The sequence below is a fragment of the Pelobates fuscus genome, chromosome 7 (genome assembly GCF_036172605.1).
Source record: "Pelobates fuscus isolate aPelFus1 chromosome 7, aPelFus1.pri, whole genome shotgun sequence".
Classification (NCBI taxonomy): Eukaryota; Metazoa; Chordata; class Amphibia; order Anura; family Pelobatidae; genus Pelobates; species Pelobates fuscus.
The window spans coordinates 161,543,415-161,665,715 of record NC_086323.1 but is presented as its reverse complement, the minus strand read 5'-3'; the positions used below and the strand labels follow the sequence as shown (position 1 = coordinate 161,665,715).

At 43.8% G+C, this 122,301-nt stretch overlaps 1 protein-coding gene across 1 annotated transcript; it reads right to left on the bottom strand.

The window, feature by feature from the left end:
- Window positions 1-36,043: 36,043 nt before the first annotated feature.
- On the bottom strand, window positions 36,044-119,301 carry LOC134568866 (peroxisomal acyl-coenzyme A oxidase 2-like). The gene is made up of 14 exons (XM_063427558.1): window positions 119,126-119,301; window positions 114,260-114,422; window positions 91,507-91,658; window positions 87,728-87,835; window positions 76,491-76,610; window positions 75,432-75,547; window positions 70,595-70,767; window positions 56,560-56,722; window positions 54,436-54,626; window positions 54,181-54,342; window positions 46,753-46,858; window positions 38,798-39,015; window positions 38,551-38,683; window positions 36,044-36,977 (listed from the first exon to the last, which is right to left on the bottom strand). The coding sequence occupies exons 1-14, from the start codon at window positions 119,277-119,279 to the stop codon at window positions 36,915-36,917; spliced, it is 2,022 nt and encodes a 673-aa protein (XP_063283628.1). The 5' UTR covers window positions 119,280-119,301; the 3' UTR covers window positions 36,044-36,914.
- Window positions 119,302-122,301: the final 3,000 nt, after the last annotated feature.

The window sequence follows — 122,301 nt, the reverse complement described above, 5'->3', positions numbered from 1 at the left end:
TCGTTTTTTTTTTCTTTTTCCCTTTTCTTTTTTTTCTTAGTGTGTAGGTGTAAATCATCATGTTAGAAATTATGACCCTCTTACAAGGATATTCTTTTAGGCAATGTGTGACAAACAATGGAGAGAAAAAACGGGTCGCAAGAGTATTCTGAGAACGGACAGCAACTGAAATAGCCTGCCCTTCGGTAGGTCCCCGCTCAGAACTCAAGCTGGTTTTAGCTCATCTTGTGCCATTACAGAGAGAACATATCTGAAGCATATCAGACTGGTCCCACCCATACGGGTAGTCCAGATCCGAAATGCCAGCAAGTTCTCTCTGCACGAGAGATACAGCAACCCCAGACGACCGTTTCAGCCTTGTTAGGCATCATCAGTGAGGCATAGCTAATATCTCTCTAGGCACCATGAGCAAGGGGTCCACGTCTGGATTACCCTTTAAACTTATGGAGAGAAAAAACGGGTCGCAAGAGTATTCTGAGAACGGACAGCAACTGAAATAGCCTGCCCTTCGGTAGGTCCCCGCTCAGAACTCAAGCTGGTTTTAGCTCATCTTGTGCCATTACAGAGAGAACATATCTGAAGCATATCAGACTGGTCCCACCCATACGGGTAGTCCAGATCCGAAATGCCAGCAAGTTCTCTCTGCACGAGAGATACAGCAACCCCAGACGATCGTTTCAGCCTTGTTAGGCATCATCAGTGAGGCATAGCTAATATCTCTCTAGGCACCGTGAGCAAGGGGTCCACGTCTGGATTACCCTTTAAACTTATGGAGAGAAAAAAGGGGTTTTCCACCCCTTCAGTAATCGGGGATTGGGGGGTGGGAGGGAGAGGGAACCTCCAGTGCCAGTAAAACTGATTGTTTTCCTGGCACTGGAGATTCCCTTTAGCTACAAGTCCCAGAATCCCCTTTCCCTCCCAAAAGTGGTTTATCCGGCCCCCTGTTTCCAGAGAGTTCTGTCTTTGCACAAGTCTTTCCCTTTGATCCTTTCCCTTCAGCTACACTGTAACATTGTGTGAGATTGGTTTTTGGGATGTGACCAGTTAGGGTTGGTTTTTGGGTAGGTTGGGAGCAGGCCTGGACTTCTTTTAGAGACAGGATAGCTTGGGAAAACACACACTTCAATGGTTACACCTAGATGTTCATTACTCTGATTTTCTGATAACGTGCATGAAAAAACTAGTTGGCAGGAGAACTGCTGGAGGGATGTAAGCTTTTGTTTTTGCTGGGTGTTGTAAAATGCAACTGAAAGCTTGGATCCTTTTCACAGTGTTATCAAGTAGATGATCCACACGTTGTGAAACCAGTCACATACACAGAAAGTTATATACAATACTGCAGTTTTGCATATCAATTTCTTACAACCATATAGGTGTGCTCCTGCTTCTAATTTGGCGCATCCCCAGATTTTTTATTTTATTTATATTCTCTTTCACAATGCTTTGCCTTCTTCTCTGGCAATTAGTGTGATATGACTAGCAGCAGGAGGAATGGGCTGACTAGCCACATTCAGAAGTAATCTACTTGATTCCCGTATTCCCCATGTTGGGACATGAGTCATATAGGAACTAGTGTAATATAAATACAACCTATCGTCGATGTTTAAAACCAGTGTAAACATGTAAACAATTTCCAAATCCATAATCTTCAACGATGGTCAAAATGGTGTCTACACTGAGAAAATAATGTATTTCATTATTTGTAACACAGAGATGTAATCAATTTCTGGTCATGCTGCCAAGGTAAATTGATGCTACTTAGGAGTCGGAGACCCACAATGCCATGCTACAATAAGCATTGGAGTAATGGGGATTAACACACAGGGGTTAAAGAAAGACATTGGGTAAGAGGGCACTCATGGGGTTTAAGAGACTAACAAGAGGGTGATTAGGATATAAACACAAATGGGTGAGGTGGGGTGGAGGGGGGGGGGGGGGGCAGAAACACTATATAAATGTACAACTCCTGGCTGCTAAGTAACCAAAGAAGGATTAAATAATAACTGGTTTCTCCAGAATCCATAATACCGCTCTGTTTTACAATGAATGCTGCTGCCAGGATTTTCTTTATTGTCACTTCTATTAACTGCCACCATTGCAAAACATTACTTTGGCTTCCTGTTTAGAACTAGATAATAAACATTTACACTTATCTACAGAGCTCTTAACACCTCTACAATTCTACACTAATTCTGTCACTCCGCTCAGCCAATGATTTTTCTGTCTCCTGTTTCCATCTCAAGAGGAACAGAATTCCCATTGAACAGTAGTGAACATAGCGCGTTCAACACGGCGGGCGAACACATGCGCGGTTCGAACCGCCCCCTATTCGTCGTCATTGAGTAAACTTTGACCCTGTGCCTCACGGTCAGCAGACACATTCCAGCAAATTAGCAGCAGACCCTCCCTTCCAGACCCTCCCACCTCCTGTACAGCATCCATTTTAGATTCATTCTGAAGCTGCATTCTTAGATAGAGGAGGGAAAGTGTAGCTGCTGCTGATTTGGTAGGGAAATTGATAGCTAGGCTAGGGTATACAGTGAAAAATACAGTCCTGAAGGACTCATTTGATCTCTGCTGAAGGGCAGCCCTTTTTAGGGCTAGAACATCAGTCTGCTTTTTTTTTTTTTTCTTCTATGTAATGTAATTGCAGTTGCCTGCCTGCCAGCTTCTGTGTCAGGCTCACAGTGGATACTGTGCCCACTTGCCCAGTGCCACCACTCATATCTGGTGTCACAGTAGCTTAAAGGACCACTCTAGTGCCAGGAAAGCATACTCGTTTTCCTGGCACTAGAGTGCCCTGAGGGTGCCCCCACCCTCAGGGACCCACTCCCGCCCGGCTCTGGAAAGGGGAAAGGGGTAAAAACTTACCTTTTTCCAGCGCTGGGCGGGGAGCTCTCCTCCTCCTCTCCGCCTCCGTTCCTCCCCGTCGGCTGAATGCGCACGCGCGGCAAGAGCTGCGCGCGCATTCAGCCGGTCACATAGGAAAGCATTCATAATGCTTTCCTATGGACGCTTGCGTGCTCTCACTGTGATTTTCACAGTGAGAATCACGCAAGCGCCTCTAGCGGCTGTCAGTGAGACAGCCACTAGAGGATTAGGGGGAAGGCTTAACTAATTGATAAACATAGCAGTTTCTCTGAAACTGCTATGTTTATAAAACAATTAGTTAACCCTAGCTGGACCTGGCACCCAGACCACTTCATTAAGCTGAAGTGGTCTGGGTGCCTAGAGTGGTCCTTTAAGCTTGCATTTAAAAACACATTTTTTTTCACTGTAATAGATTGAATAGCAGTTAGTTGTCTGCAAGCGTCTGGGTGTCAGGCCTTCAGCGTGTACTCTGCCAACCTCTGCAAGTGTACTTTGCCACTCATATCTGGTGTCACTATAGCGTGCCTTTAACCCCTTAAGGACCAAACTTCTGGAATAAAAGGGAATCATGACATGTCACACATGTCATGTGTCCTTAAGGGGTTAAAAAGAAAGTTTTTCACTGTAAGCTAATAGCAGTTAGTTGCCTGCCAGCGTCTGGGTGTCAGGCCATCAGCGTGTACTCTGCCAACCTCTGCCAGTGTACTTTGCCACTCATATCTGGTGTCACAATAGCGTGCCTTTAAAAAGAAAAAAAGTTTTTCACTGTAAGCTAATAGCAGTTAGTTGTCTGCAAGCGTCTGGGGGTCAGGCCTTCAGCGTGTACTCTGCCAACCTCTGCAAGTGTACTTTGCCACTCATATCTGGTGTCACTATAGCGTGCCTTTAACCCCTTAAGGACCAAACTTCTGGAATAAAAGGGAATCATGACATGTCACACATGTCATGTGTCCTTAAGGGGTTAAAAAGAAAGTTTTTCACTGTAAGCTAATAGCAGTTAGTTGCCTGCCAGCGTCTGGGTGTCAGGCCATCAGCGTGTACTCTGCCAACCTCTGCCAGTGTACTTTGCCACTCACATCTGGTGTCACTATAGCGTGCCTTTAAAACCCAAAAACTTTTTCCACTGTTATAGATTGAATAGCAGTTAGTTGTCTTCAAGCGGTTGTCAGGCCTACAGCGTGTACTCTGCCAACCTCTGCCACTGCACAGTGCCACTCATATCTGGTCGCACAGTAGCTTGCACGCATAGTACCACTAATCCAAAAACAAATGACAGGCAGAGGCAGGCCACCCCGCAGGGGCCATCGTGGTCGTGGTGCTGTGATTCCCTTTTGCCCTAGAATAATGCCCAGTTTTCAGAGGCCACGTACCCTGAACTTGAAAAGTTCTGAGGACATAGTTGACTGGCTAACACAGGACACCCAATCTTCTACAGCTTCCGCTCGGAACCTTGACGCACTATCCTCCACCAGCTTAGCTTCGGGCACCTCTCAAGATACCACTCACCCGCCTGCCGCCACCACCAACACTAGCACCACAGTCGCTTCACTTGGTATGTCAGAGGAGTTATTTACACATCCGTTTGAAGAAATGAGTGATGCGCAACCATTATTGCCAGAGGATGTAGATAACAGGCATATGTCTCAGGCAGGCAGCATTACACACATGGATGTACGGTGTGATGATGATGATGATGTACCCGCTGCTGCTTCCTTTGCTGAGTTGTCAGATACAAGTGAAGCGGTTGACGATGACTATGCGTCCATGGATGTCACGTGGGTGCCCGCTCAGCAAGAATAACAGGGCGAAAGTTCAGATGAGGAGGAGGAGACGAGTTGGAAGCAGGGGGAGGTCGTCGCAAGGAGCTAGTGGCACAGTCAGACAGCATGCATCGGCACCCGGGGTCAGCCCGACAGTACGCCAATCAACGCATGCTGTGTCCACCACCAGAATGCTGTCATTGCAGAGCTCAGCAGTGTGGCATTTTTTTGTGTGTCTGACTCTGACAACAGCGATGCCATTTGCAACCTGTGCCAAAAGAAACTGAGTCGTGGGAAGTCCAACACTCACCTAGGTACAACTGCTTTGCATAGGCACATGATAGCACATCACAAACGCCTATGGGATCAACACATGAGTACAAGCAGCACACAAACTCAAAGCCGCCATCCTCCTCCTGGTCCAGCATCTTCAGCCATGTCAACCACTGCTGTCCTCCTTGCCCCCTCTCAACCATCCGCCACTCCGTCTCTCGCCTTGAGCAGTTACCGCTCATCTGCCCACAGTCATGTGTCTGTCAAGGACATGTTTGAGCGTAAGAAGCCAATGTCAGAAAGTCACCCCCTTGCCCTGCGTCTGACAGCTGGCTTGTCTGAACTATTAGCCCGCCAGCTTTTACCATACAAGCTGGTGGAGTCTGAGGCGTTCAAAAAATTTGTGGCTATTGGGATACCGCAGTGGAAGGTACCCAGACGAAATTTCTTTGCACAAAAGGCAATCCCCAACCTGTACTCGATTGTGCAAAAGGAAGTAATGGCATGTCTGGCACACAGTGTTGGGGCAAGGGTCCATCTGACCACTGATACCTGGTCTGCAAAGCATGGTCAGGGCAGGTATATCACCTACACTGCGCATTGGGTAAACCTGCTGACGACTGCCAAGCATGGAATGCGTGGCTATTCAGAGGAGTTGGTGACACCGCCACGACTTGCAGGCAGGCCTGCTGCCACCTCCTCTACTCCTCCTACTCCATCCTCTTCCATAACCTCCTCGACTGAGTCCTCTTCTGCTCTTGCGTCTTGCTCCACATCAACGGCACACCCCCCCAGCTCCCCAGGTACTATTCCACATCCCGGATACGGCAGTGTCACGCCGTCTTGGGTTTGACTTGCTTGAAAGCAGAGAGTCACACCGGACAAGCACTCCTGTCCGCCCTGAACGCAGGTGGAAAAGTGGTTGACTCTGCAGCAACTGGATGTCGGCAAAGTGGTTTGTGACAACGGAACAAATTTGTTGGCGGCATTGAAGTTGGGCAAGTTGACACATGTGCCGTGCATGGCACGTGTGTAATCTGATCGTACAACGCTTTGTGCATAAGTACACAGGCTTACAGGACGTCCTGAAGCAGGCCAGGAAGGTGTGTGGCCATTTCAGGCATTCCTACACGGCTATGGCGCACTTTGCAGATATCCAGTGGCGAAACAACATGCCAGTGAGGTGCTTGATTTGTGACAGCCCGACACGTTGGAATTCAACACTCCTAATGTTCGACCGCCTGCTCCAACAAGAAAAAGTCGTTAATGAATATTTGTATGACCGGTGTGCTAGGACAGCCTCTGGGGAGCTGGGATTTTTTTTGCCACGTTACTGGACGCTCATGCGCAATCCCTCTAGGCTCATGCGTCCTTTTGAGGAGGTGACAAACCTAGTCAGTCGCACCGAAGGCATCATCAGTGACATCATACCATTTGTTTTCTTCCTGGAGCGTGCCCTGCGAGTGCTGGATCAGGCCGTAGATGAGCGTGAAGAGGAAGAGTTGTGGTCATCATCACCACCAGAAACAGCCTTATCAGCATCGCTTGCTGGACCTCGGGCAATGCTGGAAGAGGATTGTGAGGAAGAGAAGTCAGAGGAGGAATGTGGCTTTGAGGAGGAGAAGTAAGACCAACCACAACAGGCATCCCAGGGTGCTCGTTGTCACCTATCTGGTACCCGTGGTGTTGTACGTGGCTGGGGGGAAGAACATACCTTCAGTGAGATCACTGAGGAGGAGGAACGGGAAATGAGTAGCTCGGTATCCAACCTTGTGCAAATGGGGTCTTTCATGCTGTCGTGCCTGTTGAGGGACCCTCGTATAAAAAGGCTGAAGGAGAACGACCTGTACTGGGTGTCCACGCTACTAGACCCCAAGTATAAGCAGAAAGTGGCGGAAATGTTACCAAATTACAACAAGTCGGAAAGGATGCAGCATTTGCAAAATAAATTAAAAAGTATGCTTTACACAGCGTATAAGGGTGATGTCACAGCACAACGGGAATCTAACAGGGGAAGAGGTGAAAGTCATCCTCCTCCTCCCACGACCACGCCGGCAAGGACAGGACGCTTTAAAGACGTGTTGTTGATGGAGGACATGCGGACCTTTTTAAGTCCTACGCATCGCCAGAGCCCTTCGGGATCCACCCTCAGAGAACTACTCGACCGACAGGTAGCAGACTACCTCGCCTTAACTGCAGATATCGACACTCTGAGGAGCGATGAACCCCTTGACTACTGGGTGTGCAGGCTTGACCTGTGGCCTGAGCTATCCCAATTTGCGATAGAACTTCTGGCCTGCCCCGCTTCAAGTGTCCTGTCAGAAAGGACCTTCAGTGCCGCAGGAGGTATTGTCTCTGAGAAGAGAAGTCGCCTAGGTCAAAAAAGTCTAGATTACCTCACCTTTATTAAGATGAATGAGGGATGGATGCTGGAGGGACTGACAGTGGGTGATACATTCGACTAAAAAAAGGCCTGATGAGATGGCTTGGGCTAAAAATGGTGACCCTATGTAGGAGGAACAGTCCCTATTCTGCTCTGTGTCAGTGTGCATCAGGGATCATTAGGATAGGTGTCAATCCATATCTGCCAAGTGACCCTATGTAGGGGGAACAGTCCCTATTCTGCTCTGTGTCAGTGTGTATCAGGGTCCCTGAGGACAGGTGTCAATCCATATCTGCAAAGTGGCCCTATGTAGGGGGAACAGTCCCTATTCTGCTCTGTGTCAGTGTGTATCAGGGATCATTAGGATAGGTGTCAATCCATACCTGCCAAGTGACCCTATGTAGGGGGAACAGTCCCTATTCTGCTCTGTGTCAGTGTGTATCAGGGTCCGGCATGCCACAGTCCAGTTGTTAGTCCCCTTGAAACAACGTTTCCATCACTATTGTGGCTAGAAAGAGTCCCTGTGGGTTTTAAAATTCGCCTGCCCATTGAAGTCAATGGCGTGTTCGCCAACGTTTGCGGAAGTTCGCGTCCGCCGTTCGCGAACCGAAAATTTTGTATTCGCGACATCACTATTGAACAGCACTGCTCCCTCGGCCCCCCCAACCCCACTCCATCATACTGTCCTTTAACCTTTATTCCACCTTTTATATCCACTTTTTCCCCCCATGCTACTATTCCTCTTGTTGTACTTAGATCTGACCTAAGTCACCTTGTTAAAGCAGAGCCCTCATAAAACAAGCACTCCAATCATCATAACTACTGCAGCTCACAGGAGCTTCCATTAGCCTCTGAGCTAAACCTGCAGTAATGATCGCTCTCAGCCAATGAGATAAGACCTGCACTACAGAGCTGAGCTTAGACAGACAGACACTTGATCTCGTTGAGGCAGGGAGCGGAACCTGACTGACCCCCAGGTAAATCGTTAAACAGTTCCAAAATAGTTAAACTACTGCCAGTGCGGCGGTGCCAGGGCTCTCATGGCATCGTAACCACTACAGCTGTAGTGGTTACGGTGCTTGGACTCTTCCACTAACCTCTAACATTTGTATTCGTTTCTTATTTCCCGTTATGTCCCCGTACTCAAATTGTAAAGTGCAGTGGAATATGTAACAATATAAATTTTATATAAACAAAAATGCCTAATCTCAGTAGAGATGGTAAACCTAGAGCATTCTAGATGCAGTATACTGCAACTAACAAAGCTGACGTAATTCATAGTGTTCTTACACTATGCAACCCCTATGCTATCCCTCTTACCATATACATACCCTAACCCTTAAACAACATGCATTCCCTACCAATTACACTGTGGTCAGTGCTATGCAACAGCTAAATCCCCACTGATCATATTCGGCAAGGGGGCAAATTGAATCCCTGACAGACCCCCATGTTTAGACTCTAGGAGTGTATTTGGGCAGCTGGCAGCTAGCGAATCAACTATGCTGAGCTGTGAATTTAATGGATCTAAAGACCTGTGTGCAGCACTCATTTTTTATATACAGCTTATCTATCAGTCTGACACAATTATTGATTGATACCTGGGTCTACCTGGAGTGAGCAGGGATTTAACCATACTTACACCAGACTTGCAAGCTGATAATTTAATATTCTAGTTAACTATTGTAGCGGACCGCCGGGTAACCTGAACGGTTACCTCTGTTAATTCCCTTCTTTCAGCCGAACAGGAACCATGTAAATTGTAAAGAGACCCATTTTCCCCCAGTAACTGGATGAGACAGTTTTGGAGGTACAACAACACTTTATTTGTCACACTCTGCTTTTTTTGTAAAACCCAATGCATGGGGCGTACACCACACAATGACAGTGTCCCCTCCCAGGGGTCGTATTGCAGAAACGGAACTCCAGTCCCTTTGTCCCTTGTTCCCGCCACCCAACCACGTGGCTTCCCACTTCTGGTGACAGGGGGTCTTCTTCCCAGGAGCCAGTTTGTCCCCTGTTCCCGCCACCCAACTATAGGGTCCTCATCCCTTGAACCTCTGCACCTGTGAGTCACAGCGCGGGAAAGCTTCCCGCCTCCATGACTCCCAGCTACAGAAAGCCTGCCAAACCAACCATTGTCCCCAAAGGATGCCCACACCAATCCCAGGGACCCCCATAATGGTACCTGCCTCGAAAAACCTCCGCTCGCGGGTTCCCTGTGGGAAACCAGACAAAGCGTGTCCTTTCGGGCTACAAATGCTCCCCCTGGAATCACTCATGAATTATTTTCCTTGCGGTTTCACACTTATGTTGCGAGTTGTTAACGTTCTAATTTATTGGCGTGAACATTCCAATGGGTACCGGGGAGGTCCTCGTTCGGGAACCAAATGAGGTGAGACTCCATCCGCAAATGCGCCTCCTTGTTGATGTTCATCAATACGATGGCCTCTCTGACGGTTTATGGTTTTACACCTTGTTACGAAGTGTGAATGTACTAATCAACATTCTAAGTGGTTCATTGAGGTGGTCCCCATTCGGGAGGCACTCCCGAACGGGGAGCAGGCACAGCACACGAATATTCAGGCAACACTATTGAAGGGCAAAACCCATGAATAGCGGCGGTCCCGCCACAACTATATGTACATTGATCAGCAGAGGTATACCTAGGGTCTGTGGCACCCTTGGCGAGGAGCTGTATCTGCTCCCCTAAGTCAGTGAGCTGAGGACACTAGCTAGCATTCCAGCCTTGGGCGGAGGACCTGGTTTCCTTCGCTCCCATCACCCTACCGAAGATTGCCAAACAGGCCCCATGAGCTTCCCTATAGTGGGGACCGGATGATTCGGGACTTGCCCTGCAAGGCATACAACAGTCCGGCCTGAAGTTACATGGCACCAGTGAAAGCTGACTAAAGAGTATCTGGCAATTATTTTGAGTGATCCGTTTTGTTTACGTTATGCTGGCAGCAATACTATATACATGCTTTTACATCCAGTGGCTCCTGCTCTTCGCTACTAACTTATGTGTCACCTTGCATTGATCATCCTTGCATATATCAAGGCATCAAACATGCACCGTGCTATTCATCATTTTCAGTTATTTTCATTATGTTCCTACCGCATTTAATCTCCATGCATATGATTATCCTATGTTCTCCTTAATTAATGAAGCACACATGCATTGTTCTAATCTAACTGGTTCCAAGCCGACACGCAACCCAAAGGCTGTTCTGCTTTATCTAATAATGTTCAAGTCTATGTTTAAGTCTAAGTTTCAAGCTCAACTGTTATTCATAAACCATGAACAGGATGATGAATAATAATCACTAATCATGAAAAAGTACTCAATATGCCTTCTGACTGGCAAGTTATCCTCTGCTGCTGCAGACACTCAGAAAGGTTAAATGTATGGCAATACCTGGGTTACATTTTGTTTGGCTGACAAAGCTGTGTCTTCTACAGTCTATAAAGCAGGTAGAAGGTACCAGTGTAGAGGGTGCAAGTCCCCCAAACTCCCCCATGCCGGCCCTGCTCATGAGTTTCATCATCCCTGCGAAAGTATCGCCTGGAGCCATTGTCGTCTTTAATGTTGATTGTAATGTTGATTCTGCCCCCCAGCTCCTCCATGTGTCTCATTCTGCCCCCAGCTCCTCCATGTGTCTCATTCTGCCCCCCAGCTCCTCCATGTGTCTCATTCTGCCCCCCAGCTCCTCCATGTGTCTCATTCTGCCCCCCAGCTCCTCCATGTGTCTCATTCTGCCCCCCCAGCTCCTCCATGTGTCTCATTCTGCCCCCCCAGCTCCTCCATGTGTCTCATTCTGCCCCCCAGCTCCTCCATGTGTCTCATTCTGCCCCCCAGCTCCTCCATGTGTCTCATTCTGCCCCCCAGCTCCTCCATGTGTCTCATTCTGCCCCCCAGCTCCTCCATGTGTCTCATTGTGCCCCCCAGCTCCTCCATGTGTCTCATTGTGCCCCCAGCTCCTCCATGTGTTTAATTGTGCCCCCCAGCTCCTCCATGTGTCTCATTGTGCCCCCAGCTCCTCCATGTGTCCCATCACCCCCCAGCTCCTCCATGTGTCCCATCACCCCCAGCTCCTCCATGTGTCCCATCACCCCCCAGCTCCTCCATGTGTCCCATCACCCCCAGCTCCTCCATGTGTCCCATCACCCCCCAGATCCTCCATGTGTCCCATCACCCCCCAGCTCCTCCATGTGTCCCATCACCCCCCAGCTCCTCCATGTGTCCCATCACCCCCCAGCTCCTCCATGTGTCCCATCACCCCCCAGCTCCTCCATGTGTCCCATCACCCCCAGCTCCTCCATGTGTCCCATCACCCCCAGCTCCTCCATGTGTCCCATCACCCCCAGCTCCTCCATGTGTCCCATCACCCCCCAGCTCCTCCATGTGTCCCATCACCCCCCAGCTCCTCCATGTGTCCCATCACCCCCAGCTCCTCCATGTGTCCCATCACCCCCCAGATCCTCCATGTGTCCCATCACCCCCCAGCTCCTCCATGTGTCCCATCACCCCCCAGCTCCTCCATGTGTCCCATCACCCCCCAGCTCCTCCATGTGTCCCATCACCCCCAGCTCCTCCATGTGTCCCATCACCCCCAGCTCCTCCATGTGTCCCATCACCCCCAGCTCCTCCATGTGTCCCATCACCCCCAGCTCCTCCATGTGTCCCATCACCCCCAGCTCCTCCATGTGTCCCATCACCCCCAGCTCCTCCATGTGTCCCATCACCCCCAGCTCCTCCATGTGTCCCATCACCCCCAGCTCCTCCATGTGTCCCATCACCCCCAGCTCCTCCATGTGTCCCATCACCCCCCAGCTCCTCCATGTGTCCCATCACCCCCCAGCTCCTCCATGTGTCCCATCACCCCCCAGCTCCTCCATGTGTCCCATCACCCCCCAGCTCCTCCATGTGTCCCATCACCCCCCAGCTCCTCCATGTGTCCCATCACCCCCCAGCTCCTCCATGTGTCCCATCACCCCCCAGCTCCTCCATGTGTCCCATCACCCCCCAGCTCCTCCATGTGTCCCATCACCCCCCAGATCCTCCATGTGTCCCATCACCCCCCAGATCCTCCATGTGTCCCATCACCCCCCAGATCCTCCATGTGTCCCATCACCCCCCAGATCCTCCATGTGTCCCATCACCCCCCAGATCCTCCATGTGTCCCATCAACCCCATCACCCCCAGCTCCTCCATGTGTCCCATCACCCCCCAGCTCCTCCATGTGTCCCATCACCCCCCAGCTCCTCCATGTGTCCCATCACCCCCCCAGCTCCTCCATGTGTCCCATCACCCCCCCAGCTCCTCCATGTGTCCCATCACCCCCCCAGCTCCTCCATGTGTCCCATCACCCCCCCAGCTCCTCCATGTGTCCCATCACCCCCCCAGCTCCTCCATGTGTCCCATCACCCCCCCAGCTCCTCCATGTGTCCCATCACCCCCCCAGCTCCTCCATGTGTCCCATCACCCCCCAGCTCCTCCATGTGTCCCATCACCCCTCCCAGCTCCTCCATGTGTCCCATCACCCCCCCAGCTCCTCCATGTGTCCCATCACCCCCCCAGCTCCTCCATGTGTCCCATCACCCCCCCAGCTCCTCCATGTGTCCCATCACCCCCCCAGCTCCTCCATGTGTCCCATCACCCCCCCAGCTCCTCCATGTGTCCCATCACCCCCCCAGCTCCTCCATGTGTCCCATCACCCCCCCAGCTCCTCCATGTGTCCCATCACCCCCCCAGCTCCTCCATGTGTCCCATCACCCCCCCAGCTCCTCCATGTGTCCCATCACCCCCCCAGCTCCTCCATGTGTCCCATCACCCCCCCAGCTCCTCCATGTGTCCCATCACCCCCCCAGCTCCTCCATGTGTCCCATCACCCCCCCAGCTCCTCCATGTGTCCCATCACCCCCCCAGCTCCTCCATGTGTCCCATCACCCCCCCAGCTCCTCCATGTGTCCCATCACCCCCCCAGCTCCTCCATGTGTCCCATCACCCCCCCAGCTCCTCCATGTGTCCCATCACCCCCCCAGCTCCTCCATGTGTCCCATCACCCCCCCAGCTCCTCCATGTGTCCCATCACCCCCCAGCTCCTCCATGTGTCCCATCACCCCCCAGCTCCTCCATGTGTCCCATCACCCCCCAGCTCCTCCATGTGTCCCATCACCCCCCAGCTCCTCCATGTGTCCCATCACCCCCCAGCTCCTCCATGTGTCCCATCACCCCCCAGCTCCTCCATGTGTCAAATTCCCCCTTCAAGATCCTCCATGTGTCCCATCACCCCCCCAGCTCCTCCATGTGTCCCATCACCCCCCCAGCTCCTCCATGTGTCCCATCACCCCCCCAGCTCCTCCATGTGTCCCATCACCCCCCCAGCTCCTCCATGTGTCCCATCACCCCCCCAGCTCCTCCATGTGTCCCATCACCCCCTAGCTCCTCCATGTGTCCCATCACCCCCCAGCTCCTCCATGTGTCCCATCACCCCCCAGCTCCTCCATGTGTCCCATCACCCCCCCAGCTCCTCCATGTGTCCCATCACCCCCCCAGCTCCTCCATGTGTCCCATCACCCCCCCAGCTCCTCCATGTGTCCCATCACCCCCCAGCTCCTCCATGTGTCCCATCACCCCCCAGCTCCTCCATGTGTCAAATTCCCCCTTCAAGATCCTCCATGTGTCTCATTCTCCCCCCCAGCCAGTACTGAGAAGAATTATGGTGCCTCTATCTGCCACTCTACAGACTCCAAATGCCCATCCCCTCCATGTGTCTCATCCTCCTAGTCCCTACATGTATCTCATTCTACCCCCAAGCTCCTTCATGTGTCTTATTCCTCCTAGCTCCTCCATGTGTTTGATTCTTTCCTCCGTCTTATTGCCAGCTCCTCCATGTGTCTCATTCTTCCCCTTCAAGCTCCTCCATGTCTCCTTTCCTCACACAGCCCCTCTGTGTTTCCTCATACCCAACCCCTCCATGTGCCTCCTTTGCTCCCCCAGCCCCTCCATGTGTCTTTTCTCCAACCCAGCCTTATCCATTTGTCTCCTTCCCCCAGCCCCTTTGTGTCTCTTTACCTCCCAGCCCCTTTGTGTCTCTTTCCCTCCCAGACCCTTTGTGTGTCTCTTTCCCTCCCAGACCCTTTGTGTGTCTCTTTCCCTCCCAGACCCTTTGTGTGTCTCTTTCCTTCCCAGACCCTTTGTGTGTCTCTTTCCTTCCCAGACCCTTTGTGTGTCTCTTTCCCTCCCAGACCCTTTGTGTCTCTCTTTCCCTCCCAGACCCTTTGTGTCTCTCTTTCCCTCCCAGACCCTTTGTGTCTCTCTTTCCCTCCCAGACCCTTTGTGTCTCTCTTTCCCTCCCAGACCCTTTGTGTGTCTCTTTCCCTCCCAGACCCTTTGTGTGTCTCTTTCCTTCCCAGACCCTTTGTGTGTCTCTTTCCCTCCCAGACCCTTTGTGTGTCTCTTTCCCTCCCAGACCCTTTGTGTCTCTCTTTCCCTCCCAGACCCTTTGTGTCTCTCTTTCCCTCCCAGACCCTTTGTGTCTCTCTTTCCCTCCCAGACCCTTTGTGTCTCTCTCTTTCCCTCCCAGACCCTTTGTGTCTCTCTCTTTCCCTCCCAGACCCTTTGTGTCTCTCTTTCCCTCCCAGACCCTTTGTCTCTCTCTTTCCCTCCCAGACCCTTTGTCTCTCTCTTTCCCTCCCAGACCCTTTGTCTCTCTCTTTCCCTCCCAGACCCTTTGTCTCTCTCTTTCCCTCCCAGACCCTTTGTCTCTCTCTTTCCCTCCCAGACCCTTTGTCTCTCTCTTTCCCTCCCAGACCCTTTGTCTCTCTCTTTCCCTCCCAGACCCTTTGTCTCTCTCTTTCCCTCCCAGACCCTTTGTCTCTCTCTTTCCCTCCCAGACCCTTTGTCTCTCTCTTTCCCTCCCAGACCCTTTGTCTCTCTCTTTCCCTCCCAGACCCTTTGTCTCTCTCTTTCCCTCCCAGACCCTTTGTCTCTCTCTTTCCCTCCCAGACCCTTTGTCTCTCTCTTTCCCTCCCAGACCCTTTGTCTCTCTTTCCCTCCCAGACCCTTTGTCTCTCTCTTTCCCTCCCAGACCCTTTGTCTCTCTCTTTCCCTCCCAGACCCTTTGTCTCTCTCTTTCCCTCCCAGACCCTTTGTCTCTCTCTTTCCCTCCCAGACCCTTTGTCTCTCTCTTTCCCTCCCAGACCCTTTGTCTCTCTCTTTCCCTCCCAGACCCTTTGTCTCTCTCTTTCCCTCCCAGACCCTTTGTCTCTCTCTTTCCCTCCCAGACCCTTTGTGTGTCTCTTTCCCTCCCAGACCCTTTGTGTGTCTCTTTCCCTCCCAGACCCTTTGTGTCTCTTTCCCTCCCAGACCCTTTGTGTGTCTCTTTCCCTCCCAGACCCCTTGTGTGTCTCTTTCCCTCCCAGACCCCTTGTGCGTCTCTTTCCCTCCCAGACCCTTTGTGCCTCTCTTTCCCTCCCAGCCTTTTTGTGTGCCTCACTTCCCTCCCAGACCCTTTGTGTGCCTCACTTCCCTCCCAGACCCTTTGTGTGCCTCACTTCCCTCTCCCAGCCCCTTTGTGTGCCTCACTTCCCTTTGTGTGCCTCATTTCCCTCTCCCAGACCCTTTGTGTGCCTCACTTCCCTCTCCCAGACCCTTTGTGTGCCTCACTTCCCTCTCCCAGACCCTTTGTGTGCCTCACTTCCCTCTCCCAGCCCCTTTGTGTGCCTCACTTCCCTCTCCCAGCCCCTTTGTGTGCCTCACTTCCCTCTCCCAGCCCCTTTGTGTGCCTCACTTCCCTCTCCCAGCCCCTTTGTGTGCCTCACTTCCCTCTCCCAGCCCCTTTGTGTGCCTCACTTCCCTCTCCCAGCCCCTTTGTGTGCCTCACTTCCCTCTCCCAGCCCCTTTGTGTGTCTCTTTCCCTCCCAGACCCCTTGTGTGTCTCTTTCCCTCCCAGACCCTTTGTGTGTCTCTTTCCCTCCCAGACCCTTTGTGTCTCTCTTTCCCTCCCAGACCCTTTGTGTCTCTCTTTCCCTCCCAGACCCTTTGTGTCTCTCTTTCCCTCCCAGACCCTTTGTGTGTCTCTTTCCCTCCCAGACCCTTTGTGTGTCTCTTTCCCTCCCAGACCCTTTGTGTGTCTCTTTCCCTCCCAGACCCCTTGTGTGTCTCTTTCCCTCCCAGACCCCTTGTGTGTCTCTTTCCCTCCCAGCCTTTTTGTGTGCCTCACTTCCCTCCCAGACCCTTTGTGTGCCTCACTTCCCTCCCAGACCCTTTGTGTGCCTCACTTCCCTCCCAGACCCTTTGTGTGCCTCACTTCCCTCCCAGACCCTTTGTGTGCCTCACTTCCCTCCCAGACCCTTTGTGTGCCTCACTTCCCTCCCAGACCCTTTGTGTGCCTCACTTCCCTCTCCCAGCCCCTTTGTGTGCCTCACTTCCCTCTCCCAGACCCTTTGTGTGATTCCCTCCCCTCTCCCAGCCCCTTTGTGTGCCTCACTTCCCTCTCCCAGCCCCTTTGTGTGCCTCACTTCCCTCTCCCAGCCCCTTTGTGTGCCTCACTTCCCTCTCCCAGCCCCTTTGTGTGCCTCACTTCCCTCTCCCAGCCCCTTTGTGCGCCTCACTTCCCTCTCCCAGCCCCTTTGTGCGCCTCACTTCCCTCTCCCAGCCCCTTTGTGCGCCTCACTTCCCTCTCCCAGCCCCTTTGTGCGCCTCACTTCCCTCTCCCAGCCCCTTTGTGTGCCTCACTTCCCTCTCCCAGCCCCTTTGTGTGCCTCACTTCCCTCTCCCAGCCCCTTTGTGTGCCTCACTTCCCTCTCCCAGCCCCTTTGTGTGCCTCACTTCCCTCTCCCAGCCCCTCTGCCTCTTTTCCTCCCCCTAGTTTCTACATGTGTCTCCTCCCCCAATTCCCCTCATATCTATGTAGCGTGGCTGAGCAGACCTTGGTACCTGGTCTAAAAGGAAAGGCACTATCATTGAGCACTTCTTGTCAGACTGCAGTCCGGTCAGCCACACTACACACAGTGAACGGCAGCTGGGGAACACTGTGCTGTGATCTCCCCTCCTGACAGTCAACCAGCAACTACATGTTCCGAGCTGGTGCGGCTGTGCACTGGCCCTGAAGTTATGCCAGTTGCAGGTGTCGACTGTCTGAGAATCATTCGATTGGACGAGAAGAAGAGTCATCTTGACATTATGGGAGGTGGATGAAGCAGCTGCAGTGACTGGATCTTGGTGCTGTAATTAATTTATTCAGATTTAGGAGAGCCTGACACTAAATGCAGAAGAGAACACTATAGCATTAGGAATGCAGGTTTGTATTTCCAATACTATAGTGTTCCTTTAAAGACTTGCAGTATACACTTACTGGATAGACGGTGACCTAAAGCCATTCATAGCATTCTCTTGCTGTCACATGGAGCAGACACACACTGAGAAAAGTACAATACATGCCATCTGCCTGCAAGATCAGCCTACACCATTCATCCCAGAGCAGGAGAGAAACGGGCCAGCCAGTAATGAATTGAGTTGAGGTTACTAGTATGGGTAGGAATTTATAGGGTTGGAGGAGAATATGTTTTTAACTTTATCAGTGATTGTATGGCTTTGTTTGTGTTTGAATTGTATTTGCAAATACAGTGAATGTGTCTTTACATTTTAATATTACGTGTTATGTATTGTTATGGAAATATTTTTTTGTCAGCAGAAATAGTGGTGGCATTGGCAGTTTGGAGCAGTAGGCAGAATTCTGTATCTTAAAATGTGTCTTACATTTAAGCAGTGAACAGTGAAAAACAATTCTATTAGACTTAACGTGATCGTATTGGTGGTGGACGTACCAGGACTTTGTACATAGTATAGGACTCCGGTATCCATGCTAAGTTGCTGTATTGTTTGTAAGTTGATTTGTTTTTTCAGTCTAGGTTTACAAATCGTTCACTGGCATGGTTCAAGCATTTTTACTACAAATGTGTGTGTGTGTATATATATATATATATATATATATATACATTAAGTTATCTCTGTTAATTTGCTTTTATCTGTGTATCAGCTGAATCTTTATAGTAAGAATACCCATTATTTTTTGTATGTGATTAGTATATATTCCGATGTGCTTATGAGACAATGTTTCTAATCATAGTACCTATTATTATGTATAATGCAATTTGGTTTATGTCCCATTTTCTGCAACACTAGTGTTTTTTTGTTGTAGCAGTGTTTTATTAGACAAGTTCCAGCTTTCTTTTAAGAGTCACACTATAGAGGGACACTATAGTCACCAATCAAATTTAGCTTAATGAAGCAGTTTTGATGTATAGATCATGCTCCTACAGCAGTAATGGCGAACCTATGGCACGCGTGCCACAGGGGACATGCCGAGCCCTCTCTGTGGGCACGCGTCCATAGGTTTGCCATCAATGCAGAGAAGGCGTCTGCCTGTTTTGGGCAGGTGCCTACTCTGCTTCCGTGTCGGGAGGCAGGGGGAGGGATCTGTGAAGCAGGTCCCCTGTCCTCCTGCGCGAAGCTGTGTGGAGCGTTGCCACGCGTTACCATGGCAACGCTCCACACAGCATCGCGCGGGAGGACAGGGGAGCTGCTTCACAGATCCCTCCCCCTGCAGTGCTTACCACCACCGGACCACCAGGGATGGCTGTGACCCCCCCCCCCACTTCATTAAAGGTAAGAAGGAGGGAGGGGGGGATACTGACACACAGTACCCCTACCCCCCAGCACCCTTACCCCCGCCCTGCACCCCACAGCACCCCTCTTACACACACATTACCCCTCATACACACACACAGCACCCCCCAACACACACACAGCACCCCCCCACACACACACAGCACCTCACACCTCAATGCAGTATGTGTGTGTATTCAGCAGTCTGTGTGTGTGCGTGTATTCAGCAGTCTGTGTGTGTGCGTGTATTCAGCAGTCTGTGTGTGTGCGTGTATTCAGCAGTCTGTGTGTGTGCGTGTATTCAGCGGACTGTGTGTGCGTGTATTCAGCGGACTGTGTGTGCGTGTATTCAGCGGACTGTGTGTGCGTGTATTCAGCGGACTGTGTGTGCGTGTATTCAGCGGACTGTGTGTGCGTGTATTCAGCGGACTGTGTGTGCGTGTATTCAGCGGACTGTGTGTGCGTGTATTCAGCGGACTGTGTGTGCGTGTATTCAGCGGACTGTGTGTGCGTGTATTCAGCGGACTGTGTGTGCGTGTATTCAGCGGACTGTGTGTGCGTGTATTCAGCGGACTGTGTGTGCGTGTATTCAGCGGACTGTGTGTGCGTGTATTCAGCGGACTGTGTGTGCGTGTATTCAGCGGACTGTGTGTGTATTCAGCGGACTGTGTGTGTATTCAGCGGACTGTGTGTGTATTCAGCGGACTGTGTGTGTATTCAGCGGACTGTGTGTGTATTCAGCGGACTGTGTGTGTATTCAGCGGACTGTGTGTGCATTCAGCGGACTGTGTGTGTATTCAGCGGACTGTGTGTGTATTCAGCGGACTGTGTGTGTATTCAGCGGACTGTGTGTGTATTCAGCGGACTGTGTGTGTATTCAGCGGACTGTGTGTGTGTGTGTGTATTCAGCGGACTGTGTGTGTGTGTGTGTATTCAGCGGACTGTGTGTATTCATCAGTCTCTGTATTCAGCAGTCTTGTGTGTGTGTATTCAGCAGACTGTGTGTATGTATTGCATTTGTTGGAGATACTAATAAATATAAGCTTAATTTTATCTATTTATATCATTATTTAAAATTTGTATAATTGAACTCTCTGTGTTCTTTTAATACAAAAGTTATTAGTTCGGACAACAGTATGAGTTGTTTTTTCTAAACTTAAACCTCAGTATTTGGGTTTAATTGCCGTGTTGGCACTTTAAGGAAAAAAAAGTTGGCATGTATTGCGGTTTGGGCACTCTGGCTCAAAAAGGTTCGCCATCACTGTCCTACAGTGTCAGTGCTCAATTATCTGCCAGTTAGTGGTTAAACCACAATGGTTTCACTTTCACTCAGATGTAACTTACTTTAACCCCTTAAGGACCGGACTTTTTTTGCGATGTTGTACATTTGCGACCAGGCATCTTTTTGACACTTTTGTGGTGGTTGTGTTTAGCTGTAATTTTCCGCTCTCTCATTTACTGTTCCCATACAAATTATATATTGTTTTTTTCAGGACAAAAGGGGCTTTCTTTACATACCATTATTTATATAATCTCATGTAATTTAATTTTTAAAAAATGAAAAAATATGATGAAAAATTTAAAAAAATACATGTTTTTTTACTTTTATGTAAAAAATCTTTTACTCATCTACAAAAGCGAATGAAAAAAACTGCTAAATAGATTCCAAATTTTGTCCTGAGTTTAAAAATACCCAGTGTTTACATGCTTTTTGCTATTTTTTTGCATGTTATAGGGCTATAGGTACAAGTAGGATATTGCGGTTTCAAAACCTATATTTTTAAAATGTATCAATAGTGACATTGTAACACTATTATCTGTCATAAATCGCTAAATAACACCCCACATGTACATATTTTTTTTAAAGTAGACAACCCAGGGTATTCAATATGGGGTATGTCCAGACTTTTTAGTAGCCACTTAGTCGCAAACACTGGCCAAAGTTAGCGTTCATATTTGTTTGTGTGTGAAAAAAGTAAAAAACTAAATTGAACGCTAATTTTGGCCAGTGTTTGTGACTAAGTGGTTACTAAAAAAGACTGGACATACCCCATTTGCAATACCTTGGGTTGTCTACTTTTGCAAATGGTATGCCATCATGGGGGTAATTCTCATTCCTGGGCTACCATACGCTCTCAAAGGCAACGTAACCAACTTGGCCATTTTCAATGTAAAAATATGACCCATATATTTGACCCTGTAACTTTCAAAAACGCTATAAAACCTGTACATGGGGGGTACTGTTATACTCAGGAGACTTTGCTGAACACAAATATTAGTGTTTCAAAACTGGAAAATGTATCACAACAATTATATCATCAGTAAAAGTGCTGTTTGTGTGGGAAAAATGCAAAAAAAAGTCACTTTCACTGACAATATCATCGCTGTGATATGTTTTACTGTTTTGAATCACTAATATTTGTGTTCAGCGAAGTCTCCCGAGTAAAACAGTACCCCCCATGTACAGGTTTTAGGGTGTCGTAGAACGTTACAGGGTAAAATACAGTGATAGCAAATTAAATTCTCTGGACTTTCGGCCTGGGTTGGCAGGCAGGTCCCTTAAATTGCAATCAATAAAATAACTTAATTATGTAAAAATATTACATAAATACGCACGTAGAATTTAAATATATATGCATATTTATATATTTGAAGTCTACGTGTATATTTATATAATTATTTATGTAATTTTGTATATGGACATATGAATAGTTCGTATTCTTTTTATTTATTTATTTATACATAGATATATATACAATTTCATTCTAAGTGTATTTTGATATAAATATATATATATTAATATCAAAATACAGTTAGAATAAAATTTCGTATAGATATATAATTTTTTTTTACATTTTTATTATTATTTTTAATTTTTTTAGTTTAATTTAAATTACTTATTATTTGTAGTTTATAATAATATATATACAATATATATAGTTATTATATATATTATATATATACACGTGTGTAATTTAATTATAAGTGTATTTTTATATTAATATATGTACATATTAATATAAAAATACACTTAGTATTGTCATACTAAGTGTATTTTTATATTAATATGTACATATATTAATATAAAAATATGATATTTAGACGTATATTATATATATATATATATATATAACGTCTATATATATCATATATATATATACACATTAACTTTAAACTTTATTTTTTTTATGATTTTACACTAAGCAGGGAGACTGCCTGTCAGCACAGACAGTCCCCCTGCAGGCAGAGACTAGGACACCTATTGTGACCATGTGGTCGCCCTGTTGGGCGATCACATGGCCACAGGGGTCCTAAACCGCCATGGGGAGACTGTCTGGGCTGCAGGCAGTCTCCCCACACCGGGAGCACCGCCGATCGCCGCCGGGGGAATGACGACGATCGGGTAAGTACATTGGACCGTTAGGACGGTTCAGGACCGTCCTCGGTCGGCAATGCAAAAATGCCGATGACGGTCCTGAACCGTCCTCGGTCCTTAAGGGGTTAAAAGTGTTTATCTCGTGCTCTATAAGGTCTTGAAGGCAATTAACAGAACAGGAGATAAGAAATTCAAAATTTAAACAGTAGTTTAAATTAAAAAAATTTGTAAACTTTAGATGACTCTTTACAGGAAGTGTGTGGAAGGTTTTGCAAGTCATATGCAGGGAGTTTGACTAGGGCTGTATAAACAAAGTGACTTAACTCCTTAATGGCAGATATTTGAGCAGTGAGACTGCAGGGGTATGATCTATACACCAAAACTTTAAGCTAAAGTTGTTATGAGGACTATAGGCAATTGTACAAGTTATGATTAAAACAAAACTTGGAACTTGCATTATAAGTCTGTTCAACCGTAATTTACCCTTTACATATTACGTTTACCCAGTGGTGTACTAAGGGGGGCGTGGACCCACTTTCTCGGGCCCCACTTTCCCTCCCTGCACACATAGATAGCGAATATCGCTATCTATGTGTGCAGCTGCGGGCCCCCGGCTCCCTGTTACCGCAGAGGGGGCCCAGGCAGCACACAGCTTCTCTTCTCCTCTTTGCTAATAACGCTCGCGAGACCCGGTTGCCATGGCAACGCTCCGCGGGTCTCGCGAGAGTTATTGGAGGAGAGAAGAGAAGCAGTGTGCTGCCTGGGCCGCCTCTGCGGTAACAGGGAGCCGGGGGGCCCCACCATGCCACCGGACCACCGGGGATGGAATCTCCCCCCTCCCTAGACACAGGTAAGCAGGGAGGGGGGAGAAACAATTTAATTAATTTTTTTTTTTAAATAATGTTAAAATGCCCCCCCTCCTCATTGGACATTTACACACACACACACTACATACACTGACACAACACACACACACACACACACACACACTACATACACTGACACAACACACACACACACACACACACTACATACACTGACACAACACACACACACACACTGACACAACACACACACACACACTTACACTGACACAACACACACACACACACACACTACATACACTGACACAACACACACACACTCCATACACTGACACAACACACACACACACACACTACATACACTGACACAACACACACACACACACACACACGCTGACACAACACACACAACACACACACACACACTACATACACTGACACAACACACACTACATACACTGACACAACACACACTACATACACTGACACAACACACACACACACACACTACATACACTGACACAACACACACACACTACATACACTGACACAACACACACACACACTACATACACTGACACAACACACACACACACACACACTACATACACTGACACAACACACACACACACACACACACTACATACACTGACACAACACACACACACACACTACATACACTGACACAACACACACACACTACATACACTGACACAACACACACAGACACAACACACACACACACTACATACACTGACACAACACACACACACACACACTACATACACTGACACAACACACACACACACACTACATACACTGACAAAACACACACACTACATACACTACATACACTGACACAACACACACACTACATACACTGACAGAACAAACACACACACACACTACATAAACTGACACAACACACACACACACTACATACACTAACACACACACACTACATACACTGACACAACACACACACACAGACACAACACACACACACTACATACACTGACACAACACACACACACACTACATACACTGACACAACACACACACACACACTACATACACTGACACAACACACACACACACACTACATACACTAACACACACACACACACACACACACACTACATACACTGACACAACACACACACAAACACACACTACATACACTGACATAACACACACACACTACATACACTGACACAACACACACACACTACATACACTGACACAACACACACACACTACATACACTGACACAACACACACACACTACATACACTGACACAACACACACACACTACATACACTGACACAACACACACACACTACATACACTGACACAACACACACACACTACATACACTGACACAACACACACACACTACATACACTGACACAACACACACACACTACATACACTGACACAACACACACACACTACATACACTGACACAACACACACACACACACTACATACACTGACACAACACACACACACACACTACATACACTGACACAACACACACACACACTACATACACTGACACAACACACACACTACATACACTGACACAACACACACACACACACTACATACACTGACACAACACACACACACTACATACACTGACACAACACACACACACTACATACACTGACACAACACACACACACTACATACACTGACACAACACACACACACACTACATACACTGACACAACACACACACACTACATACACTGACACAACACACACACACACTACATACACTGACACAACACACACACACACACTACATACACTGACACAACACACACACACACACTACATACACTGACACAACACACACACACACACTACATACACTGACACAACACACACACACACACACACTACATACACTGACACAACACACACACACACTACATACACTGACACAACACACACACACACTACATACACTGACACAACACACACACACACTACATACACTGACACAACACACACACACACACACACTACATACACTGACACAACACACACACACACACACTACATACACTGACACAACACACACACACACTACATACACTGACACAACACACACACACACACTACATACACTGACACAACACACACACACACTACATACACTGACACAACACACACACACTACATACACTGACACAACGCACACACACTACATACACTGACACAACGCACACACACACACACACTACATACACTGACACAACACACACACACACACTACATACACTGACACAACACACACACACACTACATACACTGACACAACACACACACTACATACACTGACACAACACACACACACACACACACACTACATACACTGACACAACACACACACACTACATACACTGACACAACACACACACACTACATACACTGACACAACACACACACACTACATACACTGACACAACACACACACACACTACATACACTGACACAACACACACACACTACATACACTGACACAACACACACACTACATACACTGACACAACACACACACACACTACATACACTGACACAACACACACACACACTACATACACTGACACAACGCACACACACACTACATACACTGACACAACGCACACACACACACACACACACTACATACACTGACACAACACACACACACACTACATACACTGACACAACACACACACACTACATACACTGACACAACACACACACACTACATACACTGACACAACACACACACACACTACATACACTGACACAACACACACACACACTACATACACTGACACAACACACACACACTGCATACACTGACACAACACACACACACACTGACACAACACACACACACACTACATACACTGACACAACACACACACACACACTACATACACTGACACAACCACTACATACACTGACACAACACACACACACACTACATACACTGACACAACACACACACACTACATACACTGACACAACACACACACACTACATACACTGACACAACACACACACACTACATACACTGACACAACACACACACACTACATACACTGACACAACACACACACACACACACACTACATACACTGACACAACACACACACACACACACACTACATACACTGACACAACACACACACACACACACACACTACATACACTGACACAACACACACACTACATACACTGACACAACACACACACACACACTACATACACTGACACAACACACACACACACACACTACATACACTGACACAACACACACACACACACACTACATACACTGACACAACACACACACACACACACTACATACACTGACACAACACACACACTACATACACTAACACAACACACACACACTGCATACACTGACACAACACACTCTGCATACACTGACACAACACACACTGCATACACTGACACAACACACACTGCATACACTAACACACACACAGTGCATACACTAATACAATACACACACTGCATCCCCTATACTGACACACACTCTGCATTCGCTACAAATTACCACACTCTGCATTCACTACACTAACACACACTCTGCATCCACTACACACCAACACACTCTGCATTCACTACACTAACACACACTCTGCATCCGCTACACACTAACACACTCTCTGCATTCACTACACATTAACTCTCTGCATTCACTACACATTAACACTCTGCATTCACTACACTAACACAGACTCTGCATTCGCTACACACTAACACACTCTCTGCATTCACTACACATTAACACACTCTCTGCATTCACTACACTAACACACTCTCTGCATTCACTACACTAACACACTGTGGCGAAACCAACCTCGCCACTGGGCCCTGGAGAAGCCTGTTTGCTAGCCTCCTACCTGCTGACTATGGCCCCTGGGTTATTTGGGGCATATTGTACTTTATATTGCTGCTACTGGCCCTTTAAAATCAGCGATGGACATATTGGGACTTTTGGGACTACTGTCCCTTTAAGACTGTGGAGCATATTCCAGTATACTGCCTTTAATATTACATATGTATTTATGTGTTGAGTTTAACCTGGGATATGTATGCAGCATTCATCTGATTGTTCGGTAGAATCACTCCATTCATTATATTGAGTGAAACTACCGAACAACCAGACCACCCAGGAATAAGTGTGCCTCCAATTACAGTTTGCAACAATGTTGCAAACGGGTAATTGGCAATCAGTGTAATGTATTCTTTGTCCTCTGGGTGGCCGCCATTCGGGAAACAAACACGTGGCGGCGGCCATCTTAAACTACCGAACAGCGGTGTTTTGCCGTCGAGTGTCTGGAACTAAAATCGGACACTTGACTAGGCAAACACCGCTGAGACCTCCATACTTCCAGAAATTCGTATAGAAACTACCGAATGACCCGCCGTTCGGTAGAAAGAACCCCACAAACAAGGGAATTCATTCAAACCCTCTCCAGGCTCTATAACACAGGCAATTCGTCTGTTTTCATTCCCTTGTTTGTGACCGACCGCAGGGCCAAAATGCATGGAACTGTTTTCGGATACTTTACCCATGCGGTCGGTCAAATCTTTGGAACCTCATATCTCCCGAACTGTTCATCCGAATGACTTGAATTTTGGATATGTTGTCCCCCTGAATAAGGGCTATCCAGCGATGCTGGATTTAAAGGTGTACCCCCTGTTTTTGGGGTACATCCAGAACTTGGCTGGAAAAGTGTACCGGATAATTGGGTTTAATGTTATCTGAGGGGAGGGGATGTGTGGGCTGAACCATGTATGTGATTGGTTATTTTATGCCTCCCCCTGGGTGTGGCCTGTATGTGGATTATTGTAATAAAAGCCAGGCTGGATGAGCCAGTCCAGAGTTCCTGTTTTACCCTCAAAGTGATGTGTCGTCTCATTATTGGGGGTAGGATTTATTGCATGCTGTTCCAGTTGACTGCTAGGAGTACAAGCCTATTCGTATGGTTCCTATTCAATGGTCTACAGCATTCATATGCTTGGGAGAATTTAAAAGGTTTCTCGGATTCGGTGATTGTGGTGTCTGCCAGAGTGCTTGGAGTCCTCAGGAAGCACTAGGAGCATCCATTAACGGAGGTACCAAGTCGGGGTGCCAGGTGATCCGTTACATTGGTGGCAGCGGTGGGATGGCGTCCTAGTGTGAGGTAAAGCAGCTCGGAGACACAGTTTGTTTGGATTACAAAGGGAGGACAACGCTAGTACCCGTACAGCGCCCCTATCCACAAAAGAAGCAACTGCAGCAGAGCAAGCATGGCGCCTGGCTACACTCAGGAGCGGTTGGACAGAGAGATTGCCATACGGCTGGCTTTCTTTGGACCCAACCCCTCTGAGAAAATTGTGCAGTTCATAAGGGAATCAACGGCAGATTTCCTGCAGCGCCTAGCAGATTTAGACAAAAAGAGAGCTGAAGGGGTCGTCCTTCCTCCCCAGCGGCAGTCTACGGTTCAGGGAGAGGAACCTGTTATCCCCTCTCCCCAGCGGCTGAAGGTGTGTAAGGGAGAGGAGTTTGTTACCCCCTCTCCCCAGCGGCAGCTTAGCACACCAAGGGGAGACAGTAAACCCCTCACCAGCGCAAATGGGACCGTGGTCTCTGCGCCCTGCCTACAGGGAGTACAGAGGGTCAGCCCTGCTCCCCAGCTGCTGAAAGTGTGTAAGGGAGAGGAGTTTGTTACCCCCTCTCCCCAGCGGCAGCTTAGCGCACCAAGGGGAGACAGTAAGCCCCACACCAGCGCAGATGGGACCGTGGTCTCTGCGCCCAAGTTACAGGGAGCTGAAGGGGCCGTCCTCCCTCCCCAGCGGCAGTGTGATTTGTTGGGAATTGGGAGCCCAGTCTCCATTCCCCAGCGGCAGTGTGAATTGCAGGGAATTGGGAGCCCAGTCTCCATTCCCCAGCGGCAGGCGGAGTTACAGGGGGCAGAGGTAGTTGGTCCTACCCCCCAGCAGCAGAGTGATATGCCGGGAAGGCAGTGTGAAGTGCAGGGAGAGGAGAGCAGCGTCCTCCCTCCCCAGCGGAAGGCTGAGTTACAGGGGGCAGAGGTAGTTGGTCCTACCCCCCAGCAGCAGCGTGATTTTTTGGGAATAGAGAGCCCAGTCTCTATTCCCCAGCAACAGGACACTGAATTGGGAGGAGAGACAGTCGGTCTCCCTCCACAAAGACTGAAAGTAGACATGGTTGAGGAGATTGTTACCTCCTCTCCCCAGCGGCAGATCATCAATGGGCAGAGTGTTCTAATGGGAGAGGAGATTGTTACCACCTCTCCCCAGCGGTGGATCATCAATGGGCAGAGTGTTCTAATGGGAGAGGAGCTGGTTACCACCTCTCCCCAGCGGCAGCTTAATGTACCAGGGGGAGACTGTAAGCCCCACACCTGTGCAGATGGGACCGTGGTCTCTGCACTTCCAGCACAGGGGGTAGGGACGGTCAGTCCTGCCCCCCCACAACAGGGCTGTTTAGCCAAAGGGGAGACAGTCTGTCTCCAGCAGCAGAGCTGTGTAACTAAAGGGGAGACAGTCTGTCTCCAGCAGCAGAGCTGTGTAACTCAAGGGGAGACAGTCGGTCTCCAGCAGCAGAGCGGTGTAACTCAAGGGGAGACAGTCGGTCTCCAGCAGCAGAGCTGCGCAGCTAAAGGGGAGACAGTCGGTCTCCAGCAACCAGGCTCCAACCAGACTACTCCTGTAGTAGTTCTGGCACCAGGGCAGAGTACCGCTGGTCTCTGCCCACTCAGCAACCCACGAAAACAGCCTACCAGTCCCCCACACAGCCGGGGTGAGGCACCTGGACCTGGACAAGTTTTTCCATTACTCAGGTGTAGTAACCATTCATTGTGGGTGGACTGTACTGCTGTTTCTGTTTTGTGGGTGGGCTGCTGGACTAACAAGGGCACTGACCGGCAAGAGGTCTGTTTGGAAAAGGGGAGAAATGTGGCGAAACCAACCTCGCCACTGGGCCCTGGAGAAGCCTGTTTGCTAGCCTCCTACCTGCTGACTATGGCCCCTGGGTTATTTGGGGCATATTGTACTTTATATTGCTGCTACTGGCCCTTTAAAATCAGCGATGGACATATTGGGACTTTTGGGACTACTGTCCCTTTAAGACTGTGGAGCATATTCCAGTATACTGCCTTTAATATTACATATGTATTTATGTGTTGAGTTTAACCTGGGATATGTATGCAGCATTCATCTGATTGTTCGGTAGAATCACTCCATTCATTATATTGAGTGAAACTACCGAACAACCAGACCACCCAGGAATAAGTGTGCCTCCAATTACAGTTTGCAACAATGTTGCAAACGGGTAATTGGCAATCAGTGTAATGTATTCTTTGTCCTCTGGGTGGCCGCCATTCGGGAAACAAACACGTGGCGGCGGCCATCTTAAACTACCGAACAGCGGTGTTTTGCCGTCGAGTGTCTGGAACTAAAATCGGACACTTGACTAGGCAAACACCGCTGAGACCTCCATACTTCCAGAAATTCGTATAGAAACTACCGAATGACCCGCCGTTCGGTAGAAAGAACCCCACAAACAAGGGAATTCATTCAAACCCTCTCCAGGCTCTATAACACAGGCAATTCGTCTGTTTTCATTCCCTTGTTTGTGACCGACCGCAGGGCCAAAATGCATGGAACTGTTTTCGGATACTTTACCCATGCGGTCGGTCAAATCTTTGGAACCTCATATCTCCCGAACTGTTCATCCGAATGACTTGAATTTTGGATATGTTGTCCCCCTGAATAAGGGCTATCCAGCGATGCTGGATTTAAAGGTGTACCCCCTGTTTTTGGGGTACATCCAGAACTTGGCTGGAAAAGTGTACCGGATAATTGGGTTTAATGTTATCTGAGGGGAGGGGATGTGTGGGCTGAACCATGTATGTGATTGGTTATTTTATGCCTCCCCCTGGGTGTGGCCTGTATGTGGATTATTGTAATAAAAGCCAGGCTGGATGAGCCAGTCCAGAGTTCCTGTTTTACCCTCAAAGTGATGTGTCGTCTCATTATTGGGGGAAGGATTTATTGCATGCTGTTCCAGTTGACTGCTAGGAGTACAAGCCTATTTGTATGGTTCCTATTCAATGGTCTACAGCATTCATATGCTTGGGAGAATTTAAAAGGTTTCTCGGATTCGGTGATTGTGGTGTCTGCCAGAGTGCTTGGAGTCCTCAGGAAGCACTAGGAGCATCCATTAACGGAGGTACCAAGTCGGGGTGCCAGGTGATCCGTTACACACACTCTCTGCATTCACTACACTAACACACTCTCTGCATTCACTACACTAACACACTCTCTGCATTCACTACACTAACACACTCTCTGCATTCACTACACATTAACACACACTCTGCATTCACTACAAATTTACACACACACTACATTCATTACACTGACACACTCTGCATTCACTACACCCTAACACAAACTCTGCATTTATTACACACTAACACACACTCTGCATTCACTAAACTATGCACACACTCTGGATTCACTATACTGACACACACTCTGCATTCACTACACTAACATACACTCTGCATCAACTGTACACACAGCATCCACTACACAAACATCCTGTATTCACAGTACACACACTACATCCACCACAAATTGAAACATTCTGCATTCACTATACACAGACAGTGTCTAATACGTACACTTCATCCACTACAGACACTGCATCCACTAAACACATTTCATCTAGTACATACAAACACTACATCCACTACACAAACACACACTACATCACTGTACACACACTACATCCACTACTCAAACACTCTGCATTCACTACACTAACACACACTCTGCATCCGCTACACACTAACACACACTCTGCATCCGCTACACATTAACACACACTCTGCATCCGCTACACATTAACACACCCTCTGCATTCACTACACATTAACACACACTCTGCATTCACTACACATTTACAAACACTCTGCATTCACTGCACTAACACACACACTACATTCATTACACTGACAAACTCTGCATTCACTACACACTAACACACACTCTGCATTCATTACACACTAACACACACTATGCATTCATTACACACTAACACACACTCTGCATTCACTAAACTATGCACACACTCTGGATTCACTATACTGACACACACTCTGCATTAACTGTACACACAGCATCCACGACACAAACATCCTGTATTCACAGTACACACACTACATCCACCACAAATTGAAACACTCTGCATTCACTATACACAGACACTGCGTCTAATACACACACTACATCAACTACAGACACTGCATCCACTAAACACATTTCATCTAGTACATACAAACACTACATCCACTACACAAACACACACTACATCACTGTACACACACTACATCCACTACTCAAACACACTCTGCGTTCACTATACACACTGCATCGGCTACACTAACACACTCTGCATTCACTGCACAAACAGTATCTAATGCACACAAACACTACATCCATTACACACATTCTAATTCACTTCCACTATACACACCACATTCAGTCCCGCATCATTGTCAGCGGACTAGGTAGGGCGTGGGCGGGCCCGGGAGGGAGGGGGAGGGGTGGGGAGGAAGGGGGGGGCCCAGACCTTGTGCTTTGTCAGGGGCCCCAAAATTTCTGATGGCAGCCCTGCTCACTAGGGGGGGGCCATGACCAGGGCGGCCTTTGGATGTGTGAGCTGTGCGACAGGGACAGGTTGCCATGGCAGCTGCACAGCTCACAGACGCAGGGACAGGCAGCCCAGAACTTCAAAACCGCCACATGTAAGAAAAATCTGCATTTATGACCATATGGCAGCTCAGGAATGAAAATTACCCCATCGTGGCATACTATTTGCAAAAACAGACAACCCAGGGTATATAAAATGGAGTATATCCAGTATTTTTAGTAGCCACTTAGTTACAAACCCTGGTCAAAGTTAGCGTTCATATTTTGTTGTTGCATTTTTCACAAATAAACTGCCTTTTCACCAGTAATATCATCAACATTATACATTTTACTGCTCTAAAACACTAATATTTGTATTTCAGAATGTCTCACGAGTTCAACAGTACCTTCCATGACCAGGTTTTATTGGGTTTTAGAAAGTTGAGGGGTCAAATATAAGACCTTTCCATTTCTGTTTTTGCATATTGAAATTTGCCAGATTGGTTTTGTTGCCTTTGAGACCTTATGGTAGCCTGGAGTGAGAATTACCCCCATGATGGCATACCATTTGAAAAAGTAGACAACCCAGGTTAATTAAAATGGGGTATGTCCAGTATTTTTTAGTAGCCAGGTTTTGAGGCGTTTTGAAAAGTTAGAGGGTTAAATATATGACTTGCAAATTAAATTCTCTGGACTTTTTGCCAGGGTTGTCAGATTATAATTAATAAAATAACATAATTGTGTAAAAAGATTACATAAATATACACAATTTTAAATATATATTTGTAGATTATACATATTTAAATTCCACATTTATAGTTATGTAACTATCTAATAATGATAAATATATATCCCTCTTTAAAAAAAAATTTATTTACAAACTAGACAAAAAAGACAGATAATATTTGCATTAAGGTTTCCTCTTAGGGTTGGAGTATCAAAATAGTGTGCATATATAAAGTCAAAATGACAAACAATAAGGGGGCGGGGCCGGACCGCCGAGCTGGACGGTCGCAAACTAGACCAGCTCCTGCAATTCACTCACATTTAAGTGTCTAAAAAGTGGAAAACTACCTGAATGCAGACCGACAGCACTGGTCCTCGGTACCACGGGGACACTGGATCCAGGGTGAGGCTGGCTCATCGAGCTTCAGTCCCCTGGAGGTGAGGTCTTCGACGACCACGTTGGGGCCTATGCCGGCGGTGAGAGGGACGGATGGCCGCTGCCCCTCTATCCTGCCCAACGTTTCCCGGCCAGAGGCCCAGACCGGGAGGGACCCGGCCCTGTCTCCCCCCCATAGACCGGTGGGGGTGATCCCGGTCCTCACCCAGAGGCTAGGCAGCCAGAACACGGAGGCGCCACCGCCACGCTTGAGGGCCCGACCACACTACACAAGATGGCGGATGCCATGTGCGTCGGAGTCGGCAGGGGGGGGAAGGCTCTACAGCGAAGCTCAGAGCAACCAGCGAGGCCCCCAGACACGGGCCCAGCAGGTTAAAGGAATTCATGGCCTTCCTAACCTTTATCGCAGCCCAATACTCTTAATGTTATTACAAGACCACCACATATGAATTAGATTCCCTGGTTTATTATTACATTTCCAGCATTTTGGATTTGCAGTAGCGTTACATTTTTGTACTTTCACTGGATATAAGTGCCACCTATATATAATTTTCAAATGTAGTTCCTGTAGTGAAAGACAGTGAGTAATATTTCCTATTTGAATCCAACTGTCACACCATTGCTTCTTATCTATTTGAATTGACATTTCCTTTCCCCCAAGCCTCTAGAGCTTTATATTTTATTGTAGGTAAACTAAATTCTAACAAATCGTACCAAGCTCTTATGATTTTTTTATTCGAGTTGTTGCTTATTAATTCATCGAATTGATCTTTTATTTTTTTTTCCAGCTTTCTGATAAAATTGGAACTTAAATAATATTTGATTCTAATATATATATATATATAATGAAAGATAGCTCTTGCACTCCAACTATTCAATATAATGTACCTGGTGCTCTGGTCGCATATATATATACAAATGTAAGAAATACTGGCACTCCAAGGCTTTTCAATCCATAAATTGGAGCTAAGAATAAATAAGATTTATGGATATGAAAGGCTAGTCTTATGGCTTGGTTGATGTGCATTTGCCCGGTATGCCCGATGGCCTGTCCGAGCCTGTTTACACATTACTTTCCAGGACACCTGCCTAGGGCAGCACAAAACCAGGATACACCCCTGCCTGAAGCAGCTATGTTCCTGACCATGATTTATTCTTGTCCTGTCTTTAGTGTACCAGACCTGGTTCTGTCCCTGACCTTGCGTTTAGCTTATTGATTTACATATAAGGCTGTGTGTTTTTCTACTTGTCTGAATTTGCGTAGTTTTACGACTTCTGATTTCTATCTTTAGCATACTCTAATACACCCTTATATCCTTTACCACCGTGTCTTTTGGTAGGTTGTTGATCTATATCTTGCTGCTGATCTTCTTGTATCCTGATAGTTTGTAGGCCAGCAGGGTTATCAAATCTCTCTTGCTGAAGTAATAAATGAAAAGCATAATTGAGAAAAAATATTTCAGGAAATCCGATTAATGGTGGCAGCTTGCTTGGAAGAGGAAGCAGTCACCAATATTGTAGTCAGCGACACAGCTGCTAACATGGTCAAGACTCTTGTTAGGCTGGAAACCCTTACGCTGCCATGGACATAAATTATGCACTAATGCGTTTCTGCTTTCCTTTGTCTGTGTAATCAGCTGATGGAAATACGCAAAGAAGTCACACCATTACAGATGGACTATCAATAAGCATTCAAAGGTTCAATGCGTAGTACATTGTGTATAGAAAACACAGTTTGTCTAGGGGTGTATACGTCAACAGAAACATTAACCAATCATAGGAGTCTCAGAACCAAAATTATAATGTTTCATAATGCTGTTAGTTAGTTTCTTGTTAATGGATACAAGAGACAGTATGAGATTAGGAACCTAGCTACAAGTTGCAGGTGCTAGAAAGAATACAATTTTTTCCAAGTGCAGAATGTTTATAACAGATAGCGAAAGCTGGTGTCAGGCTCAACTACACAAGTACAGAAGCCTATTGTATGTTTAAAAAAATGCAAGTTTAACCCTTTCAAAGCAGGAGTATCTTGTATTCTAATCAGGCCTACTGACCATTTGGTCTTTCAAGCTATGTATACGGTAATACTTGAGCTACGTAATAAGAAATACAGAAGTAGAAAGCAGGACATGAGACTGACACCCTGTAACATAAAATATATATAGCTCTGTATGTCTAGGGGAATATTTATTAAGCATTGTGGTAAAACAATTTGTACAATATGTAAAACAATGTGTTTCCATCTGAAGATGGTTCCTTTGTAATTCTTGTTCTTTGTACTGCTGTTCTACAAACTTGTAGTGAAAGATGCAATTCCTTAAGGCAACACAAAAGTGGCAACCACACTTGATAGTTAAAGGTGGATTGCCAGGTATTTCCACAGTAGTTTGAAGGCTAGCCAACTCTTGAGGCAGGAGCAAGCAAAAACAGTGTTTCCAACACATCGTCTACAAAAGGATATCAGCCCAAGGTGGAACTCTATTTTAGACATGCTGGGAAGAATGTTGGAACATGGAATCCATAGTCTAGCTTTCAACCACTCCATTGGCATTGACTACCCTCTAGGTAGTGAGGACTGGACAATAAAAGGTAACCTAGTGTCAGTTCTTATTCTATTTATCGATGTGACAGAAAATGAGAGCCACAGTAATGGGACAGGTCATCCCCTTGCTTGCCCATTTCCATAAACAAGATGGCTGCCTTAACAGAGACATTGCTCCTGGTGGCGCACTACCGAACTATTTAGCAGCAGAGTTCAAGAGACTGAAATATCTACTCAGAGTTGCTAGCACAATCTATAGGTGAAATTGTATGTTCTTTCAAAGGAGCATATGTTGTTGGTACTTTGACTAGTACCTTTATAATCACATCTTGGACTGCTTGAGTTTTTACAGCTTTGCCTGGGTACTTTGTAAATAAGGCTTCAGGTGACTCTCAAACATAGGATTAACCTAAAGGAACAAAGTATGATTTAAAAAAAGAACGAAAGCCATTCAAAAATGAACAAGCACTACATTATCAAATAAAAAAAATTGTTGCTAACTCAGTCCTCAAGGTACACAAAAGGTCCAGTTTTTTTCAGTGTTCTCATTGGAGCAGAATGGTGAAATGCCTAAATCAGGGACAATAGATATTCCTTGAGGGTACTCTGTTAGGAACCAACCACTGTTCTAATCTACATGTATTTTCACTGATATTGTTCCTAAACATTAAAGGGCCTCTATAGGCGTCAAAACAACCTTAACTTAATGAAGCAGTTTTAGTGTACAGATAATGTCCCTGCAGTCTCACTCAATTCTCTGCCATTTATGATTTAAAGCACCTTTTGTTTCTGTCCATGCAGCCCTAGCAACACCTCCCTTGGCTGAGAACACAGCCTGCATGGAAAAAAGAAGTTTAATTTTCATTAAGATGTTACCTTAGTTTAGAAGTTTTATCTCCTGCTCTGTGGGTCAGAATTTACCAGCCCCACTAATTATCAATATATCCTTGCCGAGAAAAAAAAAAAAACGTAATGTATTCCTTCACAACAAGAACACACTTTGTTTAATGTGAGGTTCAAACCTAATTTGTGGTACTTTTGCCAACACATTGTGAGAGATCACACATGGCCATCATTGATTCATTGGTTTATAGATACGAAATGTAATTTGTAGCTAAAAGGGACACTCTGGGCAAGCTGTTTAACCCTACAGTGTTGAATGTGATACTCATGCAATCTCCCCATCAACATCTGCCACAGTCCATGGCTTGAATCAAAAATCCTCAGACAGGGGAGAAACTCTCATTGTATCAGTGGCTCCTTGTTCACATAATGAATTTAGAAAAATACATACAATTCTCAAGCCACTTTGTGAATGGGGAGTCACTGACAGATTGACATTCTCAACCTATCAGTGTCACCCCTGTCTGAGGCTTCCTGACTTGGACTGCTAAAGATGTTAGTTGGCAGAGCGATCAAGAGCCATATTCAACACTTTGAGGTTAAACCATTTGTTAACGGTTTAACCCATTAAGTTAGGCTGGAGGTCTCCGTAGTGTTCCTTATGATGCCCAGAGTTCCATGGTGGCCCCCAGAGTTATTTGTCAATCTGTTTTTAAAATGGTTTAACAACTTACCTGAGTACCCTTGGTGCTCGTGCTTGAAACCCAGCTTCTCATGCTGGATATCTGCACTGAACTAAACCAGGCCAATTCAGAGCCACTCTCATTAGCTGTGAGCACTGTTTCAATGTCAACGAACTGTAACCACATTTTTCCCCATCAGAATCTCAAGTTAATGAAAGTAAATGGGATTTTTTTTTGTCTTTCAGTACAGACATTTTATTTTCTTGACTTTCTCTTTGATATTAATTCCCCACTTGACATGATAGGTGATATGCTTCTAAATTGTTAACTATCAAACTCATTTCATGCTTACAGATACTTTTATATAAGTTCCAAAAATGTGTTGTTTTTTTTCAAGTTGTATTTCCGATTTATTGTGCTTTTTGTGCAAAATAAAAAATATATTAAAGAATTTACCTGCTTGTTATCCGGATTTTTCTGAACACATTCTAGAAGGTTGTGATAGACATTTCCATCATAACTGCCAATCGCTGATAATAGCTCTGCATCCGTGAAGTCAAAAGCATCTACTAAAAGAACCGCGTCCTTTCTGTAAAACAGGATTGCATGAGATGTGGCAGTAGAGAGGAATTTATTTATTTCAATACTTTTACATTTTGACGACCAAATTTAAAAAGGACTTTTTTCTTTCTTGGAAACTTACCGGATCACAGGCAAGAGGTTAAGATAGGCTGTTGTTACCATTTCCAGTTGTTTTCCAGACAAATATCCATCCTGCAGGAAATCTCCAGCATTGGTAAATATTCCATGCAGTGCGTACAAGTCACAGAGACTCTTTAATGCCTTCTGGATTTCTGGTTCTCTTGAAACCGAATTCAGTGCATCAACAAAAATTTTCACTGTCATGTAGTGCGTATGAGCCTGAAAAACAGTGCAGTATTCTCCAATCAGAATTACACAATGTTAAAACATTTAATGTGTAATTGGTGATATTGCATTTTACTCTTTGTTGCCCACACTGTTATGATCTATTTTTTTATATTTTCTTACATTTATATAATGTTTGTTCTGATGCCAGTCTTGGTTTTTTTTTTCTCTCCCCTGTGAGAATGCGCAATGAAAGTGTGGTTTGTGTAAGAACACTGCGTATTACATACTAAGTCTTTTAACCCCTTTAACCTCTTAATGACGAGTGACGGGCCTGGTCCGTCACCCTGGGCAAGCCCTTAACGATGAGTGACGGACCAGGTCCGTCATGCGTTAAAATTAACCCCAGATCGTGGGGTTAATGGTGCTTTGGTTTGCCTCTGTATTAGAGGCAGACCGGGAGCACCCAATCGCGCTGCCCCTGCAGCAGTGATCGCTCTGACAGGCTGGCAGAGCGAGCACATGTGCTGCAGGGACTCACGATCTGCCTCCCTGCGCTTCCGGGTTCAGTGTGAAGTGCAGGGAGACGGATCAGTGATCATCTTCTTGTAAAAAAATAAATAAAATTAAATAGAAATCTCACCCCTCATTACCCATTTTAAATAAAAATTAACCCTTTCCCTGCCATTGATCAATTGGCAGGGTATACATTTTACTGTGATCTGAATCTTTTTTTTTTTTTTTTTTTTTTTTTTTACCCGTTACGGTCAACGTTTATTTTGTTGAAACCCTTCAGGAGTTTAATTTTATTAATTCATTTAAAAATATTAAAATGGTATATTTAGCTAGCTGGGGTGGGTGGAAGTTAGTGGGGAATTTGGTGTTAGGCTAGCTTAGGGGTTAACGTTGGGGAAAAAAAAGGGTTGAGAAAAGTTAAATGTTTTAATAACATTTTTTTAAAAAAGTAAAAAAAATCCCACCCTCCTTCACCCAGTCCTAATAAAAATGAACCCCTTCCTTCCCAGTTGATCACTACTGTGATCAAAATACAGATCACGGTATTATACTGTGATCCGATTTTTTTTTTTTTACCTTCAGGGGTTTAATTTATTTAATTCATTAATTTAAAATTTAAATATTTTAAAATGATATATTTTGCTAGCTGGGGTGGGTGGGAGTTATAGGAAATTTACCATTCGTGCTGCTTACTGCTAGTTAGGGGTTAATGGTAAAAAAAAAAAAAAAAAAGCTTATTAAAATGTTAAACCTGTAAAAAAAAAAAATTAATAAAGTTTAGGAAAATTAAAAAAAAAATAAGCAATACAATAGTTTAAAAACTAGTTTTAAAAAGTAAAAGTTTAAAAAACGAAAAAAAATCATTTAAAAATGCTCATTACCACTAAACCTGGAACAAACTAGAGAAAAAAATGATCCCACGCTAAGGTTCAAAATACGTCTTTTGAATTACCCCAGGGTGTATTCTTTAATAAATAGTATGTGTTTGTGGGGAAGTTTCAATAACTAACCATCTAAACTACTCCAAAATGCAACATGGAAACAGCGTAAAACTTCAAAGTTAGAAAAAAACTGAATGGCTGCATCTCAAATGTGCCCCTTCAACATCCACATATACCTGGCAAAGGTACATACGGGGGTATTGCTGTACTCAGACCACATAGCTGAGCAACATATGTAGTATTATACAGTCGTAGCACACATAAGGTTTGCAAAATATACTGTGCAAACTCACTTTGTGTGTCAAAAAGGCAGAAAAAAACGCTTATTACCACTACACTTGGTACAAGCTAGCGGAAAAATAATCCCACGCTAAGGTTCAAAATATGCCTTTTGAAATACCCTGGGATGTCTTCTTTAAGAAATGGTATGCCTTTATGGTGTAGTTGTAATATGTAGCCTGCTCAAGTGCTCCAAAGAGGGACACGGACGCATCAAAATCCTCCATGAAAATTCACACTTAAAAACCTTAACTTGTTACGTCTCTTTTACAGCAGTGTAACTTCACAAAATAGTGTCTAGGTCATACATTGGGCATATTGATTTACTCAGAAAGTGTAACTGAGTATAATTTGGGGATTTTCATGACAGTGGTACATATTAAGTGTAAGAAATACTCAAATTGGTGAAAAAATGGTGACAAGTTAAGGCACAATATACACCATATGAGATACCCTGGTTGTCTGCTTAATCAAATAAAAAACCCTTTCTGGGGTTATGTGAACAGTCACACTGCTAGAATACCCTAAAATGAGACATATGCCCGTCAAATCCATCTACAAAAATTCTAACTATAGAAACTGAAATAGCCTTGTCTCTTTTATATAGTACTGTAGCTTTACAGAAAAGTTCCAAAGGCATACAATTGGGGGTATCGTTATACTCAGCAGATGTAGCTGAACACAATATGGGGTTCTGTACAGGAATAGCACACACCAGCTTTCCGAAATACACATTACAAAAACTTTTAATATGTGTATATGTCAAAAAAAAACAAAACACAATTTTACTCCAATAGTTAGCAGAGATTGGCGATTAAATGGCTATGTAAAAAGTGTCAAACTAACCTTAGTTAAATAGCCTGTGATGTCTACTTTATATAAATATATACTTTTGTGTGGCAATTTTGTTTTCAAGGATGGCTACTAAACCTACAAGACAAACATTCCAAATTCTAAAATTGTTGCAAATTGATATTTTATTTTAGTCCTTGTATTTTGTGACCTGTAGCTTTCAAAATAAGCTGAAATCCTAGATATATGATGTACTCTATAAATCAATACACATAAATGAATTTATTTTGAATTACTTTTTCTAAGCTTGACATATGCACACGAGATTATTGCCAAAACGGTGGAAAAAAAATGTATTTTGTTTTTTCAATTTTTTGGCATTTTTATATAATTAATGAGAATGTATCTATGTATATGTGACCTCAAATAAAGCCCTGTTTGCCCTCTAAAAAACGATGTATAATATGTGTTGGTGCAATAAATTACAGAGATGCAAATTGCGTTTGAATACAAGCAGCAAAAAATTGCAAAAATGGCCTTTGTCCTTAAGCGTAAGACAAGCTTCTGAAGCTCTGTCCTTAAAGGGTTAAAGGAACACTATAAGGTCAGGAACACAAACATGTATTCCTGACCCTATAGTGTTAAAAACACCATATGCCCCCCCCCCCCCCAGATATAGTCAAATCTTACTTTTATTCTAGTCTGCTGCTGCTGGCTCTGCAACTGACCTGCCTGCTTGGCTGACATCATCAGAAGTGTTGAACTGAGCCAATCACAATACTTTCCCATAGGAAAGCATTGTATTGGCTAAGAGTGTCAAGGTGGCAGATCAGGGGCACAGCCCTGTCCAATCAGCATCTCCTCATATTGAGGCATTGAATCAATGTATCTCTATGAGGAGAATGCAGTGTCTGCATGCAGAGAGTGGAGACACTGAGCAGCACTGCCCCAGGAAGCACCTCTAGTAGCCATCTGAGGACTGTCCACTGGAGCCATCCCTAGGCTGTAATGTAAACGCTGCCTTTTTCCTGAAAAGACCGTGTTTACTGCAAAAAGCCTGAAGGTAATGATTCTACTCACCAGAACAAATTCAATAAGCTGTAGTTGTTCTGGTGACTATAGTGTCCATTTAATATTACATTTGTCTTAGAGAATAAGGAGGCATGTAACCGGATTGGTGGTGGCCTGTAAGTTAAAGCAACACTGTCATTTCTTTCCTAAATTCCCCCCCCCCTCATTTTATTCCACATTATCTTAATTACTATATTCCTCTCCTTTGCACTTGCCTTTATTTATATTTATTACCTTTTTCCTTGCACTGGATCTCATTATCTGGGCACCGCCATTTTGTTCTTCCATGTCCATGATATCTGCCCTCTTGTTGGATTCTTTTGATTGTGGATAAATTACCTTGACAAGTGTAATGGTATCTTGTTAAAGCTCTGCCCAGTGCCAAAGGTTGCCAAAAATCATGCTCCATATAAAGAAAAGTAGTTGCTACTTTTCCTTATAAGTAGAAAAAAATAATGATTAAAAATTAAGGGAACTCCACGGACGCCGAAAAGGCGTTCGATAGGGTGACATGGAGCTTCATGATGGCAACTCTGGCAAGGATCGGCTTGGGGAGAGGCATGCTCTCGTGGATTAAGGCATTATACACTAACCCAAGTGCCAGAGTGAGGGTAAATGGTGCACTAACTGAGCTTCCCCATACACAACGGCACCAGGCAAGGTTGCCCGCTATCGCCACTCCTATTCGCCCTGACGCTAGAACCGTTCCTGGACAAGATACGAAGAACACCAGAAATCAGGGGGTTTATACAAAGGGACCAGGAACACAAGATGGCTGCGTATGTGGACGACATGCTCTTCTTTGTAGACAACCCTCTACGCACCCTACCAGCTCTACTGGAGGAATTTGCAACGTACGAACGAATCTCAGGGCTGAAGCTGAATCTCACGAAATGTGAAATCCTGAATGTGGCATCCCCTATACCAGTGAGGGAACGCATCAAGAACGACTTTCCCTTCCACTGGTGCAAGGACCAAATGCGCTACTTAGGAATATGGATCCCATCTAAACCGGCAGAAGTATATACCAGAAATTACAACCCCCTCCTACGAGCAATTCTGGCGGACCTGAAGACATGGAACTACGACCATATCTCGTGGCAAGGACGCATTGCAGTGGTCAAGATTAACATCCTACCGCGACTACTGTAGTGCTTTAGCACCATACCGTGGCCTATACCCCCAGAATTTTTCACTAAGCTCAAATCAGCAATAACCCGTTATGTCTGGAAGGGGGAGAGGGCGTGACTCAGCTATGAAAAGATATGCCGCCCCAAAGCTGGGGAGGATTGGCCCTGCCGGACATACACAAGTACTACCAAGCGACAGTGCTCCAACGGATTAGGGACTGGCAGATGGCCCCGGCAAACAAACTCTGGGCAGACCTAGACAGAGCATGCACGAACCAGGCCCTCCGCGCATATATCTGGCACGATGCGAAAGACGCCATGCAAACTCTGGGCAGCGATTCACCCGTCACGCAGACTCTGAAAACATGGACAACCTTGAGAAGGAACCAACTTATATCGCCTTCGCCTAGCCCTATGATCCCACTAACGTTCAACAAAGCAATTGGAGGGGGATTACTGCCATCCGCATGGCCAATAGATGGGGATGTAGACTACATCCCCCTGAGTACGGTTCTGAACAACACGGGGCTGCAGAGGCTACAGGATTGGTCGAACATGGAAAGGCAGACACTTATGCACAGATTCCACTATGCACAACTGCGGCACTTTTACCACAACATGCCGAACAGAGAAGGAGTACACAGGGAGACGACATGGTTTGAGCAACTTTGCCAGACGGAATCCAACGCAGTAGGCAGAGTATCAGACATCTACCAGAGATTGATCACGGGAAATCTCACTAGGAAGGATGCATTCAAACGGCAATGGGAGGAACTGACTGACAGAACATACACAGAGGACCAATGGGAACAGATACTCATCCTTCAACACAAAAGTTCCATAAGCACCAGATATCAGGAAGTCAATTTCAAGCTACTATCACATTGGTACAGGACCCCTACCTTGCTACATATTCCAGGGGACGCCGGATACCTGCTGGAGATGCGAAGTACAGACAGGTACACTGCGCCACATTTGGTGGGACTGCGCACCGATCCAGGCATTCTGGGCAGAAGTAACACAGGAAATAGCGACAATCTTGGGGGACATTCCCGAACTCACAATAGAAATGGCGCTCCAGCACTTCACCGAAAGCACAATACCCCAATATAAGAGATCGATATTACGACATCTGCTCAACGCGGCTAAGGCGCTGATCCCGACCAGATGGAAGCAGGCGCAACCACCTACTAAAACAGAATGGCTACAGAGAATCGAGGAGATTCATTCAGCGGAGGCAAGATACGCAGAACTGTTAGGAAAAAGCGAGAAACACGCGGAACTATGGAGACCATGGTACACTTATCTTTCACAAAACAGAACGTAGGAAGACTCAGTGCGCTCCCTCGAGACCCGAGGGGACCCAGGGGTGCTGCATCGTATCCCTCCCTTCCACCCTCTCCTTTCTCCCCCCCCCTCCCCTTCCCCCCTTTTTTTTCCTCCTTTCTCTTTTCTTCACCACCTACATTCACGACCTTGCGGGCTAATGCCAAAATCAGTCCAATAAGTGTCCGCCGCGGCCGGGAGGTACCGAGATCTGTGGAACGTGTCTAATACCCAGGACACGTAAACAAAAATTTACACACAAACTCACATTGAGCAACCACATAAACACTGAAGGAGCAGCAATAGACGAGGGAGGACTACACAACAGTGGTTTACACACCGTCCACTCAGAGATGGGGAGAGGACGGAGACACCGATGGACTATCACAGACAAATTCTCAATAAATAGACTTGGGTAACAGAAACTGGGAATTGAAATAATATACTCTCACAAAGACGAGCAAACCTAAAACGATATAACCCCAGAAGGGAGCTTCAGACAGTAATAAACACCCAACCGCAAATGGTAAAAAATCGAGACGATACGAACGCTCAGACGCCATAACTGGAAACACACCAGACATAGAGCAAGGGTACGGAGACAAGCTCGACAAGACATATCCCAGTGACCCAATCGCAACAGACCTCAAACGACTAAGGAAGCTATCCGGCTCCACATAACACAAACCCACTCACAACTTCATAGATACATGACAAGTCACTCCCGCGGACAGGGACAAAGGATAGATTGTAGGACAGAGTACGAACACTTAGAAACCAACCTCAAGCAGATACACGCGCGATGCAAAGTACTAACGCGTTCCACACTCACAAGCTGCACAAACACTAGAACGCACAACTCTAGCAAAACGGGGAACAGTCAGTTATGTAAATAAATGGCTAAACTCATTTACCATGAGCACTGTCTTTACAAAAGTTAAATTAACCTACGATACTTGGGACCAGCGTGTCCGTCAACTTTGTGGGCCTGTGAACCCGTATGAGCATTTGCATTCAAATAGGGAGGGAAGAAAGGTGGGAGGGGATAAGGAGTGAAGGGCAACAATAGAGAAGAGGGTAGAAAGAGAGAGGAGATAGACAAAGGGAGAAAGGGGGAAAAACTACTCCTGCACAGGTGAATTGGGAGGTATGGGAGAAATTAAGCTTTGATAGAAATGAGTCTTGAAGCTGCTCACCCCTGACAAAGGGTGCATTCGCTAAACGCACATATGGCAATTACAATAGTTACAAAAGCTTCATGTATCAGACTAAGCAAAAGTCAAGCAGGCTCAGACAAACACCTAATGTTGCATAACTCTGTTTCCGCACAGGTTGTACATGTTATATAATGTTTATCACGCTACTGGGGACCTGCGAGTCCCATGGTTATTGCTCAACCTTGTTATCATGAATAAAAAACGGATTTACAAAAAAAAAAAAAAAAATTAAGGGAAAATAGAGAGACAAAAATTGATCCATGTTAAAAAACCTGCAATGTGACAGCGCTGTTTTAAGGGCCCTTGTATTCAGTGACATGGGTGTCTTTTGCTGGGGCTATAAAATCCTACCTGTGTGTTGAGGGCATAGGGACATATTGTATACCATAAGGTAAATTGCAAGTTTAACATACCAGGGCTGAACCTCACTGTTTCAGGAGTACCAAGTTTATAAGTCCACCTTAATTAATTATAGAAAGTTGCAGAATGAAGTATATAAGAGTCTACAGGAGTACTTACTATTGAGGCCTTCACCAGCTCCACCGATGTGTTATTCCATGCCAGATACTGCTCACTGCTAGACTGGACAAGACTTTGCAGTTTATATGCTGCTGATGCAATGAGACTAGAAATGCATTTAAATAAATGTTAATTTCCCAAATATTTGTAGCAAATGTTGTACTATATCTTATAACAGGTTAAGAGGGACAAAGTAGTCACAAACCAGTCATAATCTGGCCCCTTCTGGAGGTATGGCTAAGGCAGAGATTACACACTAACTTGCAGTCATACCCATTTATACTAGCAATAGGAGCTAAAAGCAGTCAGCTGACACTCTCTGCCAATCACAGCTGCCCATTTCTGCTCATGCTAATACTTACTCCTTAGCCCTGGCAGCACAGAGGGATGGGCTCTGGGGACTCTTGTTTAACAATAAAATATAAAAAAAACTGTTTAACGATGAATGGAAGGACAGCACCATGAGACTGCAGACACTATAACCAGTTCAGTGATATAAAGCAAATAGAGTGCTTACAGTGTCCATTTAATGGGCACTGATATACAATGATCAGTCACAACGTTACTCAAGCCTCTCTCTTTTTCCTCAAGAGTGTTCAGTGGTATGAAGAAGCCCACCCAAACATTTAAAACTTGATGAAGGGTGAACAGAAATACTTAATTAGGTTACAATGCACACAGACACGGAAAATTAGATTGAGTAATCCACACAATATGGCACCTTAACAGAATATCCTTCAAAACATACATTTATACTTGGGTAAATCCAATGTATCCCCAGATAGCTTGTTCCAGAGCGCCCTAGCTGTTAAAATAGCACGCTGATACCATGGACGATGTAGAATTGCCACCTGGTTAAAGAGTTAGAAGCCAATGAATAGTTCCATGTGGCCGGCCTGTGTTGTCAGACTGCATTAGAGCATATACCCTACACACATGGGCAACTGGGTGGTCATATATCAGGGTCTGGTAGTGTCTGCTAGGAAAAGGCAACAGCTACAGCAAGGTGATTATCAGTCTTTTCTGCTTATTTAGTACAGTTTTGTATACTAATATTGTGTAGGTCTCCCTCGTGCAGCCAAAACAGTGTCAGTGCCTGAACTCCACAACACCTAACATGTCTTGTGGTGTCTGGCACCAAGCCATTAGCAGCAAGTCCTTTAAGTCCTAAAAGGTGGGGGCCTCCATGGATAAATTTGCTGTTCCAGAACATCTGATTAAGTTCTGGAGAATTTGGAGGTCAAGTCAACACCTTGAACTCTTTGTCATGTTCATCAAACCATTCCTGAACACTGTTTGCATTGTGGCAGGGTGCATGGCTATCAGGGAACACTCTCTACAATCTCTAGGCAGGTGGTATGTGTCAAAATAAGGACCCAAGGTTTCCCAGGAGAATATTAACCAGAGCATAACACTGCCACCACAGTCTGCCATCTTTCAATAGCATCCTCTTGCCATCTCTCCCCCAGTTAAATGACGCACATGCACCCGGCCATCACCTGAAACAAACAAAAAAAAAAAGTGATTAATCACACTAGGCAGCCTTCCTTCATTACTCCATGGTCCAGTTCTGGTGCTCATGTCCCCACTGAATGCTCGTTCAGCGTTGGACAGGGGTGATCATGGGCACTTTGACCGGTCTGTGGCAGCAGTCCCATACTCGGCAAACTGTGATGGACTGTGTGTTTTGACAGCTTCTTATCATGGCCAACATAATATATTTTTTCAGCAATTTGAGCCACAGTAGCTCTTCTGTGTGATTGGACTGAAGGTCTACCCTTCACTCCCCACATGCGTCAATGAGCATTGGGCACCCATGACTCTGATGCCGTTTGGCTGTATTTCATTTCTTGCACCACTTCTGGTAGGTACTAACTACTTCATAACGGGAATGCCCCACAAGACTTTCCATTTTGGAGATGATTTGACCCAGCTGTCTGGCTATCACTACTTAGCCTTCGTCAAATTCACACAGATCTTTTACTTGCCCATTTTTTTCCTGAAATTCAAGAACTGACTGTTCACTGCCTAATACATTCCAACCCCTTGGCAGGTGCCATTGTAACAATATAATCAATGTAATTCACTTCACATCAGCTTTTAATGTTGTGGCTGATCAGTGTATATGACATTTTGCCATGTAATCTACCAGTGGAATGCCTGTAAAAGGCTCTTAAAGTAGGTCCTAATGTAAGATTGGTTTAGAAGCAAGAATAAGAAGCTAGAGAATTTCCCTTGCTGCTTTTTCTACAGATTTTGGTTAAAATACACCAGCTATAGGTAGTTTTAACAAATATTTTTAACAATGCCAAAATCTCTGCAGGTGGCAGGTCCACTTACAGGAACAATGAGAAGTAAATATATTAATATATAGCAAGTGTTACATGTGACACTAATTATGTCAAGATCATCCTTTTTCTCCCAATTTCCGTGAGTAACTGTGAGTAATAAGTTTGGACCGCTGTGAGTGTTGTGTGTGGCAATGTGTGCTGTGTGGGAAATACATGTGGGAAGTAGTGGAAGATGGAAGGGGGGATGTTTGGGTGCAGTAGTGAGGGTTTAAAGGCAGCTGGCAGGGTTAACGGCGGTAGTGGGTGTTTGCGGCAGTAGTGGATCTTAGGAGCTATAGTGGGGGATAGAGGCTGTAGTGGACGAATAGGGGCAGCAGTGCGAAATAGGAGCTGTAGTCGGGTAAAAAGACAGTTGTAGGGAATTAGGGGTTGTTGTGGGGGTGTTAGAAGCTGAAGAGGGGGTTACAAGATGTAGTGTGGGCATTAGGGGTTGTAATAGGGGTTAGGGGCAGTTGTGGGGGTTAAGACTTGTAGTGGTGGGTTAGGGGCTGTAGTAGTACGTTAGAGGCTGAAGTAGGACGTTAGAGGCTGAAGTGGGATATTAGGACCTGTAGTGACGGTTATGGGGTAGTAGTGTAGGGTTAGGACCTGTAGTGGGAGCTTAGTGGCAGAGGTGAAGGGGATAGGAGCAATAGGGGGTCAGGGCCTGTAGTGGGAGAATATGAGCAGTAGTTAGCACCTGTAGTGGGGAGTTAGGGGGAATACAGGGTCAGGGGCTGAAGTGGGGGGATTGGGGCTGTGGGGGGGATAGGGGCTGTAGTGGAGTGGGGATAGGGGCTGTAGTGGGGTGGATTGGGGAAGTGGTGGGGGATAGGGGCAGTAGTGGAGGTTAGAGGATGTAGTGAAATTAATGTGTATATATATTTTTCAATAAAACAAAATGTTTCTTCCCCCCTCTCTTTACCTTACCTTGGTCTAGGGAGGTGGGGATCCTGTTCCCTGGTGGTCCGGTGGGAAATGCAGTTCCTTTCGGCCAGCGGCAGTAACTGTATAAGAGCGTTGCCAGGGTATCCCATGGCAACGCTCTAATATAGTAGGAGGAGCGAGAACTTGGCCAGGAAGTACAGACCAAGTCCTCCCACTTTGCATTAGGGGCGACCTGTGGCTGCGGTTTTGGGGGCAGCTCACTGGTGATCTCTCTGCATCACGTCTTATTCTGTAGCCGGCACTCCGGCAGCACCACTCGTGCGCACGCCTCTCCTGTAGCGACCTCAGTGAGCTGGCGCCCTAATAGAAGCACTGGCCCTGGCTCCTGGCACAAGCAGCTGTTTTGGTTTTCCAGTTCACATCAGGAAGATTAAAGTCACCCAGCCCTTCATTGTCATTTTAGCTATTTCCTCAACTAGTAGATTATCTGTCTCTTTTATTTGTCCAGGGGGCCTGTAAATCACACCTACACCAGTTAATGTGTGATTTCCAAATTCTAACGTAACCCAAACTAATGTTCGCTTCACCAACTTTTATTAGGTTAGATTTTATGCTATCCTTCACATACAGGGCCACCCCTCCCCCTTTCTTGCCTTCCCTGTCTTTTCTATATAAAGAGTACCCTGGTATTGCTATGTCCCAGTCATTTTTCTCATTATACCATGTATCAGTAACCGCGACTAAATCTACATTATCAGTTGCCATTATTGCCACAAGTTCATGGATCTTATTCCCTAAACTGCGAGCATTTGTAGACATTTGTAGACTCTAAGCTTATCATTTTTTAACACACTTGCTACAGGCACCTTCTGTCCTTGTTTTGGGGGGCAATTGGATTGATGTGTTATCACCCTTTTGCCTCCTCCCCCCCCTCCTAGTTTAAATACATCCTAGCAAATACTCAGAACTGCTCACTGAGAACATTTGAGAAATATGCAAACCATTGTTTTTGTACAGTTTATTTCCATTCCAAATAGAGCTACCATGAGAAACAAAGCCAAATCCTTGCTCCCGACACCATTCACCAAGCCACAAGTTAAAGTCCCTAATACGCATCCGCCTGTCATTCTAAATGTTATGCACAGGCAGAATTTCAGAGAATGACAGTGTGTACACAACCTGACGTATGTCATTGGCAAGGACACAAAACACTTTCTTCACCTCAGAAACCTCATCACAAGCCAAGTCATTTGTCCCTAGATGGACAAGTTAATCTAATTCCCTTTCCTGCTTTGCTCGCTTAACAATATTACAAATACGTCTCCTATCTCTTTGAGTAGTAGCTCCAGGAAGACATCTCAGAAAGCCACTATTGTCCAACTCCACACCTCTGGGGGATTTTATCAGGCCTCACCTTTTCCTTTTTGTCATTGGCTGCACTCTTGCACACCTTAGGCATAGAGGATGGTGGTTCCACAAACTCTGTGCCTGAGCCTGTCTCCGTAACACCACTACAAGCTGAAAGTGCAGAAAATGAATTATGTAAAGACACAGACTGTGCAGTATGCCTTTTGTCCACATCTCTAAGTCTACCAGATCCTACAGAAATCCATCTGCCATTCCTAGGACATCTCTGCGGCAGTGGATTTGCAACAGTCCCAGCCTGAGATTGTTTACTGGATACATTCCAAATCGCTGACTTCAAAAATGCAATCTCCTGCCACAATATAGAGAACGGTCTACAGATTAGACAGCATCCAAATCTCCAAAAAGTGGAACGTGAACGTATGAGTATCAAACTTCATATAATATTATGAATTGCACTAGCATTTTTATCCTGCACCAGGTTAATTGTAAATAACCAGATGCCTTCTAAAGTGTTTGTGAACTAGCATTGCAAACTTAGAAAATGTTTCCAGTTCTGCTACCTTGACCATACTTTTTTAATTCAATTTGTGATAGACGCTCACATGCCATGGCCTTTTGGAGAGGCCTGTAGGTCAGCCTCTCGCACCCACAGACTATGAACCTGGTCCAAAGAGCCCCTGAAAAGGGCTTGTGGTGGTAGCAATTAAAAAACAAACTTTTCATTGTTACTTGATAACTCTGCAGCACCATCTGCTGACTGAATAGAAGTTTGTACAGTTGCAGAATGCTGGTATGCAAATATAGGCAACCAAATAAGTTAAATGTATATATTATTGTGTTTTAGTGTGTTTGAAAATGTTATTTGTATTATATAGATCACGTATCAATTATAGTTGCTCGTTCTCCAATGTTCTATATATTTGTATTTTAAATAGTTACATAACTGAAAAGAGACTTGCGTCCATCAGGTTCAGCCTTCCTCACATTTGTTTTTTGCTGTTGATCCAAAAGAAGAAAAAACCCAGTTTGAAGCACAATTTTGCAACAAGCTAGGAAAAAAATTCCTTCTTGACCCCAGAATGGCAGTCAGATTTATCCTTGGATCAAGCAGTTATTACCCTACATTGAAAGATTATATCCTTGAATATTCTGTTTTTGCAAGTATGCATCTAGTAGCTGTTTGAACATCTGTATGGACTCTGATAAAACCACTTCTTCAGGCAGATAATTCCACATCCTTATTGTTCGTACAGTAAAAAAAACCTTTCCTTTGCCTTAGACAAAATCTTCTTTCTTCCAGTCTAAACGCATGACCTAGTGTCCTATGTAAAGTCTGGTTTGTGAATAGGTTTCCACACAATTGTTTGTATTGGCCCCAAATATATTTGTATAATGTTATCATATCCCCTCTCAGGCGACGTTTTTCTAAACTAAATAGGTTTAAATTTGTTAACCTTTCTTCATAGCTGATATGTTCCATTCCTTTGATTAATTTTGTAGCCCGTCTCTGCACTTTTTCTAGAGCCATAATATCCTTCTTTAGAATAGGTGCCCAAAATTGCACAGCATATTCAATATGTGGTCTTACCAGAGATTTATAAAGAGGCAAAATGATATTCTCGTCCCGAAAATGAATGCCCTTTTTCATGCATGACAATACCTTACTGGCCTTGGCCACTGCTGATTGGCATTGCACATTGTTGCATAGTTTGTTGTCTAGAACAATTCCCAAGTCCTTTTCGTGTGTTGTTATCCCTAATTCGCTTCCATTAAGGGTATACGTTGTTTGTGTATTACGCCGAAGTGCATAACTTTGCATTTTTTAGCATTAAATTTAATCTGCCATTTGAGTGCCCAGTCCCCCAGTCTATCTAAATCCCTCTGCAGCAAAGTAATATCTTGCTCACATTGTATTATTTTACAGTTTTGTGTCATCTGCAAACACTGAAACATGACTTTCAATGCTGTCTTCAAGATCATTTATAAACATGTTAAATAGAAGGGGTCCCAGAACAGACTGTCACCAAATGTATAAGTACTATTTCCCGAAGTCTCCAAAATAAGGAATTGGTATGTTAGTCCCTTTTGGAATTGTGTGTCCTGTATGGATATTTAGGTTTTCCAGCAACAGAGTCTTTGGACCTGTTGACTGACTGCACGATCCCTCTAGCCTATGATGTATGATCCCTCTAGCCTATGCCCATCAAAAATAGAGCTAGACGCGAGAGCCGCAAGTGCCTTTAGAAAGAAACTGAAGAGGCAAAGGCAGAGGGGACAATACCTGAATGTAAGAAGAGAGCGAGGTTGGGTGGAAGAGTTAGGGAGAGAGATCACAGTCAAGCTGGGGCTGAAGTGTTCCAGGGTCCCTTGTGGTAGTGAGGAAGCAGACTTGGCTGAGGTACTCGGTCAGTATACGGGAGCTCTGTCGCACATTTTGAATTCCTGACAATTCTCACTTTGGGAAATGACCCTATAATTGATGTATTTACTAAAAACCATATGATAAGATAATAAGTATTGGAAAAAAAAAATCTACAAAACATTCATAATCTGGACTATTTTAGTTAAAATTTGCAATTCAGTTTTCAGTTCACCACAATGCACTGTTTAGGGAGTAAATTCTAAACCTTATCCTCCCTAGGTATTGCATCTTTTTGTACCTTTTGTACAGCTCTGTAGAAAATGCTGTAGTGCTGTAATATCTTTAGTAAGCTATTACTACCTTAACATACAATAGTAAAAATATGTTAATATAATGAATTTGCAAGAACAGTACTTGATATTGATTGTTTTTCCCTATACACAGTTATGAAATGTAAATACATTATGGTGCACTTCCCACCTAAACGCTCTGTGCTGATAAGCCTCCACATATACATACGGATTCACAAAGTCCAAGTGGTTGCTTGCCGGACAATGACTAGAGGGTGGAAATGATAAATACATCGTAATGGGAGGTAACTGCTGTCCAGACTGGGCGCCAGCAAAACATTTGATCAAAAACCTAAAGGAATCATGTGAAAAAAATAATTTTGCAGAATTAGCAGTCTTAGTAGTTTGGACTTACATACTGGTCAAAGATGTTCAACATGGATACCTTGCTGTCTGCAGGTGTAGGACAGTATTTTCTCCTTCGTATGTGCACGCTGCAACTGCTGTTGTGTACAGGGTAGGGAGACCACTAAAAAGAGAATATCCGTGGCCCCCACAGGCCTTCCGACACACCTCGATTCCATTGGCACAAATTTCTGTTGCATAGGCTTTGACACTGGACACGATAGCATGAAGCTGGCGAGAAATTAATACACTTTACATTTAGCGAAAGAGCATTAGAAACCCTTTGTGTCAGTATTGTCTGTCAGTGCTGACCTCTGCGATAGATTGACTGACGAATACATAAGAATACAAGACGACCCCCTTGGTACCAGGTTATATAGGTCCTGGTAATGGTGCCATGGTAAATTTGCCTATGAAGTGGGTATTTGGATCTATATCCATCTTAGAACTGCACCAAACCAAGGAATAGTAAATCAGGAAGAGTTAGGATAGAAAAAAGGCTGCTGAAAGCATGTGATGCCGGAAGCCAGTAAGAACCAGGGTTCTTTTGCACATGTACAGATTAGTACCAACTATTTTGACTGTGCAGAAGAGAAGAAATGCATCATTTGCAAAGCAGTTAAAAGAACACTCCATGCACCATAACCACTAACGTGCACTGTTGTAAATATGGTGCCAGCAGTACCCTAACACCCCTCCCTCCCCCATTGTAAGCAGTCAAACTGTTTGCAAATGGATTTGACTACTTACCTGGGATTCTCCAGGTACAACTCCTCTCCGCCTCTCAGCTGCTCTAAGAGGGGGAACATCCTGCTTAGGAGCTTCTGTTAGCAATGAGCTAAGCCGTGCACTGCAGGTATTTCTTCAGGAAGAGAGCCTCTGGCTCCGGCTCTCTGATGGCTATTGTGGTTATGGTGTTTGGAACATCCTTTAACTGCATTACAAAGAAGTCTGAGTTTGTGAAAAATATATTAACAGCGTTCAGGGTATGAGCAGCCTTTCATCCCTGACAAACTGCATAATGGGCATCCCCCCCCCCCCCCCCCTTTCTCCCTCTCCTGGTGGCAGACCTGCTAAAGCTAGCAGATCTATATTTTAAAATATTGCGCATTAGATGTCAGACAAATTCTTTATTACCAAAGCAGACGTAAAACCAAGCAAACGAATAGGGATGTCTGAACATGTTTGGATGCTTCAGGACTAGGGGTTCAGCCAGTGGTACTAAAAAAAGGGGGACTGAATGGAGAGGAAGCTGATTTTTTTTCAAGTGCCCCATACCTATTGTTTCTTTTAAAGGACAGAGAGGACTTTATTTTAATATCCTATGTGTACATCTAATACAACACTGTGTGAGTGTGAATAAATGTTTGTTCTTATAGCAATTTTTACACATTTAGTGCAGTCCTGATTGTAAATTAATCCTATATATAGAATCTAAATAACTTTTTGGTAGTTTAACACTAATGTTTAGTGCTATACAAATCCTACCCCTAAACGTATGCATACACTACCTCTCATCATAAACCTACCTTAACCTATTCGTATACCTACCCTTATCTATTTCTACCCATAAAACAGCATTGACTCTAACCCAGAATTAACCTTTACTCTACCACAATCCCTACAACTAATCCTAATCAGTACGGATATCAGTAGATGGGCTTCCAAGTTAAAACCGTAGAGCGCAGAATAATTTTCAAACACAATAATGTTAAAGTAGTAAATCCACCAAGCAGTAGTTTAGAGAATTATTCCATCATTAGTTTGATCATATTTATTAATAGTAGCCTAGAAAGTCACACTTGTCTATATAGTATGTCCTAAAAGTTTCACACATATTTCCATTTCAGAAGACCGACACATTTAGAGTGGTGGAAAAACGAGAAGTGAAGCAGGACACTTTTCTGTCAGACAAGGTTGTGCAAAGACTGATAAATCTGTTACATTGGCAGAAACATGGTGTATTGTCAAAAGTGATGGTTAGGGAGGAAAAGAAGAAAAAGATGGAAAAAAATGTGACAGATTTAATAAATAGTGCCAGAAATGATCAGAAACGTAGACTTAAAATTGTTAGTATACTTTGATAAATATCCCCTTCTGTTGTTCTTTATTAGGAAAAAAAAAAAAAAACCACATCGTTCTTGTATAACAATTTGTTCCGTACCTCTGGGAGTGAGTCAAAATTTTCTGCTTTAATCATCTTGGACACATCGTTGTAAACTTTGTTGACATATTTTATTGTGAATTGAATGGCGTAACACGTAGCAACAAGCGGAAACAACTTTTGTTGCTGAGTTTGGTAATCAATGATTTTTGACTCCTTATCACTGTAGAAAGTAAAGACATACTTTAATAACCGTTAAAGAATAACTCTCACTTGACAGTTTTTGCAGAAGCTAATATTTAGCTAACAGTAAGATAAGAGCTGTTACATTTTTTCTAAATTACATACTATTTCATTGCATCATAGATACTGTGTGAATATATATGTATGTGTAAGGTTTACGACTACCTGTAGAACTACAATTGCCATCATACTTCCGAGGCCATCAGCATATGCACACTGCAACGGTTAGAACTAATTCCATACTGTATCAGTAGATGACACCACACATTGTGATTCATGGTGTACAATGACAGAAGATATGTGGGTAGCTGCTGCTAATTGAATTAGAGCCATTAATTCAGCCACTCTGCCTATGATAACACGCCGGGAGTTGGGTTAGGGACTCGGGAGACAGTTGTTTTCTCTCCAGCTCCTCTCCTGGCATATCACTAACGGGAATGCTTGAATAAAGGGCAGCAGCTGCAAAAAGCTGCTAGGGTCCTGCAAAATAGCTCCCACCATTCTCGGGAGACCAGTATGTATATCCTGGAGAATAAAAGAACCATAGCCTTAATTCTTACCTTTCCATAATTGGCAATGTTTTAAAGGAACACTTCAAACACCATTACCACTACAGTTTGCTCTGCTTATATAAGGAGTCAGATAATTTGCTAATGGTTTGACAACTAACCTGGGGTGTGCCAGGCACTAATGTTTTGCTATTTTCTGGGATACAAAGAATCACACTAATGTGAATAAAATCGATTTTATTACATAGATAAATATTATAATTAATGAATACATCACCGATTAATACACAATATCGAGGTCCACACTTTAGGCTGGGAAGCTCTGGTCAGCCTTGGCCAGGAGTAAATTAATCAGAAATTTTCTGCACAGCACATCTGCTCACAGGGTCAAGCTTCTGGCAAAACTTTGAAACCCCCCTACCCCCAGCTTTTATAATATACAAAAAGGGGTTTTACCTAACTAGTTTATGTAAGTGACATGCACGTTTCATACATGCAAGAGTCCAGCTTATCAAAAATACAAGACATCAGCCTACGTCAGAGCACTAGCCAGATGTCCAAAGAGATACACACACAAAGAATAGGTGAAATGGCGCTATACAAATATGTACATAAAATCCCAGTGCGTCAAAAAAACCAACCCGTGTTTTTGTCACCAAAAAACACTTACATGTACACAATTGGATAAGAAGAAAGGAGGTTTTGCGCACACATTGGACGTATAGTATATTCTGAAAGATAAACAGCTATCATAGGGCAATATATAAAATCCCAATAATAATAAAAGGAGTAATATGAAGCACTCACACTTTAGAGAGCCATATAAGTCGGCTCTCTACTTTGAAGGCACACAAAGTATTCCCAGTAAAGTGCTCTTGTGCAGATTGGTCCCAACATCAGATTTCGTCTGGATATAATCAGGAACCAGGATAAGTTGAAGTAAAATACTTTAGCATTGTGATGCTGTTTTTTATCTTTTATTGTGAATAAAGAATTTTACTTCAACTTATCCTGGTTCCTGATTATATCCAGACAAAATCTGATGTTGGGACCAATCTGCACAAGAGCACTTTACTGGGAATACTTTGTGTGCCTTCAAAGTAGAGAGCCGACTTATATGGCTCTCTAAAGTGTGAGTGCTTCATATTACTCATTTTATTATTATTGGGATTTTATATATTGCCCTATAATAGCTGTTTATCTTTCAGAATATACTATACGTCCAATGTGTGCGCAAAACCTCCTTTCTTCTTATCCAGATGTCCAAAGAAAGTCTGAGTCATGTGATAGACACCTGCAATTTGTTTTGGAAGATTCTGGAACTCTGGGCAGTGTGCCCAAAATATTACAAAATCATAGGATACAGTGTATTTTTTTTTTAACGACATAGTTTTAAAAAAATTATCAATATACCGTGTTTCCCCGAAAATAAGACCTACCCCGAAAATAAGCCCTAGCTGAATTTTCGGGGTGGGCTGCAATATAAGCCCTACCCCGAAAATAAGACCTAAGCATTTTACCTTTGCGGCCCGGCGGGACTTCCTCCTTCTATGAGGAGGAGGGGGAGGAGCGTTGTGGGCCGCGGCATTGCGCAGCGTGATGACGTGCGCAGCGTGATGACGACGTGCGCAGCGCCGTCAGTCTGCCTTCACGGATCTTCAGTGAAAGGATCCATTCCGGGCGGTGAGGCACCCAGTGGTCGGACTCTTTGAACTGTGAGTAGATACCGGTTTTATGTCTGGGACTTAATTAATTAAAGAGGGGGGGGGGTGTGTGTGAATTAATTAAAGGGAGGGTGGATTAATTAAAGGGAGGGTGGATTAATTAAAGGGAGGGTGGATTAATTAAAGGGGGGGTGGATTAATTAAAGGAGGTGGATTAATTAAAGGAGGTGGATTAATTAGAGGGGGTGGATTGATTAGAGGGGGGTGGATTAATTAAAGAGGGGGTGGATTTATTAAAGGGGGGTGGATTAATTAGAGGGGGTGGATTTATTAAAGGGGGTGGATTAATTAGAGGGGGTGGATTAATTAGAGGGGGTGGATTTATTAAAGGGGGTGGATTAATTAGAGGGGGTGGATTAATTAGAGGGGGTGGATTTATTAAAGGGGTGGATTAATTAGAGGGGGTGGATTTATTAAAGGAGAGGTGGATTAATTAGAGGGGGTGGATTTATTAAAGGAGGGGTGGATTAATTAGAGGGGGTGGATTTATTAAAGGGGGGTGGATTTATTAAAGGAGGGGTGGATTTATTAAAGGAGGGATGGATTTATTAAAGGAGGGGTGGATTTATTAAAGGAGGGGTGGATTTATTAAAGGAGGGGTGGATTAATTAAAGGGGGGTGGATTAATTAAAGGGGGGTGGATTAATTAAAGGGGGGGTTCAATGTACATACCGGTACCGTAAATAAATAAGCCCTACCCTGAAAATAAGCCCTAGTGCGTTTTTTGGGACTAAAATTAATATAAGACCCGGTCTTATTTTCGGAGAAACACGGTATATCAATACAACTGGTCACCTATGAGAGCTGGATGTTCTCAGCATTGAGCTAACAACGGTGGTGCAGGACGGTGGTATTTGGATAGTCTTTAAAGTTGATTGCTATCTTAGACAGTTGACTAGCAGATCATGGTAAACATGGAAACAATGCCCCAGTGCATAAACCAGGGCATTCTGCAGTGTAAATATAATGCAGTGTAATCAGACATGATTACAAATAGTTGTAAATCATGTCTTATTAGCAGAACATACCTTCCAACTTCTATTCATGTGAATAGGGAAGTGCGAGAGTCCTGAGGGTGAGTAACCAGTTACATGAGTTGTGTCACTAGCAATGTCCACAATATGCATAGTCACACAGAAAGGGGGCAGTTTTACCCAAAAAGACTCGGACCAACCCCAAAAATTCCCACCACCACCATGCAGCCTGGCTAGGCCTCCAGTTATAGATTGCAGGTTGTCTAATTGCTGGGATTTAGGATAGAAGCAGAGAAGTGTTCAGTGAATCTCTCTCAACTTACCGCATTCCAAGAACATGTTGAAAATGAAAAAAATCAGGAGGATTCTTCAAAAGGAGCACGTACCACTGCGCATGTTGGCAGGGGCGTACCTAGAGCATTTGGCACCCGGGGCGGACCCTGAGTGTGGCACCCCTCCCCCCCCCTAATAAAAATGTAAGAAAACACCCACATTTTTTTCAGTGTTTTCAATAATATTTCTTGCACAAATTTGTAAACTGCTTGTAAAATTTGTAAAATGCGCCAGTTTTGTAGAAGGGGGAAGACCAGTGCTTTTGTAGAAAGGGGCTGGTGAGAACCTTCTAGAAAACTCCTGCCCTGCCCCTTTCTACAAAGCCCCTTGTCTTGCCCTTCATATAAAAACCCTGCACCCCGATCACATAAATTTCATTCACTCCCTACACATAAAAATCCTGCACACCCCCTTAATAAAAAACCCTGCACACCCCCTTAATAAAAAACACAAACGTGCACAACCCCTCTTAACCCCTTAAGGACCGCTGACGGTTCAGGACCGTCAGCGGTAAAACGTGCGTTTGGACCGCGGACGGTCCTGAACCGTCATAACGGTTTTGGGCTACTTACCTGATCGCCGTCGGTCCCACGGCGGCGATCAGCTCTCCTCCCGGTCCAGGGGGGTTGCCTGTCTGCCCGGGCAGCCCCCCCTTGGCAGATCAGGACCCCACGGCCATGTGATCACTCGATCACATGACCGCAATAGGGGTCTTTGTATCTGCCTGCAGGGGGACTGTCTGTGCTGACAGGCAGTCTCCCTGCAAGTGAAAAATCAGAAATAAAGTTTTAAAATAAAGTAATAAGTGTGAAAAAAATAATATGTGTATATATATATGCTATATATACATGTATTATATCTATATATACCTATATATAATATATGTATATATATCATATATATATAATGTCACACTAAGTGTATTTTTATATTTATATATACGTATATAATTATAAAAATACACTTATATTTAAATTACACACGAATATATACAATATATATAATAACTATATATATGGTATATATATATATTATTATAAAATACAAATAATATGTTAATAAAAATAAATAACAAAAAATAAAAATAATTTTTAATAATTAAAAAAAAATTATATATATATATTCAGTTTTATTCTAACAGTATTTTGATATTGATATATATATATTTATATCAAAATACACTTAGAATGTAATGATATATATATCTATGAATAAATAAATAAATAAAAATAATACGAAATATACATATGTCCACATACATAATTACATAAATAATTTCATAAATATACACGTAGACGTCAAATATATAAATATGTATATATATTAAAATTCTACGTGCATATTTATGTAATATTTTTACCTAATTAAGTAATTTTAATGATTGCAATTTGAGGGACCTGCCTGCCAACCCAGGCCAAAAGTCCAGATAATTTAATTTGCTAGCACTGTGTTTAACCCTGTAACTTTCTATGACACCCTAAATCCTGTACATGGGGGTACTGTTTTACTCGGGAGACTTCGCTGAACACAAATATTAGTGTTTCAAAACAGTAAAACATATCACAGCGATGATATTGTCAGTGAAAGTGACGTTTTTTGCATTTTTCACACACAAACAGCTCTTTCACTGAGGATATTATTGCTGTGATATATTTTACTGTTCTGATACACTAATATTTGTGTTCAGCGAAGTCTCCTGAGTATAACAGTACCCCACATGTAGAGGTTTTATAGTGTTTGTGAAAGTTACAGGGTCAAATATAAGGCTTGATTTTACTTTTTTTTTTTTTATTGAAAATTTGTCAGATTGGTTAGGTTGCCTTTGAGAGCGTATGGTAGCCAAGGAATGAGAATTAGCCCCATGATGGCATACCATTTGCAAAAGAAGACAACCCAAGGTATTGCAAATGGGGTATGTTCAGCTTTTTTTAGTAGCCACTTAGTCACAAACACCGGCCAAAGTTAGCGTTTTTGCATTTTTAACACACAAACAAATATAAATGCTAACTTTGGCCAGTGTTTGTGACTAGGTGGCTACTAAAAAAGACTGGACATACCCCATTTTGAATACCCTGGGTTGTCTACTTTAAAAAATATGTACATGTTAGGTGTGTTTCGGGGATTTATGACAGATAACGGTGTAACAATGTCACTATTGATACATTTAAAATATATATATATTGAAACAGCAATTTCCTACTTGTATTTATAGGCCTATAACTTGCAAAAAAAAGCAATAAAGCATGTAAACACTGGGTGTTTTTAAACTCGGGACAAAATTTTGAATCTATTTAGCAGTTTTTTTCATTAGCTTTTGTAGATAAGTAAAAGATTTTTCAAGTAAAAGTCCAAAAACATGTTTTTTTTTTTATTTTTCACCATATTTTATTATTTTTTTTAAATACAATATATGACATAATATAAATACTGGTATGTAAAGAAAGCCCTTCTTGTCGTGGAAAAAACAATATATAACTTGTATGGGAACCGTAAATGAGAGAGCGGAAAATTACAGCTAAACACAAACACCACAAAAGTGTTAAAACTGCTCTGGTCCTTAACGTACAAACATCGCAAAAACAGGCCGGTCCTGAAGGGGTTAATAACAAAAAACCTGCACACCCCCTTAACCCCTTAACGACCGCTGACGGTTCAGGACCGTCAGCGGTAAAACGTGCGTTTGGACCGCTGACGGTCCTGAACCGTCATAACGGTTTTGGGCTACTTACCTGATCGCCGTCGGTCCCACGGCGGCGATCAGTGCTCCACCCGGTCCAGGGGGGTTGCCTGTCTGCCCAGGCAGTCCCCCTTCGGCAGATCAGGACCCCACGGCCATGTGATCACTCGATCACATGACCGCAATAGGTGTCCATGTGTCTGCCTGCAGGGGGACTGTCTGTGCTGACAGGCAGTCTCCCTGCAAGTGAAAAATCCAAAATAAAGTGTAAAAAAAAAATCTGTGTAAAAAAAAAAAAAAATAATATGTGTATATATATGCTATATATACATGTATTATATCTATATATACCTATATATAATATATGTATATATATCATATATATAATGTCACACTAAGTGTATTTTTATATTTATATATACGTATATAATTATAAAAATACACTTATATTTAAATTACACACGAATATATACAATATATATAATAACTATATATATGGTATATATATATTATTATAAAATACAAATAATATGTTAATAAAAATAAATAACAAAAAATAAAAATAATTTTTAATAATTAAAAAAAAATTATATATATATATTCAGTTTTATTCTAACAGTATTTTGATATTGATATATATATATTTATATCAAAATATACTTAGAATGTAATGATATATATATCTATGTATAAATAAATAAATAAAAATAATACGAAATATACATATGTCCACATACATAATTACATAAATAATTTCATAAATATACACGTAGACGTCAAATATATAAATATGTATATATATTAAAATTCTACGTGCATATTTATGTAATATTTTTACCTAATTAAGTAATTTTAATGATTGCAATTTGAGGGACCTGCCTGCCAACCCAGGCCAAAAGTCCAGATAATTTAATTTGCTAGCACTGTGTTTAACCCTGTAACTTTCTATGACACCCTAAATCCTGTACATGGGGGTACTGTTTTACTCGGGAGACTTCGCTGAACACAAATATTAGTGTTTCAAAACAGTAAAACATATCACAGCGATGATATTGTCAGTGAAAGTGAAGTTTTTTGCATTTTTCACACACAAACAGCTCTTTCACTGAGGATATTATTGCTGTGATATATTTTACTGTTCTGATACACTAATATTTGTGTTCAGCGAAGTCTCCTGAGTATAACAGTACCCCACATGTAGAGGTTTTATAGTGTTTGTGAAAGTTACAGGGTCAAATATAAGGCTTGATTTTACTTTTTTTTTTTTTATTGAAATTTGTCAGATTGGTTAGGTTGCCTTTGAGAGCGTATGGTAGCCAAGGAATGAGAATTAGCCCCATGATGGCATACCATTTGCGAAAGAAGACAACCCAAGGTATTGCAAATGGGGTATGTTCAGCTTTTTTTAGTAGCCACTTAGTCACAAACACCGGCCAAAGTTAGCGTTTTTTGCATTTTTAACACACAAACAAATATAAATGCTAACTTTGGCCAGTGTTTGTGACTAGGTGGCTACTAAAAAAAACTGGACATACCCCATTTTGAATACCCTGGGTTGTCTACTTTAAAAAATATGTACATGTTAGGTGTGTTTCGGGGATTTATGACAGATAACGGTGTAACAATGTCACTATTGATACATTTAAAATATATATATATTGAAACAGCAATTTCCTACTTGTATTTATAGGCCTATAACTTGCAAAAAAAAGCAATAAAGCATGTAAACACTGGGTGTTTTTAAACTCGGGACAAAATTTTGAATCTATTTAGCAGTTTTTTTCATTAGCTTTTGTAGATAAGTAAAAGATTTTTCAAGTAAAAGTCCAAAAACATGTTTTTTTTTTTATTTTTCACCATATTTTATTATTTTTTTTAAATACAATATATGACATAATATATATACTGGTATGTAAAGAAAGCCCTTCTTGTCGTGAAAAAAACAGTATATAACTTGTATGGGAACCGTAAATGAGAGAGCGGAAAATTACAGCTAAACACAAACACCACAAAAGTGTTAAAACTGCTCTGGTCCTTAACGTACAAACATCGCAAAAACAGGCCGGTCCTGAAGGGGTTAACAAAAAACAAAAATCTGCAGTGCACATCCTCCCTTAATAAATAGAATACTGCAACCCCCTTAATCAAAAAAAACCTGCACCCCATTATTTAAACCTCCCCCTTTAATTCTTTAATCCACAGCCCCCTTTAATTAATGTCCACCCCTTAATTAATCATCACCCCCCCTTAATTAATACACCCCCCTTAATTAATCCACACCCCCTTAATTAATACACCCCCTTAATTAATCCACACACCCTTAATTAATACACCCCCCTTAATTAATCCACACCCCCCTTAATTAATCCACACCCTTAATTAATCCTCACTCCCCCTTAATTAATACACCCCCTTAATTAATCCTCACTCCCCCTTAATTAATACACCCCCCTTAATACACACTCCCCCTTAATTAATCCTCACTCCCCCTTAATTAATCCACACTCCCCCTTAATTAATACACCCCCCTTAATTAATCCTCACTCCCCCTTAATTAATTTAATCCTCACTCCCCCTTAATTAATCCTCACTCCCCCCTTAATTAATCCTCACTCCTCCCTTAATTAATACACCCCCCTAAATTAATACACCCCCCTTAATTAATTCTCACTCCCCCCTTAATTAATCCTCACTCCCCCTTAATTAATCCTCACTCCCCCCTTAATTAATACACCCCCTTAATTAATACACCCTTAATTAATACACACCCCCCTTAATACACCCCCTTAATTAATCCTCACTCCCCCCTTAATTAATACAGCCCCCTTAATTAATCCACACCCCCCTTAATTAATACACCCCCTTAATTAATCCACACCCCCCTTAATTAATCCTCACCCCCTTAATTAATCCTCACTTCCCCCTTAATACACCCCCCTTTAATTAAACCTCCCTCCCCTTTAATTCTTTAATTAATCCATTATCCACCCCCCCTTTAATTAATTTAGCCCCATCACATAAAATGACTACTCACATTTTGATGATGCCTTGAGCGACTGGGTGCCTCACCGCCCGGATATTGGATCCTTCTGCTGAATATCCGTGAAGGCGGGCTGACGGCGCTGCGCACGACGTCATCACGTTACGTGACACCGCGGCCCGCAACACTCCTCCCCCTTCTCATCCTTGAAGTAAGTCCCGCCGGGCCGCAAAGGTGCTGCGGCTGTGCGCAGCCGCCGCAGCGTAATGATGGGGGGGTGACACATGACACTGGACGTCATGGCACCCCCCTAGTCAGTGGCACCCGGGGCAGGGCGCCCCCCCCTAGGTATGCCACTGCATGTTGGTGCACTTGGTTGGCCTTCTCTCATTCTCCATTCAGGCGACTTACATGGGTCCTTTGCACTATGGAGTCATGCCTGTGGCCCGATTGTTTCCCTTATTCACAAAGTCAGGGAGGAACTTCGGTGGTGCCTTTATATGAAAGCCTGGAATGGCAGGGCTTTCTTTCGTTATCAGACTCATTCTCGAGTCAGATGGCAGTCTGTGGGGCTGGAGTGCGACCTGCACAGACCACAGGCTGTTCTTAGTTGGTGGATACAGGACTATATATCAATTGCTTGGATCTGATATCAGGCACTTTTGCTGTTCGCAGCTTGGCTAAACATCTCACCAGTGTGTCCACAGTTCAATATATCAGTCAGCTTGGAGCAGTATGACCTCACGCTGTTTCTGAGGTTAGAAAGGACATATATCGTTTTTTGTTTCAAAAGCTATATTGTTAGGGTGAAATGCCTTCCAGCAGCAATAAACCTCATGGTGGATTGGTTCTTCAGATATTGTAAAGGCAATAGCAAGTGAACGAGAGGATCCTTTATTGATTCAACAACTTACGGGACCCATTCATAGTTCATTGCCTCTCAGACCTATTGCTAATATCCAACTTTCTTCTGGATCCAGGTTGCACAGCCCTAGACACCTTACTGCACGTTTTGTCACTTCAAGGAGCATATTGCCTTCCCTCTATTTGCCATGGCTGTGAGGTTTCTACATCAGATTTAATTACAGGGAGTGTCAATTTTACTGATCACCTTATTCTAGCAGAGTTTCCAGATTTACAAGAATTGACTTACCAGGAACCCGCTGCTCATTTCGTAGTTTCCATCAACATGGAAACATTTCGTAGTTTCCATCTGGCATGGAATATTTTCATCCTCTGGTTCCTAAATATTGCCACCTTTGGGATGTAGATTTAGTGTTCAATGCTTTCATTGTAATTGGCCAAACAATGAGGTGGGTTTTCTTTTTCCTCAAAAGGGGTAATTTTTTCCATCTTGTGCATAGGCGTACGCACGGGGTGTGCCGGGTGTGCCTGGGCACACCCTAATCCCCGCGGCACGCCTAGGCATTGAGACCGGCAGGGGAGATCTCAGGATCTCCCCTGCCGGCTCATGCAGAGCCGGCTCATGCAGAGCCGGCGCTATCCGAGCGCTGGCTCTGCTCTCAGCCTCCCCTAACCGGCTCACAGGCAGTGAGGGAGGCAGGAGAGGACCCGGGGAGCTATTGCCAGCAGCTCCGCTGGGTTCCTCTCGCGAGATCTGAGCGTTGCCGCGGCAACGCTCAGATCTCGCGTGGGTGAACTCTAGCCCTGCGGGGCTAGAGTTCACTCTCCTCTGGACCACCAAGGATGGAAGGCAGCAGGAGCCCCCCTCCCAGGCATAAGGTAAGAAGGGAGGGGGGATAACTGATCTGCCTCCACCTCCACTGGACCACCAGGGACAAGGAACAAGAATCCCCCCTCCCCACATAAAGTAAGAAGGGAGGGGGGATATTAAGTAATGTACCCCACCTCCACCCCCCCCACACACACAGACATACACAGCACACCCACACACATACACAGCACACCCACACACATACACAGCACACCCGCACACATACACAGCACACCCACACACATACACAGCACACCCACACACATACACAGCACACCCACACACATACACAGCACACCCACACACATACACAGCACACCCACACACACACACAGCACACCCACACACATACACAGCACACCCATACACAGCACACCCACACACATACACACATACACAGCACACCCACACACATACACAGCACACCCACACACATACACAGCACACCCACACACATACACAGCACACCCACACACATACACAGCACACCCACACACATACACAGCACACCCACAGACACACAGCACCCACACACACATCACCCTCACAAACACAAACAGGACCCTAACAAACACACACAAAACACTACCAGTACCCTCACACACAAACAGCACCCTGACACACAGTACATTTACAGCACCCTCACAAGTGCACACACACACAAACAGCACCCTGACACACAGTACATTCACAGCACCCTCACAAGCACGCACACACAAACACCCTCACCCACATAGTACACTACCAGCACACACATCACACTAACAGCACCCTCACACAGCACACACACAGCTTTGTGTGTGTGTATATATGTGTATGTATATATATATATATATACACACGCTGCTTGTGCTTGAGGGTGCACACCCTAATGCAATAGGCTGCGCACGCCTGTGATCTTGTGCCAGATGAAATCAAATACCACTTTCAATTTTTATCTGTTCTTTCACAATATTCCAAAACTTTGCGTTGTTTCTACCCTTCTTAGGTACCTTGAGGTTACTTTTCCATATTTTCCTCTCGGTTGGTACAACTATTCATTTTGTTTGTGCATCCTCACAGGCTGTTTTCAACCATCACTTGGCCCGATATGTGCACTAAATCTTATCGCTCTAATTTTGTTACAGATTCAGTCTGGGGTGCGGCAGTTTCCTGAGCTTTTTCTTGTGACACATATTTGTCCAACATTTTGTATTGTCTATATTGGACTAGGGAGGATCTGTTTCTCAATTTTTAATTTCGACCTTCTCCTCCTGTTTCTTTTTCACTTTTCTCTGTGCTTTGAAGCAACAACATATAAAGCCTCCTTTCGTGTAATAAAATTGTAGATAATAGGTACACTAAAGCCTATGTAATCTTAAGGTTAATAATGGCAGGAGTAAATATTTTCTCTCCTTTCCCTTTATTTTTATTGTTCTCTCTATGACTTGCTATAGTTTATTTTATTATCTCTTGTTAACTATGATTTTATATTACAGCATATCTGTATATTTTGGAAATTTTCGATCTTTGACACTATTTTGATATTTACATCTGGATGTTATGTATCCTTTGTTCACATAAGGATACCCTTCACATATTTTTTTCTTCTGTTTCAGTTTAATTTTCGGATTAGGGATGTTATCTGGAGCTCTTGAGGGGACTTCATCAATTCTGAAGTTTCTACAAATCCTGCTGTTGCTTTTTTGTGTGATGTCTATTGTTTGTTTTTCATTTGTTACAATTGTGTTTTTTGAATTTTCCTGTTTATCAATCGCACCAAGAAAGCTGAATTGACCTTGCTGTCAGTGCCTCAAAATCCTACGCTATGCAATATCAGTCAGAGCACTGTGATTGATTGTTTGGCTTCAGGGCTCTGACAGGTGGTGTGCACATAGAAAATGGTGTTATTTTGGCCCCAGTAAGCTTTTTAAACTAATTTACTTTATTTATTTATTTTACTTTTCAATGTGGCGTCTGGCTAGCCACAAGCTTAAGCCTCATGCTACTGAGGGTTAACTTTATTGGCACTGAGCAAGCAGTTCTGATTTATTTTTTATTTTATTTTTAAATCCAGGCCTGGATTTGTAGCATCCTGCTCTGGATTTCCATCATCTAGCAGCTTTTGGTCAGACTAAAGCCTGGACCTATATCGAGCACCAAACCAACATTGTTAAATAGTGTAAACAAGGTCTGGATTTTGCTGCTTGAATGACCCCGTATGCAGCCAGACGTTTTTTACTCATTCGGTTCCGTGCCATTTGTACTTTAGTTAATAACCTTGGCAGATTACCCGATGCAGCCCAGGGAGAAGTCTTTGCAAGACAAGTTCCCTGGGCAATTGCCTGTTGAGTTTAGATCCACCAAGCTAACCAAACAAGAAAATAACAGGAACTGTTGTCTGATTGACAGTCCCCCTGACTGTATAACAAGGTTAGTTTATATAAGTGCAAATTTCTATTGAAATCGGCACTTTTTGTAAAATGAATAAAAAGAACACAATCTTCACCTATAGAGCGCTTCAGCAAGCTAAGGTACTTTAGATATTTGGAGTGTACCTTTAAAGTCATGCCGATAAGATGGTAGATCTGGCTATATAAAAAGAAGATTCCATGCCACAAATGTTTGGCTGCCCCTGCACCACCGTCTCATTTTCTAAAACAGATCAGTTAATGCTCTCTACCCTGCATGGCAAGGAGAGCAAATTATGCTCCATGCAGCATCTTTCAGTTCTTACAGCAGGAAGTGACTGGTGCCCAGCAGACTCCAGGTAAGTAGTCAAACCTAGTTGCTTATGAGAGTGCTTGGGCAGTCCTGGCACCATAACCAATAGAATTCGCCATATTTTTGCTGTACTGTAAGTGTTCCTTTCAGATAATCCATGCTCTAAGAGCCCCTTCAAACATTAAACTCTGTTCTAAGTCATGGCAAATGAACATACCCTGGTTTTAACTCTGACTGGCGACGGACAGCAGAATATCGGACAGAAATTATGCAGGCTTTCATCAGGCTAGGCATGACATCATTAGTAAGAATGACCACTCGCATAGCTACCATTATGAAGTAATTTGTCTTATCACTTCCACGCTTAACGTAGCTGCCATCCGAGAGTACCTGCCAATAAAATGTGTAAGATATATATATATTAGACAGGAAATTTGTGATATCGGTCAACATTTTAGGTGAAAAATGATAAGGGAATGAGATTTCATTTTATGATACTGAATTACAAATGACCAACCTTGACTAATTAGGAAATTAAAAGTTTGTATCAAATGTTGGAGATTTTGTCCAAATTAAAATGTAATATGATGAAATTATGTTTTGCTATTCCTTTATGTTTTGTGTACTGTATATTCCAATTTTAAAAATGTGTTATTTAAAATATAAGAATATAAAAAAAAAAAGATTAAGACAAATATTAAATGCCCATTTTACCACTAATGAAGTCGAAAGAGAAATAGAAAAATTAGATGCGTATAAAACACCTGGCCTGGATAGATTTAGTAATCTATATTATAAAACATTAAAAACAGAACTTATTCAGCCTCTGACCACCTTGTTTAATGAAATGGCTATAAGTAAAAAAAATTCCCAAAGAGTTATTGCCGGCAAATCTTCTGCGGATATTAAAACCCAACAAAATCGCAACAGATGTGAGCAATTATAGACCAATATCACGAATAAATATTGATATGAAATGATATGCCTCTATAATAGCTGAGCAAATTAAGTTAATAATAAAAAAAAAATGTGCATTTAGATCAAATAGGTTTTGTACCAAGTAGATCTGCTAGCAATTGAACAAGAATAATCCTGGATATACTGGATCAATCTAGCAGGTGCTGTTTTAGCCGCAGAAGAAGGCCTTTGACAGGGTCAATTGGGACTATCTAGGCAATGTTTTATGATTTTTTTTTGGTTTAGAGGGATGGATTCATGGAGCTATAATGGCATTGTATATGAATTCCTCTGCTAGGACGATTCGAGCTAATATTTTTGCAGGATGGTTCGATCTATGTAATGGTTGTCCCCTGTCTCCTCTGCTTTATATTCTATCGGTCGAGCCATTAGCAATGAATATCAGAGAGAAAAAAGGGATACAAGGTTTTAGTATCAAAGAACAGGACACGCAAATATATTTATATGCTGATGACATCTTGATCTCATTAACGTCGCCCACAACTTCTCTTCCATGTCTAATGCAAGAAATAAAAAACTATAGTGTTATATTAAATTACAAATTAAATGTGTCAAAAATGACCGCACTAACCATTAACATAGACAATATCATTGAAGACTTAACCCCTTAAGGACCAAATTTCTGGGATTAAAGGGAATCATGACATGTCACACATGTCATGTGTCCTTAAGGGGTTAAACAAACAATTCAATTTTATTTGGACAAAGAAAGAATTTAATTATCTTGGAAAAATATCGGCAAAGTTAGAAAGGACGATGGAAGTTAATGTTCTAAAATTATTGAAGTACGCTAACAAAAGCTTGAAAGAATGGCGATCGGTGGAATCATCATAGCTCGGTAGAATTAATACCATTAATTCATATATCATCCCAAAATGGTCTTACCTATTCATGATGCTATCGCCTAAGATCCCTAAGAGGTGGCTGGATATGATCCAAGCCAGTTTTGTAACATATATATATATATATATATATATATGTATGTAAACCAACCTAGGATAAGTGCATTGGTCATGGCGAAGAAACAACGTAAGGGAGATCTAAATGATCAGATTATCAAACATACATATTATGCCAATATTATCAGGAATTTATATTATTTACAAGTAGACACATTGAAAACGGAACCTTGGTATATGATTGAATAGGAGACAGTGACTATAGAAAGACTAGAATTTTTTTATGGTGCAAAATCTGTGAAAAATTCACGGATCAAATACACAACAAATCTTCCATACTAGCTCAAATAATCCAGGTATGGGATGAAATAAAGAAAAATATGGGTTTAGGACATAAAATCATAAAGACTTGTCTTCTAGTTTCTTTAGAAGATAACATGGTAGATGTATCTTTAAAACAATTACCTAAAATAAATGAAATTACTCTTGCGGATATTACTCGGCAAGATAAAATAGAATCCTTCCCAGACATATCAAAATATCAAAAAAATAAGTATTACGTTTTTAAGAATTAAGAATTTTTTTTTTTTTTAAATTTGTATTTTATTGGGTTTTGTACACACAGTATACATTTTTCCATTATATTGGTTATTGAATAGGTTATAACAAGATCATGTAGCATATCGCTGGGTTACAAACATGGTAATAATCACAGTAGTAGTGAAACATGTACACTAAATTGCTAGGTGCCAGAATGCATTTTCTACTTTTATATTTTTATACTTTGCCCTCTGCTTAGTGAGGTTGCTTGAGTTTTGCGTTCTCTACTGACGCATTCTGCGCTAATGAAGACAGGTTGTTAGGGCTTATGTATGGGGTAGTAGGTTAGGCGTATAAACAACTCCTATGAACTATATACACATATAAACACATGAATCACAGTGTTGTAATAGCTAAGCCTTGCAAGAGCTAAGTGTTACGTTTCTCGGTTCGCTTGTGGTGTCCGTTGACTAGCAAGCCTAACTTCGTGAGGAAAGTCTCTGGGTCCTCCCCTGAGGTCAATGTGAGTACGTCAGTGCCCTGCTGTACCACCAGTGAGCCGTCTGTGCTCCATCGGTATCGGACGGAGTGCTCTCTCAGCCTCTTTGTGACCGGTACTAGTTGTCTCCGTGCAGCAAGCACAGCGAAAGGGAGGTCACTGTAGATGTCTATCTCGCTTCCCTCTAATTTCACCGACCCCAAAGATCTGGATCCGGCCATGATGGCGGCTTTCGCCGCTATGTCTCTGGTGGTAGCTATCGTGTCTCTGGAGGCACCAGCTGGTGCTGCTGGTGATTTGCGCACCCGGAAGGCGGATAGTATCAGTGGGGTGTCTGAGTTACACTTGAGGCCCATGGAGGCGGTAAGTCTCCGGACAAAGGGCAGCAGGTCCTCTCCGCCAACTGTTTCGGGGATGCCCCTGAGGCGTATGTTACGACGGCGGTGTCTGGTCTCGAGTGTCACCACCGTTCCTTGCAAGCGCCGGACCTGCTCAGTAAGGCCTTCCACTTGCTGCTTGGTGTCTCGGAGTTGGATATCTCTGGACTTTTCTCTGGTCTCCACCTCCTGGACTCTCTGCTGCAAGACCCCTAGTTCAGCTTGGGTCTCCTTCAGATCGGCCTTCCAGACCTGTCTTAGGTCTGTCAGCAGCTTCCTGATGTCCCCTTTCGTAGCTGGGGAGTCATCCTCCTCTGAATCAGACCTGTGAGTGGTGCCTGGGAGTGAGGCTTGGGAATCCCTCTCTTCCTGGGAGTCATCAGACGTCTCCAGCTCATTCTGCGGGTCCGGCGCCATCTTGGCGGGCCGCGCCTGTGTAGGCCTCTGGAACGCCAGCCTAATGTCGGGTGCCGCGGGTCGCTCCGTGTAGGTTTGCTTTTTATGTTTGCGCCCCATGTTGTCAGCTATCGGGTGGCAGGGTAGCTGTGCAGTTTTGGAGCGGATTTCTCTGCTTTAGCTCTCTGTATCTGTGGGGCTGTAGCGGAGCTCCACAGATGTGCGACCGTTCAGCTCCGTGGTCGGCCACGCCCCAGAATTAAGAATTTTTTAAATACCGGTACTACTTTATTAAAAAGTCAACAACTCATAAGCATATGGAACTAATGTTTTCCCATAAGAAGGCTAGAAAAATTACCTCTAAGGCTAACAAGTTTATTGAATCAATAAACGATAAACCACTAAAAATACTAAATATATGGAATAGTGAGCTAGGAGTCAAGATTTCATAATTTGAATGGTATGCGGCATTACGACAGTAATATAAAAATATACACTGCCTTAATTTAATAGAATGCCAATATAAGATCATGTATAAGGGCTATTTAGTTCCATCTAGACTATCCAAAATGTATTCTGATTATATCCTGAACTGTTGGAGATGTGGAAATCCTGCAGTTACCTTTATGCATATATGGTGGTTATGTCCGATAGTCAAAGTAATATGGAAGTGGGCATTCGATAGTTTTAAGGTCTTATCCAATGAAAAGGTTAAATGGGGTCCAGAGACTGCGTTACTACCTATGAAACTTAATGTATTTTTAAAAGAAAACAGATGTTTGGCAGTTCACTGTCTTATCGCGACAATAGTGATCGCCAGAAATTGGAAATCATGTATTCCCTTTCAAAAAAAACATTACTTATATCAACTGAAATTCCAATTTCGTATGGAAAAGAAACTGTCTCATTTAAACCCTCAACAACACAAAAACCAAGATCTTTATGATTGATGGTTGGGAATAATGTAATACTGAGACAAAGGAAATATTATACACGTTGCAAAAATGTACTATACTTAATATACGAAATTCTTGAGAGGCATTAATAGTTAACTCGAAGAGGAAACTAAAAGGTAACTCCTGGTCTGCATTGTATCTGCATTCGAATTTGTTTTGTTAAATATGTTCAGGTTATGTCCAAGTTATATGTTTGCATCCTTACATATTTAAAGTATTATTGTCTAAATGAGTGAAAATCCAATGGATATTTTTTAAGACAGAAATAGATACTGTGATGTATTAGTCCAGAATTTTTTTGTGGAATTTATGTAATATATTTTTAAAAAGTCAATAAAATAAATATTTATTATAATAATAATAACAGTATTAAGTAGCTTTTCTTTTGGGCCCTTGTACATTTAAATACCTCAGAATATCTGCTCAGCATGTTCTCCTTTGGAATATGAATGTTTCTCATCTGAAGAAATCCGTTGTCCAGGGTATCAAGAGCCATTTTAGGCCCAATATCTCCAACTGTTATACCTGGCAGAAGATGTTTAATGAATACCTGTGTCATAATTCATAAACTTTAGATCTTCCAGTAGTTTGCCAAGTGGGGGCAGTCCTCCCCAGGTGACAGAAGGGAATATGACACTCATTGGATCTAAACACATCGTAAGACAGGGATTGTAGTGTCCAGGCATGACAAAGAAAAGCTCTGAATAGTTGTAAAAAGTGAGGGTTTGTTCACTGTAAAACTAGATTATAATTGAAAAGAGTCAATACATATTGCACTATTACTTGTTTATTTTTTTTAATGAAGTAAACAAGTTGATTTATTCACTTAATCTCAGTACATACATTCTAACAGTTCTGTGTAAACATCACAATCTCAGATTGTCTCCATCACTGGCTATACCTATCATTCTTGGCACAGCCGCAGTTAATCACTTTTTGTTTTACATTTACTGTGTATTTTGCACAAAGTTCTGATAATCCTTGAGTGATTTACTGCATCTATCCTTCTTTATTATGAGTGTCTTTACTCTTCCTTTTCTGCTAATTATTTAAACCCTGGAATTCTAAGGTTCTACTTGACTTTTTTGTTAATTTTTTTTAAATTCAGTAGACTTTTTTTAGTAGTGAAATTGTGATGCAATTGTTATACATCTAAAAATAGCAATAACTTGTAATAGAAGCTATAGCTATATTTGCAACAGCTTATTGTAGTGCTTAAGAACCAATCTCTCCATTTTTCTGTTTCAAGTGGTTTGATTAAAAACATAAACACGACAACAAGAAACCCCCCAGCCCCCAAGTTTCACCTTTGTTTGTAATGTATACGTGATTTGGCTGTGCTAATTTGCAGTTAACCCTCTCAGAGATACTGAATTGACAAATACCCCCTTATATCAATCAGCTGTAGTGGTTATGGTACTTAATGTGTCCTTTTAAGTGAGTATATTGCTCTGAAGTGATAGTTTACCTGGTAAGGCAGAATGGTCTTTTCGGCTCCGGATTTGCACTATAAATGGATGCATTCCGTAATTCTTATCCTTAATGATTAGCTGTGCCAAGACAACAGCATGGGTGCATGTTCTACCCACTGTGGAAAGTAAGCACAAATTCATGAGTGAAGAGCAACAATAGTTCTAAGTTGTTTTTTTTTTTAAATTGTATTTCATAGGTGAAGTACAAAGGGAGATGATATTGTCCACCCACCTTATGATAGCAGCATTTGACAATACTATTACAATTTAAGTGATATTACCCCATTCTTTCACTGTGACTGTGAGCCTGTGCCTCAGCTGAAACTATAAACCCCTCTATTTTATTTTCTATTTTTTTGCACCTATTGCCTTTCTCACTTAGGGTCTGAGACCATTTTTCTTGTTTCCAATGAGCACATAATTTGTTTATATTACATATTCAGAAAAGGAGCTTTAAAGGAACACTATAGCATGAGGAATACAAATGTGTATTTCTCATGTTATAGTGTCCTAGTCACCATTTAGGTGACTGGGCCCCCATTGCCAGGGTTGGAAGGACACTCCAGACCCTAAAGCACTTTAGCTTGCTTAAAAGCTTTGTGTGAAGAATGTGTCCTATTATTTTTAATTTGCAAAAGGTGCATTTTTATATATTAACCTGGTTATATCCCCTTAGCTGTCAATCAGACAACTGGTCATGTTGCTTCCTGGTTTGGTTAGCTCAGTGGAGCTCAACTCAAGAGGCAGCAATTCCACCAAAGCATCTTGCTTGCACAGATTACTCTTTGACCTGCATTAGAAAACCTGTGATTGGAACCTGACACAAGTGGAAGAACGTACCAAACACCCAAGCAAAATGGTACAGGTCAGCCGCGCCTGACACCTGTCCAAAACGACAGCCAAAACTGGTTGCTACTGTAGATGCACTCTATACAGTGTTTTCCTAACCTTGTCATATCGACATGTTTATTCTGTTTTCTTTTTGTCCTTCGCAATGTATAAAAAATGTAAATTAAGAATTAAAAAATAAATAAATTTTGCAAGCTGTTTTAGATATACGCCACTGAAAATATGTATAATTAAATGCATGCAATTTTTAATTTGGGGTATATCTACTAAATAGTGATTTTAATTTATTTTGTATTTGGGTATTCTGATTCACTCATGATGTGTGTTTTTCATGTGATGTTTGTTCTTGAGAGTTCATTTTGATTCTCTTATTAATTTTGTTTGTACGTGATGATATCTATTTGTAATATTTAATTGAAAAACACTGTAGCGGAGAGCCGATCTTGCACAGCTATTCTCCACTAGAGATTCCAGTGAGGCTCAGGAACAAGGTGATGTTAAGTCCACAGGCAAGGTTTCCAGCAGGTAAAGTAATACAGCAGTATCCCCATCGCAATCCCAATAACTGGACGACACACAGTTTCAGGAGTAGTCTACAAGCTTTATTCCACAGTTCCTTATAAAGCCCTCTCCCATGCAAGGGAGGAGGTTCTATCACTTAAGACATTATCCAATCTCTAAGTAGTAACCTCCCACAGATCTCCTCCCCTCCTCTAGCATCATAATCCCCTTATTGTGTACACAGTTTTCCCCGAGTTTTGGATGTACCCTAAATACTTGGGGTACATCCACAAATCCAACATCCCCAGATAGCTCTATTCTGGGGGACCAACATACTTAAAAATTAGCCCATTCGGATGAATGGTTCGTGAGATATGGGGTTCCAAAGATTTGACCGACCGCATGGGTAAAGTATCCGAAAACAGTTCCATGCATTTTGGCCCTGCGGTCGGTCACAAACAAGGGAATGAAAACAGGCGAATTGCCTGTGTTATAGAGCCTGGAGAGGGTTTGAATGAATTCCCTTGTTTATGGGGCTCTTTCTACCGAACGGCGGGTCATTCGGTAGTTTCCATACGAATTTCTGGAAGTATGGAGGTCTCAGCGGTGTTTGCCTAGTCAAGTGTCCGATTTTAGTTCCAGACACTCGACGGCAAAACACCGCTGTTCGGTAGTTTAAGATGGCCGCCGCCACGTGTTTGTTTCCCGAATGGCGGCCACCCAGAGGACAAAGACCACACTGCACTGATTGCCAATTACCTGTTTGCAACATTATTGCAAACGGTAATTGGAGGCACACTCATTCCTGGGTGGTCTGGTTGTTCGGTAGTTTCATTCCCTTGTTTTATTTGAATGATTCTACCGAACAACTAGAGGAATACAATTCTTTACATACATTTAACTGTCATTATACCCGGATACCATGCTTTCTATACATGTACATACACATTAAACCAGCCATATGACCAAATACACTTATTCTCATACATGTCGTGGGACAGCCCGGTACCAATCCGCTACACTGCTCCCCCTTGCCCACAAGCCGGCATACACAGTCTGATCCAACACGGATCGGCTTGGGGATGTCCGGGGGCTCACGGATCATTTCTCTAAGTCAGTTTGTCTTGACAACCCGTCAGCATTTCCATTCTGCTTACCCGGCCGGTACTGGATATTAAAGTCAAAAGGCTGTAGCGCCAAACTCCAGCGCAGCAGCCTGGCGTTGTCTCCAGCCACCCGGTTCAGCCAGACTAACGGGTTGTGATCCGTGAGCAAGGAAAAGGGCTGTCCATATAAATAGGGTTGTAGCTTCTTTAGGGCCCACACCACAGCCAGGCATTCCTTTTCGATGGCGGCGTAGCTTACTTCTCGAGGTAACAGTTTGCGACTGATGTAAGCCACTGGATGTTCCCCGCCATCGGCCCCGACTTGACTCAGTACTGCCCCCAATCCAAACATAGAAGCGTCTGTGTGAACAAGAAAACGTTTAGTTGGATTGGGAGCTGCCAAGACAGGGGCATTTATCAGTGCATTTTTCAATTGTTGGAATGCCTGCTCACACTCCGGGGTCCAGTTTACTTGGCGGGGAAGGTTCTTACGGGTCAGGTCAGTGAGGGGTTTGGCCAGGGCGCTATAATTGGGAACAAACTTCCGGTAATACCCTGCTGTCCCTAGAAACGCTAAAACCTGGGTCTTAGTCCTAGGGGTGGGCCACTGGGCTACAGCCTCTACTTTGGCGGGTTCGGGTTTTTGTTTACCGCACCCTACTCTATGTCCCAGGTATTGTACCTCAGCCATGCCGATACTACACTTGGCCGGCTTCAAGGTCAGACCTGCTTCCCTTATCCTATCTAGTACAGCTCCGATGTGAGCTAAGTGTTCCTGCCACGTATTGCTAAAAATAGCAATATCGTCCAGGTAGGCACATGTATAGTCCTGGAATCCATCTAGGAGTCGATCCACCATCCTTTGGAAGGTGGCTGGGGCGTTTTTCATCCCAAATGGCATGACCTTAAACTGGTACAAGCCAAATGGGGTGACAAAGGCCGACTTCGGGATGGCGTCTGGGGCCAGGGGGATTTGCCAATACCCTTTACACAAGTCAATAGTGGTGAGGTATTGGCCCCTGGCCATTCTGTCCAGTAACTCGTCTATCCGGGGCATCGGATAGGCGTCAGATACAGTCTTCTCGTTCAATCTCCTATAGTCCACGCAGAAGCGGGTTGTACCGTCTCGCTTTGGTACGAGGACTACAGGAGATGCCCAAGGACTGTCTGAGGGTTCAATCACCCCCAGTTGGAGCATTTCGTCGATCTCCTTACGCATGTTTGCCCGTACCGCTTCTGGAATGTGGTATGGCGTCTGGCGCATGGGTAGTTGCCCTGGGGTCTCGACCCGGTGAGTTGCCAGAGGCGTGTATCCAGGTACATTAGAGAACGTGTCGCGTTTCTCTTCCAATAGTTGCTGTACCTCGATCCGCTCCTGTGGGCTCAGCCGATCTCCCAGCGTAACCTCCCCTAAATCTCCGGACAGCTGCCCATCCCCCAGCAAATCGGGGAGGGGTAAGCTGTCAACCTCTTCCGTGTTAGGGGCACAGATGGCGGTTACCTCCTCAGTACGCTCGTGGTAGGGCTTCAGCATGTTCACATGGAGCATGCGTCGCCCCCCAGTCCCTGTGCAGGGGCCGATAATATAGGTGGTATCGCATCTTTGCTCCACCACCTTATATGGGCCCTGCCAGGCGGCCTGTAACTTATCATGTCGGACAGGTTTTAAAATTAGTACCTTCTGCCCGACCTGAAAGCTACGGTCCCTGGCTCCCCGATCATACCATGTACGCTGGCGGGTCTGGGCCTCCTGAAGGTTTTCCCGTACCGTCTTGGTCAACGCTTCTAGGCGGTCCCGAAAGGCCAACACATATGGTAGGATGGGAGTGCCATCTGTGCTCCGGTCTCCCTCCCAATGCTCTCTAATAAGATCCAATGGGCCTCGGACCCTCCTTCCAAACAATAATTCAAACGGGGAGAACCCTGTGGATTCCTGCGGCACCTCCCGGTATGCAAATAGGAGGTGCGGCAGGAATCGTTCCCAGTCCTTGTGGGTCTCTGCGAAGGTTCGGAGCATCTGCTTCAAGGTACCATTGAATCGTTCGCAGAGCCCGTTCGTCTGGGGGTGGTAAGGGGCGCTGATAATAGGCTTAATGCCACAGATCCTCCAGAGGTGTTGGGTGAATTCTGCGGTAAACTGGGTACCCTGATCCGAGATAATCTCCCTGGGTAATCCCATCCGGGAGAATATCCGCATGAGGGCATCCGCGACCGTCTCAGCGTGGATGTTGGTCAGAGCCACTGCCTCTGGATACCTGGTGGCATAATCTACGACCGTTAAAATATACCGTTTTCCTGACGGGCTAACTTTATTGAGGGGGCCTATCAGATCCACCGCTATTCGGCTAAAAGGTTCCTCTATTATGGGTAAGGGGTGAAGTTTAGCCTTCCTGCGATCCCCCCTTTTTCCCACTCTCTGGCAGGTATCGCAAGTCGTGCAATATCTGCGTACTTCCTGGCTAATCCCTGGCCAGAAGAAACTCTGGGTTAGTCTGTACCTGGTGCGACTAGCCCCTAGATGTCCGGATAGCGGAATATCATGCGCTATCCGGAGTAATTCAGCCCGGTACCGCTGTGGTACCACTAATTGTCTCCTCGCTATCGGGTCTAACCCCGTAATCTGTTTGGTTGTTTCCCTGTATAAAAGTTGTTTATCCCAGATAAACTTCTCTCCCTCCGCCCCGGGGGAACCCGTGCCAACCTTGTCCCTATACACCTGAAGCGTGGGGTCTGTTGCGACTTCAGCTACAAATTCATTAGGTGGAGCCCAGGGGACACATTCTAGAGGGGGGGTAGGGTTGCTTACCTGGACCTCCGGCAGTGTGTTGTGGTCCTGGGTGCGGGCCTGTTGTCGGGTGACTACAGGGTTGACCTCTCCTGTGGTGGGTGACTGGGGCTCAAAAGCAGAAGTGAGCCTCCCCAGATCGTTCCCCAATAAAACCTCCGCCGGTAAATGTGGCATCAACCCCACCTCCACTTCCCCTGCCCCCGCTCCCCAATGTAAATGTACCCTTGCTGTAGGTAGCCGGTACACTGCTCCCCCAGCTACCCGGACGGCAACAGTTTTGTTCAGTTTTGCCTGATCTGAAATCAGGTGGCTCTGTACCAAAGTGATGGTGGCTCCCGAATCTCGTAATCCCCGGACTGCTGTACCATTCAGATATACCGTCTGTCGATGGTGCCGTAGATTATCCACATTGGCCTGGACCGGATCTGCCTCGTGCAGTACCTCCCATTGTTCCACAGTAGTAATGGGGACTGCGGAACCATATGGGGTGGTGACTAGGTCCTGGTAGTGGTGGGCTGCGGCCGCCCTGGGTGGAGGTGGGCCTGGACGAATCCAGGTGGAACGGTCCCGTAGCTGTGGGCATTCCCTTTTATAATGTCCCCACTTCTGGCAGTGATGACAGGGGCCAGCGGTGGGTTGTCGGAACCGGGGCTGTGCAGCGGGTGGTGGAGGTGGTGGTAGCGGTCTCGGTGGAGCTGGGGTGTAGTTGTTTCCCCCGAATGTTTTAAAGGTTGCTTTTGGAGCTGCAGGTTTTTGTGACCTGCGTGCATCCAGGTAGTCATCCGCTTTCCTAGCCGCCTCGGTAAGGGAAGTAGGGTTTCTGTCCCTTACCCATTCCTGGACCTCATTGGTTACTCCCTCATAGAACTGCTCCATCAGCAACATTTGTATTACATCCTCCATAGAACGTGCCTTGCTAGCTTGCACCCACCCGAGCGCTGCCCCCTGTAATCGGCATGCCCACTCTGCGTGCGAGTCCTTCTCTGTTTTCTTTAGATCCCGGAACCTCCGCCGGTATGCCTCGGGTGTTATAGCATACCTGGCGAGTATAATTTCTTTCACTTTACTGTAATTCCCTATTTCGTCATTAGGTACAGTCCGATATGCCTCTGCTGCCCTCCCGGTTAACCTTCCGGCCAAAATAGGTACCCAGTCCTCTGCGTTAATTTTATGCAGTGCACACAGTCTTTCAAAGTCTTGCAGGAAAGCGTCTATATCTTCCTCTGCCTCCACATATGTTTTAAAAGCCTGGTATGGTATTTTAGGCTTACCTTCCTGTGGCACATTAATTGCAGAGCTTTGTTCTGGTGCCTGTGTCCTTAGGATGAATTCTTGTACCTCGGCCATTGTCCTGGTAACAATTTCTGTTGGGGGGTTTTCCCCATAAAAGGATAGCCTGAACTGAACCTGCCTCTGGAATTCCGATCCTTGTGGTGTTCCTCCCGGCTCCCTCTGTGCCGGAACTGAATCGCCCTCCATTCTGTACTCTGCCATGAGTTCTGTAACAAGTACTGCTTTCTTCTTATTGCTGGCTTGTATACCCCTTGCCTCTAGGAGGTCCTTTAGCGTGGAGCGTTTTAGCGCAGAAAAATCAATCTCCATCCGTACTCCATTTACGCTTGTTCCTCTGTGAGTTTGGATCCCAGCGCTGCCAACCAATGTAGCGGAGAGCCGATCTTGCACAGCTATTCTCCACTAGAGATTCCAGTGAGGCTCAGGAACAAGGTGATGTTAAGTCCACAGGCAAGGTTTCCAGCAGGTAAAGTAATACAGCAGTATCCCCATCGCAATCCCAATAACTGGACGACACACAGTTTCAGGAGTAGTCTACAAGCTTTATTCCACAGTTCCTTATAAAGCCCTCTCCCATGCAAGGGAGGAGGTTCTATCACTTAAGACATTATCCAATCTCTAAGTAGTAACCTCCCACAGATCTCCTCCCCTCCTCTAGCATCATAATCCCCTTATTGTGTACACAGTTTTCCCCGAGTTTTGGATGTACCCTAAATACTTGGGGTACATCCACAAATCCAACATCCCCAGATAGCTCTATTCTGGGGGACCAACATACTTAAAAATTAGCCCATTCGGATGAATGGTTCGTGAGATATGGGGTTCCAAAGATTTGACCGACCGCATGGGTAAAGTATCCGAAAACAGTTCCATGCATTTTGGCCCTGCGGTCGGTCACAAACAAGGGAATGAAAACAGGCGAATTGCCTGTGTTATAGAGCCTGGAGAGGGTTTGAATGAATTCCCTTGTTTATGGGGCTCTTTCTACCGAACGGCGGGTCATTCGGTAGTTTCCATACGAATTTCTGGAAGTATGGAGGTCTCAGCGGTGTTTGCCTAGTCAAGTGTCCGATTTTAGTTCCAGACACTCGACGGCAAAACACCGCTGTTCGGTAGTTTAAGATGGCCGCCGCCACGTGTTTGTTTCCCGAATGGCGGCCACCCAGAGGACAAAGACCACACTGCACTGATTGCCAATTACCTGTTTGCAACATTATTGCAAACGGTAATTGGAGGCACACTCATTCCTGGGTGGTCTGGTTGTTCGGTAGTTTCATTCCCTTGTTTTATTTGAATGATTCTACCGAACAACTAGAGGAATACAATTCTTTACATACATTTAACTGTCATTATACCCGGATACCATGCTTTCTATACATGTACATACACATTAAACCAGCCATATGACCAAATACACTTATTCTCATACATGTCGTGGGACAGCCCGGTACCAATCCGCTACAAACACTGAAATTAAAAATAGCCATGTATGTACGTAGCGGGGAATGTGGTGCGACTAAGAGTAAGGAGACTACCCCAATTCTCCCCCCAATAATGACAAACAACGAATATTGGATGAAACAGGCCACAGCATTTATTAAACTTACAACTGTAGGACTCATCCGAACTTTATTCTTTTTCTTTAATTCAAATATAAATAAACATATAAATATATACATATACATACCATAATTAACATAAATTACACTTATTGCCCTACAGCCTCCAACTTAAATAACCGTCCTTGCCAACAAACTTAACCAGGTGCCTATGCACCAAAACTTTACCCACTGGTGTCTCGCCTCCCCCCTCGTCCAAACCAAAAATTCCCATCATCTTAAATGCTCTACCACCAGCCTGCTTTTTGCTCGGTGGGCACGTCCTATTCGGTAACTTAAAAGTTTACCTTACAGAGCAGGGGAGGTTAACCCAAAAGAGGGCCCGTGCATACTGGGCGCAGCTCACAGTTCTCTACAAAGGAAAAGTGCAACAGCCGAACCGCCATACCCTTTTTGAAAAACATCCAACCTGGATTGTCAAATACCTATAGTGATATGACCCGCAGGGCGCCGAATGGTGGCAAACAATACCCCACCACCGCATGGCCTACTAGGAATCACCAATACCCCAACATGCACGGCCCCCAGGAGCATAACGTCCAGGTGGCCGTGGAAACTGATCCACGGACCCATTCCGTCACTCTGACAGACTGAGCGACCATGAGTCCGCTGGCAAGGCGTCCCCTCCAGATCCGCCTGTGAGGCGATTGCCCCTTAAGCAAGTGAACCACTGGAGGGAAGGAGGCTGTGAGCCGAGTAATGGCTTGAACAACCCCAAAATTGTCACATTGAAACACTACCCTTAGATCCTTAAAATGTGACCGCCAGACCTCCCCCACCACCAAAATGGGGAAACGCTCCAAAAAGGCCACATTCTTTGTGAGATCAGAATGGCCCCAAACCCCGACCGCGCCAGCCGCATCCGTAAATAGGTGGAGGTCGGCGTTAGAAACCTCAGGCCTTTGCCAGGAGGACCGGCCATGATATGCAGCTAAGGAGTCCCAAACCGCCAAAATCTCCCGCAGCGGGCGACTGAAATGGCGAGCCCCGGAGAACCCAGCTGTCGCCGCAGCCAGAGCCAGAGGCCAATGTCAATCTGTTCCCACGAAATTGAGGTGCGCACCGCCAACCGTTGACGAAAATGCTCGTCATATTTCCACCACCCCAGACCGCCATAGGTACGACAAGTGTTCCAAATGGTATCCTGGTAGCAGAATAATGCGGAGCACTTCTGCGGAGCCCTTTCTCCAATTACACTGGCCAGGATTGCAAACGCGCAAATCCAATTCGTGCAAGTTTTAGGGATCTTTCGGTACTGGTATTTCTCCTTGTCTCTTTTTTTTGGATTCCTACCTGTCCTTTTCCATTAAAGGAGGAGCCTCCTCCATGGGAAGGAGGGAAAAATCTCAACAAAGTCTCCCCTCCAAAGATTTTCACGAATCTCCTGTTGAAGGTGCAAGCCCAAGGTCCTGACCAATACATAGGCGGACTCACACGAAATGGCAGCAACACCCGGGGGGTCACCTAATGCTAGGGACCCCCCAGCAACAGTGGTGCCAGCATGCCTGCCCACTCCGGGAGAGGGTAACCCCGTGACCCTAGAAACAGTCAAAACCCCCTGTGGCTGCAGCGCCTGGGACCACACTAACCGAAGCTGACCATTTAATGGGGGGGACCCTACCTGCTTGCGCACCCTGCTCCCTTTATTTATTTTAATTGCTTTAATTTATTTTCTTTTTTTGACCGATCAAGAAAACCCCTAAGCCCTGACAGAAACCCCCCAGCGAGGAACCCCATGACTGAAAAGAATAAACATTAGTGAACCCACCAGCCGATGCCCGAGGAACCTCCCGCGGCAAAGGAAATGAAGATGATCCAGGCAGGACAGAGTTAATTTCATTTTCAGCACTGCTCAGCCTTGCAGCAGCACCAGGCGCCATCTGCTGGATGGTTCCAGGAACTGCAGCCAGATCCTGTGTGAAGAGCCGTGGAGAGGAGCTCACACCCCACAGAGGAGGGCAGCCGAGGTGAGTACCCAGAGGGGGGACATAGGGACCAGGAATAGGGACAGAAGGGACAGGGGGAGACAGAGAGAGACAGGAGAGGGCTTAGAGAGAGGAGGGACACCCAGCACAGCAGGAACAGGGGAGGAGGAGGGAGGGAGACAGAGAGAGACCACAGAGAGAGGAGAGGGACACAGACAAGCAGCAACAGGGGGGAGGAGGAGGGAGGGAGACAGAGAGAGAAAGGGGATACAGACCAGCAGCAACAGGGGGGGGGGGAGACTCCAGAGGGAGAGGGGACCAGGGATGCCACCCCAGGGGGAGGAATTGTGGACAGAACCCGGGGGAGGAGAGGGGGACCCCCCGGCCGACCCTCATCCCCAGAGGAGCCGTCAGAGCCCAGGGAGGACCCCCCTCAACCCCCTGGCAGCAGCACAGCTGTGCCCCACGTGGCCCTGAGGGGCCCACTCACCACCACCGGCCTGGCTCTGGATCTGCCGTGCCTCCCAGACCCCCCAGGATGCTCAGCAGGTCTTCTGGCCCCCCAGGCCCGCTGTCCACGGCCGGGGGCGGCAGATGATGCAGGCCGTGTGTTAGATGGAGCAGATGGAGCTAACACGCGGCCTGGTAGTGCCTGGGGCCTGGGCTACAGCTCCCATACCAGGCCCGAAGGGGGGGGGGATCAGGGCTGTAGCCGTGTGGGAGGCCCCAGGAGAGGTCTGAACGCGGGGGTGATCCCACACCGGCGGCCACAGGCTGGAGGGGAGCACATGGCTCCTGAAGGTGCCTGCCATCATCCAGGGCAGCAGCAGATCTGAGGGCAGCAGGAGTGAATCCACAGCCATCCCTCAAGCAGGAAAAGTCACCAGGCCCAGGACAAACAGGAGCGCAGAGGCAGGGGAGATGTTTGCTGGCCAGAATCCCAAAAGGCACTGAGGTAAGATGATCCCTGCCCCACTACAAACCCATAACCACTCCCCTAAACACATATAGCCAATTACTAACACCATCCCCACACTCATACATGTGCCCTTGTCCGTTTAGCTGTGCTGACTCCCCAGGGCCTGAAGCTATTTTGGCACTCTTTAAAAAAAAAAAAAAAAATATATATATATATATATTTTAATAACTTACTGTCTCCAGGCCACCATTTAGTAGCAGTTATTTGAGGAGTGTTTATTATAAACTCTTGTGTCTTGATGTCAAATGTTGCTGTTGTTTCCAAACCACGGAGATATGTTCCTGCAGATGAGAAATTTAACAAAAGTCACATTTAACAAATGTTTATTTTCTACAGTCAGTGTCACCAGATTTTTTGATGGGTAGAGTTCATCTTTTTCTTAAAGAGGATGTTAGTCAACCTTGCATTTGATGCAAAAGCAAATAACAAAATCGAACCTTATTAGTTATAGGTTTGTGCCTTTTCATCTGCAGTTACAGGTCCTCTTTATGGAATTAAAGGACAAAAAACACCATAATTTATTATTACTAAAATCTTATTTATCTTTAAAGGAACACTTCCAGCACCATGATCACTACTGCTTTCCCATAGGTCTATGTGTGAATGCAGTGTATTTTTTCAGTGCCCCGCTTCCCCCCGCCCCCCGCCCCCTGCTCAGCCAAGGAGACAGGACAGGACGTAGGGAGTGGGGCGGATCCAAACTCAGCGCTGGCCAATCAGCATCTCCCTTAATAGAGATGCATTGGATCAATGCATCTCTATGAGGAATGTTTAGTGTCTCCATGCAGCCACTGGAGGTGCCCCTAGACAGCAATGTAAACACTTCCTTCTCTCTGAAAAGACAGTGTTTACATGAAAATGCCTGCAAGGACATACTATATTTACCAGAACAACTACATTAAAGGGACACTATAGTCACCAAAACAACTTTAGCTTAATGAAGTAGTTTGTGTGTATAGATCATGCCTCTAAAAGTGTCACTGCTCAATTCTGTCATTTAGGAATTAAATCACTTCTGTTTTTGTTTATGAAGCCCTGCCTCATTAACCCCTTAAGGACCGCTGACGGTTCAGGACCGTCAGCGGTAAAACGTGCGTTTGGACCGCTGACGGTCCTGAACCGTCATAACGGTTTTGGGCTACTTACCTGATCGCCGTCGGTCCCACGGCGGCGATCAGCTCTCCTCCCGGTCCAGGGGGACTGCCTGTCTGCCCGGGCAGTCCCCCCTCGGCAGATCAGGACCCCACGGCCATGTGATCACTCGATCACATGACCGCAATAGGGGTCTTTGTATCTGCCTGCAGGGGGACTGTCTGTGCTGACAGGCAGTCTCCCTGCAAGTGAAAAATCATAAAATAAAGTGTAAAACAAAAAAATCAGTGTAAAAAAAATTATAATATGTGTATATATATATGATATATATACATGTATTATATCTATATATACCTATCTATAATATATGTATATATATCATATATATAATGTCACACTAAGTGTATTTTTATATTTATATATACGTATATTAATATAAAAATACACTTATATTTAAATTACACACGAATATATACAATATATATAATAACTATATATATGGTATATATATATTATTATAAAATACAAATAATATGTTAATAAAAATAAATAACAAAAAATAAAAATAATTTTTAATAATTAAAAAAAAATTATATATATATATTCAATTTTATTCTAACAGTATTTTGATATTGATATATATATATATTTATATCAAAATACACTTAGAATGTAATGATATATATATCTATGTATAAATAAATAAATAAAAATAATACGAAATATACATATGTCCACATACAAAATTACATTAATAATTTCATAAATATACACGTAGACGTCAAATATATAAATATGTATATATATTAAAATTCTACGTGCATATTTATGTAATATTTTTACCTAATTAAGTAATTTTAATGATTGCAATTTGAGGGACCTGCCTGCCAACCCAGGCCAAAAGTCCAGATAATTTAATTTGCTAGCACTGTGCTTAACCCTGTAACTTTCTATGACACCCTAAATCCTGTACATGGGGGTACTGTTTTACTCGGGAGACTTCGCTGAACACAAATATTAGTGTTTCAAAACAGTAAAACATATCACAGCGATGATATTGTCAGTGAAAGTGAAGTTTTTTGCATTTTTCACACACAAACAGCTCTATCACTGAGGATATTATTGCTGTGATATATTTTACTGTTCTGATACACTAATATTTGTGTTCAGCGAAGTCTCCTGAGTATAACAGTACCCCACATGTAGAGGTTTTATAGTGTTTGTGAAAGTTACAGGGTCAAATATAAGGCTTGATTTTACTTTTTTTTTTTTTATTGAAATTTGTCAGATTGGTTAGGTTGCCTTTGAGAGCGTATGGTAGCCAAGGAATGAGAATTAGCCCCATGATGGCATACCATTTGCAAAAGAAGACAACCCAAGGTATTGCAAATGGGGTATGTTCAGCCTTTTTTAGTAGCCACTTAGTCACAAACACCGGCCAAAGTTAGCGTTTTTTGCATTTTTAACACACAAACAAATATAAATGCTAACTTTGGCCAGTGTTTGTGACTAGGTGGCTACTAAAAAAGACTGGACATACCCCATTTTAAATACCCTGGGTTGTCTACTTTAAAAAATATGTACATGTTAGGTGTGTTTCGGGGATTTATGACAGATAACGGTGTAACAATGTCACTATTGATACATTTAAAATATATATATATTGAAACAGCAATTTCCTACTTGTATTTATAGGCCTATAACTTGCAAAAAAAAGCAATAAAGCATGTAAACACTGGGTGTTTTTAAACTCGGGACAAAATTTTGAATGTATTTAGCAGTTTTTTTCATTAGCTTTTGTAGATAAGCAAAAGATTTTTCAAGTAAAAGTCCAAAAACATGTTTTTTTATTTATTTTTCACCATATTTTATTATTTTTTTTAAATACAATATATGACATAATATAAATACTGGTATGTAAAGAAAGCCCTTCTTGTCGTGAAAAAAACAATATATAACTTGTATGGGAACCGTAAATGAGAGAGCGGAAAATTACAGCTAAACACAAACACCACAAAAGTGTTAAAACTGCTCTGGTCCTTAACGTACAAACATCGCAAAAACAGGCCGGTCCTGAAGGGGTTAAGCTAAAGTTGTTCTGGTGACTATAGTGTTCCTTTAAAGGATGGGAATTTAGATAGCATTGAGAGGCATGAAGCTATACATTGTCAGGGTTATTCACTAAAACTAGAAACATTAAGAAATTAAAGTGAATTTTCAAATTTAAGTTCAAAGTACGGTAGTTAATCTGAAAGCATAGCTGGCTTGGAGAATTTTTCTTCTCTGGTTATTTTGGTCTTAAATCTGTTTGTGTGTGCTCCTTGGTGTAGTTGAAAACTGTATTTTAACTTTGATTTAGATACCTTGAGTCCAGTTAAAATGACACTCCAGGCACCCAGACCACTTCAGTTAATTAAAGTAGTCTGGGTGCTGTGACCCTTTTGCACTTGGTGCTGCAATGTAAAACATTGCACTTCCAGAGAACTGCATTGTTTACTTTGCAGCTCTAAGTCTGCCTCCAGTGGCTGTCTAAGAGACCGCCACTGGGGGCACTTCCGGAATCCAAACGCACTAGGTCTCCCATGCCGGTTGACGTCGGCGGGGGAGGAGTGTGGGTGGAGCCTGACCCAGCGCCGATGTCATCGGCGCTGAATTCAGGTAAGTAGCTGAAGGGGATTTAACCCCTTCAGCGACATGGGATGGGGGGCGGGAGGGAGGGGGGCGCTGCAGGTTTCTTTTTTTTTTTTTTTTCATTAACAGAAACACACAAGATAATAAAAAAAGTGAAAGAGTTATGTGATTTTCTGCTGAAATATAATGATAAAAAAGATGTAGTGGTAAACAAGAAAACTGAACGTACCATGTCCTAGCTCGGTCTGTGCATAGGTTCCTAGAATATTATAATTATTGGCAAGCACGGCCCACTTTGCAATTTGTTCATCTGTTCCAAACGCCATAACAGACATTATAAAGATACTATGAATGTTAAGAGACAATTCTCCTGAAAGTGCTCTGTAATCAGACATAAAGGGGAAAAAAATCTTAGAATGAGGCAAATAATATACAAAATGCAGAGCATCAAAGGATAAGGATATCAAACAGGGTTCTTTAGTAAAGTGAGAATTGTCAAGCATTCAAAGTGAATTTCAAATTTAAGGTCAAAGTAGCCAAACTGGAAGCATATCTGACTTGGTTAAGTTTTCTAGAGCAACTAGTTTGGCTTAAATTTGAATTTCACTCTAGTGTACATTTGTAAGGTGTCTATTGAGCTCATTTGCTTAGGACTTGCTTAGATACAGTAGAAAACTTTCAAAGAGAAGAGGTTTAAATGCTGAAATGAAATAGTCTATAATTACTGATACACTTTATATCTCCAAAATGATTACGAACGATTTCATGGTTTGTAAAATCGATACGCAAGCTGGAAATTGTGTAAAATTACAATTCCGGGCTAAAATAGCCAAGCTGGAAACGTTGTTTTCTAATACTTATATCGATTCATTTAATTTGACATATAGAGGGTTATTCACTAACGTGGGAAATCAAAGTTTAGAACCCATCATGCGTTCCTGTCCAACTTGCCACTATAAGCACTATGCTCAACAGCTACCCTGCTTTGCCCAAGTGTAGTAGTAGTGAAGGAGCTACCACTGGTTGTAGGTGATGGGTAGAACTTCACAGATTCAGTTGCAGTACCAGTGGACCTGCTGCCTGGTACTTTTTATTTTCGGTTTCTTCATTTAGTAATAAAGGGTTGTTGTGTCATTGCAAATGTAGTTTCATACTGGCACTAATGATATGACCATGAGGTTACTCTCCCTCTACTAACTTTTTTGCCTTACAATTTGAACTTTGCATTTTACCCTTCTTGGGGACCTTTGGAGTGATCCCAAACTTCGCTTCAGCAGCACAATACATTCAGCTCACCATAAGTGTGGCAGTAGAAGCTGTCGTGAAGCTAGCCTCAGTAGTATATCTTAATTGAGTAATATTAATGGAAATGGTGGTGGTAGCAATGATATTGGGCAAACTACTTGTGCCACAGGTAGCAGATGTTACAACTAGCTCCACTGGGGATGAGGCAATTCAAAAGCAGAGAGAGAGAAACTTAGACAAAGTGACAAAGATGCAGGAGAAGAGTACGCATTAGCTTAGAGAAAATGGTGATTGCTGTATGTCCTCTACATGCTCATTTCTCTTGCAATACCTCCAGCTTATAGTTGAGTGTGGGCAGGGCTGCCATCAGGAATTTTGGGGCCCCTGACTAAGCACAAGGTCTGCCCCCCCCCCCCGACCCCTCCTTCCCGGGCCCGCCCACGCCCTACCTAGTCCGCTGACAATGATGCGGGACTGAATGTGGTGTGTATAGTGGAAGTGAATTAGAATGTGTGTAATGGATGTAGTGTTTGTGTGTATTAGATATTGTTTGTGCAGTGAATGCAGAGTGTGTTAGTGTATCGGATGCAGTGTGTATAGTGAACGCAGAGTGTGTTTGAGTAGTGGATGTAGTGTGTGTACAGTGATGTAGTGTGTGTTTGTGAAGTGGATGTAGTGTTTGTATGTACTAGATGAAATTTGTTTAGTGGATGCAGTGTCTGTAGTTGATGTAGTGTGTGTATTAGACGCAGTGTCTGTGTATAGTGAATGCAGAGTGTTTCAATTTGTGGTGGATGTAGTGTGTGTACTGTGAATACAGGATGTTTGTGTAGTGGATGCTGTGTGTACAGTTAATGCAGAGTGTGTGCATAGTTTAGTGAATGCAGAGTGTGTGTTAGTGTGTAATGAATGCAGAGTGTGTGTTAGTGTGTAGTGAATGCAGATTGTGTCAGTGTAATGAATGTAGTGTGTGTGTGTGTTAGTGCAGTGAATGCAGAGTGTGTGTAAATGTGTAGTGAATGCAGAGTGTGTGTAAATGTGTAGTGAATGCAGAGTGTGTGTAAATGTGTAGTGAATGCAGAGTGTGTGTAAATGTGTAGTGAATGCATAGTGTGTGTTAATGTGTAGCGAATGCAGAGTGTGTGTTAGTGTGTAGCGGATGCAGAGTGTGTGTTAGTGTGTAGCGGATGCAGAGTGTGTGTTAGTGTGTAGCGGATGCAGAGTGTGTGTTAGTGTGTAGCGGATGCAGAGTGTGTGTTAGTGTGTAGCGGATGCAGAGTGTGTGTTAGTGTGTAGCGGATGCAGAGTGTGTGTTAGTGTGTAGCGGATGCAGAGTGTGTGTTAGTGTGTAGCGGATGCAGAGTGTGTGTTCGTGTGTAGCGGATGCAGAGTGTGTGTTAGTGTGTAGCGGATGCAGAGTGTGTGTTAGTGTGTAGCGGATGCAGAGTGTGTGTTAGTGTGTAGCGGATGCAGAGTGTGTGTTAGTGTGTAGCGGATGCAGAGTGTGTGTTAGTGTGTAGCGGATGCAGAGTGTGTGTTAGTGTGTAGCGGATGCAGAGTGTGTGTTAGTGTGTAGCGGATGCAGAGTGTGTGTTAGTGTGTAGCGGATGCAGAGTGTGTGTTAGTGTGTAGCGGATGCAGAGTGTGTGTTAGTGTGTAGCGGATGCAGAGTGTGTGTTAGTGTGTAGCGGATGCAGAGTGTGTGTTAGTGTGTAGCGGATGCAGAGAGTGTTTGAGTAGCGGATGTAGTGTGTGTACAGTGATGTAGTGTGTGTTTGTGTAGTGGATGTAGTGTCTGTAGTGGATGTAGTGTGTGTTTTAGACACAGTGTCTGTGTATAGTGAATGCAGAATGTTTCAATTTGTGGTGCATGTAGTGTGTGTACTTTGAATACAGGATGTTTGTGTAGTGGATGCTGTGTGTACAGTTGATGCAGAGTGTATGTTAGTGTAGTGAATCCAGAGTGTGTGTCAGTATAGTGAATCCAGAGTGTGTGCATAGTTTAGTGAATGCAGAGTGTGTGTTAGTGTGTAATAAATGCAGAGTGTGTGTTAGGGTGTAGTGAATGCAGAGTGTGTCAGTGTAATGAATGTAGTGTGTGTGTAAATTTGTAGTGAATGCAGCGTGTGTGTTAATGTGTAGTGAATGCAGAGAGTGTCTTAGTGTAGTGAATGCAGAGTGTGTGTTAGTGTAGTGAATGCAGAGTGTGTGTTAGTGTAGTGAATGCAGAGTGTTAATGTGTAGTGAATGCAGAGAGTGTGTTGGTGTGTAGCGGATGCAGAGTGTGTGTTGGTGTGTAGCGGATGCAGAGTGTGTGTTAGTGTGTAGCGGATGCAGAGTGTGTGTTAGTGTGTAGCGGATGCAGAGTGTGTGTTAGTGTGTAGCGGATGCAGAGTGTGTGTTAGTGTGTAGCGGATGCAGAGTGTGTGTTAGTGTGTAGCAGATGCAGAGTGTGTGTTAGTGTGTAGCGGATGCAGAGTGTGTGTTAGTGTGTAGTGAATGCAGAGTGTGTCAGTGTAATGAATGTAGTGTGTGTGTAAATTTGTAGTGAATGCAGCGTGTGTGTTAATGTGTAGTGAATGCAGAGAGTGTCTTAGTGTAGTGAATGCAGAGTGTGTGTTAGTGTAGTGAATGCAGAGTGTGTGTTAGTGTAGTGAATGCAGAGTGTTAATGTGTAGTGAATGCAGAGAGTGTGTTGGTGTGTAGCGGATGCAGAGTGTGTGTTAGTGTGTAGCGGATGCAGAGTGTGTGTTAGTGTGTAGCGGATGCAGAGTGTGTGTTAGTGTGTAGCGGATGCAGAGTGTGTGTTAGTGTGTAGCGGATGCAGAGTGTGTGTTAGTGTGTAGCGGATGCAGAGTGTGTGTTAGTGTGTAGCAGATGCAGAGTGTGTGTTAGTGTGTAGCAGATGCAGAGTGTGTGTTAGTGTGTAGCGGATGCAGAGTGTGTGTTAGTGTGTAGTGAATGCAGAGTGTGTCAGTGTAATGAATGTAGTGTGTGTGTAAATTTGTAGTGAATGCAGCGTGTGTGTTAATGTGTAGTGAATGCAGAGAGTGTCTTAGTGTAGTGAATGCAGAGTGTGTGTTAGTGTAGTGAATGCAGAGTGTGTGTTAGTGTAGTGAATGCAGAGTGTTAATGTGTAGTGAATGCAGAGAGTGTGTTGGTGTGTAGCGGATGCAGAGTGTGTGTTGGTGTGTAGCGGATGCAGAGTGTGTGTTAGTGTGTAGCGGATGCAGAGTGTGTGTTAGTGTGTAGCGGATGCAGAGTGTGTGTTAGTGTGTAGCGGATGCAGAGTGTGTGTTAGTGTGTAGCGGATGCAGAGTGTGTGTTAGTGTGTAGCGGATGCAGAGTGTGTGTTAGTGTGTAGCGAATGCAGAGTGTGTGTCAGTATAGTGGATGCAGTGAGTGTGTTAGTGTCAGGATCGGGACAGGGATCCAACGCGCAGAGTACAAACAGTAGCCAGATACGTATACCGGACCTTAGAATGGCCGGACTAACGTAAGTAGTACAGTATAGAATGGTCAAAGACAAGCCGAGGTCGAGGGTAACAGAAGACAGGTAAGCGAGAGACAAGCCGAATTAAGGGTAACAGAGATAAGCAGAGTAAGGTAAACAAGCCGGGTCAAAACCAAAAGGGATAATAGAATACACAAGCACTGAGTGACTAGAACAAGCTAGAACCACGACAGGGCAATGAGCTAATGAAAGAACCTCTGTTAAATACCCTGTTCAGAGCAGTAACCACGCCTCCAAGGCGTCCTGATTGGTCCTGCAGCAATTGAGTGACAGGTCGTTCCGGGGGAGTGTCCTGATGACTACTTCCTGCCTAGATGCTGTAAAAGGCAGTCACTCCCTCGCGGCCGGCCTAGCATGACCGGATAGACCACGGGGAAGGGAGCCATCAGACCGTCTGGATGGAGGAACAGCTAAGTCTCTACCTCTTTCGGAGGTAGAGACCACAGGTACCCTGACAGTACCCCCCCTCTCAGATACGCCCACCGGGCGGAATGAACCGGGACGAGATGGGAAGCGAGAGTGATACGCCCTGCGGAGACGGGGAGCATGAACATCCTCCTGAGGTACCCAACTCCTCTCCTCAGGACCATATCCCTTCCAATCAACCAGATATTGTACTCTCCCCCGGGAGATTCGAGAATCAATAATAGAGTTAACCTCATACTCCTCCTGACCCTCCACCTGAACGGAGCGAGGAGGGGCTATTGTGGAGGAAAATCTGTTACATATGAGTGGTTTCAGCAATGAAACGTGAAACGAGTTCGGGATGCGTAAGGTATTAGGAAGAGCTAAACGATACGCAACTGGATTGATACGGGTCAGCACCCTGTAGGGTCCAATATAACGAGTAGCGAACTTCATGGATGGCACTTTTAAACGGATGTTCCTCGTGCTCAGCCATACCCTATCACCTGGAACAAAGACCGGAGCCGCCCTTCTACGTTTATCAGCGTGTTTCTTAACCAACATAGAGTTGTGCACAAGGATTTGTCGAGTTTGATCCCACAACTTCCTCAAATTGGCAACATGAACATCAACCGACGGCACCCCCTGGGAAGGAGAATCCGAAGGAAGAATAGACGGATGAAAACCATAATTCATGAAGAAGGGGCTTGAATGAGTAGAATCGCAAACGAGATTGTTGTGTGCAAACTCCGCCCAAGGAATCAAACCGACCCAATCATCCTGGTGTTCAGAAACAAAGCATCGTAAATATTGTTCAATTTTCTGGTTGGTACGTTCAGCAGCTCCGTTAGACTGAGGATGATAGGCAGAAGAAAAGTTTAATTTAATACCAAGTTGAGAGCAGAAGGACCTCCAAAAGCGGGAAACAAATTGGGAGCCTCTGTCCGATACAATTTGAGAGGGTATCCCATGTAGGCGAAAAATCTCCTTAGCGAATATCTCTGCCAATTCGGGAGAAGACGGGAGTTTAGGCAGGGGAATGAAGTGTGCCATCTTAGTAAACCTGTCAACCACGGTGAGGATAACAGTCTGTCTTTTAGAGATAGGTAGATCGACAATAAAGTCCATGGCCAAACAGGACCATGGTTTTTCTGGAACCTCCAAGGGGTGCAGGAATCCACATGGAAGCGTATGGGGTTGTTTGGTTTTAGTACAAACTTCACATGCAGCGATGAACTCCTCAATATCCCTCCGTAAAGCAGGCCACCAGAAGTCCTTAGAGATCAACGCGTAAGTTTTGCGAATACCAGGATGTCCCGCCATCTTGCTATTATGTAAACACTGTAAAAGTTCCAGTTGAAGAGCAGGAGGAACGAAATGACGGCCCGCAGGAGTCTGTTTAGGTGCTAGATGTTGCAACTTAATGATCTCGGCCAGTAATGGAGAATGAATCCTGAGATTCGTATTAGCAATGATATTGCATTTCGGAACTATAGAAGAAAGAACTGGTTCAGGTACAGTAGAAGGTTCATATTGGCGAGATAATGCATCGGCTTTAGAGTTTTTAGAACCAGGTCTGTAAGTCAGTACATAATTGAAGTGAGTCAGGAATAAGGACCAACGAGCTTGTCTAGAGGATAAGCGCTTAGCATCCCCAATATAGGACAAGTTCTTGTGGTCCGTCAAAATCGTAATAGGGTGTAGGGTCCCCTCCAACAAATGTCTCCACTCCTTTAAGGCTTTAATGACTGCTAACAGTTCCCTCTCCCCGATGTCATATCTGCTCTCAGGCCCAGAAAATTTCTTAGAGAAGAAACCACAAGGGTGTAACGGTTTATCCACCCCTAACCTTTGAGACAGAACAGCCCCAACTGCTGTCTCAGAGGCATCGACCTCAAGCAAGAAAGGCAGAGTCGTATCAGGATGGACTAGAATGGGAGCCGAGGCAAAAAGTTCCTTGAGAGTCTTGAAAGCACCAAGAGCTTCCTTAGACCAGAACTTAGTATCAGCCCCTTGTTTGGTCATATTGGTAATAGGCGCAATGATAGAGGAGTATCCTTTAATGAAGCGCCTATAGTAGTTGGAAAAACCAATAAACCTTTGGATAGCTTTGAGTCCTTTGGGCAAGGGCCAGTCTAAAATAGATTGGAGTTTTACAGGATCCATTTTAAAACCCTCCCCAGAAATCACGTATCCAAGAAAGTCTACCTGAGACTGATCAAAACTGCACTTCTCCAATTTGCAATATAGACCATGTTGCAGCAGCTTGTGTAATACCTTTCTGACCTGTCTATGGTGAGTCTCAATCTCCTTAGAGTGTATTAGTATGTCGTCCAGGTAAACAATAACACAATCATGCTGAAACTCCCTAAGTACCTCATTAATCAAATCTTGAAATACTGCAGGCGCATTGCATAGTCCAAATGGCATAACAGTGTATTCGTAATGGCCATACCGGGTATTGAATGCCGTCATCCACTCGTGACCTTGCTGGATTCTCACCAAATTGTAAGCCCCTCTGAGATCTAACTTGGTGAAGATTTTGGAGCCCTTAAGACGATCAAATAACTCGGTAATCAGTGGGATAGGATAGGCATTTCTGACAGTTATTTTATTCCAACCTCGGTAATCGATACATGGTCTCAGCGTGCCATCCTTCTTCTTAATGAAAAAGAACCCAGCCCCGGCCGGAGAAGAAGACCTCCTGATGAATCCCTTTTCTAAGTTCTCCCGAATATACTCCTCTAGAACCAAGTTTTCCTGAACAGACAAAGGATATACATGGCCCCTCGGAGGCATAGTGCCGGGTAGAAGCTTAATCTTACAGTCAAATGACCTGTGTGGAGGCAAAGAATCGGCATTCTTCTTGTCAAACACTGCCCTTAAGTCTAGGTAAAGGTCTGGTATTTGTCTTTCTGTGGACTGAGTAGGATTCTCCGGTATGTTAATATTAGCTAATGGAGAAACCTTGCACAAACACCAATCCTGGCAGCCCTGGCCCCACGAGAGTATCTCTCCTAACTCTCAATCGATAATAGGGTTATGTTTTTTCAACCATGGGTACCCCAGAACTATGGGAACGGAAGGAGACGAAATGAGCATAAGAGATAAATTCTCCACGTGTAGGATTCCAACATTTAAATCAATGGGTATGGTCTCACGAAAGATAACAGGGTCTAGTAGTGGTCTACCATCTATGGCCTCAACGGCCAAAGGTGTCTCCGTTAGCTGGGATGGGAAATTGTTCTTACTAGCAAAGGCTTGGTCGATAAAATTCTCAGCAGCACCGGAATCTATCAATGCCATAGCCCTTACTACTTCCTTCCCCCAAGTTAAGGAAACTGGTAGCAGAAGCCTGTGATCTTTATAATTAGGAGTAGAGGACAAAATAGAAACACCCAAGGCCTGTCCTCTAGAGAGACTTAGGTGCGAGCGTTTCCCGGGCGGTTAGAACAGTTCGAGAGTAAATGACCCTTGGCCCCACAGTACATACACAAACCCTCTCTTCTCCTGTGCTGTCTTTCCTCCTCAGAGAGGCGGGTATACCCTATCTGCATAGGTTCAGTAAGCAAAGATATCGTGGAGTCAGGACTTGGAAAAGCGGGAGCTAACCTAAAAGAAGGTCTCTGGTTCCTCTCTCGAGTGTTCTGTCTCTCTCTTAGACGTTCATCTATACGAGAGATGAACGAAATTAAATCCTCTAAATTCTCAGGGAGTTCTCTGGTAGCAACCTCATCAAGGATTACATCAGATAGGCCATTCAAAAATACATCCATATACGCCTGCTCATTCCACTTGATTTCTGCCGCCAGAGACCTGAACTCTAGTGCATAATCCACCAGTGTTCGGTTCTCCTGTCTCAGGCGCAACAGTAATCTGGCTGCATTAACCTTTCTACCTGGAGGGTCAAATGTTCTTCTAAAAGCAGCTACAAATGCAGCATACCGTATATACTCGAGTATAAGCCGAGTTTTTCAGCCCATTTTTTGGGCTGAAAAACCCCAACTCGGCTTATACTCGAGTCAGTGTCTGTATTATGGCAATTTGCATTGCCATAATACAGACTGGGGGGAGAGGGGGGCTGGCAGAGCTGTACTTACCTTTCCTGCAGCTCCTGTCAGCTCTCTCCTCCTCCGCGCCGTCCGTTCAGCACCTCGGTCAGCTCCCAGTGTAAGTCTCGCGAGAGCCGCGGCTCTCGCGAGACTTACACTGGGAGCAGACAGAGGGAGCTGCACAGACCGCGCGGAGGAGGAGAGAGCTGACAGGAGCTGCAGGAAAGGTAAGTACAGCTCTGCCAGCCCCCCTCTCCCCCCCACTGAACTACCAATGCTGGACCACCAGGGAAGGAGAGCCCCCCTCCCTGCCATATATCAAGCAGGGAGGGGGGACGAAAAAAAAAAATATAAATAAAATAATAAAAAAAAAATAATAATAATAAAAAAAAGGGGTATAAGGACCACTATGGGAGGGGGGGGGGGGGTAAGGACCACTATGGGAGGGGGGGGGGGGTATAAGGACCACTATGGGAGGGAGGGGGGGGTAAGGACCACTATGGGAGGGAGGGGGGGGGATAAGGACCACTATGGGAGGGAGGGGGGGGGATAAGGACCACTATGGGAGGGAGGGGGGGGATAAGGACCACTATGGGAGGGAGGGGGGTATAAGGACCACTATGGGAGGGAGGGGGGTATAAGGACCACTATGGGAGGGAGGGGGGGTATAAGGACCACTATGGGAGGGGGTGGGATAAGGACCACTATGGGAGGGAGGGGGGGTATAAGGACCATTATGGGAGGGAGGGGGGGTATATGGACCACTATGGGAGGGATGGGGGGGGATAAGGAACACTATGGGAGGGAGAAGGGGGATAAGGACCACTATGAGAGGGAGGGGCTGGGATAAGGACCACTATGGGAGGGGAGGGGGAAGTAAGGACCACTAGGGGAGGGGAGGGTGAAGTAAGGACCACTAGGGGAGGGGAGGGTAAGGACCACTAGGGGAGGGGTGAGTCAGGACCACTGGGGGGGGAGTGAAGGAACACGGGGGTGGGGAGGTAAGGACCACTGAGGGAGGAGGAGGGGAAGTCAGGACATATGGGGGGGGGAGGGGGCGGCAAAAAATGTTTTGCCTACGGCGGCAAATATCCTTGCACCGGCCCTGCACACACTGCATTCACACACTGCATTCATGCACACACACACTGCATTCATGCACACACACACTGCATTCATGCACACACGCTGCACTCATACACACACACATACGCACACACTGCATTCATTATACACACACTGTAAATAAATATTCAATTAATATATTTTTTTTAGGATCTAATTTTATTTAGAAATTTACCAGTAGCTGCTGCATTTCCCACCCTAGTCTTATACTCGAGTCAATAAGTTTTCCCAGTTTTTTGGGATAAAATTAGGGGCCTCGGCTTATATTCGGGTCGGCTTATACTCGAGTATATACGGTAGTTATAAACTAATGGGTTATCGTTCTCCCATAGTGGGTTGGCCCTTCTCAGAGCTTTCTCAATGAGTAGGGTGATAATAAATCCTACTTTTGCCCTATCTGTAGGATAAGAGCGAGGTTGCAATTCAAAGTGGATACTAATTTGGTTTAAAAAATCACGACACTTCTCAGGAGCCCCACCATAGCGTACTGGGGGGGTAATGTGAGAAGAAGCACCCACTGTGGCTACCTCTAGACCTGAACCGACAGGAGAAACAGGGGTATTACGTATCTCCTCTGGTGGGTTATTGGCACAAGCTAATAGAGCCTGTAGCGCAAGCGCCATCTGATCCATTCTGTGATCCATGGCTTCAAACCTAGGATCAGGAGCAGCCAGCTTACTGTTTGTACTTGCAGGATCCATTGGCCCTGTCGTAATGTCAGGATCGGGACAGGGATCCAACACGCAGAGTACAAACAGTAGCCAGATACGTATACCGGACCTTAGAATGGCCGGACTAACGTAAGTAGTACAGTATAGAATGGTCAAAGACAAGCCGAGGTCGAGGGTAACAGAAGACAGGTAAGCGAGAGACAAGCCGAATCAAGGGTAACAGAGATAAGCAGAGTAAGGTAAACAAGCCGGGTCAAAACCAAAAGGGATAATAGAATACACAAGCACTGAGTGACTAGAACAAGCTAGAACCACGACAGGGCAATGAGCTAATGAAAGAAGCTCTGTTAAATACCCTGTTCAGAGCAGTAACCACGCCTCCAAGGCGTCTTGATTGGTCCTGCAGCAATTGACTGACAGGTCGTTCTGGGGGAGTGTCCTGATGACTACTTCCTGCCTAGATGCTGTAAAAGGCAGTCACTCCCTCGCGGCCGGCCTAGCATGACCGGATAGACCACGGGGAAGGGAGCCATCAGACCGTCTGGATGGAGGAACAGCTAAGTCTCTACCTCTTTCGGAGGTAGAGACCACAGGTACCCTGACAGTTAGTGTGTAGTGTATGCAGAGTGCATGTTGTATTAGTGAATGCAGTGTGTGTGTTGTATTAGTGTATGCAGTGTGTGTGTGTTGTGTTAGTGTATGCAGTATGCAGTGTGTGTGTTTGTGTATGCAGTGTGTGTGTTTGTGTATGCAGTGTATGTTGTATTAGTGTATGCAGTGTGTGTGTTGTGTCAGTGTATATAGTGTGTGTTGTGTCAGTGTATGTAGTGTGTGTTTTGTCAGTGTATGTAGTGTGTGTGTTGTGTTAGTGTATATAGTGTGTGTGTGTTGTGTCAGTGTATGCAGTGTGTTTTGTCAGTGTATGTAGTGTGTGTGTTGTGTTAGTGTATATAGTGTGTGTTGTGTCAGTGTATGTAGTGTGTGTGTGTGTTGTCAGTGTATGTAGTGTCAGTGTATGTAGTGTCAGTGTGTGTTGTGTCAGTGTATGTAGTGTGTGTGTGTGTGTTGTGTCAGTGTATGTAGTGTGTGTGTGTTGTGTCAGTGTATGTAGTGTGTGTGTGTGTTGTGTCAGTGTGTGTGTGTTGTGTCAGTGTATGTAGTGTGTGTGCGTGTGTGTTGTGTCAGTGTATGTAGTGTGTGTGTGTGTGTTGTGTCAGTGTGTGTGTGTGTGTAAATGTCCAATGAGGAGGGGGAGGGGGGGCATTTTAACATATTTAAAAAAAATAATAATAATAATTAAATGAAATTGTTTCTCCCCCCTCCCTGCTTACCTGTGTCTAGGGAGGGGGGAGATTCCATCCCTGGTGGTCCGGTGGCATGGTGGGGCCCCCTGGCTTCCCTGTTACCGCAGAGGAGGCCCAGGCAGCACACAGCCTCTTCTCTTTTCTCCTCCAATAACTCTCGCGAGACCCGCGGAGCGTTGCCATGGCAACCGGGTCTCACGAGAGTTATTAGCAGAGAGAAGAGAGAAGAGGCAGTGTGCTGCCTGGGCCCCCTCTGCGGTAACAGGGAGCCGGGGGCCCGCAGCTGCACACATAGCGATATTCGCTATCTATATGTGCAGAGAGGGAAAGTGGGGCCCGGGACTGCCAGAGCAGTCCGGGCCCCCCAGGGCCGCCGGGCCCGTGACAACCGTCATGGTTGTCACCCCCTGATGGCGGCCCTGAGTGTGGGACAGAGGTAAATAAGCTATATTTGTGTCATGGTGTGTGTGTCTGTGTCATGGGGTGTGTGTGTGTCTGTCATGGTGTAAAAAAAAGTGTTTTTACTCACTTTTTTTTTCTCCCCACGCCGTGCTGGTCTCCACTCGACTTGCCCTGCCTCTATGGTTGAGATGATCAAGCTTGATGATCTCAGCCAATACAATGCTCTGCCATATGATTGGCTGCAAAGGCCCTGAATGTAGGTGCTCCACACTGTGCAGCACTGACACAGGAAGCACCTCTAGTGACTGTCTGAGTGACTGTCACTAGAGGTGTCACTATTAAGCAATGTAAACACTGCCATTTCTCAGAAAAGTCAGTGTTTACATTGAAAAGCCTGCAGGGACAGGCTAAAGACACCAGAACCACTACATTAAGCTGTGTGTGTGCGCGCCTGCTAGTGAGTGAGCTTGCTTGCGTGTGTGTGTGTGCCTGCTAGTGAGTGAGCTTGTGTTTTTATGCCAATGAGCTTATGTATATCAGTGACATTGTTTGTCTATGAAGCTGTGTATCAATGAGCTTGTGTGTGTCAGTGAGATTGTCTGTCTGCATGTCAGTATGCTAACTATATAATTAAACGTTTTACTCTGAAAGGACCAATATTATATATTAGAAAAAGCAATATATATTCGAGATAAATATTACTCAACCATCTGGGCTGGCAAGACATTGCCTTACATATTACCTTACATATTACATACGGCAATATATGGCGCAATAACTTATGGGGCTGGCATAGATTTATTTCTAGGGCTGCTTTGTATCCCCAGTCCGACCCTGCTTACAGAGGTCAAATATAGGGCTTTTCCCTTTACCATTGAAATTTGCCATATTGGTTTGCTGGGCCTATGTTGCCTTTGAGACCTCATGGTAGCCCAGGAATGAAAATTAACCCCATATTGGCATACCTTTTGTAAAAGTAGACAACCCAGGGTATTCAAAATGGGGTATGACCAGTCTTTTTTTAGTAGCAACTTAGTAGTCCTTTACCCATTTTAATAAAAAATTAACCCCTTCCCTGCCAATTGATCACTGACTACAGTGATCAATTGGCAGGGATTACATTTTACTATGATCTGATTTTTTTTTAACCCCTGAGAGTTAATTTTTTTTTTTTAACCCTCAGGGGTTAAATTTATTTTATTAATTAATTTAAATATTTTAAAATGATAAATTTAGCTAGCTGGGGAGGGTGGAAGTTAGTGGGGAATTGGGGGATTTAGTATTAGGCTAACTAGGGGTTAACGTTAAAAAAAGTTTAAAAATAAGCTTTAAAAAGTTAAAAAATTAAGTTTAAAAAAAGTTTTAATAACGTTTAAGTAAAAAAAAAAAAATAAACCCTTTACCCAGTCCAAATAAAAATTAACCCCTTCCCTGCCAGTCGATCACTGCCTACAGTGATCAAAATACAGATCACAGTATTGTACTGTGATCTAATTTTTTTTTAACCCCTGACGATTAACTTTTATTTATTTTTTGACCCTCAGGGGTTAAATTTATTTAATTAACTAATTTAAATATTGTATAATTAAATATTTTGCTGGGTGGGTGGGAGTTATGGGAAAATGGGGAATTTACTGTTAGTGCTGCTTACTGCTAGTTAGGGGTTAACGTAAAAAAAAGCTTAGAAAAATTTTAAATCTGTAAAAAAAAAAGTTTTACGAAAGTTTAGGAAACTTTAAAAAAATTAATAAGCAAAGTAAAAGTTTAAAAAATAGTTTTAAAAAGTAAAAAAAAATCCATTTAATAACGCTCATTACCACTACACCTGGTACAAGCTAGCGGAAAAATTATCCCACGCTAAGGTTCAAAATATGCCCTTTGAAATACCCTGGGATGTCTTCTTTAAGAAATGGTATGGCTTTATGGGGTATTTGGTTTATATAGCCTGGTAAAATACTCTAAAATGGGACATGGGCACAGCGTAAAAATTTAAAGTTTGAAAAAAAATGGAATGGCTGTGTCCCAAATGTGCCCCTCCGATGTCCACATATACCTGGCAAAGGTACATACGGGGGTATTTTTGTACTCAGCAGACATAGCTGAGCAACATATGAAGTATTATACAGTGGTAGTACACATATGGTTTGCAAAATATACTGTGCAAACTCACTTTGTGTGTCAAAAAGGCAGAAAAAAACGCTTATTACCACTACACCTGGTACACGCTAGCGGAAAAATGATCCCACGCTAAGGTTCAAAATATGCCTTTTGAAATACCCTGGGGTGTCTACTTTAAGAAATGGTAGACCTTTGTGGGGTAGTTTTAATTTAAAACCTGTGAAGATGCTTGGAAATTGCACATAGGCCCGGCGTCAAAATTCAAAGTTCGGTAAAAACTGATATGGCTTGGTCTCCTATATGGCACTGTAGCTTCACAAAATAGTGCCATAGACATACAATGGGGGTGTCCTTTTACTCAGAAGACTTAGCTGAGCATAATCTGGGGGGTTTGAACTTAGTGGCACACATGAAATATACAAAATGCCCAGCAAAAATGTAATCCGTATGTAAAAAATGCACAAAATTATTTTTTACCACATACTTTGGCATGTAATGGTAAAAAAATGGGGGCATGTTAAGGCACAATATGCACCTTATGAGATACCCTGGAGTGTCTACTTTTACAAATGGTAGGTCTTTGTGGGGTGTTTTTGAACAGTCAAACTGTTATAATAACCCAAATGGAAGCATAGGCTCATTAAATCCGTCTCTCAAAATTCTACTGTGAATACTGAAAAGGACAGGTCTCCTGTATGGCACTGTAGCTTCACGAAATAGTGCCATAGACATACAATGGGGGTGTCCTTTTACTCTGAACACTTAGCTGAGCATAATTTGGGGGGTTTAAACTTAGTGGCACATATGAAATATACAAAATGCCCAGCAAAAATGCAATCCGTATGTAAAAAATGCACAACATTTTTTTTTACCACATACTTTGGCATGTAATGGTAAAAAATGGGGGCATGTTAAGGCACAATATGCACCTTATGAGATACCCTGGAGTGTCTACTTTTACAAATGGTAGGCCTTTGTGGGTTTTTTTTTTTTTTGAACAGTCAAACTGTTATAATACCCCAAATGGAAGCATAGGCTCATTAAATCAGTCTCTTAAAATTCTACTGAGAATACTGAAAAGGACAGGTCTCCTATATGGCACTGTAGCTTCACGAAATAGTGCCAAAGACATACAATGGGGGTACCGTTGTACTCAGCAGAAGTAACTGAACACATAATAAAACTTTGTACAGGAATAGCACACACCAACTTTACAAAATAAATAATAAATGAGAAATAAATAATAAATGAGAAGTTCTTTGTTATAAGTTTGTGTGCGAAAACCCCCCAAAAACACAATTTTACTCCAATATTTAGCAGAGGTTGGCGGTAAAATGGCTACGTAGAAAGTGTCAAAACAACCTTAGGTAAATAGCCTGTGGTGTCTACTTTATACAAATATATACTTTTGTGTGGCAATTTTGTTTTCTTTTATGGCTATTAAGCTTACAAGACAAACATACCAAATTCTAAAATCGCTCCACATTAAAAGTTTATTTTACTCCTTGTGCTTTGTGACCTGTAACTACCAAAAAAAACTGAAAATCCCAGACACATTATATATTCTGTAAATCAGAACAACTAAATGAATTTATTTCTAATTACTTTCCTTAACCTGCACTTATTGTGCACACATTATTATTGCAAAAACTGTAAAAAAAAAAAAACACTAACTTTTTCATTTTTTTTGCATTTTTCTGTATGTTTTTTATAATAAATAAGCATGTATATATATATATATATATATATATATATATATATGTTACATCAAATGGAAGCCCTTTCTGTCCTTTAAAAAACGGTATATAATATGCGTCGGTGCAATAAATTAGTCAAATGCAAATTGCAGTTGAACGCAAACAGCAAAAAATGCAAAAAATGCCATTGTCATAAAGTGAAAGACAAGCTTCCGAAGCTCTGTCCTTAAGGGGTTAAGTTAAAAGATGATATAAATATAGAAGAATTTAAATATATATACACACATATATATGTATTTAAATCCTGCATGTATATTTATGTAATTGTTTATGTAATTATATCTATCTGTACGTGTGTATGTATGTATGTGTGTGTGTGTGTGTGTGTGTGTATGTATATGTATATGTATATGTATATATATATATATATATATATATATTTATATTGTAGGAAGAAACAAAAGCATACATGGCATCACATGACAAGGTACATCTGAAGAGGAAACAATATTCCTATAACTAAAGGGAAAGCATTATGGATATATGTCTAGTCAGGCATAATAACAATCACTTTGGGTTCAGGTTATATTAGGGGTTATGCAATCTGTACGGCTGGATAGGGTTAGCTAATACCCAAGGGGATCATTGGGAGTAGAGTGTCTGGTGTGTTCCTAAACTGCAGCCTGCGACTGAGGTCCCAGACTGGTGGGTCCTGGGTTGCGAATTCCCCACTCCTGGAGTGCCTGCTGGCTGACAGTCCTCTGATCTTTGTATGGTCTTCATTTGTCGCTCCTCTGGTAACGATAGCTGGTGTAGTAAAGTCTCTGAATCACCCAGAGGTCAATGTGAGTATGCCGTCCTCTTCCGTGACTACTAGAGAGCCCTCCACTCCCCAGCAATACTTGATGGAGTGATCTCTCAGGGGCCAGCTGTCTTTTCTCCAACAATACCCGGAATGGAAGGCCTCCATATAGGGCGATCTCACAGCCTTCGTAGTGCACTGTTCCCAGGGCTCTGGAGCGAGCGAGTCATAATGGCGGATCCTGCTGCTACATCTCTGGTGACGATGATGACATCGCCTTCCTGACCCTGAACGCTGCCATCACCAGTGAGGGGTCTGTCTTCCCCTTGAGGCCTATAGTGGCCACTAGCTTCCACGTGAAGGACTGCATTTTCTCTCCCCCAATTCATTCATGGATACCTCATAGGCTGATATTGCGCCTCCTGTGTCTAGTCTCTAACACAGTGACCATCTTGTGCAGCATCTGGATTTGGTGGCTAAGCTCCTTCATCTGGTTCTTAGTTTCCAGTATTTGGATGTCTCTAGCCTTCTCTCTTGTTTCCACAGCATTGACTTTTGTGTGTATAATTCCTACTTCGTTCTGTGTCTCCTGTAGATTTTTCTTCCACACCTGCCTCAGCTGTATTAATAACCTCTTAATATCCCCCTTGGTGGACAGGGAAAAGTCTTCTATTCAGATTCCCTGTATACGCCGTCTGAGCTGACCGATGCTGTGGAATCAGCTTCCCCCTGGGATTCTTCAGATTCTTCATTTTATACATTACATACATATACATATTACATATGTATATATAATGTATACATTAATATATATAATGTATACAATTACTGTATGTGTATATATATATATATATATATATATATATAGACATACTTGAAATGAAAGAAATCTCAATGTATCCATACATTCATAAAACATTCATATTTTTTTTTCCTGATTGCATTAACATGTTTTTTTCCTGTCAGTTTAGGAGGTCCCCCTGCAGGCAGTTACATAGGCAGCTATGCCTGCCATGTGATCGCTCTTAAAAACAATCACATGGCACCCGGGGGCCTAAATTGCAGAGGGAGGACTGCCTGCGTTGTCAGGCAGTCCCCCAGAAGAGCATCGCGACGGAGGTGAGTACACCTCGGGCGCTAGGGATGAAATCCATTATGGCATTCTATGCCGCCATCACATCTTTAAAGCCCATTAAAATGGGGATGGCATAGAACTCCCTAACGGCGTTAAGGGGTTAAAGAGAAAAAGAACCTTAATCACCATAAAATGGAAGAGAAAAGTAAATTGGACGTAACAGACATCCTACTCCTACCATTCTAAGGCTGAATATTTCCAAGAGTGGTTGTACTTGTGGTGGTGGAGATGCCATAAGTCTTCAAGGCCGAGGAAGAGGTGTTAAGACTCTGAGAGACCTTGGCATTACAGCTTACTTTCTTCTTGGAATTTGGTTGTGACATTAATGATTGTGCGTTTATTAAAATAAATTGGGATAAGAACATGTATTGTATGAACTAACATAAGCTAAAATAGATGTTTAAGTGTAAAAATAGGTTGCTTGGCGGATTTACACTGTAATGTTATTGTCTTTGACTTTCAGATTAAAAAAACTACAGCACACCGTACACTGAAAAGCATCCTGTTAAAGTAAAAAAGGCTTTTATCTTCAATGATAAAGTACTCTGCCTGCAGCACACAGGACTGAACACTCATTAAAAAAAAGATTTTCTCTTTCTACAAAGCCAAGAACTAATGCTACTGCAACTCCAAATCAACGGTTACTCTGTCTGACTCTCACACTCAAAAAAAAAAAAAAAATCACAAATCAGTTGACACTGACTGGAAAGGTACAGCAGTAATCTAACAAACCACCTCATCAGTCACACACTAGGATCAATGACACAGGCTTCTAATCTCACACAATGGTATACCTAGCTATCGCTGTATGTTGGTCTCCAAATAGCTGGAATCAAAGTTTCTGAAACAATTCTGCTTGGAAGTACACTGATCAGCCACAACAGCAAAACCATTGACAGTTGAAGTGAATAACATTGATTAAATCGTAACAATAGCACCTGTCAAGGGGTGGGATATATTTGGCAACGAGTGAACAGTACGTTCTTGAACATAAGTGTTGGAAACAGGAAAAATTGGCAAATGTATAATCTGAGTGACTTTGACAAGTCCAAATAGTGATGGCTAGACGATTTGGTCAGATCATCTGCAAAACAGCAAGTATTGTTGGCTGTTCCTGGTATGCAATGATTAGTACCTACCAAAAGTGGTGCAAGGAAGGATAACTGGTGAATGGGCACCAGTGTCATGGGCGCTCAAGGCACATTGATGCACGTGTGGAGCAAAGGCTAGTCTTTCTTGTCCAATCACATTGAAGACCTACTGTAGTGAAATTACTGAAAAATTGAATGCTGGCCATGATAGAGAGGTGTCAGAACACACACTGCTTCTCAGTTTGCTGTGTGTGGGGCTGCATAGCCACAAACAGTTCAGAGTGCCTATGATGACCCCATGTCCACAGCGAAAAGCACCTTCAATGGGGACATAAGCGTCAGAACTGGGTCATGAAGCAATGAAAGAAGGTTGGCTTGTCTGATGAATCACATTTTCTTTTAGATCAGGTGGATAGCTAGGTGCATGTGTGTCTTTTTCCTGGGTAGAGATGGCAGCAGGATGCAATATCAGAAGAAGTCAGGCTGGCAGAGGCAGTGTTATGCTCTGGGAAATGTTTTGCTGGGAATTCATGTGGATTTTATTGTTGCAGACCATGTACACCTCTTCATGGCAAAGGTGCTCTGTGACAAAACTCACTATTTCCCCTATGTTCAAGCCATTTCCCTGCTAAGCTTCGTTATTATGTTCCCAAACCCTATTCACGTTTTCCCCCGTTCGGGAGCTCCAATCCAACAAACACCGACCAACCCTGACTCATTAAACATGAAAGAAACCACAAACTCAAGTGCTCTCTCTGTGTGGCCGCCGTTATCATAACCGAACACCACGTGCGGTGGAAAACGGCTGCCATCTTTTCGCACAAACACAGGCAGCAGGGCCTGGTCTTTGAGTGTCTGGAACTAGAAGTCGGACACTCGACCTCACAAATACCGGTAATTTCATACCAGCCTGCTTCTTCCCACGACAAGCCAGGAGAGCGCTGTTCGGTAGGATTGTTCGCACAAACAATCACTACCTATGAGCCAGGGGAACCATTTGTCTGTCTGTTCGTATGGACATGATCGAAAATGACCGACTGCTACCACTGATTCTCTGGAACTGATTTGGGCAGATGCCACGTGTGCGATCGGTCAAAACTTTACCCCGGTGTCGATTCGGCTGTGTTCGTGTGATCTGAGCGCTATTTGGACAACTTGGGTGAACAGATCCAGGCTATCTGGGGATATTATATTTGTGGGGCTTCCTATATGTGTTATGTGTATTTTTCATATTTTATGTTTTGTGTAGCTCAGGGTTATAATCACTATTTCACTTGGGACTCGGGAGATTTACAATGGATATACTCAGCTGGAGTATAGGGAATCCGTTACATGTTCCCTGATGGCAGTGGCCTCTTTCAGAAGCATAATGCACCCTGCCACACTGCAAACATTGTTCAAGAATGGTTTGAGGAACATGACAAAGAGTTCAAGGTGTTGCCTTGGCCTCCAAATTCCCTAGATCTCCATCCAGTTAAGCATCTGTGGGATGTGCTGGAACAACAAATCTGATCCATAGAGGCTCCACCTTGCAACTTGCAAATCTTAAAGGATCTGCTGCTAATGTCTCGGTGCCAAATACCACAGGACATGTTCTGAGGTCTTGTGAATTCCATGCTTCTACGCTGTGCTGTATTGGCTGCAACAGGGGGACCTACATGATATTAGGCAGGTGGTTTTAATGTTGAGGCTGATCAGTGTAAATATATTTTTAATGTGCCTCCTTTTTTTCTATATATTTTATGTCCTGCTCCCACACAGGTAAAGCACTTAAATTTCATTCCCTGTCTGCTGGTCTGTCTCCCTCAATTGCTCAAACTGAAAATGTCCGGAAGAATCCTGCTTTGAAATTTAGATGTTTTACTGATTCACCCTCTATTGGTCACTTAACATTTTAGTCGCTGTCCCCTAACCATCAATCGTGTTCATCTGTTTGTTTTCCACCTTGATTGAACAGGAAATACAGCACATATCATTGGACAGACCTCTATTACAGCATATTTTATAGTGGTAAATGTGAGTGACAAGCTTATATAGAAGTTAAACCCTAATTTTTATTGTTTGTCTAAAACAAATGAAAAAGGAAGCTAAAAAACATTTTGTCACAAGGTTGCGGTTGTTTACAGGAACTCAATTACCACTCCAAACATTGTGACTATGGTTGGTTATGTCTCCTTTGCCTGTGGCAACACACCTCTGTTTGGGGCAATAATTGAGTTTCTGTAAACTACTGCAGCTATGTGGAAGAAAGCAAAAAACAAGTCACAAGAGAGTGCTGAGAACGGACAACAGCTCAATTAGCCTACCCTTCGGTGGGTCCCCGCTCAGTTCACAAGCTGGTTTTAGCTCATCTTCTGCCATTACAGAGAGAACCAGGTCATGCATATCAGACTGATTTCCACCCAAAAGGGCAGAACAGATCCAAAATACAGGCCAGCTCTCTCTGCACAAGAGAGAGAGCAACCCCAAACGATCTAATATGATGTCAAATATGATGTTACAGGTCATGTGTTGTAATTAATTCCAATTGAAGGTTAGCCAATCAAAAGCCTCCTAAGCATATTTAAACCTACCTCTTGCGTGTCTTGTTGCCCTGTTGTGGTCTTTTGATAGCCCAATAGCACGTATACTCTGTCCAGTTGTCTGATTGTCTGATTACCGAATTGTGGCTTGTCTCACTGTTTATCCTGCTTTCTCTGACCTCGGCTTGCCTTATCGATTATTCTGTCTCTCTGGTTCCCTTATGACTTTGGCTTGTATTCTGACTTCTCTCTGTGTGCACAGCCTAGCCACTCTAAGGACCAGTACTGAACTTCCTGTGTCTGTGTTCTGTCAGCGTGTCTGGTTTCGAAGACCGTGACAATTGCACTTTGCAAATTACAAGTAATGCTGTCTCCCACAAGAAATTGAAAAAAACAAAAACAAATCCGTGAAATAATTTGATATAAATACGTTAATCAAAGTTTGTGTAAGTGGCATTGACACTGGCTAGATACAGCAGTAACCTCACCACCAGTTTCACACTAATATGATAGGGCTATCTATTTCCCACTCATAGCAGTAACCTAACCAACCACCTCACCAGTCATACATTCAGATAAATAACACAGGCTTTCGTTCGATGACAAACGGCATTGGCAAAAATAATCACAGTTTGCTGTGTGTCAGTAGCTGAAATCAAAGTATCCTGCTTGGAAGTATATACATTTTGTCACCTGTTTCATTATTTATGTCTATTTCAGTGTTTCCCAAACCAGCCCTCAAGGCTCCGCTACCTGTCCAGGATTTATGGATTATGCAGTTGTATCTTTTTTTTCTTTTCTAAAACCACCTTAGATACAACTGGGTAACCCCCAGTAAGATTACCCAGTGGAAGTAAGAGTAAGATTAGACTAAGTGAAAACAAAATAGAGCAAAAAACCTGTAAACGTATGAAACCTCTGGTCCATCAGTGGCCCAACCATATTCGGTCATTTTCTTTATCAGGTGGAAAGAATTTCGGACGGCTCCCTCGTATCGTTCTTGTCGTGTCTTGAAATAATGATTCTCTCGACTGAAAGCAGGGTCTCTGATAACAGCGAGAACTGAAAGAAATTATTTTATAAAATTAAAAATTCCTGCTGAGCCTATTACCGGTTTGAAAGGCACTTATTTAAATTTGAATAAACATTGTCACATTTTGCGAGCATATTAGTAATGCATATAATTTGGTTTAATGGAAATCAGACTTGTAAACGGGAAAACATAGCGTAGTTTAAGAATATCCCAATTTTTCCAATTTATTTCTTGAGGTTTACATTTTACAAAGTTGTCCATTTCCCTCAAATCACTATTTAGTAAATACATTTCTCTGTAATTTGAGAAACCCTATTATACTTAAGTGCATTTATCAACTAGACCCAACTTTTGTTACTCTACGTGATTGGTTAACTTCCAAAATAATGTGCCCCAATTGCTTTTGGGTAAAAAATAAATTGGGTTATTAACTAGACTTGTACATTCGATTTTACCTGAAACACAATTCGTCTGACTTTATGTGGATCGGTCAAATTCCGTATTGACTAGAGTTATGGATGAGAATGTTTGGTTACTTTGGGATTTCAAGTTCCATTCCTGGCACCAAAAAGGGTGATGAAATGGAGAAGAAGTTAATTTTTTTAGGTTTAGGTTTAGGTTACTGCTGTACCTATCGAGCTACTGCCAGTGGAAATTGCAACAGCTTTGAGTGGGAGATAGACTGAGTCATTGATCCTAGTGTGAGACTGCTTAGGTTATTGCTGTTCCTATGTAAGTGAAGGAATATTGGGTGGTTGCCACAGTGATAGCACTGCTCACTCTGTGCATGTTAAAACATTTTTATTCAAAAAAAATTCAAAATACAGTCAGCATCTAGTGACCAGCTCCCTCGCAATCAATGCGTTTCATGTATCAAAACACTTTATCAAGATCACACTCCTATTCCAATATTCTGTCTTTATGGTGTGGAAAATTCAGGATTACAAGCACCTGTGGATTAAAAGGTCAGCCTTTCAGCCTTTTAGTAGATAGCTCCCTAATACTGTGTGAACTAGGGAGCTATTTACTCACAGCACGCATAGGATCAGAGTTTTATTCATTAGAATGGAATTCTGATACGAACAAAAACTCCTGTGGGGGTTAATTCTCCTGTAGCATGGAGTCTATTTAACAAACAAACTGAAACAAAAAGGTAATGCATTCGGCATTTTCCCTTTTGTTTCGTATATAATTCGTATGTTGGACTTTCGTTTATGTTATAGTAAATGAATACGAAAAAATCAGCAAAATTCTGACAAAATCATAATCATCCTATAACAAATGCACATGTCTAGTGTGTATGTATGTATGTATCTATCTGACACACGGATACACACAAACACACACACACACTGCAACACAATGGCACACAGATACACACACTGACTCACAGATACACATACTGACAGATACACACACACACGCACACTGGCACATACACACACTGACAGGTACACTGACACACAGATACACACTGGCACATACACACATTGACATACACAGATACACACACACACACACTGACACACAAATATACACACACCTTGACACACAGATATAAAAACTGGCACATACACACACACACACTGACACAGGTACACACACACACACACATACACATGTTTTTTTATTTGCTGTTCACTTTTTTCTTCCTTCAGTGCTGCAGGCTGAGGCTAGTGTGCCAGGAGTTCCATACTAGCTGCTCCCTTTCTCCCTCCAGCCGGTGCTCTAACAGGCACGCTCTGTCTGGGAGAAAGTGCTGTCACTTCCTCCCTGCATCCCATACAACCGGGGTCCAGTTGCAGTCTTAGACCTTTAGCAATACCCATTGGGTGGCCCTAAACGCTTGGGCCAAATGAAGGGCAAAGGGCAAATTGCAGAAGAACCCCAATTTTGTTCTCCCGGAAGCCTAGGGTTCCACGGAACACCGTTTGGGAAATGCTGGTATAGACAATATTGTAGCCATTGTTGCATTGCAGCACACGAATAGACAGCTTTTTTTCATGCCCTTTTTGGCTTGTCTTAATGTTTCTTTGAATCGTTTTCATGGTCACTATTCGGATGAATCGAACTGCCACATGAACGAGTGTCTGAAGTCTCAAACTAAATTTCATACTCCTAAAATAAATAGTTCAACCCAACTGAATTTTTTCACTGTGCTCAAGTCTATTATCAATAAATAGTGAATTGACTGAATTGATCAGGGAAACAAGTGTAAGGAATCACTTTGTAGCTTGGTAGTTCTTTTCTTGTGCGCTGTTCTGTATTCCCATTGGTGAAAGTGTTTGTGCAATGTTTATTTTACTGTATGCTGTGATCTATGCAAGCTGGATCTGGATACAATAAAGCAAGTCTGAGTTCTGTTGAGTTGCAAAGAAAGAAGCTGGTTTTGTCTCTTTGTTGACATCTCACAAGATATGGCTATTCATTGCCCTCTATAGAGTAATTACCGTATTTATCAGCGTATAACACGCACCTCATTTTAAGAAGGAAATTCCAGGAAATTCCCCCCCCTCCCATAGTATTCCCCCCTCATCCCATAGTGTCCCCCCCTTTCCATAGTATTCTCCACCACTTCCCATAGTGTTCCCCCCCCTCATCCCATAGTGTTCCCCCCTCATCCCATAGTGTTCCCCCCCTTTCCATAGTATTCTCCACCCCCTCCCATAGTATTCTCCACCCCCTCCCATAGTGTTCCCCCCCTCCCATAGTGTCCCCTAGTGCACTTTCCCTTCCCTTGTCCCATATTTACTTACCTGTCTTGAAGCGTGGGTTGGCTTCACAGCGCGCACCGCGGTACTGGAACTTCAATTTCAGGTTCCGGTTTCCGGCGGGACTGAAAGGAAGTGTGCACACTTCATTTCAGTCCCGCCGGAAACCGGAACCTGAAATTGAAGTTCCAGTACCGCGGTGCGCGCTGAACACCGGCCCACGCTTCAAGACAGGTAAGTAAATATGGTATATCGGCATATAACACGCACACATCATTTCCCCCCTATTTTCAGGGAGAAAAAGTGCGTGTTATACGCCGATAAATACGGTACTAATAACCGTATTGCCAGAAGACTGGATGGATAGAATATTATATAGTAGCCAGATATCAGCTCAGTATGTCCTGCATACCAACCACAGATGAGTCCTGGCATTTAGAGGAGCAGTTAAGTGGTGCAAGTGATATAAAAGAATGCCCATGGATGATATTAGTCGTATCGTCACATAGTTAAACTATTTTAGCTTAAAATTGTGTACATGTAAATTTACCTTTTCAGTTCCTTGTCTAATGAATCACTTTGGTAGCATTTTTCATTAAACTTCGAATTATATTTATTTCAAACCCAAACTGCAAAATGCAGGCATAACATTTCTAAAAATTCTCCAGTTTGGCAATTTTACCCTAAATATTGCAATTGAGTTTTTAACACACCGACATTTGCTGTTTAGTGAATGATCTCAGCTTGGTATTGAAGTGTACCAAATTTTTGCCATGGATATACTACCTGTTCTTAATTCACTCCTAGTCAGATGCCAAATCTCATCAGTGAGTAAAGAGTGATAGGAACTGGACAAATGTTACAAGGGGACGATGCAATTGCCTCCCCTAGATTATTCACTGCCCACTAGTCTAAAGTGCCCATGCTGGGCTGCACCAGCCTCTAACTGTGCATACTTAACTGTACATGACACGGTAGACACCTGCATACTCACACGAAAGGTGCCTACTCAGCCCAAGGACAACGGAGTCCGGTCTGGTGGGAGGAATGGGGGAAGAGTGCAAGCGGCGAAGGAGCTATGTACTTACTGTGCTTTCACTAGAGGATCCACATGGAACCTGAGCAGGACTTTATAATACCTGAAAACTGCGTGCGTATTTTACAAAGTGTCTATGGTTGTGTGTGCATATATGTCTGGGGTTATATGTGTATATGTCTTTGGTTATGTGTGTGTACATGGAAATGTTTTTGTTTAGTAGGTAGCTCCCTAGTTTGGTATTTTTAAAAATACCAATTCTACATAAATATGGCAAATAAGGGAGCTGTGTCTACTAAACGGCAAAAAGATCAAAATCATTTTAATCTTCCAGTGGTTTAGTAGAGAACTCCCTAAATTGGTACACTTGTGTGGGGTTCTCATTAGAGAGCTGTTTAGCAGCTATCAACCTTATTTGGTGTCATTAAGTATGGAAATTCAACATAAGATAGCAAATAGGGGTCATCTACTAAACAGTTGAAAGATCAACATTAAGAGATGTCATTAGCCAGCCCAGAACAAGAATTATGGGTGGCTAATGTGAATTATGTGCAAATTTGGCATGCTGGTGTCAGACAGCCAATGGTGCCATTTCTTCACCAGTGGAAATTATTAATGCCCTTCCAGTTGTGACTGTGGCATCTTGTGTGCCCCCTCCCCATATATTCATAGAATCATCACTGAATGGAACTTAGCGAGTGATCTTCTGCATTAACACATTGGAATTCTGAGGGTTGCAAATCAGGTACGCAGACAGGCAGGATAATTACAACATTCACTAATGATGGCAGTCATTGCATTGTAGAATATGTTAGATTTATATAAATAATAATAATTATTATTGGCAATTACATAACGTCAACTTGTTCTGCAGAAATTTTACAATATTATAAAAGGGGGAATTTAACAATAAAAGGTAAACTATTACAAATTTTGACATGTTTTGATTGATGAGGACAAGCTTACAATAATGAATTACACTCACCAACTGATCTCCGTAGACGTGTCTCATCTGCAGATCCATCCAGCACATTAGTGAGAGTTTCCACATTAAAAGAAGGAGATTCCCTTTCGCTGGCAAGTTCAGGGTTAACATCTCTGCCTGCGTTTGCTTTAAACCAAGCCATGGTGGATTTCATGCACTCTGCCTTCCTGGGTTGTGATCACCGAACACTACAGCTCTTAACTAAGGATAACTATTGGCTTGTCTGTGTGGGGGTGTGGGGTTTATGGGGAATGTGATACAAGCCTTGTCTTCACTCCCTAAACCCCACCCATAAACCGTTCTAGGACTCAGATCTAAAGTCATAACAATTAGATATGCTCAGCACACTGGGTAAGAAATGACAAATTAATAGATATAAACGAGATTTGTGATAAAAATGTATTTGTTTTATCATCTCCAAGATTTAAGTTTATCACCGTGTATGTGACTGTCACTTTGTTGCATTTATATCAAGCATATGCTGCTTTGGATTACAGCTAGGGAAAGAAAATTACAGATAATATGAATACATTTAATTTTTTTCCCAACTAACCATAGCCATCATGTAGCATCATATACAAATGTGTGACTACACACACTTTAATGGTGGGAACTAGAGAGGAAGAAACAACCTCCCAGAAATGTTGTAAAATACAGACAGATAATTTACACACCAATTTGAAACCCAAACAGACCCCTGCGTTCAAATATCAACACTTCATACAATAACCTTACATGCAAACACTAACACTACACAAACACTACACTGTAGTGATTGTATTTAAAAGCCAACTAGCCAATTAGACTACACACACACACACACACACTGACACAAATATACAAATGACTCATATACAAAAACATGCCTGCATTCACAGGCAGTGCACACAAATAGAAGTATGGGTAAATGGTAGATCCACAACTGGCAAATCATTGTTAGAGTTGTACGGCAGTTGAGGGTCTACTTTTTTGATCACCTCTGTTGTATACAGGGACCCAATGATCTGTGTAGCACCAGAGTCCTCTCTTCATTAGTTTCACGACTACACCAGGGAATCTATATAAGCCAGTAACCAGCTCTGGACAACAGGGTGGGTAACACACACACATACAATGCAACTCATACACTCGTATACACACACACACAGCAGCCCCTAAGTACTAACACACTCTACAGCCTTGAAATAGACACCTACAGTCCCTACCGACACACATACATACTCTACAGCCTCTAGACACACACACACACACATACGTGTCTCTACAGCCCTTAGACATGCATGCAACATGCTAGGAGGATGTTGCAGGCAGCAGAACGTTCTCCACGGCGTCTCCAAACTCTGTCACGTCTGTCACATGTGCTCAGTGTGAACCTGCTTTCATCTGTGAAGAGCACAGGGCGCCAGTGGCGAATTTGCCAATCTTGGGGTTCTCTCTCAAAAGCACCACCCCCACCTGTGGAAGTTGGGCCCTCATACTACCCTCATGGAGTCTGTTTCTGACCGTTTGAGCAGACACATGCACATTTGTGGCCTGCTGGAGGTCATTTTGCAGGGCTCTGGCAGTGCTCCTCCTGTTCCTCCTTGCACAAAGGCGTAGGTAGCGGTCCTGCTGCTGGGTTGTTGCCCTCCTACGGCCTCCCCCACATCTCCTGATGTACTGGCCTGTCTCCTGGTAACGCCTCCATGCTCTACGCTGACAGACACTGTAGCGGACTGGACCCTGTACCAGAGTCTGCCCCAGTTTCCTGGAGGGGACTGCTTACTCGCCTCCTGCCCAGTGATTATGGTCCCGGGAAGATGGGACCCTTTAAACCCATTGACTGGACATAATGGATTGTGTATGACCTTACTGGCCCTTTAAGAACCAGCCAGGGACCTTCTATGACTTTTTGGGAACAATATCCCTTTAAGACTTTGCAGCAGATTACAGTAAGGATGTCTTTTATAGAATGTATGTTTCTGTGTATGCAGCATTCGTCTGATTGTTCGGTAGAATCACTCCATTCATTATATTGAGTGAAACTACCGAACAACCAGACCACCCAGGAATAAGTGTGCCTCCAATTACCGTTTGCAACAATGTTGCAAACTGGTAATTGGCAATTCATGTAATGTGGGTTTTGTCCTCTGGATGGCCGCCATTCGGGAAACGAACACGTGGCGGCGGCCATCTTAAACTCCCGAACAGCGGTGTTTTGCCGTCGAGTGTCTGGAACTAAAATCGGACACTCAACTAGGCAAACACCGCTGAGACCTCCAGACTTCCATGAATTCATGTAGAAACTACCGAATGGCCCGCCGTTCGGTAGAAAGAACCCCACGAACAAGGGAATTCATTCAAACCCTCCCCAGGCTCTCTAACGCAGGCAATTCGTGTGTTTTCATTCCCTTTTCTGTGACCTACTGCAGGGCCAAAATACATGGAATTTTTTCCGGATACTTTTGCCATGCGGTCGGTCAAACCTTTGCCTCCCCACATCTCTGGGTGATTTTTGGATATGTTCCTCACCCAGATCAGGGCTACCAGGGGGTACCATATTTAAATGGGTACCCCACATATTTGGGGTACATCCAGGAATTGGAGAAAAGTGTACACTGTATAATTAGCTTAAGTGTTAATCTAAAGGGAGGAGATGTGTGGGATGTTACGTCTATGGGATTGGCTACTGTACTAATTATGGTGAGTCCCTCCATTGCATGGGAGAATCTCATAAAAGCAGGCATGGTGTAAATAAACCTCAGTTCTACTCCTGATTCTGTGTGTCGTCCTGTTATTGGGAAAGGTGATGGGATATCCTTGGATTATATTGCTGATTGTGCTGGTTACCCTGTTGGATTTATTACTTGTTCCTGCATCCCCTGGATATATTAGTGGAGTTAAGCTGTGAGAAATCAGATCTCCGCTACAGACACAGTAAACCTTCTTGCCACAGCTCGCATTGATGTGCCATCCTGGATGAGCTGCACTACCTGAGCCACTTGTGTGGGTTGTAGACTCCGTCTCATGCTACCACTAGAGTGAAAGCACCACCAGCATTCAAAAGTGACCAAAACATCAGCCAGGAAGCTTAGGAACTGAGAAGTGGTCTGTCACCACCTGCAGAACCACTCCTTTATTGGGGGTGTCTTGCTAATTGCCTATAATTTCCACCTGTTGTCTATCCCATTTGCACA

Coding starts and splice junctions, on each gene's coding strand:
- LOC134568866 (XM_063427558.1), bottom strand. CDS start 119,279: ATGAAATCCACCATGGCTTGGTTTAAAGCAAACGCAGGCAGAGATGTT. Junction 70,768..75,431: donor TGCTGAGCAGATATTCTGAG/GTATTTAAATGT, acceptor TTTTATTGGCAG/GTACTCTCGGATGGCAGCTA. Junction 54,343..54,435: donor CTACACCTGCAGACAGCAAG/GTATCCATGTTG, acceptor TGATTCCTTTAG/GTTTTTGATCAAATGTTTTG.